The 114,013-nt window shown below is 42.4% G+C and overlaps 1 protein-coding gene across 2 annotated transcripts; it reads right to left on the reverse strand.

Annotated features, from left to right (window-relative positions):
• Positions 1-546: 546 nt before the first annotated feature.
• Positions 547-86,605, reverse strand: SRL (sarcalumenin). Of its 2 annotated transcripts, XM_073636579.1 has the most exons (8): positions 86,480-86,605; positions 15,837-17,543; positions 11,617-11,715; positions 10,143-10,238; positions 5,360-5,395; positions 2,000-2,116; positions 1,673-1,906; positions 547-1,422 (listed from the first exon to the last, which is right to left on the reverse strand). In XM_073636579.1, exons 1-8 carry the CDS (start codon positions 86,535-86,537, stop codon positions 617-619), a joined length of 3,153 nt encoding a protein of 1,050 aa, XP_073492680.1. In that variant the 5' UTR covers positions 86,538-86,605; the 3' UTR covers positions 547-616. The 2 variants fall into 2 exon arrangements, with proteins under 2 accessions (XP_073492680.1, XP_073492681.1); XM_073636580.1 differs by lacking the exon at positions 5,360-5,395.
• Between the last annotated feature and the right edge of the window lie 27,408 nt (positions 86,606-114,013).

Consider the following 114,013-nt stretch of genomic DNA (forward strand, 5'->3'; position numbering starts at 1 on the left):
ATCTTGTCTGCTGACATTTTTTGTACTTCACTGTGGTGCTGGAAAGAGTAAAATTGTGGGTTTTGATTTAAGGAAGCCTTGATGTTGTGGAACAAGAATGCCTGTCACCATCTGGATTATTTAACATACATCCCCAGTGTTTGAGAGGATGCAGATTACAAAATAAAGTTCCAGTTTAAAGATAAGGCCACTAGTAAACGTGGCAGTATAGTTAGGATACAGGGTGTTAAACAGAGTTTTGCAGGTAACTGGAATTCCTCGTAAACCTTGTACATTCATAATCGGTATGGTGTTGTTATTGTAAGGCAAAGGTCAACCCAACATGGTAAGATTGGAATAACAGTTGTCTGCACTGCTAAAGCAATACCAGTGGTATTGGCTCCTTTAGTTTTCTTACTTATAACTTCTTTCAGCACCAGAGTGACTAGTAGTGAATTCATTCTTCTATGACAAGAAGAATCGTTTTTTATCATTTCTGCTTTATTCCTTGACAAGTCAAGTGCATGATAAATAATGCCATCACTAAAAGATCGCAGGACCTTCATATTTTGTTGAAATGCTGTGTTTTTTTTTATTTTTCGGTTTTAAATATGAGAAGGCATAGGATGGAGAGAAGTTAAGGTTTTTTGTAACGGTTCTTTGGGGCTTCCCCACATCCGGTCACATCGCAGTTAAGGCTTTGAGGCTTTTTGCTGATGCTGCTAAGAAGGTCTGGCAGTTCACGTGTAATGGCCCTCTCAACCTTCTCCATCAGACAGCCGCCAATATATGAGCATTGGTTGGATAGAAGCTTGAAGCCAGTAATTGGGTTTACTCCAAAGAAGTCCTTGTAAGCCTCTCTGTTTGGAAGATCAAACTTGCTGACGTTTGTTTTGGCCAAGATAGACTTGAAAATGAAGAACTTATCAGGGTCCTCAACAATGTCTTTAAAGACCAATTCACCATCACTGAAGAAGGTCATCTTGTCCTTGTAGGTCTGAAGGTAGCGGTCAACCAACAAAGCATGAATTCGGACTCTGATAGCATGCTGACGGATGAAGGCAATCTTGTTTTCAAGTCTGTTTTCAATGACTTGGGTGAGATCTTCTAGAAGAGAGATCTCTTCCTTAAGAAACAGTTCTCTGTGTGTATCAGGTTGGTAATCTTGTGGCCAGAAAGAACTGACATAGACTCTTGGTGGCTCAGTTACATTGATCAGAGGAGCCAAGCTCCAGAAGAGAGCTCCATATACCCTCATGAGCTCTTGTGTTGCCAGATTATCAGCTTTGTTCAGGATAATACGTATCTGAGACTCACGTCCTTTCAACTGTTTGAAGAGCATCTCCAACTCGAGACCTACATCCAGTTTGGTAGGGTCAAACACCACAAAGATGAGATCAGCTCTATCAATAAACCACTGGCAGACATCATTAAATGGATAACCTGCAAAAGAAAGTTTTGATCATTAAATGGTAAAGTATAGTAACCTAATGAATTTCATAGTGTTTTGACAAACAAGTGTGAGACCTCACAGCTTGGCAGAATTGAGCTAAATGATTACTGTAAAAAAGAATTGCTGCAAACTCAAAACATTGTAGTGTTTCTTTAAATTATATTATAAAAAAAAAAAAAAAAGCAAAATAGAGTACAAATATTTCCAGCTAGCACTGGCACTTCCAATAAGTATACTTACCTCTTTCTTGCTGTTTGCGATTCTCAATGATTCCAGGGGTATCCACCAATGTGACCCTCTCAAGAAGTTTGTGAGGAATTTCAATGCCTATTAGCTTCTCCAGAAAATTCTGACCAAATTTTTCCAGTGGAGAGAAGGAACGACTGCTGTCGGCAGCCATCACGATGCCTTCGATAGTCTTTAGCTTTGGCCCATGCATAACGACAGTGAATTCAGAAGTTGTGGGCTCAGCACCTGCCAAAAATTAACAATATGGATTTATTGCTTTGATGTCTACAGAAAACCCCAAAAACTTTGTGATAGGAGCAAAAATACCACAAAAGTTACCTGTGTACAGTTGATGGGGTGTTTCTTCCAACCCCAAGAGGTAGTTGATCATGGTGGATTTGCCAACACTCCACGGTCCCAAAAATAACACCATCGGTTTAGAAGTGATCTCTCCATCTGGAGGAACAGAGCAAATATGACGCAACAATAATTTTTTTATGGGTCATGGACTATTAGGAAAAATATTTTGGATGAACAATTAGTACACCCTGTACCTTACATTTGTGATGTAATAATACAGCTTAAATCCAAAATATACAGTGCCTTGAAAAAGTATTCATACCCCTTGAAATTTTCCACATTTTGGCATGTTACAACCAAAAACGTAAATGTATTTTGTTGGGATTTTATGTGATAGACCAACACAAAGTGGCACATAATTGTGAAGTGAAAGGAAAATGGTAAATAGTTTTTACATTTTTTTACAAATAAATATCTGAAAAGTGTGGCATGAATTTGTATTCAGCCCCCCTGAATCAATACTTTGTAGAACATACTTTCGCTGCAATTTTTGCTGCATATCTTTTTGGGTATGTCTCTACCAGCTTTGCACATCTAGAAAGTGAAATTTTTGCCCATTCTTCTTTGCAAAATAGCTCAAGCTCTGTCAGAATGGATGGTGAGTGTCTGTGAACAGCAATTTTCAAGTATTGCCACAGATTCTCAAATGGATTTAGGTCAGGACTTTGACTGGGACATTCGAACACATGAATATGCTTTGATCTAAACCATTCCATTGTAGCTCTGGCTGTATGTTTAGGTTTGTTGTCCTGCTGGAAGGTGAACCTCCGCCCTAGTCTTAAGTGTTTTGCAGACTCTAACAGGTTTTCTTCTAAGATTGCCCTGTACTTGGCTCAATCCATCATCCCATCAACTCTGACCAGCTTCCTTGTCCCCGTTGAAGAAAAGCATCCCCACAACATGATGCTGTCACCACCATGTTTCAGTGGGGATAGTGTGTTCAGGGTGATGTACAGTGTTAGTTTTCCACCACACATAGGGGTTGATTTACTAGAGGCAAATAGGCTGTGCACTTTGCAAAGTGCAGTTTCCCTCTGCGAGTGCAGTTGCTCCAGAGCATAGTAAATGAGGTAAGGCTTCACTTTGCAAAGAGTACCCAATCATGACCAAGGAAAATAAAAAAAAAACATTTTTGCTTGCACATGATTGGATGATGGCAGTCAGCTCATTTACTAAGCTCTGGAGCAACTGCACTTGCAGAGTGCAATTGCATTTTGCAAAGTGCACGGTCTTTTTCCCTTTAGTAAATCAACCCCATAGTGTTTTGCTTTTAGGCCAAAAAGTTCAATTTTGGTCTCATCTGACCAGAGCACCTTCTTCCACATGTTTGCTGTGTCCCCCACATGGCTTCTCCCAAAATGCAAATGAGACTTCTGAAGGGTTTCTTTCAACAATGACTTTCTTCTTGCCACTCTTCCATAAAGGCCAGATTTGTGGAGTGCACAACTAATAGTTGTCCTGTGAACAGATTCTCCCACCTGAGATGTGGATCTCTGCAGATCCTCCAGAGTTACCATGGGCCTCTTGGCTACTTCTCTGATTAATGCTCTCCTTGCCTGGCCTGTCAGTTTAGGTGGACGGCCATGTCTTGGTAGGTTTGGACTTGTGCTATACTCTTTCTATTTTCGGATGATGGATTGAACAGTGCTCCGTGAGATGTTCAAAGCTTGGGATAATTTTTTATAACCTAACCCTGCTTTAAACTTCTCCACAAATTTATCCCTGACCTGTCTGGTGTGTTTCTTGGCCGTCATGATGCTGTTTGTTCGCTAAGGTTCTCTAACAAACCTCACAGAACAGCTATATTTATACTGAGATTAAATTACACACATGTGGACTCTATTTACTAATTAGGTGACTTCTGAAGGCAATTGGTTCCACTAGATTTTAGTTAGGGGTATCAGAGTAAAGGGGGCTGAATACAAATGCACCCTACACTTTTTACATATTTATATGTAAAAAGTTTTGGAAACCATTTACCATTTTCTTTCCACTTCACAATTATGCACCACTTTGTGTTGGTCTATCACATAAAATCCCAATAAAATACAATTACGTTTTTGGTTGTAACATGCCAAAATGTGGAGCATTTCAAGGGGTATGAATACTTTTTCAAGACACTGTATATGTAAAATCACTGTACATATGTGATTATCAACATAGTTGCTCTTTCCTATGGTAGGTAATGGTCTTGCTAAATCTCCATCTATACATAACAGGACATGACCTTATTAATCTAGGCCATGTCTCTCTGAGGCATGACGTTGTCAGCTGGTTTGCAAGTATGATGCAATTCGACATAGCACTATTAGGAGTGTCCTGAATTCAATAAAACTGATGCTATAAGCAATTGTACAAGAACCATATTAGTATGTGCATGTGGCTCTCATTAGGACTAAAAACTCTCGAAAATTTGAGGTCAGTACGAAATATCAGCATTGGTTAGATTTGGCAATCAGTGTGTAGGTCTAGACCAGTGAAAGAGAGTCTGAAAACTAATACAGCCATCACATCTAAGAATTGGTAACAATAACGGGCACAAGTGGCTGCATATGATGGGCACAAGTGGCTGCATACGATGGGCACAAGTGGCTGCATTTGACGGTCACAAGTGACTGCATTTGACGAGCACAAACGGCTGCATTTGATTGGCACAAGTGGCTGCATATGATGGGCACAAGTGGCTGCATATGATGGGCACAAGTGGCTGCATTTGATGGGCACAAGTGGCTGCATAAGATGGGGCACAGTGGCTGCATTTGATGGGCACAAGTGGCTGCATATGATGGGCACAAGTGGCTGCATATGATGGGGCACAGTGGCTGCATATGATGGGCACAAGTGGCTGCGTATGATGGGCACAAGTGGATGCGTATGATGGGCACAGTGGCTGCATTTGATGGGCACAATGGCTGCATTTGATGCGCACAATGGCTGCATTTGATGGGCACAATGGCTGCATTTGATGGGCACAGTGGCTGCATTTAATGGGCACAGTGAGGCTGCAATTGATGGGTGCGGGGTCAGTATTTTTCAGTTTGTTTGCGCCACCCCCCCCCTTCCCAAAAAAAAAATATTTTGAGTACCAGCCGCCACTGACCAGAACTATGTTGAATTCTATTTGCACAATTCCATAATAAGCCAATTTTTATTAGTAATAATGTGCCAAACTCTCTGTATTGCCAACTCCTAAAAAAGCTAGCTGTATAGATAAAGTTAGGGAGCTAATGCTAGTGGATGATTAAGCAAAGGCAGGTTAGCCATGTCAAGCGAGGCTTAACAGACTCACAAGCTGAGTAGGCCAGGCAGGATACAAGTACCTCAGGCAGTTCTACCCACCTGTGGCCGAGTCAGCAAGGGTACGTCCATGATAAGCTGTTAGCAGAGGGGAGGGAAATGACATGTCAACATTAAATAACAAGACAAGGGAAGTCTATGCCCCCTAGCAAGTCACTGCAAAATTAAAAAAGATGGTGTGGTACAGTAACCACTCACATGCAAAATGCAATACTGTATGTCCTCCATAAATTGTCACCTAAGGAGTGAAACTCTGATAATGTTCTGTGGAATTTAAGACCTAAAAACAGCCCAAAATGACCCATTTCATAAGGTACTAACTACTTGACACCTGAACTATCTATCCGACCTGGCAGGAAAAGGGATCGAAGTTGCAACTTAGATCTTACACAGGCCTATAGTTCTCTGATTCAAATTGAGCACCCCTTTCAGAGGTTCACTTTAGGATTTAAGTGCACTCAAAACAGACATTGCATTAGACAGACCATTATGCTGTGTGGTATGTAAACACATGTGAATTAAATACATGTACTGTCCAACTATTCCAGTTTTGATCGGCCAGTAGGGTTGCCACCTTTTCTTCAAGCCAAAACCAAACACTTTAGCGGCACAATTTTTTTTTTTTTGTTGAGTATACACTATAGGATTGTAAAAGACCTAAGACACCTTTGAGTCCCTCAAGGAGAGTAGTAACGCAGCCCACTAAGTGCGCCACAGTGAGTGTTTGCCAATGTGCATTGGGAAGGGCTGAAAGAGGCATTGTTAAATAAAATAAAAGCGTTCTTGTACCCATAAAATATGATTACATTAATAAAACAAATGTCTTTGTAAAAATATGAATTAGCCTACCTTAAAAGCAGACAGTGTCAGTCAGTAGGGCAGTGCACAGTGTCAGTGGGACAGTGGGTGATGTCAGTAGGACAGCGGGTGATGTCAGTAGGACAGTGGATGGTGTCAGTAGGACAGTGGATGGTGTCAGTAGGACAGTGGATGGTGTCAGTAGAGCAGTCGACGGTGTCAGTAGGGCAGAGGACGGTGTCAGTAGGGCAGTGGACGTTGCCAGTAGGGCAGAGGACGGTGTCAGTAGAGCAGTGAACGGTGTCAGTAGGGCAGAGGACGGTGTCAGTAGGGCAGTGGATGTTGCCAGTAGAGCAGTGGATGGTGTCAGTAGAGCAGTGGGCGGTGTCAGTAGAGCAGTGGACGGTGTCAGTAGAGCAGTGGATGGTGTCAGTAGAGCAGTGGGCGGTGTCAGTAGAGCAGTGGGTGGTGTCAGTAGAGCAGTGTGCGGTGTCAGCAGAGCAGTAAACAGTGTCAGTAGAGCAGTGGACGGTGTCAGTAGGGCAGTGGACGGTGTCAGTAGAGCAGTGGATGGTGTCAGTAGAGCAGCGGACGATGTCAGTAGAACAGTGGGCGGTGTCAGTAGAGCAGTGAACGGTGTCAGTAGAGCAGTGGATGGTGTCAGTAGAGCAGTGGATGGTGTCAGTAGAGCAGTGGATGGTGTCAGTAGAGCAGTGAGCAGCATCAGTAGAGCAGTGCATGGTGTCAGTAGAGCAGAGGATGGTGTCAGTAGGGCAGTGGGCGGTGTCAGAACTGCATTGGATTGTATCAATAGGGCAGTGGACGGTGTCAGTAGGGCAGTGGACGGTGTCAGTAGGGCATTGGATTGTATCAGTAGAGCAGTGGACAGTCTCAGTAGGGCAGTGGACGGTGTCAGTAGGGCAGTTGGCGGTGTCAGGAGGGCATTGGATTGTATCAGTAGGGCAGGGGACGGTGTCAGTAGGGCAGAGGCAGGTGTCAGTAGGGCAACGGCTGGTGTCAGTAGGGCACAGGCTGGTTTCAGTAGGGCAGAGGACGGTATGAGGGCAGTGGATGGTGTCAGTAGAGCAGTGGATGGTGTCAGTAGAGCAACGGACTGTCTTAGTAGGGCAGTGGATGGTGTCAGTAGAGCAGAGGCAGGTGTCAGTAGGGCAACGGCTGGTGTCAGTAAGGCACAGGCTGGTTTCAGTAGGGCAGAGGACGGTATGAGGGCAGTGGATGGTGTCAGTAGAGCAACGGACTGTCTCAGTAGAGCAACGGACTGTCTCAGTAGGGCAGAGGATGGTGTCAGTAGTTTTTTTATTTATTTATTTTTTTACAAATTTATTTATTTTACATTTTTTAACAGTCTTGTTGGGGGGCTTTGGTGAAAAAGCAGGGGTCTAAACAGACCCATAATAGCTCACGTTTGAGACAGAGAAAGGGACTGAGGGAGGATTCCTTTCTCTGCAGCTTTCTCTGAAGCATAATAAACATAGTAAATTGGAAGAAATTTACTGTGTGTGTACCCAACGTTACCTAATTCCCTCAATCTCTGTGACTGGTCCCCTGCAGTTTCTGTGAAAGTTGTGACAGGCTGTGGTAGCACTCCAGCATCTTCATTGTACCATAGAGGGTTAATGTATGGTATGCAATGATTCTGAGGCTTTGGGTGGAGGAGGAGAGCACTGCAGCTGGCTGGAGCATGGAAACATACAGTAAGTGAAAGTGGCTATTTACCGCCAGCAGTGAAAGGGTGGACTTCTTAGTGCTGTACAAAAAAATCTGTAAAAAAATGCTTATGGTCATTATACATTTATATCACGCCCCTTCGGGATCTACCTTTGCTCGTCAGACATTAAAGTGTTTGTTACCCTAGGAAAAGATCCTGTTCCCTTAAAGCATGAATAACAGCACAGTGGTTGTGCTGTGTAATTCGGCTCTTTCTTTCACCTAAAAAACCTGGCTGATCCTGCCTGGCTATACCTTCCCCACTGTAAACTGACCACGATTTATCGTGGCTGCTGAGCCCTGACACCATGGTCAGTTTACGTGCCTCTGTCATCCGCTGTGTCTCCTGTTGTCGGAATTTCCGATCGTGTGTACACAAATCCGACGCACAAAGTGCCACGCATGCTCAGAATAAATAAAGAGATGAAAGCTATTGGCTACTGCCCCGTTTATAGTCCCGACGTACGTGTTTTACTTCACCGCGTTCAGAATGAACGGATTTTCCGACAACTTTGTGTGACCGTATGTATGCAAGACAAGTTTGAGCCAACATCCGTCGGAAAAAATCCTAGGATTTTGTTGTCGGAATGTCCGATCAATGTCCGACCATGTGTACGGGGCATAAGTGTAAATTGATGGGTGCTATATAAGTACCTGTAATAAATAAATGTTTTGTTTTTGAGATATTCTTTAAAACGGGATTCCGGCCAGCTAAAAAAAATTTTAAAGTTAGCAGCTACAAACACTGTAGCTGCTGACTTTAAATAGGTAGACTTACCTGTCTTGGGTGCCCGCGATTTCGGACGCCCGAGGCTGACCCGTCCCTCGGCTCTCGGGTCCCGGCACCGCCATCCTAGGTAAGGGAAACAGGCAGTGGAGCCTAGCGGCTTCACTGCCAGTTTCCTACTGTGCACGCGCGAGCGGCGCTCTGTGAATGGCCCCGTGGTGTTCAGGGAACACACACAGTTCCCAGAAGACAACGGGGCCGTTCACCGAGGAGCAGAACACGCCTCGGAATAGGAAGAGGCAGATTAGGAAGACTGCCTAGCAACAAGGGTTTAGGTAAGTATAACATTTTTTTTTTTTCCAAATTTTTTTTTTTTTTTTCCAAATTTTTTTTTTTTTTTTTTTTTTTTTAGGATTTTTGGTGGAATTTATTTTTCCAGGGTGGCCCTCCACTTTAAGATAACTCACACTGTTTGATACACAGAGAGATAATATATGCATTTGAAATACAATGAATAAAAAGTGACTTTACAGTCTCACTTTTTTCTAGAGTACCATCTTATACAGTATGTGATTATATATACACCACAATGACACTTTTCAGCCAGACCTCTAGTCATGCAAACTGTATTTAAAGCGGACCTTCAGTCATTTTTTTAACTTTCCATCTATTAAATCTTCTGCCCTTGTTGTTTTAACTTTTGATAGTAAAACATTTTTTTCTGCCAGTAAATACCTTATACGGCCCACTTCTTGTCTGGTCATTAGCCTAGGCTTATGACATTATGCACAGCTCTCACTTTTGGCGTGCTCCCGAGTGCCGCATCTGTGTCCATTCACACAGAATGCAGGACTCGGCCCCGCCCCCCGACGCCCGCGTCATTGAATTTGATTGACAGCAGCGGGAGCCAGTGGCTGCGCTGCTATCAATCTATACAATCGGGACACGAGACACCAGATACAGATGGTGTGCTCGTTCCTAGACGGAGGATGACAGCATCCAGGTAAGTAAAACGGGGGGGGGCTGCAGCACTAAAAAAGCTTTTTCACCTTAATGTATAGAATGCATTAAGGTGAAAAACCATGAGGGTTTACAACCCCTTTAAACTTTCTGGATGCTAATAGCATAGGGTCAGCATGCATATATAGTATACAACAGGAGTCCCCAAACTACAGCCTTCCAGTTGTTCAAGAACTAAAATTCCCATCATGCCTAGTCACGTGTAGTTCCGCAACAGCTGGCGGGCCGTAGTTTGAAGATCCCTGAAGTATGTTCAAGTTTAGTTATTGCTAATTCACCAACATTCTGTTGTTGTCATGCAAAGTATAGTGGTTAGTACAATCCATGGCCAGAATGCCATATTGTTTAGGCATAATGCATGAAGACCTAAAGCTGCATGGTTTGGATGACTATGCATGGCAACAGCTGGAGTCCCCAATATGTACTTAGCTGTACTCTTTTAAATAAATAATCCTTTTTTCTATCTCTAAGCCTTTCCATACATAACCTTTGGCACTGCATCAAATATACAAGTTTTTTTTGGAAGCCCCATTCAATGTACAGTATGCTTACCTGTAATCTCATACTGCCTCAGTTCATTGTATTTGTAGGAGAGTTCCAAAGGTTTTACAGCAGAGTGATATAGTTTCTTTAGCTTCTGTAGGACCGCTGTAGAGAAATATGAAATGAATTCAATGAGATTCAGAAAAAAAAAATCCTGTTTGAACTTAAAATTTTATGAAATAAAATAAAAGCAAAGATAAACCAAAAGGGTGCAACTAGATTGGGCGTCTGCATATATCAGCAAATATGCACAGAAATTCACTCACATGCTCTTTGTGACCCATGAGCATACATATTTTTGCAATTATGCCTTCTGTCACCCTAAGGACTACCACAACAATTCTTTTGAAGAATACGCAAACATAAAAAATATAATATTGTAGCTGGCTCGCCAAACAATGTGAACAGGGCTGTGTACTTCAAAGAGAAGAGTAAAGGTGCAAAAAGTGCTAAAAATACACTGCTGTCAGTGCAACTGCCTATCTTGTCATAAAAAGAAAAGATTTTTGGCGCCTGAACTTAGCAATGTCGCCCTTCTCCTGTGATTGCTCTAAAAAAAATAGACACTAGCATGGATTTTTTTTAGGCCTCATGCACACTGGACATTAAAATAACGTTATAAAAACGCCAATAGCTTTGCAGTGAGTTTTTCAAAGTTTTTGCAATATCGTTTTTTAGCGTTAGTTTTTTTTTTTTTTTTTTTTAATGAATCAAAAACATTAACCACTTGATATCCGCACTATGGCCTAATGACGGCCACAGCGCGGACCTGAATTTCCAGGAGGCCGTCATATGACGACCATCTCTGTGCACGCGCCCTGCAGGGTGCACGTCGAGCACACTGTGATCACTGAGTCACTGAGACTCGGGTGATCACCGATCCGAGTAAGGGGCCGGTCCTGGCCCCTTACCATGTGATCAGCTGTCAGCCAATGACAGCTGGTCACATGATGTAAACAAAAGATCGGTAATCTTTTTTTTTTTTCTACTCGCGCTGATAGCGTGAGTAGAAAAAAAAGCTGATCACCGGCTCAGCTGCAAGGGACATCAGTCCCGAAGTGGAAGAGGCACATCTGCCTCATCTGTGCCACCTAACAGTGCCCACAGTGCCACCTATCAATGCCCACAAGTGCCACCTATCAATGCCCACAAGTGCCAGCTATCAATGCCCACCAGTAGTGCTAATCAGTGCCACCTAGCAGTGCTGCCTATCAGTGTAACTGATCAGTGCCCATTATTGCCACCCATCAGTGCCTATCACTGCCACCCAGGATAACATGATGGGGAGTTTATTGACTGTAGAAAAAAACTTCTAAAGAAAAAAACAGAAGTTGGAAAAAAGTCCAAAAACGTCCAGTGTGCATGAGGCCTTATTTCTGACAGGTTTACTATGAATATATAGTAAGAATGTATTCAACCATTGGGCAAAGGTTCTTGTAATGACACCTATTATATTGACTTTTTATTTGACACATTTGATTACCTGTGTAGTCATCTGCTGGTTTTTCGTCAGCAAGTTTCAAGGTATTATCTATGTGGCTTCTGTCCCTTCTTGTGAACTCTTCTGCTTCTTCCAAGTCATCTGTAAAAAAATTACAAGAAAGAAGGAAAACATTAGCCAATCAAAATCCTGAATGACAAAATTTAACATCTAACAAATGACTGTCCTCCTCTAGATCAGTGTTTTTCAAAAGAACCCTTTAAGGTTCTGCACAATCCTGACGCACCCATCCTAAAATTTAAAGAACAAAACTAATAATTTTTTTAAGATCACCCACACACGTAAGACACTCAACATTAGAGGTGAATTATTCTTACAAAGGAGACACACCTGTGCACACTGGTACTGACTAGTATTCCAGCATTTCTCTTCTCCCTCACTCAGCTAATGTGACCCCAGTGCTGCCAGACAAGGGCATAGCTTCCAACATCCTTCTTCTCTACCAATTAAATTATTGGTTGTTAGTATGCCAGTGGCAGGCCCACAGAGTACCCACGGTTGTAATGCTGCACAATGAAAACCCCCGGCTTTGAGTAACAAAAATGCAGGCTTGGGCCACCCATTGGCTTGTTGACAATTTATGGGCACTATGACAAAGCTGTGCCCCTGAAGAACCTAGCACCCTGGTTGAAAAGGGCTGCTCTAGATGAAGGATGGAGAGAGACGCAAACATACAATTTTTTATATTTTAAAGAAAAATTTCTAACAAAAGATTTTGGGGTTGCTTTACTAAAGGCCAATAGACTGTGCACTTTGCAGAGTGCAGTTGCACTCTGCAGCTGCAGTTGATCCAGAGCTTAGTAAATGAGGTAAAGCTTCACTTTGCCAAGAATATCCAATCACATTCAAGGGGAAAAAAAATGCATTTTTGCTTGTACATGATTGGATGATGGAAGTCAGCAGAGCTTATACTCATTTACTAAGCTTTGGAGCAACTGCAATTGCACTTTAGTAAATCCACCTCTATGTTTTTGCTCAACAGCTGTATTTACATACATTTTTACCATAAAGCCAAATTTCAGGTAGAGAGAGAAAAAACAAATTCCTGGGGGTGTTCTATCAGGTTGAGGTCAGGGCTCTGTGCAGGCCATTCAAGTTCCTCCACCCCAAACTCACACATCCATGTCATTGTGGACCTTGCTTTGTGCACTGGTTCAAATAATTTGGTGGAGGGGGGATTATGATGTGGGGTTGTTTTTCAGGGGTTGGGTTTGGCCCCTTAGTTCCAGTGAAGGGAACTTTTAAGGCGTCAGCATACCAAAGACATTTTGGACAATTTCATGCTCCCAACTTTGTGGGAACAGTTTGGCGATGGCCCCTTCCTGTTCCAGCATGACTGTGGACCAGTACACAAGATCCATAAAGACATGGATGAGTGAGTTTGGGGTAGAGGTGCTTGACTGGCTGGCACAGAGGACTGACCTCAACCCCATAGAACACCTTTGGGATGAATTATAGCAGAGACTGCGATCCAGGCCTTCTCATCCAACATCAGTGCCTGACTTCACAAATGTGCTTCTGGAAGAATGGTCAAACATTCCCATAGACACACTCCTAAACCTTGTTGACAGCCTTCCCAGAAGAGTTGAACCTGCTATAGCTGCAAAGGGTGGGCCAATGCAATATTAAACCCTACAGACTAAGACTGGGATGCCATTAAATGTTATGTGCGTGTAAAGGCAGGTGTCCCAATACTTTTGACAATATAGTGTATGTGCATTAAATGTGTAGTTCATTCCTTGCCTGGAGTGTCCTTTTAAAGTCAATACATTCAGCTTTTTTTAGAGAAAATAAACTGTACGGTCAAAACCTGAAACAAAATCATTTATAATCCAAAGCTATATATATTTTTGTCATTCTACTCGACCATCACCCGCTGCTCCTTCAATGACCCTTCAGATTGTTATAGTGAAAATTAAATTTTATGGATCAATTTACACTTATCATAGATTATTTCACGCATCACTAACTTACTAACAGACATATCTGTATGGATGTCACACCACTTCCTCAAACTCAACTTGTCCAAAACCGAGCTTATAATATTTCCTCCCCCACGTGCCTCTTCCCTTGACTTCTCTGTCAAGAGCAATGGCACAACCATCCACCCATCCCCACATGTCAGGGTACTAGGTGTTATCCTGGATTCTGAACTCTCCTTTCGACCCCACATCCAATCACTTTCCAAAGCTTGCCGCCTCAACCTCCGCAACATCTCTAAACTATGTCCCTTTCTAACCAATGAAACCACAAAGCTCCTGATTCACTCCCTGGTTATCTCTCGCCTCGACTACTGCAACTCCCTCCTCATTGGCTTACCTTTAAATAGACTATCCCCCCTTCAGTTCTTCATGAATGCTGCTGCCAGACTCATCCACCTTACAAACCGCTCAGTGTCTGCTACCCCTCTCTGCCAATCCCTCCATTGGCTACCACTCGCCCAACTAATTAAATTCAAAATACTAACAATAAGTTACAAAGCCATCCACAACTCTGACCCCAGTTACATCACTAACCTAGTCTCAAAATACCAACCTAATAGCCCTCTTCGTTCCTCCCAAGACCTCCTGCTCTCTAGCTCCCTCATCAACTCCTCCCATATCCGCCTCCAGGACTTCTCCCGAGCCTCGCCCATCCTCTGGAATTCCCTACCCCAATCTGTCAGACTGTCTCTAAATGTATCCACTTTTAGGCGATCCCTGAAATCTTTCCTCTTCAGAGAAGCCTATCCTGCCTCCATCTAACAACTGCACTATTTTCTCCATTAGCTCATCCACCACAGCTATTACCCTTTTGTATAACTTGACCCTCCCTCCTAGATTGTAAGCTCTAACGAGCAGGGCTCCTTGATTCCCCCTGTATTGAATTGTATTGTAATTGTACTGTCTGCCATAATGTTGTAAAGAGCAGCGTAAACTGTCGGCGCTATGTAAATCCTGTATAATAATAATAATAATAAATTCTGTTTGCTTTGTCTCTCATTTTGTTTTGTAACCACTTACGTTGTAATTAACGTGGTGTAAATGTGTACACCACATTATTTTTTCATTCATTTTAATAATATGCTGTTTTTTTTAATTTTTGCATTTAAAGCATACCCTGAGCCAAAACATTATTTTTTTATTTTGTGTAGTGGAGTGAGAGAGATAGAACAGTTGTCGGGTTTTTATTGCTATCTGTGTCCCTGCCGGAAAGATTCACCCTACCTGTTTGTCCTGGTAACCACTGTCATTGGGAAAAAAGCAATGGAAGATCCAAAATGTTGCAATTGTCAATGGAGAAGGATGTGAATGAAAATCTTCCAATGCGGACGCCTGTTGTGGTGACCACTTGCTAAAAGGGGATTTCTTCCCAGTTTAGAGAGATTTCATCTAACTTCCTGTTGTGTCTCTTGGGTGGGAAGTGGGGAAAAATCTCCTCAATGGGACACATGATCTTTTCCTACTATTTCTAATATACAGAATATATATATATATATATACACACATACATACATACGGAGCTTTTTTTCTCAGAAAATAGGTGCAGGAACTCAACCATGACCCCCCAAAACACCCTCCAAACAGCATCAAATACTGGGTGTGGTCATATTTCAATAACAGTGGGAGGGTCTTAAAGGGGCATTAAATTCCAATAGTGCATAGGACTTCCCTGCACACTGTAAATGACTCCGCCTCTCTCACTTGCAGGGAGATCATCCAGTGGGGGTGTCGGCATCTGCACTGCACCACAGGGACCCACATTTCACTTGTCCCCATCCTGCACTCAGTGGGAGCCAATCAGGAGACCAGATTTGTGGGAGCTGCTAAGAGACAAGCTGTCACTTGTAAACACAGAAGTCGGACTTCTGTGTTTACAAGTGATAGTGCTGAGCGGGGAGCACAGGGCCTAAGCCAGAATTGGTGGAACTGAGTTCCACCAAGTTCCAGCTGAAAAAAAGCCCTGTATACACACACACACAAACACACACACACATATATATATATATATATATATATATATATATATATATATATATATATATATATATATAAAACATATTTATGAGTGTTTACAGGTTTAAATCTGCCACCTCACCATATGCTTTACGCTAAAAGAAAGGGATAATATTGATAAACTATTAAGGTTTTTCCCTACCATAAAAATGGCCATTGCAAATCATAGTTATTTTATTAGCCCGTTTAGATATCGGGAATGTCTACCTTTTAGCCTTCTTGACTTTGTCCTGACAGGTCGTTTTTGAGATGGTTTAGCAGGCGATTGTGATGCTGGTTCAACAATAAGGTTGTTATTTTCATCAGTGTTCTCCTGACCAGTGGCTTCCTCTGCTGCAAGTTTTGATCCTATACTCTGCTCTGTGCTATCAGCTGCATCTGATAGCACAAGTTCCTTTTGTTTAGGGTCTTCTGTTGACACGTTCTCTACATTACTGTCTTCTGTATGGATGTTGTTTTCATCAGTGTCCTCCTGAACAGTGGCTTCCTCTGTTGTGAGTGTTAATTCTATACTCTGCTCTGTGCTATCAGCTGCATCTGATAAAACATGTTCCTCTGGTCTAGGGTCTTCTGCTGACACATTCTCTACATTGCTGTCTTCTGTATGGATGTTGTTTTCATCAGTGTCCTCCTCTGCTGTGAGTGTTGGTTCTATACTCTGCTCTGTGCTATCAGCTTCATCTGATAGAACAAGTTCTTCTGGTTTAGAGTCTTCGGCTGACACATTCTCTATATTACCATCTTCTGTATGGCTGTCTTCATCAACATCAACATCTGGCTCTTCTTTAACTTCTGGTAAAATGTCAATGTTATCATTAGCATTTACAACTTGTGCTCCTTCATCTTCTTCTTCTGAAATGTTTGTTTCATGAATTCCTTCTTTAGCATCTGATGCTAGCTCTTCTGGGGATTCTTCTTCAGCTATATAATCATCATCATCAAATTCTTGTTCTACTTCTTTCTCTTGTTCTGAAATCTCCTCTTCAGCTGTATCATCCTTAGAAGGTACGTCTGGTTTATCTTCTTTATCTTTACTTACTTCTGAAGACTCGTCACCAGTTATGTCATGCTCAGCCCCTGTCTCGAGTTCTTCATCTTCTTCATCTCCCTTTCTGTCAAAGTCTGGTCCATGCTCTTCAGTTTCTTGTTCGGATGATCTCCCTTCAGCCTCTAACTCTGCTTCTTCCTCTTCTTCTTCAACTATTTCATCTGATGATTCATCTCCATTCTCATCATTTTCTTTATCTAAATGTGTTTCCTCTTCTGATGACTTGTCTCCAGGTACATCATCCTTGAGATTTAATCCCGGTTCTTCCTCCTCCTCTTCCGATGTTGAGTCCAACTCTGTTTCAGAATGCTGATCTTCTTCCTCTGCTGATTCAAGATTTTCCTCTGGCACATGGCCAGACTCTTCAATCACATCTGACTCTGATTCCTCTTGAAGAACAGCTTGCACTTGCTCATTTTCAGTAGTGTCAGGGACTGGTTCTTCCTCCTCAGCTTCAGAACCTTCCTCAAAAGTATGCAAAGTTGCAGCCTGTTCTTTTAAATTATCTTCCTTTCCCACCTCTGTCTCAGGCTCCTGTGTGCCGGCCTCTTCTTCAGTTGTACTGGTTTCATCACCAATTACTTCTTCTCTGTCCTTGTCTTGGCCTTCTGCAACAACAGTCTCCACGCCTGCGTCATCTTTTTCTAGTGTAATATTAACAGTCTCAGAAGGGGATGCACCAGGAGTAACATTTTGTTTCTCTTGCCTGGCCTCTGTAGCCACATTTCCATAATCCCGACTCTTCTCTATAAGGATTTGTTCAGCATTAAGTGACTTGTCATCCCAAGTGGGGTCCACAGAACCTGGATGGCCATCAGCAAGGTTTCCAGCATCCTCAGAGGCATCGGGAGAGGAGACTTGAAGTTCTAAACAGTTAGAAGACCATCAGTCAATGTCATTGGAGCACTGGGTTCAGGAGAAGCACAGCAAACATTTCTGCTCAGCTGCTGCAAAGTGCAGTATTTGCGGCAATTGTTTTCTCTATGTAAATCAGTCCATGCCATGTCCAACCTCATGTAAATAGATCTTTATTTATGCATTCTTTAAACACCCCTTAAACACCCCAAGCCTTCAAAAGTTCAACTGTTCCTGACAAACAGGAATTAAAATAACTTATATTGCAGTGAGTAGACCCCCTCTTGCTGCTTTTTATAAGCTATTTTTGTGTTACGTCAGCAATAAATTATCTTCATAAGCCTTAAAGATCAAGATTTTAAAATTTACAGTAACTCATGCGTGGCTTTGAGGTGTGCAATTATGTTAATCAACTGCTGGAGGCATTATTTAATTACATTCTAATAAAAGATACTCAGGTAATGACTGTTTATCTCATGACCCAATTTTGCTATGCTTTAACTGTACGAGGTTTGACAAGACATACAATATACTGTATTTGCTTTACATGAATGTAAACCCTCTCACCAAAAGCTCATATAAGCATTATATGTTTTTTCAAAAGCCATTTTCCATCATTTAAAATCTGCAGCTTTCATTAAAATAATACCTGGAGATCGTGTCATGAAGGTCCTTGTTCAGTGACTTTCTATTATAGGGTGACAACGCTCTATCTCTGGCATTCAGTTGTGTTCCTACATTTTCAACCTGTTACATGGGGTTCTTTTGGAGACTACAAGTGGCCTTTTAAGCACTCATCATGCAGGTGTGGTTAACTGTTGTCACCATCAGGAAACCTTCCCTGGGAAATACCCTGCAGCCATTGCTAGAGTGCATGTAGATATGACGTTGTCACAAACAGGCTGCCTGAGATCAGCAGCACTGAGATCCAACAAAGGATGAACAACAGGTGAAAACAAGTATTAAAAAAAAATCCAAAGGCTGTAATAAAAAACAAAAACAAAACAAAAAAAACATAAAGGAAAAAGAAAAAAGTCCCCCGTGTGGGGTTTTTTAGCAGCAGAGGGGTGGAAAACATACTACATATGATCAGAGATTGATTGGATTTTTATTGATGACATGATAACAAAAAAATTATAATAAATTATGGACTGTGGTACAGGAGATGTAAAAGCAATAATACAGGAAAGAACACAATTTACATGGTTGACAAGCACTAAAAAAGGTGGATGATGTTGAGCGAATCCAGACAAGATGTTTAATATATAGCATTTTTTTCTTGTGGTTATGTCCATGAATTTCAATATATGTATAAATATCTCTACAGCCCATTAATCCTCTGATGATGACCCAGTGGGGTCGAAACGCGTCAGGATTCGCTCAACATCATCCACCTTTTTTAGTGCTTGTCAACCATGTAAATTGTGTTCTTTCCTGTATTATTGCTTTTACATCTCCTGTACCACAGTCCATAATTTATTATAATTTTTTGTTATCATGTCATCAATAAAAAACCAATCAATCTCTGATCATATGTAGTATCTTTTCCACCCCTCTGCTGCTAAAAAACCCCACACGGGGGACTTTTTTCTTTTTCCTTTATATATTTATCGGGGTGTGCAGCATTGTCTTGTCTCTTGTAGTGTCTTCCTTTTTCTTTACAAAACAAAAAAACAAACATGTTATACTTACCTGCTCTGTGTAATGGTTTTGCACAGAGCAGCCCCGGTCCTCTTATTTTTGGGTCCTGGCTACTCCCCCCTGCCCATTGTCCCCAGTCTCCAGTAGCAAACCTCTAGCTAGGGGGGCAATCAAGCAGCCTCGCTCCTGTGAATGGACATTGTCTATTCACACACACAGAGCGTGGCTCGACCCCACACCCTGCTCTTTCCTCATTGTCTAACTGGCTGTGATTGACAGAAGCAGGGGCCAAAGGCTCCCGCTCCTGTGTGAGCCAATGAGGAGAGAGAGATATGGGAGAGCCGCTGCTCTCGTGCACATCGCTGGATTGAGATGGGGCTTAGGCAGGGCTGGACTGTGACATAAATTGGACTTCATCCAGGCTGGGCCACTTTAATTTTGCAAACACGCACAAAAACAGTACATAAACTATACGCAATTGCGCAAAAAGAGCCCCCCCCTTACATCCGAATCCCTAGAGAGCCCCCCTTACATCAGGGTCCCCAGAGAGCCCCTCCCAACATCAGGGTCCCCAGAGATCCCCCCTTACATCAGAGTCCCCAGAGATCCCCCCTTAAATCAGAGTCCCCAGAGAGCCCCCCTTATATCAGAGTCCCCAGAGATCCCCCCTTACATCAGAGTCCCCAGAGAGCCCCCCTTATATCAGAGTCCCCAGAGAGCCCCCCTTACATCAGAGTTCCCAGAGAGGCCCCCTTACATTAGAGTCCCAAGAGAGCCTCAGTCTTGCATCAGGGTGCCCAGAGAGCCCCCCTCCTTACATCAGAGTCCCCAGAAAGCCTCATTCTTGCATCAGGGTCTCCAGAGAGCCTCCCCCTTACATCAGGGTCCCCAGAGAGCCTCCTCCTTACATGAAGGTCCCCAGAGAACCCCTGCTTACATCAGGGTCCCAAGAGAGTCCTCCTTACATCAGAGTCCCCAGAGAGCCCCCCTTATATCAGAGTCCCCAGAGAGACCCCACCCCTTACATTAGAATCCTCAGAGAACCCAGTCTTGCATCAGGGTCCCCAGAGAGCCCCCCCTTACATCAGAGTCCCCAGAGAGCCTCAGTCTTGCATGAGGGTCCCCAGAGAGCCTCCCCCTACATCAGGGTTCCCAGAGAGCCTTCCCACTACATCAAAGTCCCCAGAGAGCCTCCCCCTTACATCAGAGAGGCTCCCACTTACATCAGAGTCCCTAGAGAGCTCCCCCTTACATTAGAGTCCCCAGAGAGCCCCTGCCTTGCATCAGGATCCCCAGAGAGCCCCCCCCACTTACATCAGGGTCCCCCAGAGAGCCCCCCTTTACATCAGGGTCCCCAGAGAGCCTCTCCTTACATCTGGGTCCCCAGAGAGCTCCCCCCCCCTTACTTCAGGGTCCCCAGAGAGCTCCCCTTACATCAGGGTCCCCAGAAAGCCTCCCACTTACATCAGGGTCCCGAGAGAGCCTCCCACTTACATTAGGGTCCCCAGAGAGCCCCCCCCCCACTTAAATCCACTTTAAGTATTTGTTTTAAAAATGGCAACTGTTTATGATACTCAGGGATTTTACAAACTAAAATTTAATCTGTTTAGGGCTTGCATTTATCCATTTGAAATGTTTAAAGGTAAAAGTCTTACCTAAGAGCATAGATCATAAGATGCCTGTTATCACCATCATTAGCCGGTAATCCCTTCTGTGCACCTGTTCCAAAAAAATGGTTTCGCTTTGTATTAGGGACCTGACATTTCTAACCTCAGAGCTAAGTCTCATCAACTGCCTCCTGTCCAATAACAGCACCTCAGTGGCCAATATGGACACTCCCATTGGACAAGGGGGATATCAGTGGCATAAGAAACATATAAAACAAAGATATGAGAAAGTCAGGTCATTAACAAAAAAATAAAAAATAAAACATAAACTAGTTTCAGAGAGGCACACAGATAAGGATCTTCCTGCTAAAGGTAATAGCTTGCATCTTGAGGTATATGCAATTAGAATTTTTTTTTAACTTTTTTAGGTTTTTTTTTTCTGCAGGGTTTAACTTAAAGTGAGGGTTATATGACTTTCACTTTCTACAAGCTTGCACTTCCATATATTTCTTACTGTTTTAAATATAGAGATTTGTATATTTTCCACTAGAGGGAGCACTTACCAACGGTTAAGAGGCCCTGTCACCAATATATTTTAAATGCTTACTTGCAGTGGTTTTCAATTCCATAAACAGAGTGTTTATTCACTTGCAACTCTCTAACGCAGACCCCTCTCCCTCTCGCAATTCATAGCCTTCTCCTCCTTCTGTAAGTGCCCAATTACTTTCTCTGCTGGCTCAGCTCCTGCACACCTCCCTTCACATTCTTATATAACCTTTTCTCTAACTGCTGGGGGCAGGGAGAAGGGGTATACTACAAAGTGTCACTTGAACGACAGCTCTCAGTCTGTTGGGGCATCTAACATCACATTCAAGATGGTGGCGTCCAGCAGCAATATCAGGGCTTTTGGGTGGCTACACAAGGGATGTATTTTACAGATAAAACACATGCATTATATGTTAAATGTACATATAATCTTATGGGACAATGTTCTGGTGACAGGGTCTATTTAACAACCGTTTAGACACTATAATGTCAAAGGTATTGGGACACCTGTCTTTACACGCAAATGAACTTTAACCACCTCAATACTGGGCATTTTCGCCCCCTTCCTGCCCAAGCCATTTTTCAGCTTTCAGCGCTGTCGCACTTTGAATGACAATTGCGCGGTCATACAACATTGTACCCAAATGAAATTGTTATCATTTTTTCCCCACAAATAGAGCTTTCTTTTAGTGGTATTTGATCACCTCTGCGGTTTTTATTTTTTGCGCTATAAACAAAAGAAGAGTGACAAGTTTTAAAAAAAACACAATAATTTTTACCTTTTGCGATAATAAATATCCATTTTTTTTTTTCTTTAAAACAAATTTTTTCTCAGTTTAGGCCGATATGTATTCTTGTACATATTTTTGGTAAAAAAAAATCGCAATAAGCGTATATAGATTGGTTTGCGCAAAAGTTATAGCGTCTACAAAATAGGGGATAGTTTTATAACATTTTAATTTTTTTACTGGTAACGGCGGCGATCTGCGATTTTTATCGTGACTGCGATATTGCGGCGGACACATCGGACACTTTTGACACATATTTGGGACCATTCACATTTATACAGCGATCCGTGCTATAAAAATGCATTGATTACTGTATAAATGTGACAGGCAGTGAAGGGGTTAACACTAGGTGGTGATCGAGGGGTTAACTGTGTTGCTAGGGAGTGATTCTAACTGTAGAGGGCGGGGACTCACTAGGGGAGGAGACCGATCGGTGTTTCGCTGTACTGGGAACACATCATCGGTCTCCTCTCCTCTGACAGGACCGTGGATCTGTGTGTTTACACACACAGATCCATGGTCCTGCTGTGTTACCGGTAATCGCAGGTGCCCGGCGGACATCGCGGCCGCCGGGCACGCGCACCGGGTGCCTAGTGACACGGCGGGCGCGCGCGATCGCCGGCGGCGGCGCGCACGCGCCCCCTGGTGGCCTAGGAATGCGAGGACGTCATATGACGTCCGCCCGCAACGAGAGCTGCGCCGCCTGGCCGTCAATTGACGGCCGGCGGTTGGCAAGCAGTTGATCGCGTCCAGGTCTACATCGAACAAACATCGACACACTCCTAAACCTTGTGGACAGCCTTCCCAGAAGAGTTGAAGCTGTTATAGCTGCAAAGGGTGAGCCAACTCAATATTGAACCCTACGGAATAAGGCTTGGGATGACATTAAAGTTCATGTGAGTGTAAAGACAGGTGTCTCAATACTTTTGACAATATAGTGTATCAACCACATGGGGAATACATTGTTTTCAATAAGTTTGTTGTGATGTGAGAAATAAGCAGTAAAGCACAGCCTTTAAAGCATTCTGTAAAAAGCAAGAAGCAGCGTATATAATGAACAAATATGGTTACCCTCATGTGTATACATATATAGTTACAGATCATACACCTAAAAAAGGTTGTTAAAACATGAAAACATATTTCTAAGGATGATTTACTTCAATCTGATATTTCTATTAAACATAAAGCAGTATTAAACCCAAAAACAAACATTTCTTATGTTACGGCTTACCAACTCTTAGATGCGATGGCTGCATTATTTTCCTTTTTTTAGGTTTTCTTTCTTCTATTCTCATTTTGTGATCTGGCCAGTAGGTCTGTTTTTCAAAAGAATAAGCCCTCTTGCAGTTGCAGGGATCATACAAACCATTTCCTACTCACAGGGGTAGTTACGTGGATCAGCTTTTATTTATTTAACAGTTGCTGTAACTGCTTATAAAGTCTTAGCTGGAGTTCAGCATCAATTTGTTAGTGTAGCTAAATCTGTTAGTAACATTTCCCTCTCCCAGATTGACAAAGGTGGTGTCCAAAGTTGCCCATTAGAGTGTACACACGATCGGAATTTCCGACAACGAATGTTCGATGTGAGCTTGTTGTCAGAAATTCCGACCGTGTGTAGGCTCCATCGGATATTTTTTGTCGGAATTTCCGACAACAAAAATTTGAGAGCTGGTTCTCAAATTTTCCAACAACAAAATCCGTTGTCGGAAATTCTGATCGTGTGTATACGATTCCGACGCACAAAATTCCACGCGTGCTCGGAATCAAGCAGAAGAGCCGCACTGGCTATTGAACTTAATTTTTCTCGGCTCGTCGTACGTGTTGTATGTCACCGCGTTCTTGACGTTCGGAATTTCCGACAACATTTGTGCGACCGTGTGTATGCAAGACAAGTTTTAGCCAACATCTGTCGGAAATAAATCCCAGGATTTTGTTGTCGGAATGTCCGATCGTGTGTACGTGGCATAATACAGGAGATGTGTTACTGGCCAGATCACCAAGTAAAAACAGAGGGGAAAAAAGCCTGAAAAAAGAAAAACTGATGATTTTTTCTTTTTGGTTTTGGGTTTAATGCCACTTTAAATACTCTATTACTGCTCCAGTTTTTAAATTGAGATCACCATACTGAACCAATCGGATGGATGTGAAAGGAAAACAATGAAAAGAAAAGTCCAAATGGAGAATACACAGCATGACAGCTGTCATTTTGTAAAGCAACCAGTATTCTTCAGATCGTTACTTTGTCCCCAGCCAACTCCTCTCTAAGTGGCTTCCTTTTCCAGACCCAGTTGTGCCGTGTCATATAACACTGACAGGGGGGAAAAATGGTGCCTTGCAGACGTAGCTTCTCACTTCAAAGCAAAGTAATAAGCCTTTGATGGCCAACACAATGCTAAATTAGGACACATTCCCAGTATACCCAAAATAGGTACAACTTTTGGGAGAAAAGTGTACGGAAATATATGCATCCATTTAACCAAAAGTTGATATTTAATTTATATTTATTTTTAAATGATAATATTATATTTATAATACATCTAAAAATTATACAGAAGAACAAAAGGAACAGAATATATCAAATCATTCCTATTAGTTTCTGCCCCATGGGGTTGAGTTAAGGGGATTTGGCAAAAAAATGCCAAAAGCTCCTAAACGCAAGTATAGGAGCTGTAGTGTACATGAAGCCTTATATAGAATAAGGGGATGGTATTAACCCCTTCATTTTATTGTTTTGCTGTCTACGTCTAAACCTCTACTGTTTTGAAAAGCGATCTGCATTCAGGTGATGAGGAGGCGATGTGACACCTCCTCACCTCCTGTTTTACCCCATAACTACCACACTACCTTTTTCACATTCACATTTTTCACTTTTTTTTTTTTACATGAATTCTTTTAAATTTTTTCCATTATTTCCTTATTGTTTATTATTTTATTACATTTTTTTCTTATTTCCACTTCTCATTTTATTCATTCTTTATGCACTTTTATTGTATTTTTTTATCTCTTATTTCTTTATTCATTTGTTTGTTTTTCACCTTCACCTTTTTTTTTTTTTTTTTTACTTCATTATCCTTTTCATTTTCTTTCTTTTTATATTCTTTTCATTCACATTTTATTTCTTTATTTCACCTTTCATTTCACTAATTACAATAAGGGTTTGTTCACACTTGCTCAAAATACTGGCGCTTATCAAGCGCGCCTATAGCATTAATGTGCATTAACTACTTGCCGACCAGCCGCCGTCATTATACGGCAGCAGGTCGGCTTGTTCCCGCGAATCGCCGTAGCTGTACAGCGATCCCTTTAATAGCTACAGTGGGCACACGTGGCGGGGGAGCCGACACCCGTGGCCTGGGGGCCACGATGTCCGCCAGCCACCCACGATCACTCCACAGAGAGCCAGAACAGGGATCTGTCAATGTAAATAAACAGATCCCTGTTCTGACAGGGGTGTTCAGGGTGATCTCTGTTCCTAGTGATCAAGAACAGCGATCTCTCTCTCTACTCCCAGTCAGTCCCTTCCAGAAGAATACATATTGGCTTAAACTGATGAAGAAATTCGTTTTTTTACATTTTTGGGGGGGATATTTATTATAGCAAAAAGGTAAAAATATTGTTTTTTTTTAAATTGTCCGTATTTTTTTGTTTATAGCGCAAAAATAAAAACCGCAGAAGTGATTAAATGGCACTAAAAGGAAGCTCTATTTGTGGGGAAAAAGGACAGTAATTTTGTTTGGGTATAACTTCGCACAACCGCGCCCTTGTTAGTTAATGGGACGCAGTGCTGTACCGCAAAAAATGGCCTGGTCATTAAGGGGGCAAATCTCTTCCGGTCCTTAAGTGATTAATAGGTGCATTTGATAAGCGTTTAATGAGCTTTAAAAACGCTCCCTCAAACACCCTATGCACGTGTGCGGCACGGTTGACATGCGTCTTTCACGCGTTAAAACTGCAAACCACACCTATTATTAACTGGAATGTACTACTGCGCTGCAGCCGCATGCCGGCGCGGTTGTGGTGTGTTACCATAGACTTGAAGGGAAAGAGTTGAAGTGCTTCAACTCCTTTTTAAACTCGCCATGGGGCTTAAATTTTGAAGCAACGCAGCGCTAACGCTTCATGTTTTCAAAATGTGTATCATAGTATCATTTGTATAAGCGTTTGAGGGGCATTAAAAACACCCCTCAAACACCCGCTTTTAATGCCAGTGTGAACTAGGCCTAACATACTTCACATGAATCAGTTTTCACCATGTTCTTTCATTGGCTGATGATGCATAAAAATCTCCGCTCTGCTTGTTTCCTTCCTCTATGACTAAGGCCCAGCGGAAGGGGCGAAATGTGCCGGGGGGGTGTGGTTTGTGGAGTAGCACTGGCTTCTGCTGCCCAACGTCTCACCATGCATAGGTTAGGCTGGCAGAGCAGCAGTCTCAATGTCTTATTATATTGTTGGCACAATGCATACCAGCCAAGCGCAATTTGTTGGATCATTTTTGCAAAGCATTACAACCGCGGCATGTGAACATTCCTATCCGCTGCCATTGCAGCTTAAGGGGGGCGGTTGGGGACACTAAAATACCCAATCCCAAGTCTAAATGAGCCCTAAGTTAGAGGAAAACGGTACGGGCAAAATGATTGACTCGGAGAATTAACTGAGTGAGCCTGATCAAGCAATGAGAAACAGAAAGCGATGGTTTTACTCGACCTAAATGGTTCAGTCGTGGTAAAAAAAAAAAAAAATGATCACACATAGCCGATTTGCACCCTTGTGAATCACTTATGATCTATCTACATGTAACAGCGTGAAAAACGCCATTGATTGGCCCTGTACAGTGGTATTTTTTTTTAACACAATCTATCAAATATTACATTTTGTCCCACTTAATCTATGTCTGATTTGTTAATTTTTTGTCAATTCAGTTGATCGTTCAGTTTTATCGCACCACATATGGCCAGCATTAGACAGTTGTCACTGAAACAGCTGTCACTCACAATAACAATGGTCACCAAGTAGGGTGTATCTCCCAGGCAAGGACACAGACAGCAATAAAAAAAACAGGCAGGGGTACGAAATATTCCCTGCTCTATCCAAAGCATAAAAAAGTTCTGGCTGTGCTTACACTATAAAGTGTTATCAACCCAAAACAAGAATAGCCATATAATATTTCCTCATCATAATAATATTTTTCCCATACTTGCCCTTTATTAGTATTTTCAACCAGTAAGGCCCGTTTCACACTTGTGCGACTTGTCCTGCGACTTTGGACTGCAAAGTCGCATGACAAGTCCGAATGACAAGTCCTACCCCATGATTTCCAATGAGCACCAATCACATCTGTGCGTCTTCAAGTCGCAGTGACTTCAAAGTAGTCCCTGCACTACTTTGGTCCGACTTTGATGTGACTTGAGGTTAATAGACCTCAAAATTACACAGGCATTGCTTCAGGTCGAGTAAAAAACGCGTCAAAATCGCAGTAAAAAGTGTGAAAGGAGGCTTAGTATTATAAACCTATTATTCCTGCAAGCAATCTGAGCTTCCTATATTGGCATGACCACAAAATCCACAAAGTGCTTCCTGGTTATTCCGTACGCATGGCATCCTGTATATTCAGTCTGTGATTATACAGGTGGCCTTGACTCCTGACCCTCCCCTCACTGTAGGCTCAAGCACTGTCACGCAATGTAGGTTATATGCTCTTCCATACACAAAAGCCCCATTAGTGAGGGCTCCAGCAGTGTGGGTGGTGGCTGGGTAAGTATGCATGCTTGGGGGGTGTCCTATGTGTGGACATTGCCACTTTGTTCAAAATGCGCACTGCGTCTCTTTAAAACTGAACTTCAGGCAAATATTACAAATAAACATCAATTAATGCGGTTATATAGTAAATTTATGTACTATATAGCCGATACCTTTTGTTTTAGTTTTGGATAGTACATCTAAATATTTAAAAAACAGCAATTAACACAGTTATGTAGTCAAAGTGATACTAAAGTCTTGTTTTTTTTTTTCTTTAAAAATAACAAACATGTTATACTTACCTGCTCTGTGTAATGGTTTTGCACAGAGCAGCCCAGATCCTCCTCTTCTCAGGTCTCTCTACGCTGCTTCAGACCCCTCCCTCCTGTCGAGTGTCCCCACAGCAAGCAGCTTGCTATGGGGGCACTCAAGCCAAGCCGCAGCTCCGTGTGTCCATTCAGACATGGAGCTGTGGTTCAGCCCCGCCCCTCTTTCTCCTGATTGGCTAACTGACTTTGATTGACAGCAGCGGGAGCCAGTGGCGTCGCTGCTGTGTCTCAGTCAATCAAGAGACGGCCAAGGCACTCATATAACATCGCTGGATAGAGATGGGCTCAGGTAAGTATGAGGGGGGCTGCTGCTCACTGAAGGTTTTTTTATCTTGCATTCGAGTAATAAGATGAAACAGGACCGGATTAAGAGCATCATGGGCCTAGTGCTGAGCATTTTGGTGGCCCTTTCTATGGAAATAGATGAAATTGCAAACAATTTTTATTTAAACAAATTAAATTAAGGAGAGGGGGTGAGAGAGAGAGGGGGTGAGAGAGGGAGAGAGGGGGGTGAGAGAAAGAGAGGGGGTGAGAGAGGGGTGTGAGAGAGAGAAGAGGCGAGAGAGAGAGAGGGGGTGAGAGAGAGAGTGAAGAGGCGAGAGAGAGGGGGTGAGAGAGGGGTGTGAGAGAGAGAAGAGGCGAGAGAGAGGGGGGTGAGAAAGAGAGGGGGTGAGAGAGAGAATAGGCGAGAGAGGAGGGGTGAGAGAGAGAAGAGGTGAGAGAGAGGGGGTGAGAGAGAGAAGAGGTGAGAGAGAGTGGGGGTGAGAGAGAGAGAAGAGGTGAGAGAGAGGGGGTGAGAGAGAGAAGAGGTGAGAGAGAGGGGGTCAGAGAGAGAAGAGGGGGTGAGAAAGAGGGAGGGGTGAGAGAAAGAGATAGGGTGAGGGAGAAGGAGGGGTTGAGAAAGAGAGGGGTGAGAGAAAGGGAGAAGGAGGGGGTGAGAAAGAAAGGGGGTGAGAGAGAGAGAGAGGGGAGAGAGAGGGGGGTAAGAGAGAGGGAGGGGGGTAAGAGAGAGGGAGGGGGAGTGAAAGAGAGAGGGGGGTGAGAGAGAGAGAGAGGGGGTGAGAGAGAGGAGAGGATAGAGAGGGGGTGAGATTGAGGGAGGGGGTGATAGAGAGAGGGAGGGGGAGTGAAAGAGAGAGAGGGGTGGGAGAGAGAGAGGGGGTGAGAGAGAGGAAGGGGGTGATAGAGAGAGGGAGAGGGGGTGAGAGAGAGAGACGGTGCCTTTGGGTAGTCTTAATAGGGTAGTAATGTGTGCACAGCGCACCACGGCAAACTGTGGGTGGAGCCACGTTGCGGTAAGAGTGGAAGGGGCTGCCCTACATGCGATGCATGAGAACATGCGCACTCTGTCAAATGTGCATGATGTGAATGCAGCCTTTCACTTACCATCCATGTAACAGGGGTACTTTAATATGAAAGACCCTTTGCTGCCTCTCTGTTAATCTCTGCATTTTTATTCAGCTCCTCTCAGTACACCCGTGCATTCTAAATTTCCCTGCTAACCTCTGCACCCTGAACCTTCTCCTGCAAATCCCCTCATCTCTGCTTAACTCAACATGCATCTGCTCATCTTTGCACCCCAGCCCCCCTGCACATCCCCTCTTTGGTCATTTTTGCCCTCCAAACTCTAATCCAATCCCTTCTCTTTTTACCTCTGGACACCTCTCTCCTCCCCACCCACCCACATCCATCTGCTCACCTTTGGTTGAATGAAAAAAAACTGACAGCTCAGGTCGGAATCACTGTACTAACAATTGACATACCTCCCAACATTTTGAGGTGGGAATGAGGGACACCTACTAAGAAATGTATGTTGACATAGGACACGCCCCCTGCCACACCCCTTTAAAGGAGAATTAACCAAAAAAAAAGGTTAATTAAATCCACAAGGACTTTTTTTTACCACTACTATTCCTTTATATTGGCTTTTAAAATGTACAAATGCAGCAATTTAGAAACTGGATGAAAGGTTTGGCACTGGGAAACACTTTTTGAAAGATAAAAAGTGCATTTTATATATAACTACAGTGGGGATGGAAAGTATTCAGACCCCCTTAAATTTTTCACTCTTTGTTATATTGCAGCCATTTGCTAAAATCATTTAAGTTTTTTTCCTCATTAATGTACACACAGCACCCCATATTGACAGAAAAACACAGAATTGTTGACATTTTTGCAGATTTATTAAAAAAGAAAAACTGAAATATCACATGGTCCTAAGTATTCAGACCCTTTACTCAGTATTTAGTAGAAGCACCCTTTTGATCTAATACAGAGTCTTTTGGGGAAAGATGCAACAAGTTTTTCACACCTGGATTTGGGGATCCTCTGCCATTCCTCCTTGCAGATCCTCTCCTGTCAGGTTGGATGGTAAAGGTTGGTGGACAGCCATTTTTAGGTCTCTCCAGAGATGCTCAATTGGGTTTAAGTCAGGGCTCTGGCTGGGCCATTCAAGAACAGTCACGGAGTTGTTGTGAAGCCACTCCTTCGTTATTTTAGCTGTGTGCTTAGGGTCATTGTCTTGTTGGAAGGTAAACCTTCGGCCTAGTCTGAGGTCCTGAGCACTCTGCAGAAGGTTTTCGTCCAGGATATCCCTGTACTTGGCCGCATTCATCTTTCCCTCGATTGCAACCAGTCGTCCTGTCCCTGCAGCTGAAAAACACACCCACAGCATGATGCTGCCACCACCATGCTTCACTGTTGGGACTGTATTGGACACGTGATGAGTAGTGCATGGTTTTCTCCACACATACCGCTTAGAATTAAGGCCAAAAAGTTCTATCTTGGTCTCATCAGACCAAAGAATCTAATTTCTCACCATCTTAGAGTACTTCAGGTGTTTTTAGCAAACTCCATGTGGGCTTTCATGTGTCTTGCACTGAGGAGAGGCTTCCGTTGGGCCACTCTGCCATAAAGCTCACTGGTGGAGGGCTGCAGTGATGGTTGACTTTCTACAACTTTCTACAACTCACCATCTTGGAGTACTTCAGGTGTTTTTTAGCAAACTCCATGCGGGCTTTCATGTGTCTTGCACTGAGGAGAGGCTTCCGTTGGGCCACTCTGCCATAAAGCCCCCACTGGTGGAGGGCTGCAGTGATGGTTGACTTTCTACAACTTTCTCCCATCTCTCGACTGCATCTCTGGAGCTCAGCCACAGTGATCTTTGGGTTTTTCTTTACCTCTCTCACCAAGGCTCTTCTCCCCCGATAGCTCAGTTTGGCCGGACGGCCAGCTCTAGGAAGGGTTCTGGTCGTCCCAAACGTCTTCCATTTAAGGATTATGGAGGCCACTGTGCTCTTAGGAACCTTAAGTGCAGCAGAATTTTTTTTGTAACCTTGGCCAGATCTGTGCCTTGCCACAATTCTGTCTCTGAGCTGTTCAGGCAGTTCCTTTGACCTCATGATTTTCATTTGCTCTGACATGCACTGTGAGCTGTAGGGTCTTATATAGACAGGTGTGTGGCTTTCCTAATCAAGTCCAAGCAGTATAATCAAACACAGCTGAACTCAAATGAAGGTGTAGAACCACCTCAAGGATGATCAGAAAAAATGGACAGCACCTGAGTTAAATATATGAGTGTCACAGCAAAGGGTCTGGATACCTAGGACCATGTGATATTTCAGTTTTTCTTTTTTAATAAATCTGCAAAAATGTCAACAATTCTGTGTTTTTCTGTCAATATGGGGTGCTGTGTGTACATTAATGAGGAAAAAAAATTAACTTAAATGATTTTAGCAAATGGCTACAATATAACAAAGAGTTAAAAATGTAAGGGGGTCTGAATACTTTCCGTCCCTACTGTATATAGATCAGATCAAAATGAGGGACAAATGAGGAGGAATGGGGGACCGAGGGACATTGCTCCAAATCAGGGACAGTCCCTCCAAATCAGGGACAGTTGGGAGCTATGCACTTTGAGCATGGAGTCTCTCTAGCAGATTCTTTTGCACACATTACAAGATACACTTTACTTGCTTCAGGCCGAAGGCATGGAGGGAAGCTGCTGCGTTTTTCTCAGGACTTGCTCCAAGCTTGGTCCCTATGAAGATTCCATTACACAGCAGGCCCTAATATAGGGACTCTGCCATTTAGAAAGCGAACCATATAGCCACCAGTTCACCCTTCGAAAAGAAACTCTATCATTGTACACCACCTCCTGCTCTTCTGAGCTGGCTGGACCTCCTTCCCTCCAATTACACTTTGTTCCCTGTTCCCATTGGACACTAAGACAGTGGTTCTCAACCTGGGGGTCGGGACTCCCTCGGGGGTCGAATGACGATTTGCCAGGGGTCACTGAATCCTGGGCTGTTCCTGAAGCCTGCACTGCTCTCCCAGCCTCTTCGCTGCCGCCCAGAACGGCTGTCCCTGGAGCCCGCGGCCGCCCACTCAGCCTCTTCACAGCCGCCCATTTAGTTCAGAGCATGGCTGGGGGGCAGTGACTAGAGGTCAGCTGACTGGTGAGGAATGTGAAGTGGGAGGGGCTGAAGTAGACCCTATCTCCTGATTTCGGCATAGGTGTCACTGCTGCGAGTCCCCACTACATTTCACGGATCAGCAGATGACCTTGATCAAGAGCACCTAAGCTGGCTGATCAGAACTCCCCCCCAGCACTGCCACTGATCCCACCCCCCACCAGCACTGCCACTCATCCCAACTCCCCACCAGCACTGCCACTCTCCCCATTCCCCCCCCCCCCCAAGGAGTAAGAGAAGGAAATAAAAATAGAGAATACATGGAAGCGAGAGGAAAATAGGGGGAGGAACAAAGAGAAAGATAGAGAGAGAAAGAATAAGAGAAAGAACAAAAAAGACGGCGAGAGAGGGATGGGTGAAAAAAACAAGAAATTAGGATAGAGAGAGATAAAAGGGAAGGAAAGGAGAACAAAAAGAAAGAGTGGTACATCCTAAGTGGAAGGGACTCAGGGAGTGCTAAATATCCATGGCTTAGGGGCGCAAATTACTTGTCTTGCCTTGGGTGCTGACAACCCACGCTACGAAAATAATTTTACCATTAAGGGTCCCCACAACTTGAGACCCCACAACTTGAGACGGCGCTAGTAAGGTTGAGAACCACTGCACTAGGAGCATCTTCACTTCCTAATGTAACTCAGACAGTAACCTTTTTTTACTGAAGGAATTAGTTGTCATACAGCATCAACGTTTCAGTACAATTCACAAGACAATACAATAAGGCAACCATGACATTCTCCGATTTCCCTTAAATGCTGTGCTAGGGCACTGCTGTGGTGTCCCATACGTTTGTGAATAAGCTTGTTTTCCACAAATTGGTCAGTAGAGTTCAGTTCAGAGTCCTGTATCAGGGTCCTGCTCCTGGGTGGCCTCAAACTCAGTCCAACAATTATATCTGTAGTATATGGTCCTTCTCCCAACTTCCCACAGGCCAAACAGAGCAAGGCCCGACCTCCTCCTCCATATATTACCTCCAAAACAGGAAATGGCACACTCAGGGGGAAGTTGTTCCACAGCACACATCGGGCACAATCAACTAAGCAATATTTTACCGCATCCGAGTATACGGTAAAATAACGCACATCGTTAAAAAAAAAAAAAAATCACAAAGAAACTCCTTAAAATCTTGCATGCGTTATATTTCCGAATTAAGCCTCAAATACCATATGAAAATGTGCGGTAAGTTATCGCAAGCATCTCGCTTGTGCAAATATAAAAGTGTAAGGCAGCCAACAATTTAATCATGGCTGATATGGCATGGCTGCTCTGGGCTGAGGGCTCAAGGTACCCTATGAGTTGTGTATACAGCCTTGGATAAGCAGAACTTCTTCAGGGTATCAGCATCTGTGAATTTATCCAGCAATTTCCTTTAAAAGGACCACTCAGGATCTTCTCCTCCTCTTGTGCATTACTCTAAATTCCAAAAGACTGGATTCAAAGAGCTCCATCCTCTGTGTTATGCCATATGCCAGCCTCCAGAGACAACTCCTGAGTAGAATCTAGCTAACACTTGCTCCAGCTTGTACTTACCTGCCTATTTTTTTTTAAACCAATCACTTACCTCAAACCCAGGATCTGACCATTATCATAGTTATCATAGTTATCGTAAGCCTGGACCAGTATTTAATTACCGCATGCATTTATTTATTTATGAATTGACTTTAATGCCTTTTTATGCATTATTTAACAAGGTTTTTAGTGTTTGCGCTAAACACCGCATACAAGCAATAGTGAATTGGCATTTTCATTATAACATGCGCTAAGTGGTCCGTGACCCTCATAACGCATGCGATAACCTTTAGGGTTTATTTACACTTGTTTCGTCTTCAACATACATTAACGGCTAGTTTGCACTTGCTTCAAAACAAGGCTTCAGACAGGCTTTGTTAAAGCTCTCTGAATGCTAGTCAAACCCCTGTCATTAAATAAAATGGTTAGCTTATGGTCCTGTTTACACCTTGCTTTTGCTTTGCTTCAGCTTCGCTTCAAAAATTATACCCCATGTAGCTTTAGTGGTGCTTCAAAGCATCTTCAAAGCCTCCATAGAAGTCTATGGCAAAGCTCGCTTGAAGCCCTACCAAAGCCTCACCGAATCCCTACAAAAGGCTCATCGAAGCTCCACCAAAGCCCCACCAAAGGCTTATCAAAGCTCCCCTGAAGCCCCATCGAAGCTCCATCAAAAGCTCATCGAAGCCCCATGGAAGCCCCACCAAAGGCTCATCGAAGCTCCACCAAAGGCGCATCAAAGCTCCAGCAAGAGCTCATCGAAGCCCCATCGAAGCTCCACCAAAGCCCCACCGAAGCCCCATCAAAGCACCAAGCAAAAGCAAGGTGTAAACAGCACTGTAAGCTACCCGTTTTATTTAGTGACAGGGGCTTTGGCTGGAATTCAGAGAGCTTTAACAAAGTGTATCCGAAGCCATGTTTTGAAGCAAGTGTAAACTAGCCCATTAATCCTTAAGTCACCACACAGAAATAACACTAGGACACCTGCCTACAAGTTGTCACAAGAACCTGTGTCTTCATTGGTTCTCCTCACTGTTTGCTCCCATAAAAATTCTAATATTTAGGATTGGACAGAGACAGCAAAACAAACTTAACGGAGGGTCTAACACTTCAATACGCTATCCAAAACTAAGAAAGAAAACTTTTTCCTTTGTATACACGTTATTAAAAAAAGAAAAGGTATTTCAAATGCAGCTAATATTATTATCAGAGTTTGACTTGATAACAACCAAAACTCCAAACCCACCCTCTGTTATTCCCTGTATTTTCCTTGGGCTTTGCTGTCTAATAAAACCATGGCGAAGTACATTGGTGTGAAAAAGCGCCAGTCCCCCTTCCTAAACATCCAGTGTGAAGGTGCCTGCCCTTTTACTGTGGTAAAAATACATCTGAAATCTGCTAACTTGTCGAGAGTGTGCCCCGCACGCAATGTGTGGGGTGCCAGGAATTTCCGTGGGGACAGCAGGGGGATTAATCTGTGCAGCTATTTCAGATGGGATCCTGACCTTTTATTATTGTCTCCAACCATCTGATGTCACACTGTTGCTGTTGGCCCCTGAAGAAAAATGGCACTTAAATGAACACTCACCATAAATCGCAAATCTGATCCAGCAGGGGAAGACATTCTTTAACAGGTGTGAGCTTTGCAGGACAGCAATTGCTTCCTAGCTCCACACTATTATAAGTGAGCGCTTTGCTCTATGCTGCACAAAATTGTGGACAAATTCACCAAGGGTCCCCTTTTTTGTTTATATCGCAACAAATAAAAAATACGGGGTGATCAAATACCACCAAAAGAAAGCTCCATTTGTGGGGAAAAAAAGGACATTAATTTTATTTGGGTAATTGTCAGTCAAAGTAACGCAAACTTCTCATTACTTCCTGGACAGACCTTAGCATGTGAAAACTGTTAAGACACAGGAAGGACTTCACCAGGTGACCTCGTTAGCACACCCTGCGGCTCCCTTCCCCGTCCAGGAGATGGCTCCCTCCCACCCCCTCAGGTGCGTGGTTTTCCAATGCAATCAGTAATCACCATTCTCACTAAATACACAGACATTGACTTTTTTATTTTTCTACCTTACTTTCATTTTGCATAGATTGTTCATTTGGCAGAGTGTGCAGGAGCTGAGCGATCAGATAACAGCCTATGTGGATCAGAGTTGTACTATTGAAAACAGGAGAAGTATGTCCCGGGTTCTGTAAAGCTCACTGTACACTAAACATTCTGATTGTATAATCTCCTTTAGATCTACCATCAACTATGTAGTGCAAGGGCCTGCCTGATTGGATACAGAGTGATTGGATAGATGGTGTGTCCTCCTAATAAACAGTTTTGGTAAATCTAAAGGAGATTGTACAAAGATTGTACAATCAGATTGTATAGTGTATTTCTACCTTTATACACCTAAAATTAACTAGTTGTGCTTTTGTTGCCATTAATTGTTAACGGCACACCAAATGTATAAGCAAACACACATTTTACCACGTGAAAAAACGAGTGACAAACACAGCAAGACACACAGTAAAAAGGTGCAAACTGCAACACGCCAAAATGTTCCATGAGCTACTTTGCCACATGTAGGGAAGCCCATTGAAATCAACGAGCTGCCCTGTAAGTATCAAGTAAGAAAAAAGAGCCAAAGAACAAGCGCTCCCACTACGCTAGTTGTGAGTGAGGGCTGAAACTAAAATTGGTTTGTTTACACAAGAACAATGAGGCTCCATTCATATCTGTGCATTTACAAATGCATGGCAAGCTGCACAGAAAATGCATTCTTTGCCTTGTGTTTCAGAAACGTGCTGCAAACGCACCAAAAAGCACGGTAAAAAATGCACCACACTCTGCTCTAAAAAAAAAAGTCATGGAGTTCCTTTGGGGTGATTGTTGCACGTAGGGCAGCCCATTTAGGCGAATGTACTTCACTATGTGCGACAAGCAAAGGCTCTCCAAAAAACACACGCAGGAATGCGAGTTCCCGCTACACAGAGGTGTAAAGGGGGTCTTACAGATGAATGCCCCCATCCACTCCCTCCTATGTATAGAAAATGGGTGGAAGGTGGTATAGTAATGAGAGAGGTGTGGTCCAGAGTGGTGAACACTCCCTATTACGCCTTCTTCTGTGATGCAGCAAGGCAGCGCTTCCTGGATGTCACATGACCTACAGGAAGTGATGGAAACAAAAAAATGTTTCATATATGAAATTTCAAAGCTTCCATGAATGAGGTAAGTGAGAGATTAGAAAATTGGGATGGCTGGGCCGAAAACGCTTCTATTTATTATAAAAAGTGGTGGAATTCAATTTTAACTTTTCACATATGTTATTAGCGCTGCACTTTGCTGTTTATTATATTTTTATTATAAAAAGTGAAATTCTGCCCCAAAAAGGTGACCTTCGCCTTTACGGGAAATTGGGGTCAATTCACGAAAGGTTACCGCATGCGATATGAAGGTCATGTGACTCGTTTTTTTGAAATATCGCATGAGATAATAGAAGAGTCAATTAATCAAAGTAAAGTATTGAATGTGAGGTAAATAGCGCACATTTGTTAAAATAATGAGGTAAATACTGCAAAAAAAACCCATGATATAAATCATTAAAGTCAATTCACTAAAAAACAAACACATTCATTATTCATCAAAATGTTGTATATTTTCATTATTTTGCTACTATGTTTTCAATATTTTGGAATTTATGTTCGTATGTGTCATTGTACATATGCTAGCCAATCAGAGTTTTTTTATGATTGAAGCGCCGCTTTGATGAATGTTTTATCTGATTTTACAGTTTGAAAGATTTGTCATTTATGAGATTCGTTATTCATCACCTGGTGTTTGATGGCAGTATTTTAGAATAGTACAAAATAACAATTAGGCCTCATGCACACTGGACGTTTTTACAGCTGCTGTATTTGACGTTTTTACAGCTGCTGTATTTGGCTTCAGGCATTTTTTTCTGCAGCCAGTAAACTCCCCAGCATGTTATCCTATGTGCACACATAGGCTGTTATCAGCGTTTTTTGGCAGGAAAAAACCCCCAGAACTAGTGGGTTTTAGGAGGAGTTTTTCAGCTGTAAAAACGCTCTAATGCTGATAAACGTTTAAAAACGCTGAAAACGCAGCTATTCCGCATCTATCAGTGTTTTTGAGACATAAGCTTTTGTGAGTGTATAGTATAGTATAGTATAAATATAGTATAGTATAGTATAAAAAAAAGCTAAAAAAACTCTGAAAAACGCTACTGCAAAAATGCTGCAAAACTAATTCTACAGCTTTCTACAGCTAAAAAAAAAAAATTTGAATTCTACAGCTTTCTACAGCTAACGTTACTGACGTTTTTATAACGTTCAGTGCGCATGAGGCCTAAGACTGCATTCACATTTCAGCATGTGTGAAAGGGGCCTAAGCCTGAAAAAATAAAATAAAATAAAAATGCGAAAAAACAACAAAAACAATGCAAAATTTTAATGCTAATTAACGCAAAACATAAATATTTAACGCATTTGTTAAATAACACTTTTTTTTAATTAATTGACTACTTTTGAGATAAATACCGCATGAGTTATTTTAAAGTGAAGCTCCTGCCCCCCCCCCCAAAAAAATGTTTAAATCAGCAACTACAAATGCTGTAGTGTTTGACTTTTAATATTATAAGATACTTACCTATCCAGAGTTCTCGCGATGTCGGAACCCCAGACGATTTTTCAGTCTGCGCTTGGGTGCTGCTGCCGCCATTCCTTTAAGGGGAATCCAGCAGTGAAGCACGCTGCGCATTCTGAATGGCCCGGCGGCGGTGGAAGGAGGTGGGGGCCAAACTTCTGGGGGACTTCGACACGGTGAGTGGGGACGGGTACCTGTCAAAAACAAGGTGCCAAATGTGGGCAGCAGAGGGGAGGGGAGGAAACAAACAAGCTCCGCTTTAACTCAAAAATTGATGCAGTATTTATCTCTTAGTGAACTGACCCCCTGACTCTGTCAGTTCTCTCTGGGAAAATAGGTATCTGATGTCAAATTTCGGTAAGAGTTCAGGCAACCATCTGAATGTGGGAGCCTTTAAATAAGAGATCCCACATCATTTGGGTGCGTTTTGAATGAGTGGCAGGTTAGGGCGAGGAACCCGTTGGTTAGGGACAATGCAGGGAAAGGTTCCTGGTGGGTAGGGATAGAGTAAGGGACACTGTTTAGTGCCGTAGGAACCTTCCAAATATTCCTTCCAGTGAGCCAGTACATTGGGGTTATACAAGGTACCACCACTTCTCCAGCAGAGGCAATCCTTTGAATTACACTACAATGAGCTGTGTTGGAGCTGTCTTGTTCACCAGTGTGCCATAATGTTTCTCCAGTGTGATTGCTGTAACTCTGAGCAATTACTACAAAACTACAACGGCGCTAAGGGCCCTGTGTGTGTGTGTGGTTCCTCCTCAGTGGGTACCATGTTTAAAACAAAAACATACGCAGTACTCACCCCCTAACCTATTCTCAACATAGGAACAAACTATTCTGTAGTCCCATATAACAACTAGGAGGGATTATTACCCTCCTAAGTTGAGATAATGCAGGAAAGTATGCACAAGACACAGGACAGCTCTAAATTTTTCACATGATCAAACAGGCATTTTTTTCACACTTATCAACATTAATTTTGACACTCTCACTGGTATATTTAACAGAACAAAAGGAAGAAAATGAGAGAAGTGCATTGTTAGGGCTTACATACACTTTAAAATGGGAGCAAACTCCTATGCATAATTTTACCTTTAATAAGGCTTACCTCTACTATAGGTACTGTAAATATCTCCTAAACATGCACCGTTTTGGAAATATTTACTGTACATGCTGCCGGTGACATCACAAGCACATACGCTCTGAAGGAACAGCCACCCGGGTCATTCCTTCAGAGTCCTGTGTCGTAAATGGTGGCATGTGCGGGAGTGACATCATCGCGGCTCCACCCACTCACACAGCCGGAGTGTCAGGGCTGGGCTCAGCCCTTCCTTCTCTGAGTTGGCCGCTCAGCTGTAATTGCCAGCTCCTATCTCTCCACAGTTACTCAGCTGTTGATGATATCCTGCTCGTCAGTCCTGCCTACTTAAGCCATCCAGCCCAGAGGATCTCTGCCTTAGTCAACATCACAGAGGCACTTTCCTGCATTCCTGTTAAAAGACTTGATTGGCTGACATCCCTTCTGGCTCCAGATCCTACTTGCTGTTTTACTACGCTCATCTTCGGCTCCCTGACGTTTGGCTTGTCTGACTATCCTGTCTGGTTCATGAACTCTGGCTATGTTTTGACTACGTTTTGTTCTATTTACTTTTATTATTAAACAAGTGTGATTTAACTGTACTTCTGTCTCAGTCTGAGTTCATGGTTTTGACACGGAGTCTGCAAACCCGGTAGGAAGACCGAGTGAAGATGGAAGCGCCTTCAGTGGTGACAGAGCGTCGCTGGGGGGCTTTATTCTAAGGTAAGTTTCACATAATGTGCTAGTATGTGATGCATACTAGCACATTATGACATTGCCTTGTAGGTGGCAAAAAAAACACAGTGGTTTACTACCACTTTAAGAGTCAGATGTCCTTTAAAACAGGACCTACCACAAAATGTATTTATTCTTGTCTATATCAGCATATGGTCTCTGCTATAGTGCTGATAAGGGAAATAGGGCCCGGCCTTGTACAGAAAGCTTATCCACATGATAGGGTCACCAAAGCCTTCCCTCCACCGGCACTATCACTTTTGTGTCATTGATACTTAGTCTCCTGGCACAAAAGGATTATGGGTAAAATATGCCTCTGAGGTCAAAGCTGACGCAGCGTAAGTTGCATAGCTTACATACTCAGCCATTAGGAGGGAAAGGGCACAGGCGGCTGGTTATAATTGTCCCAGGCCTTCTCAACACATTGCCCTTGTCAGGTTAACTTCCTGGCTGAGAATGAGGGGGGGACATGTCACATCCAACTAATATCCTTTGCAGCTTGGACAATTATATTCAGTAGCTGCTCTGACTCCTCCAAGACGGCCTAAAAATGACGATAGGTCATGTACATTTAAATACTTTGGTCTTTCTGGGCTATCATGTGGCCTCATGCAGGGTCGTTTGCAAATAAGCTACTATTAAAATGATTACTATGCACTGTAATATGCAAAAAATAACTGTGCAGTAGATGAAGTTGACAGGAAAGGTGGACCTTGGGTTATAATAGTAATGGATAATTTTCCCAGATTTGACAATCATAGCCTCAACACTAAACCAACATATAACTGTAGTAATTGCTGTTTGCATCCCCATTGGGGAAATTTCTTCATTTTCTTGCCATTGTGACAACCAGACAGATAGTAAGGGGAACAGGTGTCACCAAAACACCAAAGCAGTAGGACGCAATGAACAGTAAAAACCCAAGACTGATTTTGTTTCCCATTAGAGAGATGCACCACCACATTTTTCTTCTTTTAATACCCTGCCCTGTGACAGGAAGTTAGGGAAAATCTCCCCAGTGAGCAATAAAATCTGATGCCGCGTACACACGAGCGGACTTTACGGTAGACTTTGCCCGGCGGACGGGATTTGGTCGGACAATTCGATCGTGTGTGGGCTCCAGCGGACTTTGTTTTCTCAAAAGTTGGACAGACTTAGATTTGAAACATGTTTTAAATTAATCCATCGAAATCGAGTCCGGTCGAAAAGTCCGCCGTCTGTATGCTAGTTCGATGGACATAAAGCCACGCTAGGGTAGCTATTGGCTACTGGCTATGAACTTCCTTGTTTTAGTCCGGTCGTACGTCATCACGTACGAATTCGACAGACTTTGGTGGATTGTGTGTAGGCAAGTCCATTCATTCAGAAAGTCCGTCGTAAAGTACGTCGAAAAGTCCGCCGGGCAAAGTCTGCCGTAAAGTCCGCTCGTGTGTACGCGGCATGAGCAGTTCTAACCCTTTCCCTTACTAAACTAAAGAAAATATTTTTAGTTGGAGGTTAGCGTTAAAGTATACCTAAAGCCAACATTTTTTCTTTTAGTTTTTAGATAGAGTGAAGATTGATTAGAACACCTGTCAGGTTCATTGCTGTCTGTGCCCCCAGGAGCATCACCCTCTCTATTTGTCTTGTTTTTACTATTATCAATAAAAGTGAAAGTGAACGGAAATTCCAAATTTTGGATTGTCCCCAGAAAAGTAATAGAGGGGGAATCTTCGAATGGGGTCACTAGTTCTGGTGACCTGGGGGTCCCCAGGAGATTCCCCTAATTCCACCAGGGATTTCCTCTCACTTCCTGTTTGGCTATGGAAGAGGAAGTGAAGGTAGCTCTCTCCAATAGGACAAAGATGGCAAAAATAAACCTTACAGGGGTTATAACACTCCCATACGCTATCCAAAAAGAAAAAAACAGTTTTGCCTATAGTTCCACTTTAACTACTGTATTTATTGGCGTATAACACTCACCTTTTCACCTTAAAAAACGGGTGCAAATAGCGTGTGCGTGTTATACGCCAATACTTCAATTTTAGCTGTCTCAGAGGGGACAGGGAGCGGGGCGGGATGAGCGCCGTCAGATTACATTCAGTGAGAATCTCCTGTTTACTTGGCGGCATCTGTAATAGGAAGCCCCGTCTCCTGGGCCGCCATTGGACCACTGTTTTGTTCGATCAGGCTGCACTGATGGCAATGGTGAGGCTGCTGCATTGATGACAATGGTGAGGCTGCTGCATTGATGGCAATGGTGGGGCTGCTGCATTGATGGCAATGGTGGGGCTGCTGCATTGATTGCAATGGTGAGGCTGCATTGATGGCACTTGTGAGGCTGCAGATGGGCATTGATCAGGCTGCATTGATGGCAATGGTCAGGCTGCAGATGAGCACCGACTCATATTTTGCTTCAAAGTTTCTTATTTAAAATGTAGGTTTTTTTCCTGAAACTTCCCTCTTAAAATGAATGTGCGTGTTATACGCCTGTGCGTGTTATACGCCGATAAATACGGTATATTGTTGTATTCAATAGCGCAGTTTTCAATGATGTGTTTCTGTGGGTTGCAGTTTAGCACAATGTGGGATGTATTTTTTTATCCAATTTTCCTGATTTTATTTTTTTCCTTTTATGCATACAGGTTTTTTTTCCAAAAATGGAAATCGACCCTAAACTTATAACCTGAACAAGGATGAAGGGCAAATGGGAAAATAGGAATGTTTTCTTGCACTGAAATATACATACCCTATATACAGTATATATATATATTAATATATATATGTATTGGCAGTATATATGTGTTACCTAGGTTCTCAACTGCAAATTGTGAAGGGCTCCAGGGTTTTTGACCAATGTGGAGAAAATAAACTTTTGGTTTCTCAGCATCTTCGGAAAGTTGTGCTGTAGGTCCTGGAGCCTGGAGACTTTGTAGAGCTTTGGGTGAGATAAAGCCTCCATTTCTTGATCCACATCTTACCTGATAGTCAGACATTATTATTCATCCTAGCTGTCCAGAGGCCTCTATATATGTGAGTTGAATGATGATCAGGTCACTCTCTTTGCTGTAGGAGCCTGCTGCTGAGTGAAAAGGCTGACAGAGCACTAAATACGTAGTGTTGCCTGTTTGATGGGTACCGTCAGCGGCTGACATGAGTTTAGTTAGAGGTTTGGATTAAATTATGGGGCGCCCCCAATCAGTAGAATTGGTTATGCCATGGGTGCTCAACCTGCGGCCCTGTTGCGGAACTACAAGTCCTATCATGCCCCTGCCTTTGGTAGTCATGCATGTAACTGTCAGCGGCTTGCAATGCCTCATGGGACTTGTAGTTCCACAACAGCTGGAGGGCCACAGGTTACGTTCAGCAGGCGGTAATGTTGACAGTGGGGATCATTTTCTGCATTTGTACAACCCCTACCTTTGCAGAATAAGGGAGAGCGGTTGGGTGTGATAAAACTGCCCCCAACCGCATGGTTTTACTGCCCCCAATCGCTAGTGTAAATGTGGCCTAACTGTAACTTGCAGTTTACTAAGCAGGTGCAAATTTATAAGCAATCGTGCAAAAAAGGGTCAGGATGGTAAAGACTAAGCAAAATAATACAAAACTGATTATTAAAGTTGCACAAACATGGACTCTTCACAGTAATGTCTCTGTGGCTCAATCAGGGTAACATGTGGCTGCTTAGCATAGTCTCTACAAGACTCTATAACAACGGAGTCTAGATGAAAATCAATACGTTAGTAAAACACTCCAGGGTACAAACAGCTAATTAGTGTTATATAAACGTCATGCCTCTCAGTGAAGTCCGTGGTAGCTCTGGTAACACAGGAGGTCCGCTGGAGGGGTTCAAGGACAAATGGAGTACTTTGGCAGCAATAAGGGAGAGGCTATCCACGGGAATTAGGTCTTCTGGAGAAGCTATTTGCTATAAGGGTGCATTTATACCTGTGAATGCACCCACATTCCAATTAGATGTGGGAACCCCAGCTATGGGAGGCTGCTGGCTCACACTTAATTGCAACCACTCGCTCATGCAGTGATCACATGAGAGTGATCCGCCCTGGACCCAAACTGCTATTCGCAGGTATAAATGCACCCTTAGACTCCTGCTTGGCTGCATGCCTGGTGGTACTGGCAGTGGAGGGCCGTTCACCTGGCTGCAGATCACTTGTCCAGCTACCTCTGCCTCATCAGAGCTGCTCAAGGAGGAAAGCAGAAAAACATATCTTCCCTTGGCATGTTTAGGAACTCGGAAAGTTTTGGGAAATGGAGTTAAAGGGACCCACACCTGCATTTGGGCATGGTGAGTCAATAGGCACTCTGCTACACTAGGATTCACTAGACCAGTGATGGCAAACCTTGGGACCCCAGATGTTTTGGAACTACATTTCCCATGATGCTCCACTACACTGTAGAGTGCCAGAGAATCATGGGAAATGTAGTTCCAAAACATCTGGGGTGCCAAGGTTTGCCATCACTGCACTAGACCATGGCCACCAGTCCATACCGTGTGAGTTCTTATTGGCTGTTACCAGGGAATGCAAAGTACAACAACCAAACTGGCACCAATAAGCAGGTAAGACAGATCGGAAGAACATGCAGCGTAAGTGAAACGGTAAGGAGAAACAGATGCACTAAATTGCAAAACATTTTAAATAAGGGAGCAATTAAAAAAGTAATTACAGCATATTTCTGAAAGGACATTTCTCATTATATACTTAGCAAGTGTACAGTACAAGCAGCTGTTACAGTGACTTAGCACATGGATGTAATCCTAGCTGAAGCTTGCAGCGTTGCTCACTGTAATCTATTTAGGTAAACTATACTTTGCTTCAGTGGTCTTAGTATTTTGGCTGTGGGGCTGTGCTCACACCGCAAGGGTTAATTGCTCATTTATTCCCAGGGGAAAAATAGAAGGAGATTTACCTACCTGATCCCCCACTCCTCTCCGCAGCTAGACTGGTCCCTGCAAAGTCTGCACCCCCACACTCCACCAGTTTAAGAACCCTGACATCATGAAGACTAGAGCAGGGTCCATAGTCCTGCAGTGGATGTGAGGCTATCTCAGGACAGTCCAGGGAGCACCATCTGTCAGGGGACGGGGGGGATCAGGTAAGTAAAATGGTATCTCCTCTTCTCTAGACAAAATGAGCAATTAACCCTTACAGAGTTGGACTTTAAGTATGGTTAACCACTTCAGCTCCGGACAGTTTACCCTCTCCCTTCAAAACCAGGCCATTTTTAGCGATACAGCACTGCGTTACTTTAACTGACAATTGCGCGGTCGTGTGACACTGTACCTAAACAAAGTGTATGTGCTTATTTTCCCACAAATAGAGCTTTCTTTTGGTGGTATTTGATCACCTCCTGCGGCCTTTATTTTTTGTACTATAAACAAAAATAGACTGACAATTTTGAAAAAAAAAAATATTTTTACTTTCTGTTATAAAAATATCCAATAAAAAAATGTAAAAAATCGAATTTCTTCATCAGTTTAGGCCAATATGTATTCTGCTACATATTTTTGGTAAAAAAAATCCCAATAAGCTTATATTGATTGGTTTGCACAAAAGTTATATCGTCTACAAACTATGCAATATTAGTATTTATTTATTTTACTAGTAATGATGGCAATCAGCAACTTATAGCGGTACTGCAATATTGCGGCGGACAGTCGAGACACTAACTGACACTTTTTGGGAACCAGTGACACAAAAAAAAAAAAAAATATATATATATATATATATATATATATATATATATATATATTATTATTATTAATAATTTATTTTATATTTTTTAAGGTTAGGGGTTAATTATCATTTATTTATGTTTTATTATGGTACATATTATTAATTTATTTTATTTATGATGATTTTTAGTTATTTGTGAATGTAGTTTACATTTATTTATTCATATATTTTTGCTATTTTATGTTCTACAATTTTTAGTTTGAGCATAAAATCGCACGTACATGCATGACAAAACGCGCAAATGCGCACAAAACCATTTGCACGTTTCTATCCATCTCTATGGGAATAAAAACATGCCAAAAACACTCAAATCTGCCTGATTCGAGCTACATAAAAAAACTCCAGAACTTTTTTGAGCTTCAGGCGTTTGGCTTCAGGTGACTTGGAGTGGAAATGTGAACCATCTCCATAGAGAATAATTGATTTTTTTCTCCTTCAGTGTTTTGGAGCTTTAAGCTTCAAAATGCTGAGGTGTGAATGGGGCTTTGGAGGTTTTATTTTAGTTCTGGTATACATTAAGTTAAAGAAACCTATAAGTAAACCCGTCTCAAACCTAAGAAGTTTAAACTGAGTACATTTAAAAAAACACTCAGGTAATTATTTTCAGTGAAAACTGCATATCAGAATGATCAGTGGATCCAGAAATACAGGCAACCGAAGTTATGTGCAATGCCTACCTGTAAAAGTCTAGCTTGGACCTGCCTGCTCCTGTATGAGTCTTCCTATTGGTCAATGAAGCCCCTCATCACACTGAAGGAACAATTGGGAGGTTCTGGAGGTGGGGAAGTGTGGGGCAAATCCCAGCTTTTAGAAGAAAAATCCAAATTTGCAAATATATACGTTCACCAGCCTATATTGTAGCCCAGCCTCCTTTTTAACATGGAGGAACCATTAAAATAACTTTCAGGGACTCCCTGCTCATACTGACTATATCTACCACTCATGGTACATTAGTGTAAATTTATTTTCATATATGAGACTAAATTAAGGAATTAGGTGTATTTTGCATACTTGACACTTAGTGCTGTTCTAATTGTTTACAGTAAAAGTAACGGAATGAAATAAAAAATAATAATGACCAGAAAAGAAATTAAGACAGTTAAAATTGTAGTACCTTCTTAAAATGTTCTTCAGGGAAGTTGGAGAAGGACCCTTTTTCATTAGTGGCCATTGGGAGAAGGACCCTCTTACATTGGTGGTTACTGGGCAAAGGACCCTCTTACATTGGTGGTCATTGGGAGCAGCAGCATCTTACATTAGTGGTCATTGGGAGAAGGACCCTCTTACATTAGTGGTCATTGAGAGAAGGACCCTCTTACATTGGTGATCATGGGAAAAAGGTCCCTCTTACAATGGTGGTCATTAGGAGTAGGGCCCTCTTACATTGGTAGTCACTGGGAGAAAGGTCTCTAATGCTGTTAGTCAGAAGGAGGAATGCTCCTTACATTTGTGATTAGTGGAAAGAATATCCCTCACTGGCTTCCCCTACCTCACTGTATAATATTCAAAATACTAAGCACAACATATAAGGCCATCCACAACATCGCCCCCAGCTACATCAACAATCTTGTCTGCAGATATCGCCAAATCTTCCGCTCTGCTCCGTTCCTCCCAAGACCACCTGCTTTCCAGCTCCCTTGTTGCCTCCTCCCTTGCTCACCTCCAGGACTTTTCCAGAGCCTCTCCCATCCTCTGGAACTCCCTGAACCAATATGTCCGGTCAGCCCCTACCCTGTCCACCTTTGGGTGATCCCTGGAAACTCACTTATTCAGGGAAGCCTACCCCACCTCCACCTAAGAACTATACCCGGGTCACCACCGTCAGATCATCCTCGCAGCTATTACCTTTTGTACCACCTCCCCCTCTCTTTAGATTGTAAGCTCCATGAACAGGGCCCTCCTATTCCCACTGTATTGAACTGTATTATAATTGTACTGTCCACCCTCTACATTGTAAAGTGCTGTGCAAACTGTTGCCGCTATATACAGTATCTCACAAAAGTGAGTACACCCCTCACATTTTTGTAAATATTTTATTATATCTTTTCATGTGACAACACTGAAGCAATGCCATTTTGCTCCAATGTAAAGTAGTGAGTGTACAGCTTGTATAACAGTGTAAAATTGCTGTCCCCTCAAAATAACTCAACCCACAGCCATTAATGTCTAAACTGCTGGCAACAAAAGTGAGTACACCCCTAAGTGCAAATGTCGGAATTGGGCCCAATTAGCTATTTTCCCTCCCCGGTGTCATGTGAGCTCTCACTCTCTCGTACTGGTCACCGAAAGTTCAACATGGCACCTAATGGCAAAGAACTCTATGAGGATCTGAAAAAAAGAATTGTTGCTCTACATAAAGATGGCCTAGGCCAGTGATGGCGAACCTTGGCACACCAGATGTTTTAGAACTACATTTCCCATGATGCTCAACTACACTGCAGAGTGCAGGAGCATCATGGGAAATGTAGTTCCTAAACATCTGGGGTGCCGAGGTTCGCCATCACTGGCCTAGGCTATAAGAAGATTGCCAAGACCCTGAAACCGAGCTGCAGCACGATGGCCAAGACCATACAGCCGTTTAACAGGACAGGTTCCACTCAGAATAGGCCTTGCCATGGTCGACCAAAGAAGTTGAGTGCACGTGCTCAGCGTCATATCCAGAGGTTGTCTTTGGGAAATAGAAGTATGAGTGCTACCAGCATTGCTGCAGAGGTTGAAGGGGTTGGGGGTCAGCCTGTTAGTGCTCAGACCATACGCCGCACACTGCATCAAATTGGTCTGTATGACTGTTGTCCCAGAAGGAAGCCTCTTCTAAAGATGATGTACAAGAAAGCCCGCAAACAGTTTGCTGAAGACAAGCAGACTAAGGGCATGGATTACTGGAAACATGTCCTGTGCTCTGATGAGACCAAGATAAACTTATTTGGTTCAGATGGTGTCAAGCGTGTGTGGCGGCAACCAGGTAAGGAGTACAAAGACAAGTGTGTCTTGCCTACAGTCAAGCATGGTGGTGGGAGTGTCATGGTCTGGGGCTGCATGAATGCTGCCGGCACTGGGGAGCTACAGTTCATTGACTGAACCACAGATGCCAACATGTACTTTGACATACTGAAGCAGAGCATGATCCCCTCCATTCAGAGACTGGGCCGCCGGGCAGCATTCTAACATTATAATGATCCCAAACACACCTCCAAGATGACCACTGCCTTGCAAAGTGACACTTCTTCTCGGTGACAGCTGTTATATAGCTGGGGGCGAGGGCGAGGCCACCTGGTGACGTAAACGGGTGACCCCGCCCCCTCTGACGCCATGTGACATCAGAGGAAGGCTGGGTCGCCAATTCACATGGGGGGAGGCTGGGATCTGGGGGTCACCTTGTTAAAGGGGGTTTCCAGATTCCGATAATCGCCCGCAGACCCCCACAACCAGCGGGGAAGGGTTGTGGGGACGAGGCCCTTGTCCCCATCAACATGGGGACAAGGTGATTTGGGGGGCTACTCCAAAGCACCCTCCCTATGTTGAGGGCATGTGACCTGGTATGGTTCAGGAGGGGGGGCGCTCTCTGCCCCCCCTCTTTTCCTGCAGCCTGCCAGGTTGCGTGCTTGGATAAGGGTCTGGTATGGATTTTGGGGGGACCCCCACGCAATTTTTTTTTTAATTTTGGTTCGGGGTTCCCCTTAATATTCATACCAGACCCAAAGGGCCTGGTAATGGACTGGGGGGGACCCATGCCGTTTTTTTCAATGAGTTTTATCTATATTGCCAAGACCCGGCAATTCGGTAATTCATTACAGCCGCGATCAGTTTTAAACTACTTTTTTCCTTTAGAAATGTCATTTTGCTGTGGTACTGTTTTAAACACGGGAAAACTGAGCCACTTTACAGGCATACTATAGACAACCCCAGGCACGATATTTAACCACTTCAGCCCCGGAAAATTTGGCTGCTAAATGACCGAGCCATTTTTTGCGATTCGGCACTGCATCGCTTTAACTGACAATTGCGCGGTCATGCAATGCTGCACCTAAACAAAATTGACGTCCTTTTTTTCCCACAAATAGAGCTTTCTTTTGGTGGTATTTGATCGCCTCTGCGGTTTTTATTTTTTGCACTATAAACAAAAAAGAGCGCCAATTTTGAAAAAAACACAATATTTTGTACTTTCTGCTATAATAAATATCCCCATTTTTTTTTTAAAAAAAGCTAATTTTTTCTCAGTTTAGGCCAATATGTATTCTTCTACATATTTTTGGTAAAAAAAATTCGCAATAAGCATATATTGATTGGTTTGCGCAAAAGTTATAGCGTCTACAAAATAGGGGATAGATTTATAGTATTTTTATTATTATTTTTCTTTTTTACTAGTAATGGCAGCGATCTGCGATTTTTAACGTGACTGTGACATTGTGGCGGACACATCGGACAATTTTGACACATTTTTGGGACCATTGGCATTTATACAGCGATCAGTGCTATAAAAATGCATTGATTACTGTAAAAATGTCACTGGCAGTGAAGGGGTTAACACTAAGGGGCCATCAAGGGGTTAATTGTGTTCCCTGGGAGGTGATTCTAACTGAAGGGGGAGGGGAATGACTAGATGAAGAGACGGATCGTGGTTCCTAGCTAATAGGAACACACGATCTGTCACTCCTCTCAGAACAGAACACAGATTTGTGTATTTACACACACACTTCCTTGTTCTATCCCTTGTGCTTGCGATCGCTCGTGGCCGGCGGTCATCGCGACCGTCGGCCACGAGCATTGGCACCCCCGCAGTGCAGTGGGCGTGTGCACGCGCCTCTGGCGGCGGCGCCTACTATCTCGATCCCGCGAGCCGTTGTATAGCTACGATGGTTTGCGGGATCGTGCTGACGTGCCGCAGTAAAATAACAGCGGCTGTTCGGCCAGCGGTTTATAGGAATATTTAATTTTTATTGTTTCACTTTAATCATTATTAAAATCACTGCTCCCGAAAAAACGGCCGTTTTTAAATCTTTTTTTTTTGCATTGATACATGTCCCCTGGGGCAGGACCCGGGTCCCCAAACACTTTTTATGACACTAACTTGTTAGTGTCCTATAGACTTTAACGGAGATCCGTGGCTTTCAAATTTGCCACGAACCATGCATAATGTTTGTTGTTCGCCAAACGTCCGAACAACCAAAGTTCGACCCAAACTTATGCTCAGGCCGAACCATTTGCCCATCCCTAGTCTCCAGAACTAAACCCTATTGAGTATGGAAAGTGGAAGGTGGAGGAGCGCAAGGTCTATAACATCCTCCAGCTCTGTGATGTCGTCATGGAGGAGTGGAAGAGGACTCCAACGGCAACCTGTGAAGCTCTGGTGAACTCCATGCCCAAGAGGGTTAAGGCAGTGCTGGAAAATAATGGTGGCCACACAAAATATTGACACTTTGGGCCCAATTTGGACATTTTCACTTAGGGGTGTACTCACTTTTGTTGCCAGCGGTTTAGACATTAATGGGTGTGTTGAGTTATTTTGAGGGGACAGCAAATTTACACTGTTATACAAGCTGTACACTCACTACTTTACATTGTAGCAAAGTGTCATTTCTTCAGTGTTGTCACATGAAAAGATCTAATAAAATATTTACAAAAATGTAAGGGGTATACTCACTTTTGTGAGATACTGTAAATCCTGCATAATAATAATAATAATAATAATAATAATAATAATAATAACCCCTACATTGCTTCTTAATGGATATCGTAGTTGCTCTGTTCTACAGTAGGGTCATTTAGTCATGGTACACTTATTCTACATGAACCAACTATATTCAGTTATATGTGTGAAGATGTGACATCTTGTTCTACTTTGCTTTGACTACAAACATAGTTTACACTGGTACAGTACGGACTTAGCCTATATTTAAGGAATTATTCTAACTAGATGACATTTCACATAGCAAACTTGTCTGGAACTTGATACTAGCTCTACACTGAATTCTGCTGACTGTAGCTTTCAGAGCAGTGTATTTTAAAACAACAGACCATCACTGAGCAGGGACAGCACATGCTAGCCTTATGTAGGACGATCTCAAGTCAAAGCTTTATTCAGGTCTGGCTCCCTGTTGAGATTTCCCTTCACTTCCTGTGCAATATCCAGAACAGGGATTTAGGGAATCCCTGTATCGGAGACACAGCAATAAATTGCAGAGGAAGGAAGATTCAGAACCCCTGTCTGATGTGTATTGTCCCCCCTGTTTGAGTAGCATCTTTTCACCTCCTTTGTTCTGTAGTCCACAGAGAAGAACTGGGTGGGGCATATAACCCACCTTAAAGTGGTTGTAAACCATTTACAACCACTTTATACTACAGGTAAGCCTATAATTAGGCTTACCTGTAGCTACCCAGATATCTCCTAAATCTGCACGGTTTAGGAGATATCTCCTGTATTTGCATGTGCCGACGTCATCGGCACATGCGTACTGAAGCAAACTGAAGCAACAGCACATATGTTAGCCTTTGCCGTTACCGGCGACTCCCGCATGCGCGCAAGAGTGACGTCATCGCGCCTCTGGCCAATCACAGCGCCGGAGCCCGCGATACTCGGAAGTAACTCTGGGAGTGATGTCGGCCGCTGGAGCGGTGAACGAGGACCGCTGCGGGGGCTTCGATCTCAGGTAAGTAATTTATAATGAGGTAGTATGCTATGCATACTAGCTCATCATGCCTTTGTCTTGCGGGTTTTTTTCTTTTGTTAGGGTTTATAACCACTTTAAGATTTCAGTGCAGCAGAAGCAGAGTACAGAGAAGGTATAAGCTCTATGAATTTCTGGCAGGATCAACAGGTATTTTTGTGCACTTATCAAACAGATACAACAAAACCCTTTCAATTGCATATATCAGTGGTTCCCAACCTTTTTTCAGTCAAAGCATGCTATAAAATTATGCACAATCTCAAGGCACCCCATTCTAAATGGTCAAAAAATACACTAATAGTTTTACATAATGCAGCAACAGCCACACGCATAGGACACCCAATGTTAGAGGCGATTTATTCTTCTTGTTTCTCTTCTCCTTCAGTTTCTCTCCCTAACTCGGCTAATGTGGCCCCAGTGCTGACGGAGTAGGGCAGGGGAGGGGCAAAAAATGATACTATGTAGGCATCCTATGCCCTCCTTATCAACCAATGAAATCATTGGTTGTCAAGACAGCGGATGATATCATTGGTTGTTAAGACAGCGGTGGCAGCGGCTGGAAGGTTGTGATGGTGCACATTGAAAACCTGTGACTTTATTTAACTAAAAGGCAGACTAAATCCACCTGCTGACTTGTATACAGCTTTTGGGCAATTTTTAGGCATTTACCAAGGTACCCCTGAAGAAACCTAAAGGCACCGTGTTTGAAAAAGGCTGTTATAAACTGTATAAAAGGCCAAAAGAAGGAAAATAAGATAAGCCCATTGCCAGGGTTTATATATATTTTAAAGGGGTTGTAAACCCTCAAGGTTTGTCACCTTAATGCATTCTATGCATTAAGGTGAAAAATCTGCTGTGATGCAGCCCCCCAGAGCCCCCATTTTACTTACCTGAACCTGGTCTTTCCAGCGACAGGGACGAGCACACCAGCTCCAGACTGTGCCTCGGGTCCTGATTGGATATATTGATAGCAGCGCAGCCATTGGCTCCCACTGCTGTCAATCAAATCCAATGATGCGGGGGGTGGGGCCAAGTCCTGCTGTCTGTGTCAATGGACGCAGCAGCAGGACACGGTAGCGCGCCCGCACGAGTGCCCCAAGGGAAATCGGCTCTCCAACTCGAGAAGAGGAGAAACCAGGAGTGCCACTGAGGGAACCCAGAAGAGGAGGATCGGGGCCACTCTGTGCAAAACCAACTGCACAGAATAGGTAAGTATGACATGTTTTTTTTGTTTTGTTTTTTGTTTTTTTTAAACAAACCTTTACATATCCTTTAAGACAGAGTTGGACCTATGGTATTATGTGAGTCCTCAAAATCTTTGAAAAAAAGGGCAAAACATATTTATTATAAGGTAATATTGTGCTCTTTGTCTAGAGCAGAAGGGTAAGAGAAAGTAGCAAGAAAGAGGGAGTCCCGCGAAAATTTTTTTTTAAAAAGTCAGCAGCTACAAATACTGCAGCTGCTGACTTTTAAAATAAGGACACTTACCTGTCCCCGAATCCAGCGGTCTCGGCACCCGAGGCCGAACCGTCCCTCGGTCCTCGGCAGCTGCGGCCGCCATTCTCTGTGAGGGAATCAGGAAGTGAAGCGTTGCGGCTTCACTTCCCAGTACCCTACTGCGCATGCGCGAGTCACGCTTGCGAGTCCTAACTGGTCCCTGCTATCTCCTGGGACCCGTGTGTGTCCCAGCAGACAGCGCGGGGGGACAGGAAGAGGCATAGACTCCCGTGGGAATCTATGCCGGAAGTGGGTGCAAATACCGGTCTCAGACAGGTATCCGCACCCCCCTCCCCCCCCTGAAAGGTGCCAAATGTGACACCGGAGGGGGGGAGGGTTCCGAAAAGCGGAGGTTCAATTTTTGTGTGAACCTCCGCTTTAACTCATTTTCTTTACATTAATCATTCATTTTGTTCTTAGTCTGGCCAACCCTGTGCACTTGAGGGTAAGTTCAGCATCAGCCCCAAGGATTGAAGGTGTTTTGGAGTTAATTAGAGATGTCACAAGAGTTGCTGCCACACTGTTTTCCATAAGAAAAATGGTCCCAACAAAAGCATGCAAGAAAAGTGGTCCAATCTGACAATTCTGGTAGTCTGCTGAATGTCATGTAGCCTACTAATTGTTCCAGTGACCATTGTCACTGGGACTGGAAATGTGGAAAATCTAAAATTTTGAGTTGTCACTGGAAAAGAAATGGAAGGGAACGTATTCAATGGGGAAACCTGTTCTGGTGACAACGGTCCAAGGGGAACTTGCCTCACTTTAAAGAGATTTCTTCTCACATCTAGCTGCATCTACAGGATCGGAAGTGAAGGGAAAACTCCCCAGTTGGACAAACATGGCAAAAAAAATGACAGGGGTTTTAACCCTTCCCTGCTCTGTCCAAAATAAAATGTTGGAATACGTAAGTTACATAAGCTTAATTTATCAGTGTCAAGAAGAAACCTTTTCCTCTGACAATCTAATGTTAACTATCGTGGAGACCAATCAGGTTCTCCCTTTCTTTCTCTCATTGTAACATAGGAGGATAAAGTGAGAATTTGATTAGTTGTTATAGTACAGACTGTGACAATTAGTCTCCTTAAGACGTTGATAAATGAGGCCCAAGGAGAACCACCAAATATCCTGCTCACCATCAAATATGCTTTTCCTTCTAAAATATAGGCTATTTCTACTTACTGTCTCAGTAGTAGCCAAGAGCGCTGATCAACATTAAATTTCCCCAAGGAGCCATTTCAATATTGTTTTACTATGCTCTACCAGTGCTCCTTAGCAAAGGCCAAGGCAGTTCAGTCATAAGACTGCTCGTTCACATTTATGTCTTTTAATGCCGCGTACACACGGTCGGACTTTTCGTCTACAAAAGTCCGACAGCCTGTCCGACAGACTTCCTGCGGACTTTCGGCGGACTTGCAGCAGACTTTCTAACGAACGGACTTGCCTACACACGACCACACAAAAGTCCGACGGATTCGTACGTGATGACGTACACCGGACTAAAATAAGGAAGTTCATAGCCAGTAGCCAATAGCTGCCCTAGCATGGGTTTTTGTCCGTCGGACTAGCACACAGACGAGCGGATTTCGGGGTCCGTCGTAGTTACGACGTAAAGATTTGAAGCATGTTTCAAATCTAAAGTCCGTCGGATTTGAGGCTGAAAAAGTCTGCTGAAAGTCCGGAGAAGCCCACACACGATCGGATTACCAGCCAGCTTTAGTCCGTCGGCGTCCGTTGGACTTTTGTAGACGAAAAGTCCGACCGTGTGTACGCGGCATAATACATTCATTTATGGGAACAACCCAAGACAGCAAGTTAAATCCTCAAAGGAAACCTTTACTGTGAGAAATACTGAAACTTCAATTGCTAACTCCTTCTAGAAATACCAGTTGCTTGACTGGCTCTGGCATCAATACAACTCCAGACAAGTATGCAGCAAGTGTAAACAGACAAAAGTCAGTGCTAGGATCAGGGAATTAGAAAGTATTGAAGTAATGTTTTCGCATGACAGCAATGGAATTTACATTTTCAGTAGGATATCAGCAATGGCAGTCTCCATGTTGACCTAAGTACAAGTTACTTTAACATGGTCAGTTAAGTAACATGTACAGGACTTGTTTCCTCCCAACCTCCCCTTCTCTTACCCTACCAGTACAATACCCACCCGAGAAGCCATAGAGGGTCCAGGATTGGGACCCCTGCGGCATCGAGACTAACCAAGTTTGACCTGCGTGCAGACAGGGCGTTTTTTCCACCTGCATTCATGGAAGGTTGCTTGGTTCTAACTATCTTGGTCACCACAGCTTCACCAAATGTGAATAATTTTCTCTTTTGTTTTTCTCCTTTCTCTTAATCAAGGAAATAACTATGTGTATTTAGATACAAGCTGCACTGTAAATGCCTCTCGCCTCTCTCCTCTCTTTTTCTGGTGGATACCTTGAAGCTTTTATGGGGTCTCCAATCTGCTTTTTCCGTCTCACCCCTAGGACCTTTGAGAACTACCACCACTTGAATCCCAGCAAACTCATAAGCCCATCTTTCAGTCACTCTGTTCTCCCCTCCTATCAGCATGTTCCTTGCACTGTACTACAAATGATTGGCTCCTTGTGTTGCTCTGCTGTAGAAGGACCACAAAAGGCTTATAAATTCAAATTCAGATACTTGAACTGCATGCATTTAACAATATGGTTACAAGACTGCATTGATTTGTGTATTTTTCAGCTTTAAACCTTATTGACTGCTACTTAAGGCTAATAGCTTCACAACTTTATAATTAGTAAAGTTATCATTATTAGACCCTGACCACTGGCAACACCCCTCCTAAGTTTCTTACTTACCTGCCTATATCCTTACTGTGCGGCTGGAGAACCTCTTCAAAATTCTCTATACCACAATCTCTATTCATTCCTATAGGAAGGCCAGCAACTGATGGTCCCCTCCTATCACTAATGCCATGTACACATGAGCGGATTTTCCAGCAGACTTGGTCCAGCGGACAGGACTCCGTCAGACAATTAGATCGTGTGTGGGCTCCAGCGGACTTTTTTTCCCCAAAAGTCCGACGGACCTAGAAATAAAACATGTTTCAAATCTTTCCGACGGACTCGAGTCTGGTTGAAAAATCCGCTCGTCTGTATGCTAGTCCGACGGACGAAAACCGACACTAGGGCAGCTATTGGCTACTGGCTATCAACTTCCTTATTTTAGTCTGGTTGTACGTCATCACGTACGAATCTGTCGGACTTTGGTTGATCGTGTGTAGGCAAGTCCGTTCATTCGAAAGTCCGTCGGAAAGTCCGTCAAAAAGTCAGTCGGACCAGTCCGGTCGAAAAGTCTGCCCGTGTGTACGCGGCATTAGGAATTCTGTTGGTGAGATCACTGAGGGGTTATCAATATCCCTGATGGATTTATTAATTATTTTTTACAATAAAGAACAGGGAGAGTGGAGACACACGAGGTTGTACAGTGATAAACTCAGAAATCATGCCGGTGAGATCTCGCTTTTGGAGAATCCAAGACATATAAGAAGCCATGAGCCTCCCATCGTACAGCCTCCACCTACCTCCTGAAGATCTCACAGCCTTTACACTGAAATATCTCCCTTCCAGATTCACCAGCTCAGAGGTGGAGAATCTGGGAGAGAAGCTGGTGTGCTAAGAGGAAGAAGGCTTCTTTCTTCATAATATCAGCACCACTGGGTTAAAAATGAATCTATATACTATACAGGCAGCACCCAAGTTACGAACGACTCCTACTTACGAACTGCCTCAAATGCCGGCCACTTGTGCTCCACGCGGGTCCTGGATACTTTTCAAGCACTTCCGAACACATCCCACACTGCTGTACTATGCCCCAGATAACATAACAAGCGCCCGGAACATCCCACATCCATGCACAGGCGGCAGTTACACTTATGAATGCAGTGTTCCGACCGGAAGTTACACTTACAAATGCAGTGTTGCGACTTACGAACAACTTTGACTTACGAACAAACCTATAGTCCCATAACTCGGGGACTGCCTGTATACAAGTGTATATATATATATATATATATATATATATATATATAAAAATATACACAAACACATGAATATATATATATATATATATATATATATATATATATATATATATATATATATATATATATATATATATATATATATATATATATATATATGTATATATATATATATATATATATATGTATATATATATATATATATATATATGTATATATATATATATATATATATATATATATATATCCTTAGATACCATATGTCTGAAAACATGTAATTACATGCTCTTTTAAACTTTAGTTTCACTTTTTGAACTCGGCTGCACCGTAATCCCACAACATCTCATGAGATTACAGGCAGCCCACCCACTTTTACACTGATTTCGGCTGTTTTCAGAGGAAACACTTCTCTGTTCTCCCTCAGTAAACTGAAGTTCTCAGTTTCATAAACTGGCTGCAGAGGAAATAATTTTCCTCTGAGAACTGCCGAGAACTGAACTGAGAAAAAACTTCTTAGTTTTATAAACGTACACCTTAGTCAGTGAATAGAGGTATGTCTTCTACCGCACTAGCAGTGTACAGTCCTCCCGCTTAAAATAGTTCTTCCCGGCGTCAGCCTAGGTACTTGGCATTTAGTAAGCAAAACCTATAATAGTAAGACTTCAGAGGGGTTGGGTTACATTGGTGCTGCCACTGCGATCTCATCTCAGAGCTGTCTTGTGCTACTGCTTAGCATAGATTTCCCCCATGAGGTCACTAAAGATCTCAATAAATAGGGTGTCAGGATAAACAGCCTCTAGGGTTATTCTAATGTATATTAAAGACACCCAGCCTCTAGCTTCAAGACACATTTAAAAATAACAAATGATATGGGAAGATAGTAGCTGGCTTAGGTAGTAGCAGAAACCACTTAGAATTACAGAGAATTTTGGTTCTGTATCTATTGCTTTTGGATAATTAATAATGCTAATCCATTGAACTATGGATTAGCATTGATAATTATCCAAAAGCAATAGATTTAGGACCAAAATTCTTCTGTAATTCATAGTGGTTTCTGTTTTCTGATAAGTTGCATTGTCTTTGACATTGTTATTGGTCTTTTTGCTTTTATTTGAACACTACTGTACACTCTGGGCAACCTTTTTCTTCTTATCGTTTGCAAATTGGCAATTTTTGAAAACAAAATAAAGGAATTACAAAAAAAGAAATAAAGAATGCTACTAAACACTAAACTAGCTGCTCAAGGGGTGAACCAGTATTAATGTAGAACTCTGCCATGGTTATGTAACAAAATCCCATCCTATTTTGGAAAAAAAACGTAACATATATCTAATCTCAAGAAGAGCATTTTTACTACAGATCCACAGATACAGTGCATTTAGTGCGTGTTGTCACCCTAGATATCTGTCTTTGTGTTATAATTCCCTGTCATAGTTCCTGACTCTGCTCCTGTCTACCTAGGTTTTTTTTTCCGATAAACTGTATGTGCCCCAGCTCCTGTAGTATTTTCCACTCATTTTTAAAATCACATAATAACTTAAAAGAAATAATTGAATTGTCATTCTTAAATATTTGCTATTTTTTTTGATTGATGTATCTCCTTGAAATGTCTTCAGCAGAATTTCTGTTCTAAACTCATATTTCTGTGATTGTTCTAACAATGCTTTCATATTATTTACTAAACAAAATAAGATTCAAAAAAGAAAGTCAAAACGCACAGCCAAAAAGCTGATGATGAAGAGTTTGAGGACCATATAGGTTCCAAAAGAGTTCTTTTGGAACCTATATGGTCCTCAAACTCTTCATCATCAGCTTCTATTGACATGATAATCCCGTTTTGTATGTTTGAAGATTGTTCCCAGGCCCAGTTCCCAGTATGACTCTGAGAGAACAAGTGCCACAGGGAAATGCCCTTTCTTGAGCATGTCCAAGATGTGCCAAGCTATGCTGATCTCTGTCATTTCTAGAGGATATTCCTCAGATCATGTTTCATAATTACTGTTATTATAACAGATGCTGAAATTTAGAAAGGGGATACTGCTAACCATACAGCACGCGTGATACAAACGAAACACAGCTACATATTGGAACCGATAGTAGAAAACAATGACATGTTATTTCATGACATATATCTCCTAAATTAACCTGCATCCTGGGGTTCTCCCAGTGTAAGTTTAAAATAGCTCTATTGTTGTGTATATGTCAGATCATAAAAAGGCAACTATCACTCCATTTTCATAGTGACTTTTGGGACCAACAGTCAGTACTTTCTTATTCCTGGTGTTGTCCAGGCTTGAGAAAGGACATGTTGATGGTCCAAATGCTGCTTTGAAAATGGAGTGATGTACAGTATGTCTGTGTCTTGTATCATTTTCTAACTGAGCTTGGATTGGAGGAGTCCAACAGTGATGGTCCCTTTTGGAGATATACGAAGTATTCAACTTGTTTATGCAACAGGAATGTGATTGTGGCCTATATTCATGTTGTAGATCAAATGTTTCCTTGATCTACCATGGTGTGCCTGATGCTTGGATGTTTCTGAAACACGTGGATGATGGTGTCATCTGTCAATTAGCACTCATTAAAAGCGTTGATTCCTATTCTGTATGGGATGTGATGAATCACATATTCATACCTCCCAACATTTTGAGATGGGAATGAGGGACACCTACTAGCAAACGTATGTAGGCATAGGACATGCCCCCTGCCACACCCTCTTAAAGGAGAATTAACCAAAACAAAACGTTAATTAAATCTACAAGAGCTTTTTTCTTACCACTACTATTCCTTTATATTGGCTTTTAAAATTGACAAATGCATCAATTTAAAATTTGGATGAAAGGTTTAGCGAGAAACCGAGAAACACTTTTTGAAAGATAAAAAGTGCATTTTATATACAGCTATATAGATCAGACCAAAATGAGTGACAAATAAAGGGGAACGAGGGACAGAGGGACACTGCTCCAAATCAGGGACAGTCCCTTGAAATCAGGGACAGTTGGGAGCTATGCATATTTGTTTTCTCTATTTCTCATTGGACACAACCATTACCACCTAGTCTTCTAGTTAGCTTTATTGAAGTCTGGACCAGATTTTATTTATTGGAACCTGTAGGCACACAGCCTTTGGAGTCCAAAACAACACCCTCTGCTAGGTAAATCTCTTTTGCAGAACAATTTTCAATTTTACTAATCAGAACCACTTACAAAATGTTAATGTAAATAAGCCTAAAGTGGTTGTTAACCCAAAAGTATAAAGGACTGCCAGCCCCTCTATTATAGGCAGGCATAGCACACTGTATAATGCCCCATACACACGGTCAGACATTGATCGGACAATCCGACAACAAAATCCATTGATTTTTTCCGACGGATGTTGGCTCAAACTTGTCTTGCATACACACGGTCACACAAAGTTGTCGGAAAATCCGATCATTCTGAACGCGGTGACGTAAAACACGTACGTCGGGACTATAAACGGGGCAGTAGCCAATAGCTTTCATCTCTTTATTTATTCTGAGCATGCGTGGCACTTTGTGCGTCGGATTTGTGTACACAAGATCGGAAATTCCGACAATGGATTTTGTTGTCGGAAAATTTTATAGCCTGCTCTCAAACTTTGTGTGTTGGAAAATCCGATGGAAAATGTGTGATGGAGCCCACACACGGTCGGAATTTCCGACAACAAGGTCCTATCACACATTTTCCGTCGGAAAATCCGACCATGTGTACGGGGCATAAGTCTTTTTAAAAACGAGGCATGTAAATACCTTTTTAGGCTGGGTTCACACCATTGAGAATTGGAAGCCGGTTCAATCCAATTCGCAATAGCAGAAGATTTTGACAGGCTCTCTATGGAGCTGGTGCACATATCTCCGCAGCAGGTCCGGTGCGTTTTGCAGAAAAATGCTGTGTATCTTTTGGTCCGTTTCAGGTCCGAATCCAGCCCAAAATTCAGGCAGAAATCGGACCTAAAACAGTGAACCAAGACGCACCAGACCCCTGCTGTGAGCCGCATGTGGCTCATATGTGAACCCAGCCTTAAAGGCAATCTTCAGTCTGGTGACGTGACTTGCGGCCGCTGTACAGCTCCGATACAGGGCTACTGCAGGGGTAGCCGAGATATCCATCTGAGGTCAGCTGGGGAGGTCACATGGCCACTCAGCCCCTCCTGCAGTAGCCCTGGAGATCGGCCACGAGTCACGTGACCGGCCTGAAGATTGCTCTTAAAAGGTATTTACACGTCTCATTTTTATACAAGATTTATACAGTGTGCTATGCCTGCCTATAATAGAGGGGCTGCCAGTGACCATTTATAATTTTTAATTTCTACCAATAGCGGCAGGGGGAGGGTGGAGACATAGACACAGAACACGGAGCTGACAGGCAGGGAGGAGGGGGTGAGGGGGAGAGAGGAGAGCAGAGCAGGGCTGTGGATGATAGAAGGAAGTATGCTGACAACGGTGGTCAGGGCTCAGCAGCCCTGATTATCGTGGTCAGCGCAGAGAGAGGGACTAAGGAAGTGGCAGGATCAGCCAGGTTTTTTTACAGTTTAGAGAGGGGCAAATTAGACAGCACTGTGCTGTTTAATCTGCTCTAACAGGATCTCTATTTTTATAGGGGGGTTAACAAACACTTTAAATGTGGGGCTAATAACTGTACAGGAAAAAGGCCTTCTGGAAAAAACCCAGACCTGAAAAAAAATCTATACCCAGGGGTGGAAAATCTAGTCCTGGGTCTAGTTAAGTGGATCTGTCTCTTGTCCACAGTTAGTTCAGTGTTTGGGTAGACCAACCCTAATTCATGAGACTACATGGAGCATTTCATTAATAGGTAAATAAAATTATACATTTTTTTTCAAATAGAACTATCCTAGAGGTTCTCTCAAGATTCCTGACATGCTACAAACCTCCCCATATGACCTAAATGGGGAGGTTAGATAGACATTAGATAAGTACAAGGCCTATTGAAGTCATGAACTTTGGCAGATTCTGACAACAAGCCTATAAGCCTCCCATGTGCATTTGGGCACATGGTAGGTGTAATTTGTGCTTTGCCTATGTAGAAAAGAGCAATAGGTCCACTTTAATTTTGGCCCCATCAGCTGCACATACTTACCTTTAAAATAGCATAGGTCAAAATGGCAGGATTGTCTTTAAGATGCAGAAAAGTCAAAGGGCCACAACTGATATTTCGATGGGTCATTATCACACATAGCTACACCCCTGAAACAGAAAAATCATCTTCCAGGCTCTCTGGTGTATGTGCTCGCTAATGCACAAGAATAGGCGGGGCCGCGTTCATGTGGCATCAACATTATGGCGGCACATAAACTTAGAAGCGAGCCATACACCTGTATCATAACCTGAAGCTGCCATACAGGTTCCTCCCAATCCCACAATACATGCACATGCTCAGGATGTGACATTTTGAAGGAGACACCACAGAGTAGTGTCCCATTCCACCAGTCCAACTTGACTCTGTCACTTCCCTCCCAGTGACAGAACAGTGTCCCACCAGGAACCAGCGTGGACCCCATGCACTCGCATAATTAACTCTTTTCTCTTATGTACCATAGGGCAGGGTCCATAGGGTCTCCAGCATGTGGGTCCAGTCCAGGTTGCTGGGGCACAGGCAGCTTAGGAGGTAGGCTATGAACTGCTCCCCTCACTATACATGAGACCCGTCACCCCTGCTGGTACTGCTGTCTTGCTGTCTGGCTGTCATATCATCCTTCTCTTGTACCTGGTACTTGTTGCCCCTAGCAATGGCATGTCACCAACTCACGCCGTGTGTGTGCATTACAGGCCCTGTTCGTCCATGCATCATTACCACCTTGCAAGCCCTTTAAGTAGCTTTAGACCAGGCAAGGACAACGTTTCAAAAGCTTTACTGGAAACTCTCAGCATAAAATTTCCAAAACAAAGTGCTCAGTCTTTTCCCTAAATGAATGCCAAACTCAGGCTTTTGGCTGCCCTAGCATACCTGCACAGGCAAGAGACCATACACAAAAATCCCTCTACATGTGAAATATTCCTAGAGGCAGGAAAGGCTTTCTCTGGTAGCTGCAGCAGCTCTGTGATGTGGCTGGATACTACATGCTGTGTCCTGTCTGTGTCTTCTCTTCCTAGCACCTGTCCGAATGGGAAAAGGCCTTCCCCTTTTATTATCAGCATGTGGAGAGAGGCAGAGCTCTATAGAAAGGGGCAGCAGCTGTCTTACTAATCGGACAAAATTGGAGACTTGTGTAGCTTTGCTGACACCACCTGGCTCAACAAACGTCGACTGAGGAATCAAAGGAGATAAAAAAAGTTATCCAAAAAGTGACGGCAGCCAATCAACTGAAGATTGACTGTTTAGGTATTTTGACAACCACGGGTACCAGCTGTTAGTAAACAATAGCTGGCAACAGGAGATTCATCCAGCCACACTGTTTGGCATGGATGGGGGAATCTATGGATTATTCAACTTGGATTAAATGAGAGAAATTTTTACATGTATAGCTAGATTTACCTTTCCCCTGTCTTCCATACTGCGTGTAAAGTCACCATCCTTCTGATGAGTTCCTAGGAAGTGCACCAAGCATCCGAAATCCTGTGAAATGATCTCCCTTTAAGGGTGGAGACATCACCCTTTCTTTACCTAACAGTTTTTGGACATTTTTGTGTGGCAAACTTGGATAGGGTAGGGGGCCTTCTCTGACCAACTGAACCATGCTATTAGGCATCAATGTCTATGGGCAGAGGTAACCATATCTGATTCCCCTTCCCCTATGCCTTTGATCTCACTGTTGTTCACAAGGCTGCTTACATATGGGGGGAAAGAAGAAAGCATGCCATAGTATGTATTCCCAATGACATTCCTTCCATTCATTATAAGAAATAAACAATACCTTCAGAAGAGATATTATAGTGACACAAGGTACCAAGTTGAGCCAGCTTTTCTTTTTCCAGAAATGACTCATAATGGTAGACTGATATACAAATTTAATCCTAAAAGCAGATATTTCCTGAACTGATGTCCTCTAGTAATATTTGTTGAGGACACTACATGCGACCATCTTCAGCCCAACGCAGCCTAAAATGACTGAGTGCATAGAACATTGGGAAGGTCTTAGTTAACTGCAGCAAAGTATCATGTTGAATAGTGTAAACATTCCCCAAAATCAAGCAGTGCCACCCTCTGTAATTCCCTTCCACTTCTTTTAGATACTTGTAGATATGAAAATTAAATGCAGAGAAGATTTTTTTTAGTCCTTTCCTGCTGACAACTAGCCACTACAGAGATTCCCACCCATTCCACATATGGTATTTTAAAGGGCCATTAAAAGTCAAGAGGAAAAATAAACACTCAAAACCAACCTCATGAGAACTGCCTAGTGGTCCTCCCTATCCCAATCAGTGAATACTGTGTAACCAATAAATATTCCCTTGACCGTCTGCCTTTGCCCTTACATATGGTATAATCTTCACCATCTCACACATTACGAGCATATTCAGGCAGAGCCATCTTATTTTACTGTGCTCTGTTCCTGTACATGTTTTTATTATTGATTTACATTTTTAGTCTTTTATTTTCTGATGTGCAGAGGTGCATTATAGGTTGGTGATTCATAAGTAAATCATAGCAATAATAATAATGAAAAAAAAAAAAGTATAAGCATTGTTGTTACAATTACCTCTCATCTTTTTAATTTAGCTGTCCTAATTAAATTAACTTGCGTTTTATGCTTTTAAAAATCTACATCAATAAATTAAGCAGAGCAAAATTAATTGCACGCTTATTTGTTATTATGTAATGGTCTCGTGGACCCAAATCTGAAAATGGTGTGTCATCAGTATGACGAAACCTCATTTAGTTGCCTTGCCAAGATGGTGGCATATGATAGGGGCCTCCTATAACCCCTCTGCCCTGGTCAGATTGCAGCGGTAGTAAGTGGAAGCGAGGTCAATTCACTTACTCTGGCCATGTCTACTCAGCACACACTCAGCTAGAAAACTACCTTAAAGGACCAATAGAAGCATGTTGTTATGATTTAATGCAAATATGCATTATGATTTAGGGTGTTTCAGTGGTCGAGTGGTCATGTGGGTAAACAAAAATGAAACCTATTCACAGTGCAGTTGGATTTAAAGTATATTTAAAGTTTAGCACATTAATGTAATATTAAAAGTACATTTTAATAGTTTTAAATCTGCAGGATTCAATAAAATAATACCTTGTTATACTGCCATAAAGGTCTTTGTTCAGACACTTCCTTTTCAACGGTGACAACGCTCTGCCTTTGTCCCCAAATTGTGCTCCTGTGTTGTCACCCAGTCACATGGGCTTCCAATGGAGACAACAAAGTGGCTGTTTTACCACACATTATGCAGGCATGGCCCACTGTTGTCACCAACAGAAAATGCTCCCTTGGAAATTCCATGCATCCACCACCGAAATGCATGTAGATGAGGAGTGGCTGCATAGAGGCTGCAGGAAATCAGCAGCACAGAGGTGCAACAAAGGATGATAAACAGGATGATAAAAAGTATTTTATTTTGTTATTCGTATTAGGTTATGGCAAACTAAATGTCATTCTATAATGCCCTGTACACACGTCCAGTTTTCCCGTCGGAATAAACTCTGAAGGGTTTTCCAACAGAGTTCCCACGGAATTCCGCTCAAGCTGTCTTGCATATACACGGTCACACCAAATTCCGACCGTCCAGAACGCGGTGACATACAACACGTACGACGGGACTATAAAAAGGAAGTTCAATAGCCAGTAGCCAATAGCTTCCATCTCATACTTGCTTCAGAGCATGCGTCGTTTTTAGTATGTCAGAACAGCATACAGACGAGCGGTTTTCCCGATAGGAATTGGTTCCATCGGAAAAATGTAGAACATGTTCTCTTTCTAAGTCCGTCAGAATTTTCGATGTAGAAAGTCCGATGGGGCATACACATGATCAGAATATACGATGAAAAGCTCCCCGTCGGACTTTTTCTGTCGGACATTCCGCTCGTGTGTACACGACTTTAGGATTTACATCTTAGGGTCATTTCACACATTTCCGCTGATCCCCGCTGAGCAGGCGGATGACAGGTTCTTGTCTACTCACTGTGCAGAGCAGACACAGCCCCACTCTCCTCTATGGGGAAATCGGATGGAAATGAACCGCCTGCCCGTTTCCATCTGATCCGCCAGACGCATGAAAAAATAGGACCACAATCCATCTGGTTTTTGCGGGCAGGATCAGATCAGATGGTGGGTGTCCGCTGACATCTGCCACTCCACAGAGAAGACTGGAGGGGCCGATCAGGTCCGCCTGAAAAACTGACAGGCGGACCTGATTGAACAACCTGTGTGAAAGGACCCTTAATCTGTTAGTAATAGCAGGTCGGAGAACATGGTAAAGGTGTGGGCCACTACTTTAAAGTGCCTGCTAAAATAAGCCCCTGTTCATACCTATGCAGGTGCAATAGGGTGCCTGTGGTTTTTGTGTTTAAGGCCATTGATTCATTGCAATGGACTATCCTACATGTGATAATTGCACAAAAGAAGTATAAGCACCATTTTACAAAGCACAGTAATCAGTTATAGAGTGCAGTGCGATTTACTGCCTAAGTCAGGTGGTGAGTTTGAGGTGCCAATGGTTGTGGCTTGGCTGTCGGAGGCCCAAGGAGGATTTTACCCCTTTTCTACCAAACAGATCATTTTTGCTGCAATCTTCTTCCAGGTTGTACTTTTTTCCGGGCATGTGCAGTCTTACTCATTAAATTTTTAAAAGACGAATACTATAATAACTAAATGAATAACGTTAGTCTGGTATGGTGAATAATGAGAAACATTTTACAGCTTGTCCCTTCAGAAATGTTTTATCTGAACAATCGATATGTATTTCTTCCAGATCTGTGCAGCAATGCAGTGTGAAACTTAGCCTCTCTTCCTGTAATAAAGACCGCTCACTGCCATTCTCTCATTTTGTGTAAGGTGATGGTCTTGTGTCCCACCCCCTCCCACAGCTCTTTGCACAGCTATGCAGTACAGTGATGATGTAATTGCTACATTTACAAGGTAATATTTGGATTTGCAAAGGCATTTGGTTAATAGAAAGTGGATTTATATCCTTTGTGTCTATAAAGAATATATTTAAAGACAGGCTACCTTTTGTCAAAAAATAATATTTTGTAGAAAAAAGAAATATGCATTTATTATTATTTTGCAAGTGAGCCTGCATGCATTACAACCACGACCACACTTTCCTCCAGCTCTGTGTCCATAGCAAGGTATGGGCTTTCGGTTAGAGCACAGGAGGAAGTGTCAATGGACTATGAGTGTGGTGATCAATGCACTTGTATTTCTTTGAGAACTACAGGTCTGCCTGCCACAGTGGCACACAGGACTTGTAGTTCATTTATTCGCAGATCTCTGCTCTGTCTGCACAGCCGTGCTGATTTCAAATCTGACAGCTGCTGTGGGGGGAAGTAACGGCATGCTATTAGGGTGGGGGTCCGCTTGGCACCATGTTACATATAGCATGCTAAATCTGGGTATGATGTAACATAGTCAAACAGCTGGACTTTAATTATAGTTTTTATGCCTAGAGTTCTGCCTTAAATTTAATCTAATCATAGTGTCTCTTTAAAGCAGTGTTAAATATTTTTTTTAATAACAAACATAGTATACTTACTTGGTCTGTGCAATGTTTTTTTTTTTCCGTTCTCGGCTTCTCCGCCATTCTGAGTGCCCCAATAGCAAGCTCCTTGCTATTGGAGCATTCGTAGGGGCTCAATCTCATGCCATGTGCCTCTATTGAAACACACACTGTGGCTTGGCCCCGCCCCCGCTCCTTCCTCATAGGATTTGACTGACAGTAGCAAGAGCCAATGGCTCCCACTGCTGCCCCCGTGTCCACTGAGGAAAGAGAGAGAGAGAGCAGCACTGGCTTGAGCTCAAGCCCAGTTAAGTATTTAGGGGGTGCTGCCCATGGAAGGTTTTTTTTTAACATTAAGGGCCAGTTCACACCAGATTCAGTTCCGTGAGCTTTTTTCTGCACTAGTGTGACTCTAGTTCACACCATGCAGTCAGTTTCCGATGCAGAAACTAACCAGAAACTGACTGCTTGGTGTGAACTAGAGCCATTGGAATACATGGAAAACACTGTGCATACATTTTGTGCAGAAAAAAAGCGCACGTAACTGAACGGAACTGCGTCTGGTGTAAACTAGCACTAATGCAGAGAATGCATTAAGGTAAAAAACCTTAGGCTTTAAAGTGTTACTAAACTCACAACACTAAATCAGTCTGCATATGCAGTAAAGCATGCTTGTTATATTCACTGTGGAACCTAAGGGGTTAATCCTCTGCACTGTGTAAAAAGGCTGTTTAATCCTGTTTTCTCTGATCCTCCTCTTCTTCCACTGTCCCCAATCCATCTCCTGATAGTACAGAGCCTTGGGGTTGAACTTTGCACATGCTCAGTTTGGTGTGTATTGCTAGAGAGGTTTTTTTTTTTCTTGGGAGAGTGCATGTGATCAGCACAGGGCCAATTAGCACTGTTCGGACAGAGTGTCAGGGGTCCTGCAGCCTCATAGGAAAGTCAGAGGAGAATGAAAACTCCTCCTACAAGCATTAACCAGACACTGGTAGAAGTCATACAACTGCTATATACTGCTGATGAGGAAAGGTATTTAGCAGTTTATATTCACTAAAATAATTGCATTGACATATTCTGTATACTGTGGGGGCCAGACATAGTGAATGTAGGGATCTGGGTTTAGTAACACTTTAACCACTTTAAATCTTTATAGCAACATTTTTCTTTTTTGATCATTCCATCCTCCCTCTAACAAAGATTCAAACAAAACGTATAAAATGTGTACCTTTTGGGTGTTTTTTGTGCTGCAAGGCAGCACTTCCTGCTTTTCAGCCTAGGCCAGGCTCCACTGCTTCCTGGGTTTGCTAGGTCACAGCTATCCCAAGAGGGCAGTGTACTGTACATCTGCTCATGCGCATCATTTTCTGTGCATGCTCACAAAACGTTGCCGGCAAATAGAGTGCTCAGATACCTGAACTGGTGGTGATGTGTGCGTGTGCAGAAAAACTCCCACACATGCACATTGTGCAGATTTGCCACCAGAGTCTGCCAGGTAGGGATGAGCCGAACACCCCCCTGTTCGGTTCGCACCAGAACATGCGAACAGGAAAAAAGTTTGTTCGAACACACAAACACCGTTAAAGTCTATGGGATACGAACATGAATAATCAAAAGTGCTAATTTTAAAGGCTTATATGCAAGTTATTGTCATAAAAAGTTTTTGGGGACCTGGGTCCTGCCCCAGGGGACATGGATCAATGCAAAAAAAGTTTTAAAAACGTCCGTTTTTTCAGGAGCAGTGATTTTAATAATGCTTAAAGTCAAACAATAAAAGTGTAATATCCCTTTAAATTTCATAGCTGGGGGGTGTCTATAGTATGCCTGTAAAGGGGCGCATGTTTCCCATGTTTAGAACAGTCTGACAGCAAAATTACATTTCAAAGGAAAAAAGTCATTTAAAACTACTCGCGGCTATTGCATTGCCAGTCCGACAATACATATAAAAGTTTGTTGATAAAAACGGCATGGGAATTCCCCACAGGGGAACCCCGAACCAAAATAAAAAAAAAAAAAAATGACGTGGGGGTCCCCCTAAATTCCATACCAGGCCCTTCAGGTCTGGTATGGATATTAAGGGGAACCCCGGACAAATTTTTTTTTAAAAAATGACGTGGGGGTCCCCCTAAATTCCATACCAGACCCTTTAGGTCTGGTATGGATTTTAAGGGGAACCCCGCACCAAAATTAAAAAAAAAAAACGGCGTGGGGTCCCCCCAAGAATCCATACCAGACCCTTATCCGAGCACGCAACCTGGCAGGCCGCAGGAAAAGAGGGGGGGACGAGAGAGCGCCCCCCCCTCCTGAACTGTACCAGGCCACATGCCCTCAACATTGGGAGGGTGCTTTGGGGTAGCCCCCCAAAACACCTTGTCCCCATGTTGATGAGGACAAGGGCCTCATCCCTTGGGGGTCTGCGGGCGGGGGGCTTATCGGAATCTGGAAGCCCCCTTTAACAAGGAGACCCCCAGATCCCGGCCCCCTCCGTGTGAAATGGTAAGGGGGTACAAAAGTACCCCTACCATTTCACTAAAAAACTGTCAAAAATGTTAAAAATGACAAGAGACAGTTTTTGACAATTCCTTTATTTAAATGCTTCTTCTTTCTTCTATCTTCCTTCATCTTCTTCTTCTTCTTCTGGTTCTTCTGGTTCTTCCTCTGGTGTTCTCGTCCAGCATCTCCTCCGCGGCGTCTTCTATCTTCTCCTCGGGCCGCTCTGCACCCATGGCATGGGGGGAGGCTCCCGCTCTTCTCTTCATCTTCTTCATCTTCTTCTCTTCTTCTCTTCTTCTCTTCTTCTCCATCTTCTTCTCCAGGCCGCTTCGCATCCATGCTGGCATGGAGGGAGGCTCCCACTGTGTGACGCGTCTCCTCTTCTGACGGTTCTTAAATAAGGGGGGGGGGGCGGGGCCACCCGGTGACCCTGCCCCCCTCTGACGCATGGTGACTTGACGGGACTTCCCTGTGACGTCACGGGGAATGCCACAGGGAAGTCCCGTCATGTCCGTGCGTCAGAGGGGGGCGGGATCACTGGGTGGCCCCGCCCCCCGTTATTTAAGAACCGTCAGAAGAGGAGACGCATCACACAGCGGGAGCCTCCCTCCATGCCAGCATGGATGCCGAGCGGCCCGGAGAAGAAGATGAAGAAAAGAAGAAGAGAAGAAGAGAAGAAGATGAAGAAGAGAAGAAGATGAAGAGAAGAGCGGGAGCCTCCCCCCATGCCATGGGTGCGGAGCGGCCCGTGTAGAAGATAGAAGATGCCGCGGAGGAAATGCTGGACGAGAACACCGGAGGAAGAACCAGAAGAGCCAGAAGAACCAGAAGAAGAAGAAGAAGATGAAAGAAGAAAGAAGAAGCATTTAAATAAAGGAATTGTCAAAAACTCTCTGGTCATTTTTAACATTTTTGACAGTTTTTTAGTGAAATGGTAGGGGTACTTTTGTACCCCCTTACCATTTCACACAGGGGGGGCCGGGATCTGGGGGTCCCCTTGTTAAAGGGGGCTTCCAGATTCCGATAAGCCCCCCGCCCGCAGACCCTTGGTACATGGGGACAAGGTGTTTTGGGGGGCTACCCCAAAGCATCCTCCCAATGTTGAGGGCATGTGGCCTGGTACAGTTCAGGAGGGGGGGCGCTATCTTGTCCCCCCCCCTCTTTTCCTACGGCCTGCCAGGTTGCGTGCTCGGATAAGGGTCTGGTATGGATTTTTGGGGGGACCCCACGCCGTTTTTTTTTTTATTTTGGCGTGGGGTTCCCCTTAAAATTCATACCAGACCTGAAGGGTTTGGTATGGAATTTAGGGGGACCTCCACATCATTTTTTTTTTTTCCTAAATTTTGGCCGGGGTTCCCCTTAATATCCATACAGACCTGAAGGGCCTGGTATGGAATTTAGGGGGACCCCCACGTCATTTTTTTTTTAAATTTTGGTTCGGGGTTCCCCTCTGGGGAATTCCCATGCCGTTTTTATCAATGAACTTTTATGTGTATTGGTGGACCGGCAATGCAATTGCCGCGAGTAGTTTTAAATGACTTTTTTCCTTTGAAATGTCATTTTGCTGTCAGACTGTTCTAAACATGGGAAACATGCGCCCCTTTACAGGCATACTATAGACACCCCCCAGCTACGAAATTTAAAGGGATATTACACTTTTATTGTTTGACTTTAAGCATTATTAAAATCACTGCTCCTGAAAAAAACGGCAGTTTTTAAAACTTTTTTTTGCATTGATACATGTCCCCTGGGGCAGGACCCAGGTCCCCAAACACTTTTTATGACAATAACTTGCATATAAGCCTTTAAAATTAGCACTTTTGATTTCTCCCATAGACTTTTAAAGGGTGTTCCGCGGCACGAACACCCCAAATTGTTCGCTGTTCGGCGAACTTGCGAACAGCCGATGTTCGAGTCGAACATGAGTTCGACTCGAACTCGAAGCTCATCCCTACTGCCAGGTAGTTGGGACCTGGTGGAGACCAGCGGCAAATTTGCACACGTGCAAGAACTGTAAAGATGGCAACGCAGAGGAGGGCATAGATGGGGCAGTAGAGTTCCACTTTATGAATGCGTGAGCCAAGTATTGGTTTATTTTACTGTAAGAGAATAGTGGAGAAAGCAGAAGCACTCAGAAAGTATAAAACTATTAAAAGCGTAGAGGAGTGGTCATAAAATATAATACAAACGTATGAAGAATCCAGGGCAGAATGATATTTTGCAAACCCAAACTGTTGTGTAAACATGTGCACAATGCAAATGAAGAAAATTCCCCTTTAAGCACAAAGACATTTTCTGCTCCACGGAAAGTTGTGGAGTCTTCAGTCTAAGTCACAGCTGGTTCCTGCCTGACGGACTGAGGTCTGAGGCTGAAATATAACCTTAAAAGGAGACAGCCACCATCCACAACTGTGCTGTGTGAGAGGAGAGCAGCTGCTGTATAAGTGACAGTGCGCAGGAAGGAGGAGGGGGGTTCAGGACCAGTTGACCATGCAGGGACAGAGCAAAGCAGAATGGCTGCTGGAAGGAGAGAATAGGGATCTGGCAGTGCTGAGCCAGTCGGTGTACAGTTACAGCAGTGTTTCCATACTTAGCACGCTGACTAGAATGATCAGCTACGAGCGCTGAGCCTGAGGGAGCGGATGGCATCCTAAATTTACCCAAGGGCGAGCAAGGGTACAATCCAGGCTGCTTGTAAGGGAAGACATCAGGCTCTCGAAGGCTTTCCCCTGTCCTTTGTTCAGGATATCTCTTCGTGGGCCTGTACTTTTTACTTAAATTTGGCTTTATTGTATGCCATCACTAAATGTATAACTGAGGCAGGACACAATGAATATTAAGCTTGTAAATGGAAAAGTGGCATTAGGTTTTGAGACATATCATTTGGCAAAAAATAAATTAGGGCCTACAGAAGGAAATGAAGCCTATATGTACCATAAAATAAAATGGATATTGTGTAAACACATACCCATAGCTCCCAACTGTCCCTGATTTCAAGGGACTGTCCCTGATTTCGAAGGACTGTCCCTGATTTGGAGCAATGTCCCTCTGTCCCTCTTTCCTCCTCATTTGTCCCTCATTTTGGTCTGATCCACATAGTTGTACATAAAATGCACTTTTTATCTTTCAAAAAGTGTTTCCCAGTGCTAAACTTTTCATCCAAATTCTAAATTGCTGCATTTGTAAATTTTAAAGAGGACGTAAACCCTGAGGGGTGTTACTTCCTCTTTGTTTCCCTGCAAAGGTAAAGCATAATGGGCTACTATGCATTGCATAGTAGCCCATTATGTGACACTTACCTGCAGGAGAAGCCCGCGATGTCCCTGTCTTCCTCACTAGTAGCGAGCGTCCATTCTTCACTCCTCTTCCTTCCGGGGCTGCGAACTCCGGCTCTGTGACTGGTTGGAGTCGCGTGACGTCGCGTGACGTCACTCCCGCGCATGCGTGCGGGAGCTGCCTTTAACGGCATGACCCGAGCTAGAAACGGCACAGTGTGCTCTTTCTAACTCCGGCGCATGTGCAGAAGAAATCACCCTATGGCGATTTGCAAATATCTCCTATCTCCTGCAATTCGCACTGGAGCCGCTGCTGAGATGTGTGAACCGGCTCCATAGAGTCATAATCTCCTGTTATGCAAATTGGATGCAGGGAAACCCACATCCAATTCGCATAGGTGTGAACACAGCCTCAGAGAGATTTAAAGCTGAAGCTTAGTCTGCTTATTTTTCGCCTTTCCTGGTATTTCCTTTCTCCCATCATCAATGCAATAATGCAAATTTTAATGAAAATCTTTTTGTTTTCATGACATACCTTATTTTAGAGATCACTTGGTCTCTGTGCTTCTTTATGCAATGTAGACAGATCATGGCTGGTGGGAGGGGGCTGTACATAGCTTCCTGGAAAATGTCCAAGTACCCTGCCTCCAGAACCACCAGCCTCAAAGCAAGCAGTAGGCTGTCTCCTAGGAAGAATTATGCCAATATCAAAATGTCTTGTTGGGTGGATGTCAGTCTGGAGGAGTCGGAGTACCTAGGCAGACTGCATTTGCATGCTGATCCTCCATAATTGAAAAAAATGAAATTCAATGAATGAAGGGAGTTGGCCAGAGACAGTTAACCTGGAGAGACAAGAGCTAGATGATCCTGAATGTCCTGTCGCTAGGAAATGAGGTGGGCACTATCTGACATGCAGCAGCTTCTAATACACACTGTGAGAAGCTCACAGTGTGCAGTGAAATCAGAGAAAGCAATTCCAGTACAGGAAAAAAGCCTGTACAACTGTGCAAAACTGAAGGTAAGGCTGAAGTTCAGCTTAATAAAGAATTCCGATCTCCAGAATCCAGCTGCTTATCACTAGTATCCCTCTTACATATAGCACATTTGCAAATATCTATTTGGTTTTGAGATGTCAGAACTGTAAAACAATCATAAATAAGTTACAGCTTCACCAATGCACTTTTGATGTAATACGGATGATGTTTTGTTTTAGAATACACCAGGAGCCTATTATTTTTTACAATTTTTTACAATGTATCAAGTACAAAAAGCAGCTAAAGTCACTCAGAATTAATGTGCTCTTGACTGCTGGATGCCCATAGGGGCAATATGCAATGTTGTGTTTTGCTAATTCAGATATACTGCATATCAGAGTTCTTCTTTAAAGGGCCCCCAGTGGGACGGTGACCCACAGCATACATAAACAGATGTACCAGTTTAGGAGTGCCCAGAATGTAAAATTACACATAGCTCGCTGGGTTACATAACTATGGTTGTTGGCTCTTTATAGCATCAGCCATTTTGTACACTAGAACATGTGACAACACCTGTGACAGACGCTCAGAAGACTAAAGATGTTATTTCAGCTCCTTATTGCTATCTTTAGGTCATCACTCAAAGAACTGTGCTTTGGAATGCCATTCAACACCAGTCTACTTCATATAAAACTACTATAAAATTCCCGGTCACCAACACGGCAATCCCCAGTGACCATTCCAGGCATCCAGTGGCCCAGCAAACCGATGGAGCAACACAAGCCTCTTGGGTATGTGTTATTCAACACTTGACACTTCTATGGGCCAGGTCTTTGGGTACCATGTCTGATACTCTTGGGAGCCTTTTCCATAGAATTATTTTGGCATATTTTTTACAAGGTAGGTCGTCAGGTCTTTCCTTAACTCTTCCCTTTGCATGGGTTTGAGTCCAGCTTTCAGAATGGGAAAACACATAAATACATTTTTTGGCAGTTGGTTAGTTATCCTTTAAAGGATAAGTTTACCTTTGGGAACATGTTACATGTTCCTGCAGCCACTTGCCGATCCGCTGCCTCTGTGTGACAGCAGTACAGGGAGAAGTTCCCCGTACCAGCTGTCCCTTTTTGAAAAGAACGTGGCCTTGCGGGGCTCCTCACACACGGATGCATCATTCATTTACAGAGTTCTGCGAATGAATGAACTACAAGTACCAACATCCTTGTCGGCTTTAAGTTCTCAATTAACCAGACACAATGCAGTGGCGGCTGGTGTTTTTTTTTTTTTTTTTTGGGGGGGGGGCGTCAAACAGCCACACCCCCCCAGAGGACAGTCGGGACATCAAAGCCCCGCACTTACCCTATCTAGATAGCAGGTGGGCAGCGTGTCCAGCAGTTGCATCCCCCTCCTTCTAGGCGTCCAATAGGATCGCCTGACTTTTCAGCCAATCGGGAAATGGGTAGCAGACCCACACTTCTTGATTGGCGGAGAGGTGATTCAGTGTTAGAAAAGCGAATATTGACTTGCTTTTCAAACACACCTGGGTGGGCTCTAGTGCAAAGATCTGCGCCACGAGTCCACCCTATTTTGAAGCCTATTAGAGCCTATGGCTTTAATCAGGTGCTTAAAAAAAAACACCCCCGCCACTGTAATTTATGCCCCGGTGTCCTGAAAGGGGCCGGACACATGAATAGGGGGTGGCCGCGGCGGCCGTGGATAGATTCATGCTATGCATGAATCTATCTATTAATTATATAGGGGGTGGTGTGGATAGAGGGGGTGGCGCCCATGCGCCCTTAATGTATGGGCCACGCCTGGGCAGATAGCTTTCACCGACAGTCTGCAGGAGCCCGGCACCGCACCAGTGATCTTCTGATCTCTGGTGCAATGCTATCCAGGCTCCTAAAAAATCATTATTATTATTATATTGTATTACAATAATATTATAATTGTGCATTTATTTAATTTTTTTAAAGGCAAACTTATCCTTTAAGTATTTCAGCACTCTTTAGGTCTCATGCACACAGGACGTTTTTTTCCCCCCTGGATTCCCTTGCTCCTGGGGAGGAAAGCACAGCTTAAAATATGCACCGAAAGCCGCATTTTGCATGCATGTTTCTGCAAGCTTGCTAATTTGGAGTTAATGCATTCTATTGGCAAGAATATTCATTTATTCTAGCCATTAAAATGTGTTAATATGCAAACACACCTAAACACATCTATGGCTACTACACGTTTTATGCACGTTTGCCCAAATATTCCTCTTCCGAACACGTAAGTGATGGTTTTTTTCTGCCTCTAAATGCCTGTAAACGCCTATGTGTGCAAAAACGTATGGGCCAACATAGAGGGGCATTTAGAGGCATTTAGAGGCAGAAAGAAAGTAAAACGCCTGTAAAAGCGTTTGACGTCTTGTGTGGATGGGGCCTTAAAGATTTATTTAGCAGCACTTAGCAGAACATTTTTTTTCTGTAGGTTTTTTAGAACTTTGTAGTGCAGTTCTGATTACTGGTACAGAAAGTAAAGTAATTATAGAAAGATGGGCTTTAGGCAGCCTGGTTTTTAACCAATTTCTGGCAAAGCAATGTGATCGTTTTTAAACCCATTCAATCTATAAGCACGTATTCACCTTCACTTAGCTTCCCCCACTCAGCCATCGGGATCATGGAAAGAAATGGGGACTCCCAAGTGTGGAACAACATCTCACCCCATACCATAGTGCCGGTGCTTGGTAACAGACCCAACAATGTCACATGTCACTCTGTGTAAGTTCTAACTGGCAATCTGATTGAGTTTTCACGGGACTGTCTTTCCTCACCCTACTGAATGGAGGGGCGAAGGACCAAAAAGGAAAATAAATAGGTGCTGGTGAGGATGAGGGCATTAAATAGAACCTGTTGCTTTGCCCTGCATAGTTCACTTGAAATAGCAAAGGGGGCATCACTGAGTATCACATTTTCACAATATGGTAAATCCTTTAGAAATAAAACATCAAAAAAGCCAGAGGACACATAACTCTACCTTTTTGCTAAAACAATATGTGCAGTTCCACTTAGGACCAGGAGAAGGACTTACTTGAAAACTAGAGGTCCTCAACTTCTCAGAGTCTACTCTACACATGTGCGGCATCTGAGAGCCGCCGAACACACCCGAGTATTACAGTCCACATAAATTCCCCCTTAATGGTTTCCATTTCATAAGCTCAGCATTTTTTGGCAGACTTCTGGTCATTGTAGATGATTTGGGCTGTCAAGCCTTAAGCAGACCATTAGGGAATCCCAAATAACACAAGGGACAGTCAGGCACTAAACACTTTATTTTTGTAATTCTAGCCTCCCCAAACATTTAACAGTTACTCTGTGGGAGAGATAGACACATGGTTGTCTCATAAAGCAATGATATAATGCAGATATTGTATGACATTGTTACATCGAAATTCCCCTTCAATCTTACTTTCACTTTTCACCCCTTCTTGGCGCTGTTACAGAGATATATTCAAATCCTCTCTTTCCCTGGCTGAAACTGAATCTTAAGCCTGAACCGCTGGATGCAGCCATATTTATTAAACAGAACTCCAGGGGAACTGAAGAAACTACCCTTGCATCGGGGCTATCCACACAGCAAGAGTTAAATGTTCGCTTTGACTAGAGTACCAGGAAAAATAATTTTTATTCACCATATCCCTTGCTCCCCGGGCAGCCAGCACTCACCTTCTTTCTCTGATGCTCCAAGTTGTAGACTGGCCTCTTGGACCTGCATTGTATGTGATGACATCACAGCTGTGGCCACTGGATGGAGCGCTAACGAAAAGAGGCTTTGTGGGACCAGTGGCATGGAAGGAGGAGCATGTGAAGGGTAAGGTAAGTAAATTGAGATTTTTACTGGTACCCTGGGCAAAAACAAACACTTCCCCAAATTTTTTTTAAAAGGATCCCCCACAAGGGTGTTTTTTTCAGTTCCCCAGGGTTCAACTTGAAAAAGTTACTCCACCAAAAAAGTGGTGCTTTGGTCATAGGTGGTGCCTGGTGGGCAGAGTCATCCCCTGGCTTGGATGCTCCATCAATAAGATCTCCCTGCCATAATCCCTGGCTCTTTTTCTTTCCAATTGGGAATTTTTGGAGTCACTGACAACTTTTGTGTGTTCTGGCTCTTCTTGCTACATTCTCTGTAACACAATGAATAAATAAATTACACAGAGTGTAATGTTCATAGAAGGTGTGTGTACCTAGGAACTAAAGCCCAGATATCCCCAGAGTCCTTGATGGATAAAGGATATCATCGGGTAGTTTAGTTTAACTCTGCGGCACCTAGTTAACACTGAATATCATTGTTGGGTGGACTAACTCAGTGGTCATCAACCCTGTCCTCAGGGACCACTAACAGGCCAGGTTTGCAAGATAACTGAAATACATCACAGGTGATATCATTTGCTGCTCAGTGATTGCAGTATTCTAGTCTGCATCTCCCCAAGGTAATACATAAAACCTGGCCTGTTAGTGGGCCCTGAGGACAGGGTTGATGACCACTGGACTAACTGACAAGAGCTGCTTATTCTGCCCATGGCAACTAATCAGATCCTTCCTTTTATTCAGTCCATACTGCACTAGGGACAGTTTGACTTAAAACAATATCAAATTTACTTGACATAAGGTTAGCTAGGAGCAGAAGAGCTTACAATTTTTAAAACATTTATCATATTAATGTGTATAAAATGGCAAATCACAAATACACAAACAAACCATACCTAGTAAGATTGTTTGCTGTTTTTGTGCAATCAATTGAGATCCAGGTACTGACAATGGTATTTGCATGCTATTAGACACAAGTTAATTTTTTCCATGTATTTCAGGTTCGGTAATGCAGAGAACCCTGTTTAGGATTTTTCATTATTCAGTCCCATATCCCCATCATGTGATTCCCAGATCCTCAAGAGGTAAGTATTCCCCAGGTGGAGTCCTCCTGAAATATACTGTGATAGTAATATAAATTAAATAGGCAACAACGCATTTCAAGTTGAGAGGTTTGAAATATATAACATACCATGTGGGGTACAAAATAAGTCTGTCTCTATCAGTGGCGGTGCGTCCATAGGGGCACACGGGCGCCATCCCCTCTCTCCAGCCACCCCTCTAGCACCAATAGATAGATTCACCGGGCGTCTGAATTACAGCAGCAGGGTGTTTTTCTTTAAGCACCCGATTAGAGCCATAGGCTCTAATAGGCGTCAAAAAAGGTGACCTGCCATGCTGGGTACTCACAGGTCCCACAGCTGTGTTAGAAAAGCAAATGAATATTCGCTTTCCTAACACTAAACCGCCTCTCCGCCAATCAGATGCTTGGATCTGTTACCCTTCACCTGATTGGCTTAAACGACAGGCGCTGTGATTGGACGCCTATCAGGCATCCAATCATAGCAGAGGACGGGAAGGGAGGACGGGAGAAGACATAGAGGAGCTGTCCCACCGCCACCGAGACAAGGTAAGTAAAGACAGCGGGCGGGGGGCACACTGGCAGCATTTGATATGGCACAGTGGCTGTGTTTGATGGGGCACAGTGGCTGTGTTTGATGGGCACACTGGCTACGTTTGATGGGCAAAGTGGCGGCAATTAATGGGCACAGTGGCTGCGTTTGATGGGCAAAGTGGCGGCAATAATGGGCACAGTGGCTGCGTTTGATGGAACAGTGGCTGCGTTTGATGTCACAGTGGCAGCAATTGATGGACACAGTGGCAGCAATTGATGGACACAGTGGCAGCAATTGATGGACACAGTGGCGGCAATTAATGGGCACAGTGGCTGCGTTTGATGGCACAGTGGCTGCGTTTGATGGTACACTGGCGACAATTGATGGGGTTTTTTTTCAGAATTTTTCAGTTTGTTTGCACCCCCCAAAAAATTTTGAGCACCAGCCGCCACTGGTCTCTATATTTCATGTACAACAGAGAGTACAGATTGGACCAGCCTGGGTATGTCATGTACAACACAGAGAACAGAGTGGACCAGCCTAGGTGGGGCAACCTGGAAAATATAAAGTACAACACAGTGTGCTGGGTGGGGCAAACTGGAGTATGTGAAGTACAACACAGCATTTCGGTAGTTTGGGGAATATAACATATGGAGCAGCCAGAATGGGTACACTTTCGCTAGTTTTATTGTAAACGCTGAATGTTGCCATGTAAGTGGGTATGGGTAGGGTATCCCTCACTAACTGAGTGTCTCCTTTTAATATAGGATATCATATGGCAGGAATATGCAATTAGTGGACCTCCAGCTGTTGCTAAACTACAAGTCCCATCATGCCTCTGCCTCTGGGTGTCATGCTTGTGGCTGTCAGAGTCTTGCTATGCCTCATGGGAATTGTAGTTCTGCAACAGCTGGAGGTCCACTAATTGCATATCCCTGTCATATGGGATAAAATAACAAGCAGGGAAAACAGAACCCCCTGCAAACCCCAATATAGATCTACAACCAGAGCTCCTGAGAGAAGCAATGGATGTTGGTCAACTCCTAAGCATTGTACCATAAACTGAAAGATTAGTAACCCTTTAACTTGGACAGTTCAAGAAAGTACAATAGTCTTTTCACTCCTTCTACCGCCCTTCCACCCAGGATTCTAACTGTTACACTCTTTGGTCCAGCTGTCATTTTACACCCCAGGGCCACCTCATATTTCTGTAACTGTCAGCTGTCATCCTTTGATCCCTGTTGCCACCAAGGATAGACATGCAGAGAGCACTGTTTGCACTCATAACACACATTCTGTTCCTACATCCCCCCAAAGAGATCCATCTCATATCAGCCGTACTAACAAGGCTTTATATGTATACCTATGAATGACATCACTGTGCCAGCCATTACATCATGCAGCTTTCACAAAAGCGGTGGTAACATTTTATGGAATGACATCACAATAGCTGTGGGGATGGTAGGGTGAGTATATTCACACAATACACAGGGATTCCATTAAATAAAGTCAAGCTTGGGAAAATGCTTTAATATGCAGCAGTCTACTGAAACTGAAAAAAAAAATTGCTAGGGGGGTAGAGTTTTTGGTAGAAGAGACTTTGTAAAAACTTTTTCTTGTGTACACCACCTGCTGTACATACACAGTGCAGTTTACCCCCACCCACTACCAACCTCTGTAGGATGCCAAGAATAGGGCCAGGTGTCAGGATGTAACTCTGCCTCACATATGCAGGAGTGATGTCATCACTGGCCACTTAGTGGCCAAAGAGGAACACACCAGACCAAGAAGGTCTGGTGTAAAGTCAATAATTTTCACTCCCTTCTCTTCTTTTTACCCTTTTTGCCCTAATTCCAAAATGCCCATCCTATGTTTACCATTAAAGCCATATGACTATACTTACCCTGTCACCCATTCAACTAATGTTGGTATACTGTATTTGCAAGAGTAATATGCACCCCCCTAGACATTCACTTAAAGAATACATGGGAAGCCCACTATGGCCACACAGGTGCGTTATGGTCACACAGGTATTGGGAATCTATGTATTTGTTAGAATGTATATTACACCTGAATTGCTATGTATCTTTTGATATGTCAATCATTATGAACTTTGTGGACATGCACTCCATCTTCTCCCCCTTATTGTCCCTCAATAACCCTTCTCAAAAGGTTGTGCCCCCCCCCCCCCATTTTCCTGCGCCCCCTAGAAAAATTTAAATAAAGAATTTGCAAAAAAAGTGGCAGTGAAGGAGGACTTGTGATTGCTGGAGGGGGCCATAGTAGTTGGTAAGTGTGCCCTAAAGTGCAAGGTGTACACTTGCACCTTATGGCAATTACCCTGGGTACCCAAAAAGTCTTAATAATCTCTGCCAAGATATAATGTAAATATGTCATCCTGATTCTGGGTTCCTTACCTGTTAGGTCACTGACCTGGAACTAGAATGCAGAACAAGAAACTTTATTGGTTGCATTCTTGGACAGGTGAGTGACTCTCTAGGCAGTAAAGTGAAGAACAGGTTGACAATTTTAGAACCTATATTGTTTGAAGAGTCATCTTTGCCATCTAAAATACTGTGCACTTTAATGTAAAATGTACAGGTGAGTGTAGTTACACTTACCACACATCCAGTCCTGAGATCTTCAACTGCAAGGTTTGGTCCTGGCATACTTTTGCCCTGTGCGCATCGTTTCAGTGGTTCTCAGCTGTTTCTGTCCAGCTGCAGATTGGCATATGGTGGGCAGAAGTGTGCCAGGGTTTCACCTCTGCAGTAGTCTGGATTAGTGGCAAAGAAATAATTGGTAATCACATTACTACCCTCCTCTGAATCCCAAGTTCTTGTTGTCTTGGGGTTCTTCTTTAACACAGCTTGCAAAAAACACAGGTCAATGCTATGAACTTTCAGCAGGTACAATAAATGCTACAAAACTCACAAATTCCCATGTATATAAGTGCTAACATTGTTTTTATATTTAATTTGCTATTACTGTAAAGTCATTAACTTTCATGGTGACGCTCTAAGGTCACATGCTGATCACCTCATCAAAAGTAGGCAATGAGCAATGACCCCTTTGATATTGAATTGGGAACTTGCAGTCCTCTTGGATCATTAAAAGCTTTCTGTTATTTAACACCCTCAGCCCGTTCCAACGCTCAGCTCGTAATAATGTTTGGAGCAGAAGAGTCCCTGGGATCACATTATCGCTAGGATTCAGTGAAATACATGCATTGAATTCCAGCCATTGCTTCATTTTTTTAAGCTTGTACACTCAATAGCTGCCAACATGTTCAAATTATATCCAAGGACATTATACCTGAGTAAGTGGCTCATGATACTTATGATAAGATATAATTAGAACTCCAATGCCATCATTGCATACTTTATATATATAGATATAGATATATAGATATATAGATATCTAGATATATTAGACTGCTTTGCATTTCTTTGCATTCTAAACACACCAGTTCAAAATGTTAAAGGCCGAGATACTACAAATAGATAAGAAGAATATATAACATTCCCAGAACAGGGTATTTATGGTGAAGGTGATTTATGTTAAAGGAACAGTCCACCCAATGCTGATAGTTCACAGTTTGTAGACCCTGGAGAGTTAAACTACCTGACTATTTATTATATCTCTTGGGAACTCTGTTAGTGAAATCTCTGTGCTAGGTTGCTGAGTCTGCATACCTGCTGCCTTCATTTTTATGGGTTCCCACTCTCCTTGTTTGGTTTTTTTCATTTATTTTATGAAAAATGCAATAGGAGAAGCTGGACCACACAGAGGTGGGTGGAGACATCCAAAACCCCCAGTTGGGTCTTGTCAGGATGGCCGAGTGGTCAAAACTCCCAGTTGGTCTCGTTCAGAGTCAGGAATTATATCAGGGAGATTTCACTGTATCCAAGACATATAAAAAGCCAGTGGTTGGTTCAGCTCACCATGATCCACCTATAGTTAAATATAACTTTTTGGTGGACTGGTTCTTTCATTCTGAGGATCGTTTAAAGGTACAAATACTTACAAGGGTCTAAATTCTAAAATCTAGGTCTTCCCTTTGCAATTCAGAGACAGCCACAAACAGAGTACAGTATGGACTAGTATCTTTATTCAACCTTACCAACCATGTAACTATTTATAATCAACCAGATGGCATTGCAATCATTTAATTTCATTCGCTCACTTCCAGAAATGCTTCCAAGTTATAATTTCTGTGGTAGAATATGTGGTTCTCTCTCCAAACCCTTCTAATGTTGAAAAAATATTAAATTCACAAAGCTCTGACATAAATATAAGGATTTTTATTCTATCCATGCGACTGGAGTTTTGAAATCTTTTTGTATTAAAATATTAAATCTTATTGGATTGAAAAAAGATCCTTATCCTGATGTAAAAGTGGTGAAAATTAAAATTTGTATAATGACTTCCATTTGCGTCATGTATGTTGGACAGTGGTGTGCAAGTTAGACAATTGATACAAGAAGAGATTTCGAAGAATCTAAACCATTGTGATGCAATTACAGTACACTATTACCACGGGTTGCTACATAATGATTGCAGCAGGCCAGCACTGAGAGTCGCTAAGTCAACTAGACAGGCAGAAAAATGATTGGCTGATTCCTGTTGTTCTTTCTTGATTAACAGGTATTTGCCAGTACTCTGTATATTCCTTAATGTAAAAATGAGTGTTTATGGGTTTGATCACTCCTGTTCCCCGTTCCAAATGCAAGCCCTTGTAACCTGGGTACCTTTAGTCCTTCAGGGTCAGGAACAGTTGTACGGTTTCTTTAATGAATGAAGATACAATAATTATGAATTAAGTATTAGCTGATAAGTTTTGGATTTATCTCCCAGAGCTGTATATGGTACTTGCATTAGCCTTAATATACAATAATAAACAGATTGGGAAGTGGCCTTCCGGTCAGCTTCCTGGCTTTGAGTACTGGTTTGTCTAGTCAGCTGAATGGAATGCTGAGACCTGTAGTTCCTCAGCAGCCAGAGCCATATGTAAACCTATCTTCACCACAAAGCAATACAAAAAAAAAAAAAAAAAAATGAAGCATATGCCAAAGGATCAAGAGTCTCCTACCTGCTCTCACAAGAAGAAAAGCCGCAAGGCAGCAGAACAAAACCCCTGGTCCTCTCATGGTGTCAAGCCAGGAAATTTGGGACGGTTGGCTCCTCTATATATATGCTGCAGCTGACGGCGAGGGGCTCAGGCGACACACACGCCCACGTCACTGCAGGCTCAACCACAGGTGGTCACAAGCCATTGACACACTGGACAGTTCTGACCATTTGTGACCCTTATTAGGAATTTAGGGCAAGTGACCAGATTATTAACTCAGCTGTGACCGACGTGCAAAGACAGGGCTTTTTATGTATTCTTGTCTGAATACAGAGCTTGTCAGGTTGGGGTGGGGGGAAGCAGGTGCCTGTCTGTATGTGACAGGCCCTACAGAAGATTCATTGGGCCCCATTCACATTAAACCACATTTTATGTACCTGCATTAATGTGCAATGTACTGAAGTATATTGATAATACTAAGAAATGTAAATAAATTCATACTTCTATGTGCAACGCTTTTTCTGCATTGCAAATGAAGAAAGTATGTGCATTTTGGTTGGATAGTTCTGTAGAAAACACATAAAGCTACATAAACATTCCCAGTATTGATTGATTTGTATTGTAAGTGTTCTATCTGCCCTCATGTTGTAAAGCGCTGCGCAAATTGTTGGCCCTATATAAATCCTGTATAATAATAATAATAATAATAATAATAATAAACACACCTTAAAGGATCAGTCCACCCAGAGGAGGACAGGAAACCTTTAAGGTCCCTTTAATAGTAGGGACAGATTTCTGTACATGTAGTATAGTACGTGTACTATGCAAAGTAAGCCAGACACTGAGGGCATGGGGCAAGGTGGGTACAGGGCCAGGAAAACGGTGGGAAAGAGGGTCGGCTGCCCTGGGCACTGTGGTATCATGTGAGGTAGAGGGGCACCACAAGGAGATTGAGGGGGGAGAGGATTTGTGTTGGGAGGAGGAATTTGGGGGGCAGCATGGGAAAAGAGTTGTTCTAGATGGGGAAATTGGGGGGGGGTGCTAGGAGTGGTGGTATTAGATTGTAAGCTCTTCTGAGCAGGACCCTCTTACTCCTCTTGTATTTTATTGTATTGTAATTGTATTGTCTCCTTTTTTTATTGTAAAGCGCTACGTAAACTGTTGGCGCTATATAAATCCTGTATATTAATAATAATAATTTGTGTTGGGAAGGGGATGGGAGAAGAGGATTTGTGCTAGGAGGGGATCTGGAAGGTCTGTGCTAGAAGAGGTGATAGGGTAGAGGGGGAAGAAGATTTGTGCCAGGGGGAGATTTTTTTTTTTTTTTGTGAGGTGGATTTGTGTTAGTAGGGGTGATGTCTGTATTAGGAGGGGGATGGGGGTGGAGGCTTTGTATTAGGAGGGGTGATTTTTTTGGGGAGGGGGCACTTGTGCTGGGGGGATTTGGGGGATGGAGGGGTCAAAGACTTGTGCTGGGAGAGCGGATTTCAGCAGGGGGGCTTTTTTGCAACTCCCTCCTCCATCATGAATGCTGCTGCCAGACTCATCCACCTTACCAACCACTTTGTGCCTGCTACTCCTCTGTATCAATCCCTCCACTGGCTTCCGCTCACCCAAAGAATTACATTCAAAATACTAACAACTACTAACAAAGTCATCCACAACTCTGCCCCCACCTACATCACTGGCCTAGTCTCAATATACCAACCTAATCGATCTTTTTGTTCCTCCCAAGACCTCCTGCTCTCTAGCTCCCTCATCACCTCCTCTTTGCTCACCTCGATTACTTTTCCAGAGCCTCTCCCATCCAATGGAACTCCCTACCCCAATCTGTCCGATTATCTCCTACTCTTTTTGCTGTTAGACGATCCCTGAAAACCCTCCTCCTCCTTATGTAATGTCGCCTCACCCTGTGGCCGATACGCAAACTGTTGGCGCTATATAAATCCTGTATAATAATAATCATCTAGCTCATATACCTGGAACAGCTCTGACCTGCAACATGTGTCAATGTCAATTTTTCTAACAATTTTAACTCCAAAATATTTAAGATGTTAGTGTGCCCAATGAAAATGTCTCCTTCAGTGTTTACACCATGTCATTCAGAAGAGTAGCATTAAGTGAATCACATTTACTATAACTAAAGTTGGATAGGTGTCTTTATTCTCTGTATTGAAAGTGTGGGGAGGGCGGAATAAGGATTGGAGAGGAAGAAGAACAGGTTGTCTACATACATAATTACACAATTATTTGTTCTGTTTGAGACATGTTTAGACGTGCAATACAGAGGTCAATAGCAGGTTTAAAGAACCTTAATAGGAATCTATCAGAAAGAAATATTGTTTTTAACCATTTGACCTCCGGAAGATTTACCCCCCTCCTTTATGACCAGGCCACTTTTTGCGATATGGGACAGCATTACTTTAACTGACAATTGTGCAGTCATGCAACGCTGTATCCAAATAAAATGTATGTCATTTTTTCCCACAAATAGAGCTTTCTTTTGGATTTATTTGATCACCACTGTGGTTTTCATTTTTTATGCTATAAACAAAAAAATGACCGACAATTTTGAAAAAAAACATTTTTTATTTTCTGCTATAAAACATATCCAATAAAAAAATCGGCAGTAGGTAATGAAGCATAAATAAGGATAACAGCTTTGAACATTGTGGAAAAAAATTTGTATCACCACTCCCCTATTTGTATACTGATGGGTTAACTTTAAGCATCTAAAAACAAAAAAAGCATCTAAAGGCCGATGAGTTTACACTAGTCACTTTGAGAACGGATGGTGCCCATTCACTCTGGCTGGACAGTCCACAGGTTCTGCTAAGGACATGGGGGAGGTCAGAAGCACTGTGGCCTATACATAGCTCTCAACTGTCCCTTCTTGGAGGGACTATTGGAGGGACTATCCCTCTTCTGGACCATAATCCCTCTGTCTCTCTGTCATCACCAACTGTCCCTCTTTTAGGCCTGATGTGCAGATCTGTAGCAATAAATATATTAACTGCCAAAAGCTTTTTGATCTTACTCCTTTTAATTTACAGCTCATTCCCAAAGAATTGCATTGCTTGTTATGGCACACTAGTTGGAAAATAACGATGCCGCACAAGGCTAAAGGACAAATGTTTGTTTAGATGAATGAGGAATGCTTGGAGTTTAACTGATACTGTTTGATGGCTATAAAATTATAACACCAGACATTAAAGTGGTAATAGAGTCTTTTTTGGACTTGTACCTACAGTTAAGCCTATATTATACTGTTTGATGGCTATAAAATTATAACACCAGACATTAAAGTGGTAATAGAGTCTTTTTTGGACTTGTACCTACAGGTAGGCCTATATTAAAGTGGTGTTCCGGCCGAAATTATACTTTTTAAATAAAAATACCCCTATAATACACAAGCTTAATGTATTCTAGTAAAGTTAGTCTGTAAACTAAGGTCTGTTTTGTTAGTTTATAGCAGTAGTTTGTTATTTTATAAACTTACAGCAGGCTGTGGCCATCTTAAGTGTGGGCATCTGAAGCCAGACTGTATTTCTTCCTGGATCTCACCCTTGCAGATCTCGCACATGCTCAGTGCAGCACAAGCAGTGTAATAGGTTTCACGTCAGGTTTCCATAGCAACGGCAGTGTCAGAGGAAGTTGCTGCCCCTTCCCAGAAGGCATTGCAAACAGGAAATGATGAGATGGGCCGCGGCAAGGGAGGAGGAAGTGAAAAATGAATACAGCAGATATACAGTAAGTGCTGAGAAAAAAAATGTAAAAATATCCAATTCGTTTACAGTGCGCAGTTTAGTGAGGGATGCTGAAGAGTTGTAAAAGTGGGTGGAACTCCACTTTAAGGCTTACCTGTAGGTACATTGAATATCTCCTATACTTGCGGAGTTTAGGAGATATTCCCAATAGATGCAGCCACTGATTTCAATGGTGCATGTGCTCTGCACGTCCAGCATACCTTCAGAGCTCCATACAGAAGCCGACGGCTCCATCATGCATGCACAGGAGTCATTGCAGCTCCGACCACTCATACAGCCGGAGCCCGCGAACCCAGAAGGAAGACCGGGGGAAAGATGGAAGCCCCGTCAGTGGTGACAGTGCTCCGCTGGAGGGCTTGGTTCTACGGTAAGTATTTCATATTGTGCTAGTATGAGATGCATACTAGCACATTATGCGATTACCTTTGCAGGGTTTTTTTTTTGTTGTTGCCAGCCGCGGTTTACTAATGCTTTAAGAATAATATTTATCCGCCCCTTTTTCCGATGAAGAATCCACTGCTCAGTTTTCGGTAGAGGATGGGCTAGCATACACTAATGCTTCCTCATCCCACAGTATTGGGACAGTCCGCTATCCAGTCCTCTGCTCTACAGCGATGAAATATGAGCAGGCACTCCTATCAGTGACCACATCCAATCCTGATGATGTGGCCGCTGGTGTTGCACTGGTTTTAGGGTGGGCATGACGATTTTGGTGATAGAAGTGGTGACATGATCGGTTGGAGAGCAGCTTTGGGGGACTGGTCATGACAGCCAAAATCAACAAAGAGTAAAGCTGACCATACACTAATAGATTTGCGAAGAAACATTTGTAGGAAGATTCATATGAAATTCTCATTAGTACAATCGATGACATGACAAATCTAGTTTGAAGGTACTACAATAACATTCTATATTGGCGTGAACAGACTTTCCCAAACAAAAACCACAATCACTGTTAGGAATTTGTTAGTCTTGTTCCTACAAATGTTTTTGTCACTGCAGTCAAAAACATATAAATTTTACCCACTAACGAATAGAATATTGAATGAACATTTTTAAAATAAACAATTTCAAATGAAATTTTACTATAGTATAGCCAGCTTAAAGTAGAACTATAGGCAAAACTTTTCATTTTGGATAGAGTAAGGGAGGGTTAAAGTCCATGTAAGGTTTTTTTGCCATCTTTGACCCATTGGGCAGATTTAGCATCACTTCCTGGCCCAGGGGTCCACTACTGAGGAAGTGACCTCCTTAGGACGTAATGCGTATGTGGGCGGAGCCTGGAGCATGCCATCTTGGATTTCGGCTGAGTGCCGATAACTGTCATTATATGTGTTTACAGCTAGCACTGACCACAGTGCTTTACTTGTATGTGCAATACTTTTTCCTGATGTATTAAAATAGCCCTTTTAGAATGGAAACACTAGGTCTTGTTTACTCTCTCTTTGCTCCTACATGTATACTTTCCACTGCTGAGGCTGGTATACCAGTATATGGAGTCATTGAGGATTGAGAACGCCGCATCTAGAAGGGGGTAACAGTGTGTTATGACCTTACTGGTGATGCAGGGGTCATAACCGTGAGATGAGTTGCCAGTTTGCACGAGTGGCGGAGACACAAGACACTTGGAATCATTTATATTGATTTGAACACAGCAGTGATTGGATATAATTTGGACTTTTCACAGTTATTTATTTTGTAGCTCATTATTTTTATTATATTGGTTATTTTTTAAGTGCACGAGTTTTTGAGTTGCGCTACACTAATTTTATGTTATTGGATATTTAATGGCAATTGTCCAAACCTAGGATGAAAACAGCAGACAATGCTGAAACATGAAGTTCTGCCCAGGAAAGGATTTGCTTTACCTCTCTTGCTATGGTGAGACTTCTGGTCACTTTCTGATGGTTGATGTACGCTGCTGCCGTGGGGTTGTCCTACTAAATCTGGATCAGATGACCCTTCAGCTGGGAGTTCAGTTCTTCGAGCAGAGAGTCTGAGATTTCTCCTGGGGAAGAACTCTGTTGTGAGCTAAAGCTAGGATTAAACACAGATATTAAAACAATGACGTCAATATAACTTGATGAATAAATATTAATGAAGTACATCTGGAGGCAGCACTACAGCAAGCATACTGTTTGATTCTTCTTCTAGCCCTCTATGTTGAGATTGCATCATCTGGTTTACCCATGCTCTTTAAAACTAGTGTAGTTATGCAGCACATATACAAATGTATTTGGTGCTAATGTTGTAGCACTACCCCCAAAGGGGTTGCAGATGACTGGGTTCCCCACTCCTACACAGTCAGGCAAGTAGCATTTTCAGCTTTCATCCAGAGAAAAGGAACAGTCTTTGAGCTTTGGTTTTATGTTTTATTATGGGTAATAACTTAGATGGGGAATAGGAATTATGGGATGTCCAACTTGATAGCAACAAAACCAGGGAAAACTTGCTTCCTATGTACAACTGCCATTGATTCTTCTCCTTTACTCTTTACAACTCTGATAGATTCCTCTCTTGGAAACTGACAGTCTCTGTTAGAAAAGCACAAGCCCCTTAAAGTGGTTGTAAACCCTTTACAACCACTTTTGCCTACAGGTAAGCCTATAATAAGACTTACCCGTAGCTACCGTGAATTTCTCCTAAACTTGCAAAGTTTAGGAGATATTTACTATATATGCATGTGCCGATATCATCGGCACATGCACACTGAGGAGACGGCTCGTACGTGCTGTTTCTTCAACTAGTGTGCCGTTACCGACAGCTTCCGCGTGAGAGTGACGTCATTGCGGCTCCGGCCAATCAGTGGCGTCTCCAGCTTTCATATTTAGGGGGGGCACATGGGGTTTACAGGGACAAAAGTAGGGGGGCAACTATAAAATGTATATATATATATATATATATATATATATATATATATATATATATATATATATATATATCTCGATAGATAGATAGATATATAGATAGATAGATAGATAGATAGATAGATAGATAGATAGATAGATAGATAGAGATGTTGCCGGCCAAAGCAGTGTGCCGAGACCACTGCGGGGGCTTCGATCTAAGGCAAGTATATCAAATGAGCATAGCTAGTATGCTATGCATACTAGCTCATTATACCTTTGTCTTGCAGGTTTTTTTTTTTTTCCACCGTGGGTTTTTTAACCACTTTAAGGCCTAGGGACTCCCTTGTAGACACTGATCCCAGCTCTAGCACTGCAGGAAATTCCAGCCCACCTGGCTGCTTTTTTACCAGTCTACCCGACTGACTCTTCACCAGTCTACCCAACTAACTCTCCACCAGTCTAACCGACTAACTCTCCACCAGTCTACCCAACTAACTCTCCACCAGTCTAACCGACTAACTCTCAAGATCTCCCAGGACAATTTTAAAGAAGATTTAAACACACCACTATCTTCCAGAGATGCTCCCGCTGCCTCATAGGGAAGACTCCTTCCAAGCTCCTTCTGTTGTCAGTATCCTCCCATGGCAGCCCTGAGCCCGGACTTGAGGCAGAGCACCCCCCAGATTAAGGCCCCTTTCACACTGAGGCACTTCTAAACTGCCAGTAAAACATTTGAGCGCTTTTGAAGAGCTTTTCAGGCACTTTTGAAGAGCTTTCCATTCATTTCAATGGAGAGGGGTGTTTTTCACCGCCCTGCCAGCCCACTGCCCCAGCGTGAAAGCATTCATTGATTTTAATGGAAATAGGTTCTCGTGAGTTTTTCAGGTGCTTTTTTTAGCGTGAAAGCGCCTCAGTGTGAAAGGGGTCTAAGGGGTTTGCCTCAAGGATCACCGACAGTCCCCTCAGCACTCTATCTACATCTTCCACTTGACTCTCCTGCCAACATGACTCCATATTAAGACCCCTTTCACACTGAGGTGCTTTTCAGGCGCTTTCATGCTAAAAAAAAGTGCCTGAAAACCTCACGAAAACTGGGGCAGTGCACTGGCAGGGCGGTGAAAAAACACCCCCCTCCATTGAAATTAATGAAAAGCTCTTCAAAAGCACCTGAAAAACTCTTCAAAAGCGCCCGAAAAGCACTTCTTTAAACGCTCAGTGTTTTACTGGCAGTTTAGAAGCGCCTCAATGTGAAGGGGGCCTTTGCTTAGCCCCATGCCAGGCCCACTGCTTGGCGATTGGCCAAACTCCCCTATGTTTGCAGATCAATCCTCCTAGCCTCTGCCCACTAACCTCCAGAAGTTTCTACAAACTTCCAGACCAGCCCTGACCTGCAACAAACTGTTGACTCAAATTCCATGGCTCATGCTTAACCATGAGCCAGACTATGTTTTGTCTACCCTCACACTAGAGGGCGCTACAATGTTCAATAAAGATTTTAAATGATTGGAGTTCTCGTATTCTTTTGGCATTGTTGAGAGTGGAAGATAAGAATAGCCAAGATCAGAACTGAGGATTAATACATATAAGTGCTGCTAGACCTTTCTATAATAAAGAGGTGATTTTGTTGTGTTGATGTCTCTGTTTGTACAGGGTGTTGGGTGTCACACAGATAGCAGCTTTAGATAACATTGTGTTGAAGAATTACGATAATGTACAAAAATATACAAAGTTTCTTTGTTGCACACCAAAGCATATCAAGCAAACACAAAGACTTTGGGCTCTTATCTTATCTTATTTACACATTTCTAACAATTTATTTGATTTGGTTACTTGCCTTTTCAGTGATATAGAGATGGTTATTGCTTTATTGACACAGTCACTTTACAGATTGATTGCACATTAGTCATAGTTTATATTTTTTTCTAGATGTCTTTTGACACGTATTTGTTGCGGCTGCACTCAGTTATCACTAGGCTTCATGCACACTGCTGTTCCTAAACTCACATAGCCTCCGTTCACACCGGTGCGACTTGTCATGCGATTTGATAGTTCCAAATCGCACGACAAGTCGCACCCCATTGTTGGTAATGGAACTGTTCAAATCGGTGCGACTCCTACTTTCTGGTGCCGCACCGATTTAAAAAAAAAAAGGTCCCTGCAATTTTAGGTGTGACTTGCATAGACATCTGTGAATGAAGTCGCACAGATATCAGGCCAGTTGCACCTGAAATCTGCACTGACCTGCCGCTTTGAAAAGGTGTTACTTCAAGCGAAGTAGCACGATTTCAAATTTGCATTCAGCATTTTTTTGCCAAAGCCCCTGAACTCAACTCAATAAAAGCGTAGTGTCCATGCAAACATAGGCTTTTACCAGAGTTTAGGAGCAGTCAAAGCTCCTCTCCTGAATGCAGAAAAATCGGGTTCAGTAGAGGAGCTTTTGGGCATAGAAAAATTGTAAAAAGCAGATTGTAATTGTAAAAAGCAGATGGTTTTTTGAATACTTTGAAATTACATTTGTCATGTCATTGAATGTACAGATGAGCATTTTTGTACAAATATTTGTATGAATATTCTGTTGAAAATCTACTGGTGTATGGCCATCTTTATCCTTTGTCCTCTATTAGCCCTTTTCTGGGCACATTTTCCACCATTTGACCAGCGGTCTTACGGCTCTCCCCAAGCAATCCATTTGGTTGCTTTTTAAGAATAAACGTGAAACACATAGAGTGAGTATAGAAAAGAATCATAACCCCACCCCCCATCCCCTTTAAAATAATGAAATGTTGTTGCTTTACAGCCGGAAATGAAGACAGACACACTTTTTGTTTTATCCAGCTGTGCAACTTATAACATCCAAGTGAAAAATATAAAACTAACATGTCAGAAAAAAATTCAAAAACAGAATCACTGAGTTGGAAAAAGGATCACGCCCCTTGTGTCAGTATTTTGTTGAACCACTTTTTGCTTTAATTGCAGCCTTTAGTCTGTTGGGATTTGTCTTTAATAACTTTGCAATATTTGCCCACTCTTCTTTGCAGAACTGCCCAAGTTCAATTAAATTTGATGGTGACCGTTTGTGGACTGCAGTCTTCAAGTCATTCCACAGGTTTTCAATGGGGTTTAAGTCTGGTCTTTGACTAGGCCATGCAAGGGCATTCACCTTTTTCTCCTTCAACCACTGTGTGGTCATTTTTGTTGTGTGCTTCGGGTCATTGTCATGTTGGAAGGTAAACCTTCTTCCCAATTGCCAACTTTCTGGCAGAGGGCAGCATGTTTTCCTCAAGAATTTGACAGGAATTTGCCCCATCCATTTTTCCTTCTATCCTGACAAGTGCTCCAGTCCCTGCAACAGAGAACCCTCATAACAGGGTATTACTACCTCTATGCTTTACTGTAGGAATTGTGTTATTTGGATGGTGAGCTATATACCTGTATTGGATTTTCGCCAGACATATCATTGGTGTTCAGGCCAAAAATTCAATTTTAGGCTCATTTGACCATAACACGTTTTTCCATGTGACCTCAGAATCTTCAAGGTGCGTTTTGGCATAGCTCAGGAGTGACTGCATGTGGCCTTTCTTGAGGAGTGACTTTTTTCTTGCAACCCCCCCATACAAGCCACATTTGTGGACATTTGTGATATTGTTGTCACATGCACACAATGACCACTCTTTCCCATAAATTTCTGCAACTGCTCCAGAGTTGCTGTAGGCCTCTTGGTAGCCTCTCTGACCAGTTTCCTCCTGGCTCTTTCACCCAGTTTGGAGTAAAGTTCTGATCCAGGGAGGGTCTGTGTTGTACCAAATATCTTCCACATCTTAATAATAGACTTCACTGTGCTTTTAGGCATTGATAAAGCCTTTGAAATTTTTTGTATCCATCTCCTGACTTGTACCTGTCCACAGCTTTATCTGGGAGATCTTATGAAAGTGCCTTGCCACCCATAGTTGATTGCTGATCAAAATGACCACAGCTGATCACAGTTGAAAGTCAAATGGCTTTGTGTGCCATTGAGAAGGTGATTACTTACACCTGACTGAGTTTAAAAGTCATTTTTAGGAGGGGCAGGAGGAGGAGCCTAGCGGAGCAGACATGCATTGTTAGAGCTCCACACCGCTGAGGAGAGAAGAGAAGGACAAAGCGGAGCCTGCAGACTCAAAAGGTATCCATTTGAACCTTTTTGCCCCTGGGAACAAACTGTGAAAGTTTGGGCAGGAAATATGGTACTGGGAGGAAACCATGGCAGAAATAAAAATCACCTCACAAAGAGCTCACAGGCACTCACTGCAGCTGAAGCAGCTCCAGTCACCTCACAAGATACAGCATCAGGGCGCTCTCACAGACAGAAAATGTCACAGCAAGACTCTCCATTTGAGTCAGATACAGAACAAATCCTCTCACAAACTTCTCCACAAGCCTCCTCAGCATCCCCAGTAATATTATTACAATTTGAAAAGATGCTTCATAAGGCTTTAAAACAAACCTCAGACCAAATAACAAAAAGCCTAACCAAAGAAATAAGAGAGCTGGGAAACCGCACCGCAGCCTTAGAAATAAAAATGGATGAAATTGAAATTACAACCCAAGAAAATATAACAGAATTGGAACAATTAAAAAAAGAGAATTTAATACTTCAAACTAAGCTAGAAGATTACGAAAATAGAGCCAGACGTTCAAGCTTGCGCATAAGGGGAATACCTGAAACTGTGACAGACCTGCAATCTACTATTACTGCTCTATTACAAGAACTAAAGCCAGATATCCCTATTGAACGTTTAGAACTGGACAGAGTACACAGAGCCCTCACAGCCAAAAAGAAAGATGGACCCCCACGTGATATAATCACAAAATTTCATTATTACAGAACGAAAGAACAAATACTAATTGCTGCAAGAGAAAAAAAGGAACTTAATTTTCAAGGACACAATTATCAAATTTTTGCTGACCTATCCCAACTTACTATTACTAAAAGACGATCCATGAAACCCCAACTAATGGAACTGCAACGCCACAACATTATGTATCAATGGGGCTTCCCCTTTTCAGTCAGATTTAACTACCAAGGTACAATTTACAGAAGCAGATCAACAGATGAACTACAACAAACCCTTTTAAAATTAAATCTGACAGAACCCACAAGCAGCAACACTCCCACACGCAGAAGAATGGCATCATCTTCACCTTCAGGCAGCACCCAGAAAATTTCAGAACAAAATGGGAATCATCATTCTCACAAAAGAGGCCGTTATACCACATCATCCATGGACCAAGAAGATTCAATGGACTGACATCCTAATTCCTGATATCTCTTCATTTATTATACTAAGAGATGGTTCTCTATAAAAAAACTGTATTTATAACTGAATGTAACTGCATTCTGATAGTCACACACTGTGTGGGATCATGTTACATTCCAGTTATATTTCTTATTACTTCTGATTCATATAGCCTTAGAATATATAAGTGAAATAAGGAAATTCTTGTTCAGTTATATATTATCAGGTAATAACAATAGATTTATTACTTTTTAGGACAAATATGTTCAATAATCCAGAAGTAATGGAAGCTTTTTCTTTCTTTTCTTAAAACAAATATATTATTACCTAACTAGTTCCTAGAATTATGTTTTTGTTTATTCTAATCTGAAGCAATACAACCTCAATTTTATGAGTTAACATATCTAAACAGTTACATATGAATAAAATATGTAATTGTTTACTCTAAAAGGGTTAAAATCCCAAAATAATTCAAACTATCTTCATCAATACCAAAGTTATTAACAGTACCTTTCTAACTGAATTATTTAGCCTAGGGCAAGACTAACCATATACAACCACCCTGGAATAAATAATTTCAACAAAAACTATATTCTGCACTCCAATTAATGAAACATCATTTTGATGTCTTTTGACATAGCACTTCTCTCCTGTAAGCGGAAGATCCGTGTACCCCCATTAGCCCTCCTCATTCTCCCAACCATATTATGTGGGAGTGTGACGAAGGCACTTATTCCCCTGAGAGAGATATTTATTCTCTTTCACGGGTAAATTGTGATTACTTGCAAAAAACAATTTATACAATGTATCATCTAATCTCATATGTTTTTTGTTTACTCTTTACTCCAGAATTCACTGGTTTCTTTTCTATCTATTCATCTCTTCAGTCCACACAGGTTGATCTGCGCAGTCAGCTCTGCATAACAAAAAGTAAGTCAAAACTATTTGATCTATTGCCATGGCACCACTGAATATACTTTCCCTGAATGTTCAGGGAATAAATGTCCCTCAAAAAAGGACCAAAGCCTTCCGTACTTTCCATAACAAGAAGGCTCACATAGTATGCCTCCAAGAAACACACTTCACCAAAGATTCTACTCCAAAATATATTTCTCCTTTTTATCAACAAATTTACACGGCTTCTGCCTGTACCAAGCAAAGGGGAACTCTAATTGCATTTCACCGATCCACACCATTCACCTTATCATCAGAAATTAAAGACCCAGAAGGTAGATACCTGATACTCATGGGTTATATAATGGATACAGCAATCACGGTGATTTCCTACTACACTCCTAACAAACAACCTACACCATTCCTCTCACATATATTACAAGTGATTAATACACACAAAATAGGAACAGTGATAATGTGTGGGGATTCGAACCAGGTCCTCCTCCCATTTCTAGATAAATCACCTTTTACACCATCCAAAATAACCTCTAGATTACCTTTTTCTCAACTTCTTTCCAAATACAATCTGGTAGATTCATGGAGAGAAAGTAACCCAATGAAAAAGAAATTCACTTATTTCTCGCACCCTCATCAAACCTTCACCAGAATAGATCATATTTTTCTAACAATAGGAATGATACCAGAAATTATTGCATCAGATATAATTCTGATTCCGTGGTCTGACCATAATGCAGTATACACTACTATAGCCTCAGCCATACCAAAAGCGCATGACCCAACGTGGTACTTACCGGACATATTGCTCAAACACCCACTACATCAGATGGCCATTGAACAAGCTTTAAAGGAATACATATCAATTAATAATACAACAGACATCTCCCCAATAACACTGTGGGAAGCTCATAAGCCTGTCTTGCGTGGTACAATACAAAGACAAATGGCAATATTTACACGGGAACGCAAAAATCTAGCAAAAAAACTAGAACTCAATTTTAATGCAGCCTACATATCATTTCAAGATAATCCATCTCAGAGTACAAAATCTCATCTGGAAAAATCTAGATTGGAATACGATCTATTTCTCACTGAGTCAGTTGATAAATCCCTCAAACGCTCCAAACACAATTTCTACATGAATACAAACAAACCAGGTACATATTTGGCTCGGGCATTAAATTCAACTAACAAATCTTTCAAACCAATACGTTTGAAATTATCAAAAAATGTTTACACTTGTAATCCAGTTAAAATAGTCCATAAATTTCACTCACATCTCGCAACTTTATACAAGACAAACAATGAATTTAATCCTACAGAGGCTGAATCCTTCTTCTCAAAAATAACCTTACCTGAGTTATCTCAGAATCAAAAAAGCAGTTTGGATGAGCCTATAACTATAGATGAAGTTGCTAACGCCATAAAAGACCTAAAACTTAACAAAAGACCAGGCCCAGACGGCTACTCGGCTTTATACTATAAAACATTCTCAGAAATACTCTCTCCCATTCTCACTGAAACTTTTAACAAACTTCTAGATGGACATTCTTTTCGGCAAGAAACACTAATGGCAATTGTTTGTATGATCCCAAAACCCCTTTCTGATGATACTTCCTGTGTGAATTATCGGCCTATCTCTCTGTTAAACCTCGATATTAAATTATTAGCAAAAATAATAGTAAAACGCCTCAATAGCATTATAGGAAAATTAATACATAGAGATCAAGTAGGCTTCATGCCAAATAGACAGGCAGGCGATAATATACGCAGGGCAGTGTTATTGGCACATATTGCTAAAAAACGGAAAATCCCTTTATGTTTTCTATCTCTCGATATTAAGAGGGCATTTGACACAGTATCCTGGCAATATATGCAATATTCATTACAAAAATGGGGTTTTGGACCCCACTTTTTAACATGGATCAAAGCATTATATAATAAACCCAAAGCCTATATAAAATATGCTGGATACAAATCTGAAGCCTTTAATATCGAAAGAGGTACCCGACAGGGTTGCCCATTATCTCCCTTATTATTTGCCCTTATACTTGAACCCATGGCCCAATACATCAGAACAAACCAAACTATAACTGGCATTGAAGTAGGAGGTATTACACACAAATTATGTATATTTGCAGACGATATATTACTTTTTCTATCATCACCACAGGTCTCTGGTCCTAACTTAATACCAGCTCTTGATGATTTTGCAGCCCTATCCGGCCTTATGATTAATCCTAAGAAATGCCTAGTGCTTAATATTTCACTCACAAACATGGAATTGATCCCGGCTAGGGCTGCACTCCCATTCACATGGGCAGAAAAATCAATCCCATATCTTGGAATTCATTTAACAGCATCTCATTCTGACTTATTCTCAACCAATTATCCTCCTGTATTAAGACAGATCACAAATCTAATAAAACAATGGTCGCAACTTCCTTTATCCTGGATGGGGAAGATTAATGCAATCAAAATGACTATTCTACCCAAATTGCTTTATCTATTCAGAGTCCTCCCTATTCCAATTCCTTCCTATTTTTTGAGAATAGTACAAAAAAGAGCAACTTCGTTTATATGGGGCTCTTCTAAACCATGTATACCTATACACACACTACATCTTCCCAAAAATAAAGGAGGCCTGGGATACCCTAATTTTACTAACTACTACAGAGCAGCACATTTGGCCAGTCTGTCCAAATACCATGCAAAACAGGAAATCCCATTATGGGTATTTATAGAGGCTTCAGAAAATGAACCTCTATTAATATCAAATTTATTATGGCTTGATCCTAAAGACCGCTTTAAAATTCATAATCCCATAACTAAACACTTCTTATCTCTCTGGGATAAACTAAAAACCAAATATCAGTTACAATCTCCACACAATCCTCTCCTTTCTTTTATCAGAAATCCGGCCTTTTATCCGGCATGGATCTACCCAAATTCTTTTAAAGCTTGGACAACATCAGGCATTCAGATACTAAATGACTTCATAGCATCTAAATCATTCCTTTCATTCCCATCGCTTAGAGAAAAATATGATCTACCAAACTCTGAGATATTTAGATATCTCCAAATCAAAAATTTCTATACACCATTCCTAAAGGGGGATACACCATTATCCCAATTATCCATTTTTGAATCAATCTGTACAAAAGATCCATTTGCTAAAGGTACAATTTCATCACTTTATAATTAATTATATGGAGTAGCAAATCTTAATAGACCCTCTTACGTTCAGAGGTGGGAGGAGGACCTGGGACGAACTTTAGAAGACACGGACTGGTCTAACATATGGCTCACATCTAAGTCATCTTCACCCAACATCTTAGCACTGGAGACAAATTATAAAGTCCTAACTCGCTGGTACCTTGTACCCACTAGAGTGGCAAAATATTCACCTAATACCTCAGCTCTTTGTTTTCGAGGATGCCCAGAAATAGGCACATATTTACACATATGGTGGACGTGCCCAGTAATCCAAACCTTCTGGAAGGAAGTCTTCGTGATTGCATCTAAAATATTTAAAAAAATAATACAACCAGATCCATATTTAACTTTACTTAATCTAAAACCGGAATGGTTAACACTCTCTCAATTCAAACTAATGATCCAACTAATAACGGCTGCAAAACAAACAGTGGCCAAGGCATGGAAATCTCCTACATTGGTACTAGCAGAAACAATTCACAGAATGAATAATATAATGTCCCATGCTAAGATGGTAGCCATCGATCAAAATCAAATTCCAAAATTTGAAAAACTTTGGCATCCTTGGATAAAACAACAGTTCCTGTCAAACTTCAATGACTCTGTCCTGTTGCCATGGTAACAGATTAAATGACTTACAGAGACACCCATTCTAAGGCTTCAAAGAGAACTAAAAAGAATAATAAACTGACGAGCGGGACAACCTTGTGGACCATACCTCTACCTTTCAACCCTTTTTCTTCTTTCTCTTTCCTTTTACGTTTAAAGCTCATTATCAGAATTTATTTGACCTATATACACTCTACTTGTAAACAATATGTATAGTAGGTATAAATCATTTAAATACCTACAAAAGTAACTAAGGAAATTATATATATCTTTAATTTAGGTTTACGTGAACCCAATGTTTAATATTTGAAATTTCATGATATTTACCTATATAAACCCTACTGTAAAACAATGAGCTTACTTTATAGATCCTTGTAAACTTACTTTATGTATCTTTATAACATTGTATACTCAATAAACTTCTTTTGACAAGGAAAAGTCATTTTTAGGAGGGGGGTGATCCTATTTCCAACTCAGTGATTCTGTTTTCGAATTTGTATTTTTTTTCTGTTATTGGTCTTATATCTTTTACTTGGATGTGATAAGTTGCACTGAGTAAATCTAGCTGGATAAAACAAAAACTGTGTCTATCTTCATTTCAGGCTGCAACAAAATGTGATTATTTTAACCAGTTGGCGCTCACGCTATAGCCGAAAAAACGGCTACAACGCGGGCTTAAAATGCCGGGAGATGTCCATGGACGTCCTCCCGCTGCCCCGGGGACTGGGCTGATCACAGATCAGGTAAAGGGCCAATCTCAGCCAATGACAGCTGATCACAGAGGTAAACAGAAGCCAGTTATCGGCTTTTTTTTCCCCTTACGCTGTCAGCGTGAAGAAAAGAAGAAAGCCATTAACTGCCTTCTTTTAGAGGGTCATCTGTCCCCTTAGTGCCCATCAGTTATGCTAATCAGTGCCTACCAGTGCCCATCAGTGCCTCGTCATCAGTGTCACTTATCGGTGATGCCTATCATTGACGCCTAACGCCTATCAGTGCCAACTATCAGTCCCACCTCTCTGTGCAGCCTATTGGTGCCACCTATCAGTGCCCATCAGTGCAGCCTCATCAGTGAAGGAGAAAAATTACTTGTTTGCAAAATTTTATAAGAAAATATGAAAAACATTTTGTTTTGTTTTTTCAACATTTTCGGTCTTTTTTTGCTTGTTCAGCGGTAATTAAATACCACCAAAAGAAAGCTCTATTTGTGTGAAAAATAATGATACAAAATGTCATATGGGTACAGTGATGCATGACCATGCGATTGTCATTTAAATTGTAAAAGCTGAAAATTGGCCTGGGCAGGAAAGGGGTAAAAGTGTCCAGTAGGCAACTGGTAAAGTAGGGTGATTCTTTTCTATACCCACTATAAAACTGCACTAAGCACCGCTTGTACCAAAACCAGCAGTTAAAACAATACCATATTGATAGAATTTTTGTAGAGGAAGGGTGAGACTATTTTATATCAACCTTCTAACCACAATGTACTATTTTTATTGATTTATACGGTGCCAACAACTTCCGTAGTGCTGTACAAAGACATAATTCTGGGATTACAACAATTACTTTAAGCAAACATAGATACATAAAACCACAGGGACGAGTGCCCTGCCCAACCTTACAATAAAAAAAGAGAACGGAAGGACACATACAGTAGATAAGAAAGATCTGTACTGGTACTTCTAATGTACAGGAAAAGTTCAGGAAATAGATGGTGACCCTAGGTGACGCCTGAGAAAAAAAAACAGATGAGGACATTGTCAGGGGGAGTACTGTGATCTCTGAGAGGTAATAAATACATTGGTAAGGGCTTGTTCACATGTGCAGCAGGCACTGCTGTTCCCCTGAAAAGCAATCCATGTTGGATCGCTTTTCAGTGGTGTTTGATAGAAGGTGAGGAAACAATATGTTGCCCCCTCACCACCTGTTTTAACCCTATAATTGTCATACTACCACATTGCAATTGCAACTGCCATTAGTCACATTCGGCCATGGAACCGCCTGCCAAAAGTGAAATGCTGAATAAATGTAGAATCAGTAGTGGTGCGTCCATTAGGGGCGCTCGAGCACTGCCCCCTCTCTCCAGTCACCCCCTCTGTGTAGTATGGATAGATTCATGCATGAATCTATCCATGGCCGCTGTAGCCACCTCCATTCAAACGTCTGGCCCCTTTTTGGGGGGGGGTGTTTTCGAAGCACCTGATTAGAGCCATAGACTCTAATAAGAGTCAAAAAAGGTGCACTCGAGTGCAAACCATTGAGCTCGCAGTGCACCCAGGTGTGTAATGAATATTTGCTTTGCTAACGCAGAACCACCATTCAGCCAATCAGGAGGCCCGGGCACCTGATTGGCTGAAGGCAGAGATCTCATTGGCTGCCTAGCAAAGCAGGAAGAAGACACGCACGGAGGACACGGAGCCATCGCCCGCCACGCTACCTGTCCCACAGCTCGCCGCCTGTCCCGCTGCCTGACCCACCACCATGATGGGGTAAGTGCTGGGCTTGCAGGGGGTAGGCGGGGGGCATAGTGGCTGCATATTATGGTCACAAAGGCTGCAATTGATGGAGCACAGTTGGCTGCAAATGATGGGCACAGTTGGCTGCATATGATGGGTACAGTTGGCTGCATATTATGAGCACAGGTGGCTGCTTTTGCTGGGCACAGTGGCTGCATATGATGGGCACGGTGGCTGCATATGATGGGCACAGTCGGCTGCCACTGTGCAGAATTATTCCCATGCTTGGAAAATAAATAATAAATATATATAAATCAGCAGCTTAACACTGTAACCCAGATATTGGGCACAAAAGTGTAATTCAAAGTATAAAGTGCAGCGCTAAAGTTAAAGAAATTTCATAATGACACAGTGCATGTATATAGCATGTGATAAACTGTAAAGTGCATACGTGAAATAAACAATATGCAATACCAACTATGACTAATATGCAATAACAATGCAAACATGTAAAAAGTAATAAAAAGAAAAAGTTCATATGTGACTAACACAATGCATATTTAGCATGTAATGAACCATAAAGTGCAAACGTGCAATAACGATAGGCAATACCAACTGTGACCAATGTGCAATATTGAGTGACAGTACAAAATGTGAAAAAAATGTTTTTGAATAAGTGATGAAAGGAGAAAGAGATTATATATGGCTGACATTCAGTAGAAGAGATCCTATAAAGGTGTGGAATGTTGATCATATACTTGGTAGTGTGATACCCATCACCATAGTGAGATAAAAGGCTTACCTGAAAGCCTGCGACCACCCTTACTCAGGGGAGTCACAAAGTGCTTTGTTGTTATTGCACGTTTGTACTTTACAGTTTATCACATGATATATACACGCAGTGTGTCATTATAAAATTTCAACTTTAGCGCTGCACTTTATAAAAGTGAAATGCTGTTTACGTTTTGCCACACCTGCCGTGAGCAGCTGTATGTTCGTTTTCAGGTGTGCGGTCAGGGATGGTATAACCACGACTCAACCTCCTGGTTTTATTGCCCCCTGACCACATATGTGAATGAATTCTAAGACAAAAGCGGACCATATACTTTTATTTTTATTTTAGTTCAACAGATTCTTCTATCCACACAAATTAGATAAATTGAAGAATCCCCCCTTGCCAGGACATTCTATTCTGACAGCTACACCCGCCAATGTCAGAGTACACTGATCAGTGGCTGCAGATCAAATGAACGACTTCTATCAAGCAGGGGTTGTCAAAACGTGAACGAAAAAAGTCCGGCCCTTGCTGAACTGGGGAAATCTTCATTTTTCATTCAAGATTAGCGCTGCTCTAATGTGTGCATTTCAATGCAAAGGCAAACTGATCTTAATAGGAACTGCTTTGTTCTAAGAAAGGCAACTCAAAACAGGTCATCCACACTACAACGTAGGAATCTACAAACTAATCTTCAAAGCATGCTTCAAACGCACCCCACAGAAGAGGAAACATGATACCTTAGGCAGGCCATAGATTATACATAGATTCCTTCATAGATTCCTTCTATCACGGATGGAAAATTGCTTGATACCTCCATCAACACCGAATCCCTCCCGCAGTGCTATTCCCTACTGGCAGAACACAATGATTAGTGTTGCCGGCTATAACCGGTGGCACTGATCCTTTGGGTAAAACCAGACAGGTTGGTTGTACAAAAGTTGATTATTAGATTGACCAGTGGCGACCCGTAATGCAGGGCGCAGGGGCGCCACCCCCTCTATCCATGCATCCAGCCTCCTAATCTACATGTGGGGTATCGGACACATGGATTCCAATGGGGTTTTTTTTTTTTTTTTTTTAAGCACGTGATTAAAGCCAGAGGCTCTAATTGGCTTCAAAAAAGGGCGGGTGCGGGGTGCAGAGCACTGCGCCCTGTGCCCACCCAGTTGTGTGACAATAGCGAATTAGCTTTGTTCTGTGCTTCCCGCAGGTACAGCAGTCCATTTAAATGAATAAGCTGTTGTATCCAGGCAAACATGGCACATAGGAAACGCTTAGATTTGAACCTAGTCTTACCGCCAATGAGTGGCAATTTGCAGATGTTCAGATGGGCTGGGGTTCTGATTTAAAAACTAGGCGAAGTAAAGGGGGTTTTTTTTTTCGTTTTTTTTTTTTTTTTTTTTTGTATTTGAGTGTGTGTTGATTTTTATAATTTGTAAATGAAAAAATGTTGTAGATGAAAAAGAATTGAAAAAAAAAAAAACTAGGTAGGTTTGTAAGGGGGTGTTGGAATTTTTCCTAGCCTGGCCACTGAGTGGGATCGTCCCCACAGATAAATGGTGGGTTACATTAGAGAGTGGAGAGTCAAGAGGACAAGAGTGAGACTCTAGAGCTAGCCCCCATGAGACTTGGTATGGGCCCTTTCCAGTGGCTCCAGTGTCTGGTATTTCCTAGCTGGGGAATACCCAGGGTTTTTTTTTCAGCTGGAACTTGGTGGAACTCAGTTCCACTACCTCTGGCCTCCTGCTCTTTGCTCACCACTATCACTTGTAAACACAGAAGTTCGGCTTCTGTGTTGACCTGTGATAGCTTGTCTCCAACAGATCTGCAGAGTGCAGGATGGGATCAAGGGAGATGCAAGTGCACCGGGTCCTTTGTGGATGCTGACATTCCCACTAGATGATCTCCAAGGGAGGGAGGAGGTGCCACCTACAGTGTGCGGGGAGGTACTAGAGCCAGTTGGGTGTTTCAGTTTAATACAGCAACAAAAATAAGACATGTGGAAGATGGTGGAGCTTCTAAGAAGGAGGGGAGGTTGCATGCAGAGGTCAGAGCTGAAGAGGGGTGAAAGTGAGATGTGGATGGGAGATGCAGAGGTGAGCAGTTGTGGAAGAATGGAAGAAGGCTGAACTCGGCACTCTATGTGTAGCGCACCCCTGAACTCAGCACTATGTACGTAAAGCCCCCCCTAAACTCTGCAAGTAGTGCACTCCTGATATTTAATGCCCCTTTAAGGCCCTCCCAATGTTCGTGGTGAAATTTGACCACACCCACTATTTGAGGGGATTTAGAGGGTGGGGGGGTTGGGTTGTCGTGGTTGAGTTCCTGTACCTATTTTCTGAGAAAAAAAAGCCCTGAAAATACCTATAGAGGCCCTGGATAGGAGGGAGTTGGGGACAGGGCATAGATTGCCCAACTTGGGAAAGTGCTAACTACCACTATCATCATTGGTGAGAAGTTGTCTACCTTGGAATTGTGTGCCCTTAAAGTGTTACTAAAACCATAACAGTAAAATCGGTCTGTATATGAAGTAAAGCAAGCTTGTTACACTCACTGTAAAACCTCTGCATTGTGTAAAAAAGCTGTGTGATCCTGTTTGCACAGATCCTCCTCTTCTTGTACTGTACCCATAACATGTCCGGATAAGACAGAGTTCGTGGAGTCAGGCTGCACATGCTCTGTTTTGTATGTATTGCTAGAAAGTTTTTTTTTTCTTCGGAGAGTGCATGTGATCAGCACAGGGCCAATCAGCACTGTCCAGACAGAGGGTCAGGGGTCCTGCATCCTGATAGGACAGGCAGTGCAGTATAAAAACTCCTCCTACAACTGACAGTCACAAGACTCCTATATACTGCTGAGGAAAAAAGGTATTTAGCAGTTTATATTTACTAAAATAATTTCATTTCCATGTTCTGTGTACTGTGGGAGACCAGATATAGTGAATGCAGGGTCCTGGGTTTAGTAACACTTTAAGTTGTATAACTTGAAGTTTTGCAAGTACAGCTTTGAAAATGTATTGGACTTGCCTATTCTTACTACCAATGGCCTAATCTTTAAACTGGTACCTGGCTTAGTCGAAGCATGTCCTGTAATACATTGGGAAATCTATAATGCCATTGCATAAGCTCCAAATAATGAAGTAACAGTGCGGTCCACATATTTTGTGTGTGTTAGGTTAAAGTGATTGTAAAGGAATTCTTTTTTTTTTTTTATAACTAACATGTCATACTTACCTGCTCTGTGCAAAAAAAAATTATAACTTCAAAAAACTTGCCATGCCTCTTACTAAATACCCTGGAATGTCTACTTTCCAAAGGGGGGGGGGGGGGTCTTTGTACTGTCCTGACATTTTAAGGCCTCATGAAATGAGATAGTCCATCAGGACATCAGGGTTGATCAACTTTCAGACAAATACCATAGTTTATGGACTCTATATCTTTCCTGTGTACTAAATAATATACACTGATTTGGGTTATTTTCACCAAAAAAATAGCAAAATAAATTTTGGCTTAAATTTATGAAGAATACAGTAATTATTTATTTGCAAAATTGTTTAACAGAAACGAAGAAAAAGAAAAAAAGAAGAAAAAAGTTCAGCTTTTTTTCATTTATTTAGCAAAAAATAAAAACCCCAGTGATGATTAAATACCACAAAAGAAAGCTCAACTTGTGTGAACAAAATGATAAAAATTTAGTTTGGGTATAGTGTAGCATGACCGCGTAATGTCATTTAAAGTGTGACAGTGCTGAAAGCTGAAAATTGGGCTGGGCAGGAAGGGGGTAAAAGTGCCCGGTATTGAAGTGGTTAAGAACCACTTTAAGGATAGGTGTTGATTTGCTGAGCAGGTACATTTTCTAAATGCAGTGCAGTGCAGGCCTGGGTTCCATTGTGGACTGAGAATGAGAATTTGGGAAATCCCTCAGTTTCCTTTTGCTGTACATCTAGTGAATTGGACACATAAATAACCATCCTGTCATAATGTTACTGTTTATATCTCCAGCTCTATAGTCCCACACAGCTGTCCCCACTCTGACTCGGCACATGTGGAATGTTGGACCCTAGGGGCCGGTTTGGGATTAATTCCTATGGTTTCTGCAGCAGTCTGTCCCATGACAAACAGTAACCATTGCACTACCAGACAGGAAGCTGAAGTATTTCCAACCAATAGCACAGGTGAATTATACAGCCTGGAAGGCTTTAGACACGGTACCAGAAGATAATTAAAAGGATAAGTCAGTTGACATTTTACACATTCATAACCAAATCCTGCTTTTTTTATTTACATTTTATTTATTTTTTTTATAATTCAAATTTTTTATTTCTCTTTTAACCACTTCAGCTCCGAAAGGTTTATCCCCCTTCCTGACCAGGCCATTTTTTGCGATACAGCACTGCGTTGCTTTATATGACAATTGCGCGGTCGCGCAACAATGTATCCAAATAAAATTGATGTCCTTTTTTCCCACAATAAGAGCTTTCTTTTGGTGGTATTTGATCACCTCTGCGTTTATTTTTTGTGCTATAAAGAAAAAAAGGCCGACAATTTTGAAAAAAAAAAAACAATATTTTTTACTTTTTTTACTATAAAACATATCCAATAAAAAAATGTAAAAAAAAAAAAAAAAAAATCGAATTTCTTCAGTAATTTAGGCAAATATGTATTCTGCTACGTTTTGTTAAAAAAAAAATCCCAATAGGCGTATATTGATTTGTTTGCGCAAAAGTTATAGCATACAAACTATCGGATAGATTTATGGACTTTTTATGTGACACTTTTTGGGGATCAGTCACACCAATACAGTGATCAGTGCTATAAAAAAAATGCACTTTCACTGCACTAATGACACTGGCAGGGAAGGGGTTAACATCAGGGGCGATCAAAGGGCTAACTGTGTTCCCTGGGCGTGCTTTCTTACTGTGTAGAGGATGGTTTAACTGGAGGAAGAGAGAGATCGGTGTTCCTGCTTAGCAGAAACACAAGATCTCTGTCTTTCCTACTATCTTACTAGCAGAACCGCGATCTGCCTTGTTTACATAGGCAGACTGCCGTTCTGCCACTCGTGGAACAATTGTCGGACCCGCTGATTGGCTCACACTGCCCCAGAGCTGAAGAAACAATCAAGTACAGGTACGTGATTTTGCACTTAAGGGCCGCCCTGCCGCAGTATATGTATGTGGGGCAGTCCTTAAGCGGATAAGGCCCAAGTCAGGGAAATTTTAAATTATCCCTTGCAGTGGGGCTACACCCACACTGCAAGGGTTAAAGCGTTTGGTAACCTAAAAAAAAAAAAAAAAAACAGATCCTGTTCCCTTAAAGCATGTTATACAGCACAGTGCTTGTAGATAGATATACTTTATTGTCATTGTATACATACAACAACATTTTTCCGGATACTCTTTACAGCAGCAATAAAACATTTCTCAAGAAAACCACACATACATACTCCTAGCACATGCCCACATACTGTATATATTTAAATATATCAAAATATAAAATGTTATTTAAAAATAAATAAAAGAATGTTAAAATTCTACATAAAATTCCTAAAACACTGTACCTGATGGGATTATGGACAATACGGCCCTAGGGAAAAAACTATGCTTTAAGCGATTAGTGTGCGTTTTAAGTGTTCTATATCTTTTCCCTGATGGCAATGGGACAAACACACTGTAACCTGGGTGGGTTGGATCAATACTAATACTAATACTCCTCTGTGCTGTGTAATTTGGCCCACTGTATCACTTAAAACCCCTGGCTGATCCTGCCTGGCTATACCCTCCTCCCCCCCCGTAAACTGACCACGGTTTGTCATGGCTGCTGAGCCCTGACACTGCAGTCAGTTTACGTGCCTCCGTCATCCGCATCCCTGCTCTTTGCTCTCCCCCGTCCTCCTCTGTCCTCTCCCTCCTCCCTCCCTGCCTGTCTGCTCCTGTCAGTTCCTTCCCCATCCGCTCCAGCTGCTCTCATAATTACTATAAAATCCTTCCATCCCCCTGTAATATAACAATAAGTGTCCCTGTGTCTGTGTTATATAAAAAATATGCTGACCTGTAACTATATCACAGAGGTTCCCGGCAATTACGTGACTCCTCGGCTCTCTCTCTCCTCTCTTCCCCTCCCCACGGCTGACGTCATTGCTTGGCCCCGCCCACTGGAGTTCTCAGCCGGGAAGAAGAGAAAGCCAAGGCGTCATGTGAGCGCCAGGAGACGCTCTGATATAAGTACAGATCGGCATATATTTTATATAACACAGGCACAGGGACATTTATTGTTATGTTGCAGAGGGGATGGGAGAATCTTAAAGAAGTGGATTAACAACCATTTTAACTTCTTATTTAGTCAAGTGGAGAGGAGAAACACTTTTATTTAGCAGCACCCAGCTTGCCCATCCTTCTGGCAGCCTGCAAAACTCTATGAGAGTTGTCCGCTGGAAGCCGATGTCCGCTAGAAACCGGCGGTCTGCCTATGTAATATTTGTATATTACTTACTTATGGTAATTAACCCCTTGCCACCCAGGCCAATTTTGACACTTCTCTCCTACATGAAAAAATCATCAATTTTTGCTAGAAAATTACTCAGAACCCCCAAACACTATATATATAATTTTTAGCAGACACCCAAGGGAATAAAATGGTGGTCATTGCAACTTTTTATGTTAAATGATATTTGCGTAGCAATTTTTCAAACACGTTTAAAAAAAAAAAAAAACTGTTTCATGAATATAAAAAAAAACCCACTAAAGTTAGCCCGATTTTTTTGTATAATGGGAAAGATGATGTTACTCCAAGTAAATAGATACCTAACATGTCACGCTTTAAAATTGCGCACACTCGTGGAATGGCGCTAAACTTTGGTACTTAAAAATCTCCATAGGCAACGCTTTCAAAATTTTTACAGATTACATGTTTAGGGTTACAGAGTAGGTCTAGTGCTAGAGTTATTGCTCTCATTCTAACGATCACGGCCTATGTAGCCTGTGTGTATCGCTCTGATACTAGCCAGTGCCTCACTAGCCACTGACCTCACCGCACATCCCTGATGGAATGTATAGATCTTCCTAACACTCACTGGGAACGGCTTGGAGAAGCAATGAAACATCTTCAACATTATGGAACAAGCCCAGTTGAATGTGACTTATGCCGGCCATACACGATTTGAATCTCGGGCCGGTTCAGCAGGTACCCACCCAAATTCAAACCATATATGGGCAGACTGTATGTACACAGTTGATCGATCGATTAACTCAGGTACAACCAGCCCAACGGATTCTCCTGCAATTTTCGGTATGGCTCATGGTTGCACTTGGCTATCTATAGCTATATAGATATACTTGAATGACACTTTTTGGCATTTTCATGGGCCCCCCTGCAGTCTGGGGCCCCAGGTGTCCACCCATTGTGCCCTTATTATAATCTGCCTTCTGTGGCCACATCTTTTAAAGTGGAAGTAAACTCCCATCTCTGACCTTTACCTACAGTGCCTTGAAAAAGTATTCATACCCTACAACATTTTCCACATTTTGTCATGTCACAACCAAAAACGTAAATGTATTTTATTGGGATTTTATGTGATAGACCAACACAAATTGGAACATAATTGTGAAGTGGAAGGAAAATGATCAATGGTTTTCAATTTTTTTTTCAAATAAATATGTGAAAAGCGTGGCGTGCATTTGTATTCAGTGTAAATACT

This window comes from Aquarana catesbeiana, linkage group LG06, assembly GCF_042186555.1.
Source record: "Aquarana catesbeiana isolate 2022-GZ linkage group LG06, ASM4218655v1, whole genome shotgun sequence".
Lineage (NCBI taxonomy): Eukaryota > Metazoa > Chordata > Amphibia > Anura > Ranidae > Aquarana > Aquarana catesbeiana.

Coding starts and splice junctions, on each gene's coding strand:
- SRL (XM_073636579.1), bottom strand. CDS start 86,537: ATGAGAGGACCAGGGGTTTTGTTCTGCTGCCTTGCGGCTTTTCTTCTT. Junction 17,544..86,479: donor TTTTCTTCTTGTGAGAGCAG/GTAGGAGACTCT, acceptor CTAACTGTTTAG/AACTTCAAGTCTCCTCTCCC. Junction 2,117..5,359: donor CCTTGCTGACTCGGCCACAG/GTGGGTAGAACT, acceptor CTGTTCCTCCAG/ATGGAGAGATCACTTCTAAA.